This window comes from Trifolium pratense, linkage group LG5, assembly GCF_020283565.1.
Source record: "Trifolium pratense cultivar HEN17-A07 linkage group LG5, ARS_RC_1.1, whole genome shotgun sequence".
Taxonomy (NCBI): domain Eukaryota; kingdom Viridiplantae; phylum Streptophyta; class Magnoliopsida; order Fabales; family Fabaceae; genus Trifolium; species Trifolium pratense.
In genome coordinates, this window is record NC_060063.1 from 44,958,180 (window position 1) to 45,102,358 (window position 144,179).

The 144,179-nt window shown below is 32.7% G+C and overlaps 11 protein-coding genes and 3 long non-coding RNA genes across 17 annotated transcripts in view; 7 read left to right on the forward strand and 7 right to left on the reverse strand.

Annotated features, from left to right (window-relative positions):
* Positions 1-8,814: 8,814 nt before the first annotated feature.
* On the reverse strand, positions 8,815-10,680 carry LOC123887474. 2 transcript variants are annotated; one of them, XM_045936787.1, is made up of 2 exons: positions 10,507-10,680; positions 8,815-9,330 (listed from the first exon to the last, which is right to left on the reverse strand). In XM_045936787.1, the coding sequence occupies exons 1-2, from the start codon at positions 10,663-10,665 to the stop codon at positions 9,094-9,096; spliced, it is 396 nt and encodes a 131-aa protein (XP_045792743.1). In that variant the 5' UTR covers positions 10,666-10,680; the 3' UTR covers positions 8,815-9,093. The 2 variants fall into 2 exon arrangements, with proteins under 2 accessions (XP_045792743.1, XP_045792744.1); XM_045936788.1 differs by having other exon boundaries at positions 8,815-9,335; positions 10,507-10,664.
* A 7,309-nt stretch (positions 10,681-17,989) lies between these two features.
* LOC123887161 lies at positions 17,990-20,189 on the forward strand. Its single transcript, XM_045936450.1, has 2 exons — positions 17,990-18,196; positions 18,845-20,189. The coding sequence occupies exon 2, from the start codon at positions 18,865-18,867 to the stop codon at positions 20,101-20,103; it is 1,239 nt and encodes a 412-aa protein (XP_045792406.1). The 5' UTR covers positions 17,990-18,196; positions 18,845-18,864; the 3' UTR covers positions 20,104-20,189.
* Positions 20,190-32,080: 11,891 nt separating this feature from the next.
* On the forward strand, positions 32,081-37,388 carry LOC123884711 (IQ domain-containing protein IQM1-like). 2 transcript variants are annotated; one of them, XM_045933874.1, is made up of 9 exons: positions 32,081-32,405; positions 32,640-33,071; positions 33,416-33,530; positions 34,680-34,745; positions 34,904-34,992; positions 35,335-35,422; positions 36,083-36,313; positions 36,601-36,702; positions 36,809-37,388. In XM_045933874.1, exons 2-9 carry the CDS (start codon positions 32,644-32,646, stop codon positions 37,202-37,204), a joined length of 1,515 nt encoding a protein of 504 aa, XP_045789830.1. In that variant the 5' UTR covers positions 32,081-32,405; positions 32,640-32,643; the 3' UTR covers positions 37,205-37,388. The 2 variants fall into 2 exon arrangements, with proteins under 2 accessions (XP_045789830.1, XP_045789829.1); XM_045933873.1 differs by lacking the exon at positions 32,081-32,405 and having other exon boundaries at positions 32,551-33,071; positions 36,809-37,368.
* A 7,265-nt stretch (positions 37,389-44,653) lies between these two features.
* On the forward strand, positions 44,654-48,373 carry LOC123884632 (protein IQ-DOMAIN 8-like). Its single transcript, XM_045933773.1, has 5 exons — positions 44,654-44,875; positions 45,169-45,426; positions 46,465-46,692; positions 46,795-46,908; positions 47,228-48,373. Exons 1-5 carry the CDS (start codon positions 44,810-44,812, stop codon positions 47,885-47,887), a joined length of 1,326 nt encoding a protein of 441 aa, XP_045789729.1. The 5' UTR covers positions 44,654-44,809; the 3' UTR covers positions 47,888-48,373.
* A 3,681-nt stretch (positions 48,374-52,054) lies between these two features.
* On the forward strand, positions 52,055-57,177 carry LOC123886758. Its single transcript, XM_045936049.1, has 2 exons — positions 52,055-53,011; positions 57,133-57,177. Exons 1-2 carry the CDS (start codon positions 52,055-52,057, stop codon positions 57,175-57,177), a joined length of 1,002 nt encoding a protein of 333 aa, XP_045792005.1.
* Positions 57,178-69,036: 11,859 nt separating this feature from the next.
* Positions 69,037-71,412, forward strand: LOC123885133 (transcription factor MYB26-like). Its single transcript, XM_045934389.1, has 3 exons — positions 69,037-69,337; positions 69,444-69,573; positions 70,253-71,412. The coding sequence occupies exons 1-3, from the start codon at positions 69,205-69,207 to the stop codon at positions 71,049-71,051; spliced, it is 1,062 nt and encodes a 353-aa protein (XP_045790345.1). The 5' UTR covers positions 69,037-69,204; the 3' UTR covers positions 71,052-71,412.
* A 13,810-nt stretch (positions 71,413-85,222) lies between these two features.
* LOC123886759 (myb-related protein 308-like) lies at positions 85,223-86,996 on the forward strand. Its single transcript, XM_045936050.1, has 3 exons — positions 85,223-85,541; positions 85,666-85,795; positions 86,252-86,996. The coding sequence occupies exons 1-3, from the start codon at positions 85,412-85,414 to the stop codon at positions 86,994-86,996; spliced, it is 1,005 nt and encodes a 334-aa protein (XP_045792006.1). The 5' UTR covers positions 85,223-85,411.
* A 5,286-nt stretch (positions 86,997-92,282) lies between these two features.
* Positions 92,283-92,900, reverse strand: LOC123887550. Its single transcript, XR_006801570.1, has 3 exons — positions 92,725-92,900; positions 92,558-92,632; positions 92,283-92,475 (listed from the first exon to the last, which is right to left on the reverse strand). It is a non-coding gene; the product is annotated as an uncharacterized LOC123887550 (long non-coding RNA).
* A 3-nt stretch (positions 92,901-92,903) lies between these two features.
* Positions 92,904-94,826, reverse strand: LOC123886760 (protein FAR-RED IMPAIRED RESPONSE 1-like). The gene is made up of 2 exons (XM_045936053.1): positions 93,025-94,826; positions 92,904-92,912 (listed from the first exon to the last, which is right to left on the reverse strand). The coding sequence occupies exons 1-2, from the start codon at positions 94,822-94,824 to the stop codon at positions 92,904-92,906; spliced, it is 1,809 nt and encodes a 602-aa protein (XP_045792009.1). The 5' UTR covers positions 94,825-94,826.
* Positions 94,827-98,625: 3,799 nt separating this feature from the next.
* On the reverse strand, positions 98,626-102,118 carry LOC123885124. The gene is made up of 3 exons (XM_045934380.1): positions 101,800-102,118; positions 99,533-99,632; positions 98,626-98,965 (listed from the first exon to the last, which is right to left on the reverse strand). Exons 1-3 carry the CDS (start codon positions 102,029-102,031, stop codon positions 98,893-98,895), a joined length of 405 nt encoding a protein of 134 aa, XP_045790336.1. The 5' UTR covers positions 102,032-102,118; the 3' UTR covers positions 98,626-98,892.
* Positions 102,119-104,119: 2,001 nt separating this feature from the next.
* On the reverse strand, positions 104,120-128,984 carry LOC123885125 (beta-fructofuranosidase, cell wall isozyme-like). The gene is made up of 8 exons (XM_045934381.1): positions 128,948-128,984; positions 113,368-113,525; positions 112,855-112,863; positions 109,350-110,218; positions 106,829-106,987; positions 105,682-105,914; positions 104,465-104,555; positions 104,120-104,373 (listed from the first exon to the last, which is right to left on the reverse strand). Exons 1-8 carry the CDS (start codon positions 128,968-128,970, stop codon positions 104,185-104,187), a joined length of 1,731 nt encoding a protein of 576 aa, XP_045790337.1. The 5' UTR covers positions 128,971-128,984; the 3' UTR covers positions 104,120-104,184.
* LOC123885126 lies at positions 119,772-121,867 on the reverse strand. Of its 2 annotated transcripts, XR_006801083.1 has the most exons (4): positions 121,518-121,867; positions 121,212-121,382; positions 120,909-121,127; positions 119,772-119,993 (listed from the first exon to the last, which is right to left on the reverse strand). It is a non-coding gene; the product is annotated as an uncharacterized LOC123885126 (long non-coding RNA). The 2 variants fall into 2 exon arrangements; XR_006801082.1 differs by lacking the exon at positions 121,518-121,867 and having other exon boundaries at positions 120,909-121,256.
* Positions 128,985-137,040: 8,056 nt separating the features above from the next.
* Positions 137,041-138,809, forward strand: LOC123885744. Its single transcript, XR_006801238.1, has 3 exons — positions 137,041-137,609; positions 137,690-137,854; positions 137,938-138,809. It is a non-coding gene; the product is annotated as an uncharacterized LOC123885744 (long non-coding RNA).
* Positions 138,810-138,919: 110 nt separating this feature from the next.
* LOC123885743 (beta-fructofuranosidase, cell wall isozyme-like) overlaps positions 138,920-144,179 on the reverse strand; it is a 5,530-nt gene continuing 270 nt past the window's right edge. The window contains exons 2-7 of the mRNA XM_045935056.1: positions 144,029-144,037; positions 142,399-143,267; positions 141,728-141,886; positions 140,768-141,000; positions 140,309-140,399; positions 138,920-139,367 (exon numbers count right to left, since the gene is read on the reverse strand). Of these exons, the coding sequence (XP_045791012.1) occupies positions 139,179-139,367; positions 140,309-140,399; positions 140,768-141,000; positions 141,728-141,886; positions 142,399-143,267; positions 144,029-144,037 (1,550 nt within the window). The 3' untranslated portion in view covers positions 138,920-139,178. The remainder of the gene's footprint in view (positions 139,368-140,308; positions 140,400-140,767; positions 141,001-141,727; positions 141,887-142,398; positions 143,268-144,028; positions 144,038-144,179) is intronic.

Genomic DNA, 144,179 nt, shown 5'->3' on the forward strand with positions numbered 1-144,179 from the left:
CTTTAGATTAAATATTTAGAAAATTAATATTTAACAATTGGCTATGATGTGATTTCATTCGATGATGCATGCTTAAAAATATTTTTTTTCTTTTTTTTTTAGTTTTAAAAAAAATATTTTTTCTGAAAAGATCTAAAAATTACTTTAGGGATTTTTTAAAAATTTGAAGTTAAACTTTCTGTTTATTTATTACAGTACTATTTAAAAAATAATATTTTTAATTATGTGAAATTCCTACAACTAAGTTCTTTTCATTTTAAAGCTAAAAATGATTTATTTTTTTAACAAAATAATTTTTAAAAAATACCTAAAACAAAAACTATTATTGTTGTTATTTTTTTGTGTGCAAAAGAGGCCCTAAGTCGAGCAAGAGAAAACATTAAGAAGCTAGTCTCTTTTTGGTACATTTTTAATAACCTAGTCTAACACTCCATGGATATGAAAGCTCCAGAAAAATCTATTAAAAAATGAAATATGGAGTTCACTCGACGGAAATTACACTACAAAGCAACTAAAAGAACTCAAAGTGTGACAAACTTGGACTTGATAATCCAAAACCAAAATATTGGAAATATGCTTAACCAAAATGGAAATCGCACCCCTAATAGTGCAATTTCTAGTAATCACGACAATCAAGAGTTTCGGACCACTCTTTTTAATGAAATGTTAAATATGATATCTCGAATGAAGACCATCGCACGATTCAATCTTCTTGACATAGCCTTTTTTAAATTTAAAAAAAAAAAAAAAACCATGTAAGCCTTTTAATCCACCGCCCTTATAAATTGTGAGAAGGGTTTACACATTTATTATTGTTATTATTATTACCTTCATCTCTAAATATAACATTCTTTTCAGATTACTACAACACTCTTTTAGAGTTTTTTTTTTTTTGTTTTTTTTTTTGCAATATCTTTTTGGATAGGTAACACAATTAATTACTGCTCGATGTACCATCATGCCTCACTAGTCACTACAGCCTGGATATAAGTAGCAGTTACAATTCAGAGCTGATGTACACAGGATGTTTAATTAGGTGGCAATGATTTTGGACTATTGGCCATAAACTTGGAGTGTATAATTGCATCATATTATTATTAGGACCATGTTTTGTATCCTTAGTAGATTCGAATCAAGGTGCTAAGCTTTCATAGGCTTTGCCTGCCTCTACCCAAATGGTGTGTAGTATATGTGTGTGAGAAAGAACAAAAACAGAACAGTTTTTAACGAATGTGTGAAAGTGAATATTGACTTATGCCTAATGTTGCATGAAATGGTCAAATTAAAGATATGTGTCATTGATAGTATGCTCTGGATTTAATTTAGATTTTTATCTTATAATTCGATTTTATATAGTTGAGATAATTTTCACCTTATAAGTTTGATTGTTTTTTCTTCTTTTAAATTGGTCCTTAAAAAAATTCTTCTTGAATCGGTCAACTATGTTACATTTCAATTATACTTTTAGCATTTAAGTTACGCTTATTTTGTGTTGTTGTCCTTTATAAACCTTTGTTTCGCAACTATAGATAATGGAACTTGGTCCTTATGTCGTCTCTCCTTTAACATCATGTTTACGGTTGAAACTTTCAAGAATTGCTTCACTCTCACTTCTAATGATGGTTCAGTTGATAGATTTATCAAGTGGAACAACAATAATTTCTCATGTACCATTCTTAATTTTGACAGAAGCTTTCTTGGTTCCCTAGCCCGATAAGGTTTTGGTGGAATCATTAGAAACACATTTGGTCACTATTTGGCAAGGTTTTCTGGTTACATTCAAGGGTCTTTTGATATCTTGTATGTTGAGCTTTTTGTTATCTACAAGGGCATCTTGTTGGCCATAAACTGTTGTAGCAAGTGTAAGTGGTTAAGTCCCACATTGCTTAGAAAAGTGGAGGTTCAAGACTTTATAAGTAAGAGGACCCATAAACCTAATACCTTAATGTTTTAGGTTAAAGTGTGGTGTCCAACTCACTTGTAGAGTTGTTCTTAAACTCAATGTGGATGATCCCCCTGGCTGCCCCCTCGTGATGACCCAACATAAACATGGGCATTAACGAATTTGTCTGCTATTCAGATTCTTTACACTTTATTAACCTCATAAAAGGTCCCAAAGTTAAGTTTCGCAAAGTTAGGAGCTTCCTCGGATATTGATTTCATTAGCCATGACTGTCCTCCAGAAGGCGTTCAAGATCTGCTCAAGAACTGATGGGAATCAGAGTGCACAGTGGAATATACGGAGGCGTTTGAATAGTCTCTTATGTGGAACCTGAACAATCAAATTAACCAGCGCACCCAACACCAACAATAATAACAATAAAAGGAGTAAAAAACCGTAAATAAGGACACCACAATTTTAACGTGGAAAACCCTCAATGTGAGAATAAAAAACCAGGGGTCGTGCAGACCAAACAAATAACTTCACTGTTATAAAATAATGAGTACAATAATCACCACTTATGGTGAACCTAACAACAAGAGAGCTAACAACCTCACACACTAGTGGGTATTCCAAACAGACACAAAGAGAACACAAAACTACTAAGAACAATTTTCTAAGTAACTAACAAGATGACAAAAATAACATACTCAAATTTCAGCCGAAACGGACAACGTTCGCCGAACACACTTTTGTCACCGGTACCAATTCTTCCTCTTTGATCGCAGCTCTTTTATGCGTTATTGTAGCTTGTGGCAGCCCTTTCACGCATACAAGTTGCACAAATTGCAATCTTCACATATAACTACTATTGTAGCTCTCTCTGTTTCTCACAAAACAAGTTTTATGCCAGCACTGTTTTGTTCACACACACACAGACTTCCAATTTTCCAATATATATATATATATATATATATATATATATATATATATATATATATATATATATATATATATATACCTCACGCACACACATGACACTTGTATGGCCAAGCCCATTACACAACACACAACACTTTATTTTATTTTTTTTTTCAAATCTTTTTCTATATATATTTTTTCCTTTTATTTTGTGTGTGATTCCCACTTTAAGGAGGGATCCACCTAACAAGAACAATGCTTTAGGAACCTTATTCCTAAGAGACTAGTTTTTTTTTTGTCTTTTTTTTTCCCTTCAAATCTTTAGCTTTCTAAAAAAAAAAAACTATAGATGAATAATAGTGTTTGTTCACCACAAACTAAAGATGAACAAATAATTGTTTTGGGTTCGTAAAATTCATGACTCCTGGATGAATGCGCTTGTGCGAATTATTATGTGCTCGGGTTATAAGATTTTTGGATTTAAGAATTTAAATTTTGAAGGAAATTAGGTAAAGAGAGAAAGCAAAGGGACAAATCTGACATGTCAATGTAAATTATTTCAATATTATAATATCATTTTTTTTTTTTTATGAAAAGAATTGACAATGTAAACATAATGTGACAAAAGGACCAATTTTAGGAAGGAAAAAAAATACTTAAATGAACGATCTAAAAAAGGAAAAATCTCAAACTTCAAAGATCACATGCTTAAGATAATAATCGATTAATTTTACATAATCTTCAAAATCAAACTTATACATTCAAATAAACTCATCAACGGTCTCTAATAAATGAATAATGATTTTAGACTAAACATTGTAATAATAATCATGAATAACCAAAATTCTTTTGAATATGAGGTTTTTACAAACTACTCCCTCCGTCCCAAAATATAAGTAAAAATTGATTAACAAAATTATATGTATTTGGTCCAAATCTTTAACCAAATACATCAAGTTTTTTTGACTCATTTTTGCTTATATTTTGGGACAGATGAAGTACATAACTAGAGATGAAATAAAAGACCAACATTAATATTTAGTAGATAATTAATTAAAATTGACAATAATAAAATATTAATTATTGTCATGGACTATAGAAGGAAGGACCACACTTGCATTTCCAACTCTCAGGCTCATAATTTGCATACATAATCCCTAAATGGTTTGTTGTGGTTGGCACTTGAGTAGCTTCACATGGAAAACAACCATAGCATTTTTTCTCACAACTTGGTGGACTTGACCCTATTTTACTCACTTCTCTATCATTTTCTTCTTCCCTTTTCTTTGACGTTCCTTCTGTTCCCATTATACCCTTTAACTAAAACAAAAATATATAAATTGTCAAAAATATATAAAAAAAAAAGTATAAACAATTAATGAAAAAAATACTAATGACTATTTTATAATCGTCCACGACAAAATTTGAACTCTGTCTCTTGAGATTATGATGTCAAACTCTTACTACTGAGGTGACACCTGGTAACAAATTTTGTGTGCATTAGTAAATACCTTTTTTGATTCAATGCTATAAGGTGGTGAAGACTTTGGAACCTTTTCTTGAGCTACAAAAAAATAGGTGAGAAGAGTTAACATATATGAAATGAACAAGAATCTAATTAAAGTGTAATGTTCACTAAGCTAAAAATAAAGAAGCCTTGTAAATGGATTTTGTGTAACTAACCATGATTTGAAAGAAATGGCCTTCTTGCTACACAAACCAAACTCACTATTTGAAGAGTTAGAATAAAACAGAAGAATCTCCTCTTCATTTTTTCTTTCTTTCTTCAAAAGACAACAAATGATGAATGTGATGATGTGTGAGAGAGGTTTTGTTGCAATATATATGAAGGAACTAAGATAAAGGCTACAAATGAGTTTTGAAGTTGCAAATCCCAAAAAACAGGCCAGGACCCCCAAACATTCCAAGGCTACTGTTTAAAAGCTTTGAATTAGCTGAGAGATCTTGATTCACAAGCAAATGATTTTTTGGTTTCTTATCAAACAGTTAAAAACCTCAGCAAATTATTTCACCCCTCATTTGACAACTCACTAGGTACTACTGTACTATAAAAGTCTAGTCTTTTTTCCACTGTCTTTATAACTCTTACCTTGAGATTTGGATTGTGTGCATTGTGAGTACACACAGTCGGCCACATTTATATCGTCCAGGTCGAACCGTTTATATTTTAATGCAAATTTTGATTTCTTTTCAATTAACTAAAATATCGAAGTTGTCAGATGCCAAGATAGTTGAGATGTCTTAGTTGTCAATTGCAACTTTGTTTTATTAAAATCTAAAATACTAAACATGAATTGCTAATCGTATGATGAAGATCAGATGATTTAGATGTAGCTGCCTTCATACTGCAACGGAGTTGTGATTACACTCAACTAGAAAATCCACGTCAAACAGTCTATATTTTAATGCAATTTTTTATTTTCAAATTGAAATTATCGAATTTGAAATTTAAATTGTTTACTGTATTGAGTACACAAGATCAAACGATTTAAATTTCAATGCTGACTTTGTTATTTTAAATGCGGACTTTAGATGTAGTTAAAAATGAATTGCTAATCATTTGATAAAGATCTAACAGTCAAAATTTCAATGCCGACTTTATTTTTTTCAAATATAAAATACTACTAAACATGAATTGCTAATTGTCTGATAAAGATCGAATGATTTAGATGTAGCTGATTTTGTACGGTAACGGAGTTGTGATTGCACTCAACTCAAAAATCCTTAACCTTTGGATAAGTTACCTTTCAATACAAGCCAAAATTGGCTTTCTTTTTCAAATCAACTAAAGTAGTAGTACTATATATATGGTGGTCCATAAAATCAGAATAACAGCACCCCTTTTGAGTCTGATATGTCAGTACCAGCTGCAACACCTCCATAATTATCTGATATTTCAGATTTTTTCTTTTTCTTTAAACAAAACAAATATTTGATGCATATAGTATACACTTATATATATTATACTGCCTTTTATTTTTTCTGATGCTTCATTACTATATAAGGAAGAAAGAAATTATGGACAGAGAGCCAATTATATACAGTTCTGTAGGAAAAAAAATATATTTAATGAATTTGTTAATGAATTAAATAAGGTACTATTCTTAACTTTCTTAAGGTTGGTTGTTGAAGAATAGTATAAAAATTTCTTCAATAACTTCCAATATGGACTATTCCTTTACTGGTTGGTAATAAATTTGAGTGTCCTTTCTCTTCTGATGGATATTTTACCACATTTAATGAGAACCATGTTATGGTTACATCATTTATTGTGATTCATAAGGCACAAATGATGAAACTGAAACTAACAGCATGCGAAGATTGAGGTTGTTGTACATAAAGATTTTTCAGTTCACTATAGGATTAATATGAAAAATTGTACAGTAATATAAAAAATAGAGAGAGATCATCTTTAATTTTAAAAAGAATAAAAAATTATAGAGTTCAATTAATGTGCTTTTGGATATAATCAAGTCAAATGATTAATACACTTAAGTTAAAAGAAGAATTTCGAATCATAGCTAGAACAATCATTAGTTAGATTTTATTTACCCCTCTCGGCCAAATTTCATATTGCCAAGATATTTTTCCTTGGAAACTAAAAAGTTAGGACAAAAAACATTTGTTTTTGGATACACATCTTTTCTATGAATAAAAATGAAGATTTTAATTAGGGCGGCCGAGTAAAGAGAACCAAAGTAATCGGCCTCATGATGGGGAGCCGATAGTGGCATCGAGCCATCGACCAACCCCATAGTGGCATCGACCAAAATGAGGGTGTCTAGAGGAGAATATGAGGGTAGATTTAGGTGGGAATGAAGAGGGCTAGAGGCCGCGAGGGGTTGAAATGGCGGATGGGGGTGATGCCACGGCTAAGGAATCTATTATGTGTCATGAACCGTGATTAACTATGAGTATTTGATAGTGTACCAAAAAAAAAAAAACTGAGTATTTGATAGATCGTATGTTGGGACCTGGATCTGCTGCTGCTGTAGTAGATACACGCAATTTCACGCTGTATTCGATCACGGCTGTTGGTTTAAGATCAGACGGTTTAGATTTCACATCAGCTAAACAGTCTCGGCTGTTGATCTATATCAGACGGTTTAGATTTCACATCAGCTATAACACAGTTAAACAGTCTCGGCTGTTGATCTAAATCAGACGGCTGACAACAAGAACTACGCGCATCAAATCCAATTCCCAGTATAGTGCAGCTGACTATAGACAATAGAGGATCCAATTTGGATTTATCTACCAATAATAATATCCTATTTTTTAAGTTGTGATTTTTATCTTAAAAGCTGCTGAATTTTATTCTTTGATTGTGTAAGTTAATTAAGCATTATAAATTAGAAAACTGTGCCAGCAATAGATTGCAGGCAAGGTCATTTGTTTGTGAGTTGGACTGAGCTAGGAACCATTGGCATAGATAGTGTGGACAGACAGCCTATAATAAATTTGGTGCTCCTATTTAATCTAATGGTAAAAGGTGAATTTGTCCATGGTGCACAAAGATAACACTTGTCCATGCTAAATGCCACCATAGACAATAGATAAACTTGGTGATCTTGTATAAAGGTTGGTCAAAATGACACAAAAATAATAATCCATCAATCAGTCATGTTAAAGGAAAACCAGAAGAAGGCAGTACAAGTAAACAACAAAATGAACCTATAAATACCCTTTTTCTTAACGTGGGGGTATACCATTGTCTGAGAATGTATTTACTTATAGGACAGCTTTATGATTTGAGTAAAAGGATCTTTCATTCATATGTAAGTTTAAGTCCTATGTAGTCAAGGAAGAAACTGATGTTATGTTACCTACCTACTGACCTATAATAAGTTTTTGCTAAAAAAGGTGATTTGAAAAAGTTCCCTATAGTAATGGTTTAGAGTTTAGGACTGCTGAAAAGAAGTTAAGATAACACATTGAGGTTTTGAGGGAGAGAAATGAAATGGTATGTGTTATGAGTTGGATTCTGTGCATGAATGTTTGGTCATTGTGGTGACGTGTTAACTAGGAAACTAAATTACAAATGCTGCATTTCAATTTTAATTAGTCTTTAAGATGTATAAATTCTAGGTGCAGTTTTTCTAGTTTCTTGCTGTTTGATTCTATATTAACTAAAATGGTTTACTTGCTCTTGTGCTCTATATATCTCTTTAAAAGATAAAATGTTGCAGAACAGTTTTTTGACATCAAAATCTGACACCGTACATCGGACACCGTATAAAATACAATCCAAAAAGTTAAAGAAATAATACAAAAGTCAAAGAAAATATGGTGTTTGGTATCGATTTTTTTGTGAACATATAACTTTTGGACGAATCCAATTGCCGCCTACAAGAGGTAATCCTGCTTGAAGATGAATCTTGTTGATATAGGTGATGCAAATCAATTTTTATAAGCCTTACTTCAACCATACGGTGTCATACATGCACAGCCTCGGGATCCCTCTCATTCCGATGCAAATTTGGTTCTTTCATGTGCCCTATTTTAATTGGAAGCTGCCAAGAGCAGCTCGTTATCTATACATGCTTTGTGCACCAACGATCACTTCCCGCCCTCGTCAGCCGTAGGTGTCACGACTTCTACTAAAGATTCTAATAGTGGTTTGTCGCATTGTAGGTGATTAGCCCCTTATGTCATATACATATTCATTACAGTTCAATGTAGTTAAACATCCATATTAGTATAATTGAATACCAAATTTTATTTCATTTGCAGGAACCATATATGTGGAGATAAATGAATGTCTAGTTCTTACAAACTAAACACCAGTTAACCAGATGAAACTTGGTGAATTTTAAATCCTGCTGATAAACTAGATAAAGAAACAGATGAGAGTTTAAACAGAACATTAACAATGATAATGAAACAATCCAAAGGGCAATTCTTTTCTTTTCTGAAAACAAAAGGATTCAGAATCCAAATAAACAATTAAAAGAAGAATAATAATTTACTTTTCATATCTAAAGGAAACATCGACAGAAAAAAGGAAATCCATAGACAAAGCAAATTACATAGTAATGTTCGGATGGTTAACAAACACCATTAATTGTATGTTTGGAATCACCGTGGAGTCTAACGAAATCATGGTAACACAGTGATTCGTTTGAAACTCTAAAGTGTAACTTTTAACAATATCACAGTAGCACACCGTAATTTTATCAAACTCATCGTCAATTCAAACACAAGTACACAAGTTTGACACTCTTTGTTACAAAATTAAAAGATACACCCTTTCTAGCTAATAGCTATGATCACTTTGATGGAGAGTCAGTAGAATCAGATTCTTTCTTGGGATGAATGGCCTCAACTACAGCTTCAATCTCCTCCTTCACCCTTTCAAACACACCGGGCCCTTTGACTTCTTCAACAGAAGTTCCCTGATCAATGTCATCATTTCTCCCATGAGTTTCTTTGTTATGGCGAGGCGAGTGGAAAACTGCCCCAATCTCCTCCTTAGCTCGTTCAAGAATGCTTGGAGATTTCACATCCTTTTCTTTCATATCAAACAGAATATACAAAAGAGGGTTTAGAGTTTAAACCAAATCACTTATTCAAAAATATCAATTGGCATCATATATATATATTTAGAATGTACAAAAATAATGCAGTGGCACTAATTGCATGTTTGGATTGGTGGAGAATTTAACGAAATCTCAGTGTATCCCCGTGATTTTGACAAAAGTTACACTTTGCAAGTTCAACAAAATTGTCACTTGTGATTACGTCTAACTCACCACCGATCCAAATTTGCACTCTATAAGCCAAGCAACCTAGGTAATTTTTTAATCATCATCTAGTAAATCATAAGAAACATAAGAAATCAAATAGCTTCCATCATACAGTGTTGTTAAATAGTGGCTATAGCGCTATAACGTAGTAGCGAAATTTGAACAGATCGTTATTGCACTGCAATTCACTATTTGGTAGAAAATGTTGTCAAATAACTATGCTATAGCACTATTGCGAAACAAAATTTGAACAAACCGATATTTTTAGTTATCCACTAGTCTAGTTGTGAGGAGTTTGAGTAATATGCATAAAGTCATATGTTCAAACCTTATCGTTTCCATTGTACACAAAAGAAAAACAAAAGCCACCATATCCCTTTCAAAAAAATAAAAATAAAATAACATCCATATCTAATCTCTCCCACAAGGTGCCCCAGTAATCCAGAGTTCAGCTGTGAGTTAAGTATAGCCTGACCAAAAAATTATTCCACCCAGAATTGAATTCAGGTTCTCCCGAACCACTTGAGCCCGAAAGAAATGAACTTTTTTTTGGTGAATAAAGAAATGAACTTTCAGCAATGGGAAAGCTGAAAAACTCATTAAAATCCAAAAACAACATAAATGGATTCTTTTATGTGGTTTTTATATGGGTAATTAATTATAATTAACAAATACAAATATCTAAAAATTTCCCTTTCCTTCAAGATTTTCTCTTTAAACTATTGCTTTCTTTCATTTCATCATTAATTATCATAGACATAGCTTATAAACCATACATACACCTTCTAATTCTAGAAGCTCAAAGGGTACCATTTTTTCAACAATAGCATGTATAATTAATGAATTGAAACGAAGGCCACAAAATCCAAATCAAGAATAATAAGAATATTAGTATTTGTAAAACAACATAACAACATAGGAAGATGATGATGATACCTGAAAGAGAATCTTTTGTTTTGGGTTCTTTCTCTGCCATTGAATTGATCCAAACAACGTTTGAGTTTTGAGGTTACAATAAAACGATGTATTTTCACTCTTTCCTAATAGTAATACCATGTAACTTATTGCCTGTTTATTTTCTTCACCTTTTACCATTTTTTATTTACTAAACCATTTCATATCTCCTTAATACATTTTTAAATAGTTTTCTGATTTTATGAATAATTTAAAATGATCTCTGACTGTATGTTAAGTTGGTCAATATATATAAAATTTGTCCATCACTTTATTCAATTATTCTCAATTTAATTTTCCACGTATTTTTTGAAGGACTAATATGAATAAAAGTTAATCTTTAGAAACCTTTTTAAAATATTTACAGAGTCAATTTTTTTTAAGAGTATTTTATAAAGTCATTGACAAACTTATGGTTTATTTAATTTTTAATTTATTTTATTTTTGTTTCAGTTTCACCGGTTTTTGTGAAAAAATTATGATCATGTTTTAACCATTTAGTTTCCAGGAAAAATTGTCTGATAATCTAGAGTTTAATCGCGAGATAAGTAAAGTCGGATCAATAATTGTTTCAACCAAGAATAAAAGTCAAGTTCTCCCGAACGATTCATTTTAGGAAGAACATATTAACCATTTGAGCTCAATGTCTTTGTTAAATTCTGCATTCTTTACTTAAAAAAAATTAATTATTGAGATCTAAACTATTTGAGAATTTTTAAATAAGTTACTAAACTAAAAAAATTGTAATGAAGTTCCTAAACTATTATATTTTTTAATTAGGTCTTTTTGTTAAAGAAATGTTTTTAAGTTAGTGGTAGATTGTTAAGTTAGCGGTAGTTTTTTAAATAATCACTAAACAACAAGTCAAACCATATGATCAAATAAAGTCCTCACAATAGTCTGGATTTGAATTTGTACGACAATGATTTAGACTGTATATTCTGAATTCCCAACACATTACAGAATATATTTAGAAATGTGTCAAAATAGGTAATGAGATTATCTTATTTTATGAAATCATAGGTATATGAAGTTATTTTCCAAAATGCAATAAGAAATGAATAAAAAAATTCCACATTAACCGTTTCAGATATCAAAGGTAATTTTGAAATGTATCTTTCAAACCGTCTTAACGAGTATTTTTGAAATTTTGGTGAAACTAAAAATAATTAAGGGAGTCAATAGAGCAATCTTGTCGTGTATTGGATTCCATTTTGGGTGCAAAGGAACAAACCCAATATAGTCTTGTTTATTTTGGGTTTAAGTCCAACAAATTATTTTACAGGTGGATTTTTCTTTTGGGAACTTTTAATACTCCAGTATTATTTTAGGTACACATCTAAAAAAAACATGAATTTTATGTCATCTAAAAATATACTTTCTAATAAAAAAGAAGAATTTTTAAAAAACATATATGACACGCATATCAAAGATTTCTTTTGAGAATTAGGTCCCCTGAACGCATAGGCACATTTATCAATGTTATGTTATTTTTTGAAGAATATGGTCCTTGAATTGTGTTAATCTTAAAAATTTATTTATTGAAAGTCAGATAAGGATGTAACTTTCTAACACTTTTTCATAACACTTTGCATGTATTTCAATTAATATATATATATATATATATGGGGGCTGCTAATTTAGACCCAGTTGGGTCTAAATTAGCAAGGTGCACCTTTTGAGTTGGACAAAAATACCCATTTTTTAATTTTTTGGAAGAATAGAGCAACAGGGGCATTTCTGTAATTTTACGCAACAGTACACGTGCCCCCACTTCTTTTTCCCCCCCAGGACACGTGGCAGCGTGTTAGTGGACAAGATCAGCGCGCGTGCATCGCACGCGCCGACAAACGCGCGTGGTGCTTGCTGGATGACGTGGAGAGAGAAAATTCTGAAAAAGGCAGGCCACGTGTCATGATGTGATTGGCTGCGTTAATTTTTTTCCATTTTATACTTTAAACTCGATTATTTCGTCGTAAATTAATTTTTTATTTTTTATTTTTTATACCAAAATTCATAATTTTTTTTTCTCTACAAATAGAAACTTGGTTTGTTTGATTTGGACACCGAAAAAAAAACGCAATTTTTCACTACTTTAAACTCGATTATTTCGTCGTAAATTAATTTTTTATTTTTTATTTTTTATACCAAAATTCATAATTTTTTTTTCTCTACAAATAGAGACTTGGTTCGTTTGATTTGGACACAGAAAAAAAAAACCCAATTTTTCACTACCTTAATCTCATCAAATAACTAATAATCAACTTACTGAAATCATTCTACCAGCAAAATGGTTTCAGATTACAACTCTCTGAAACCATTCTACCAGATAAATGGTTTCAGAAGCAAACACAATTAATAAATTACTCACTGAAACCATTCTACCAGTAAAATGGTTTCAGAATACAACTATGTGCAACCATTCTACAAGCTAAATGGTTTCAGAAGCAAATAACTAATAATCAACTTACTGAAACCATTCTACCAGCAAAATGGTTTCAGATTACAACTCTCTGAAACCATTGTACCAGATAAATGGTTTCAGAATACAACTATGTGCAATCATTCTACAAGCTAAATGGTTTCAGAAGCAAATAACTAATAATCAACTTACTGAAACCATTCTACCAGCAAAATGGTTTCAGATTACAACTCTCTGAAACCATTCTACCAGATAAATGGTTTCAGAAGCAAACACAATTAATAAATTACTCACTGAAACCATTCTACCAGTAAAATGGTTTCAGAATACAACTATGTGCAACCATTCTACAAGCTAAATGGTTTCAGAAGCAAATAACTAATAATCAACTTACTGAAACCATTCTACCAGCAAAATGGTTTCAGATTACAACTCTCTGAAACCATTCTACCATATAAATGGTTTCAGAAGGATTTCGGTGTCCAAATCAAACGAACCAAGTCTCTATTTGTAGGGAAAAAAAATTACGAATTTTGGTATAAAAAATAAAAAATAAAAAATTAATTTACGACGAAATAATCGAGTTTAATGTAGTAAAAAATTGCGTTTTTTTTTCGGTGTCCAAATCAAACGAACCAAGTCTCTATTTGTAGAGAAAAAAAAATTATGAATTTTGGTATAAAAAATAAAAAATAAAAAATTAATTTACGACGAAATAATCGAGTTTAAAGTATAAAATGAAAAAAATCACGCAGACCCATTCATATGCTGACACGTGGCTGCCTTTTTCAAAAGCAAAATTTTCTCTCTCCAGCTTATAATCTAGTGTGGCGCAGACAGGATGATCTGATAGATCAGGATGATCTGGGATGTCTGATTGATCAGACAGTCTTAATGAGATCACATCTTGGCTGTCTGATGGAAATCAACGATCTGTAACCATGGTCCTTCCGTACGCGCGCGACACTGGATCCACGTCTATTAATTGTTTAAGAAGGTGGGGCGCGTGTTGTTATGTTTTTTTTTATGTAAAATTACAGAAATGCCTCTGTTGCTCTATTCTTTCAAAAATTAAAAGAATGGGTATTTTGGTCCAATTGAAAAGGTGCACCTTGCTAACTTAGACCAAACTAGGGTCTAAGTTAGAAAACCCTTTTCTAACTTAGACCCTAGTTTGGTCTAAGTTAGCAAGGTGCACCTTTTCAATTGGACCAAAATACCCATTCTTTTAATTTTTGAAAGAATAGAGCAACAGAGGCATTTCTGTAATTTTACATAAAAAAAAACATAACAACACGCGCCCCACCTTCTTAAACAATTAATAGACGTGGATCCAGTGTCGCGCGCGTACGGAAGGACCATGGTTACAGACCGTTGATTTCCATCAGACAGCCAAGATGTGATCTCATTAAGACTGTCTGATCAATCAGACAGCCCAGATCATCCTGATCTATCAGATCATCCTGTCTGCGCCACACTAGATTATAAGCTGGAGAGAGAAAATTTTGCTTTTGAAAAGGCAGCCACGTGTCAGCATATGAATGGGTCTGCGTGATTTTTTCCATTTTATACTTTAAACTCGATTATATCGTCGTAAATTAATTTTTTATTTTTTATTTTTTATACCAAAATTCATAATTTTTTTTTCCTACAAATAGAGACTTGGTTCGTTTGATTTGGACACAAAAAAAAAACGCAATTTTTCACTACCTTAATCTCATTTTATTGTTTACTAAATATGTTACTTGTGTGTTGTAAACTCAACCAACTCACTGAAACCATTATACCAGGAAAATAGTAGATAATATTCTGGAACTTTTGGTGTATTTTATGAAATTTTTGGAGACCTGAAACTATTTTTAGTTAATTAAATGAGATAAAACGGTAATTAAAAACTAATGTTTGCTTCTGAAACCATTTAATTGGTAGAATGGTTGCACATAGTTGTATTCTGAAACCATTTTACTGGTAGAATGGTTTCAATGGGTAATTTATTAATTGTGTTTGCTTCTGAAACCATTTATCTGGTACAATGGTTTCAGAGAGTTGTAATCTGAAACCATTTTGCTGGTAGAATGGTTTCAGTAAGTTGATTATTAGTTATTTGCTTCTGAAACCATTTAGCTTGTAGAATGGTTGCACATAGTTGTATTCTGAAACCATTTTACTGGTAGAATGGTTTCAGTGAGTAATTTATTAATTGTGTTTGCTTCTGAAACCATTTATCTGGTACAATGGTTTCAGAGAGTTGTAATCTGAAACCATTTTGCTGGTAGAATGGTTTCAGTAAGTTGATTATTAGTTATTTGCTTCTGAAACCATTTAGCTTGTAGAATGGTTGCACATAGTTGTATTCTGAAACCATTTTACTGGTAGAATGGTTTCAGTGAGTAATTTATTAATTGTGTTTGCTTCTGAAACCATTTATCTGGTACAATGGTTTCAGAGAGTTGTAATCTGAAACCATTTTGCTGGTAGAATGGTTTCAGTAAGTTGATTATTAGTTATTTGCTTCTGAAACCATTTAGCTTGTAGAATGGTTTCAGAAATTTGTACTCTGAAACCAATTTCCTGGTAGAATGGTTTCAGTGAGTTGATGTAAGGTAGTGAAAAATGAGATTAAGGTAGTGAAAAATTGGGTTTTTTTTTCGGTGTCCAAATCAAACGAACCAAGTCTCTATTTGTAGAGAAAAAAAAATTATGAATTTTGGTATAAAAAATAAAAAATTAATTTACGACGAAATAATCGAGTTTAAAGTATTAAATGGAAAAAAATTAACGCAGCCAATAATAGCGTGACACGTGTCCTGCCCTTTCAAAAAGGTTTCTCTCTCCGCGTCAGCCTTCAGACCACGCGCGCCTGTCGGCGCGTGTGATGCACGCGCGTGATTTTTGTCCAATAATCGCGTGACACGTGTCCTGGGGGGAAAAAGAAGTGGGGGGCGCGTGTAAAATTGCAGAAAATTACAGAAATGCCCCTGTTGCTCTATTCTTTCAAAAATTAAAAAATGGGTATTTTTGTCCAACTCAAAAGGTGCACCTTGCTAACTTAGACCCAACTGGGTCTAAGTTAGCAGCCCCCATATATATATATATATATATATATATATATATATATATATTATTTGTCCTTTAATATTCTGTCAAAAAAATATCTGTCCTTTAATATAAGAATTATTATCTACTCCCTCCGTCCCATATTATAAGAAAAAAAAAATCACTTTTTCATGTCCCAAATTATAAGCAAAAAAAACTAACTTTTATCATTTTCAAGATAAACTTTTACTTAATTTACTTTCACTCTTCTTTTCCCCATAATCAATAACCAATAAAAACTGTTTTTACATCTTCCCATGAAACTTATTTCAACAAACACACAAAAAGTCAACCTTAAAATTATCATATTTTACTTTTCTTAATAAGTGTGAAAATATTTTTTTTGCCTATATTATGGGACGGAGGGAGTACTTCACAGGTAATAAGAAGTTGGTTAAGGGCCCGTTTGGATTAGCTTATTTTTGAACTTATGCAAACAGTTTATGCAATTTTTATACGTTATTTTATCATAAAAATATAATTATCACTAGTTTGAATTTATAAAATAGCATAAAACTTAATCATATTACATAAACTGTTTGCATAAGCTCAAAAATAAGCTCAATTGACATCATATATATTCACTAAGTGCATGTTTGGATTGGTGGAGAATTTAACGAAATCTCAGTGTATCCCCGTGATTTTGACAAAAGTTACACTTTGCAAGTTCAACAAAATTGTCACTTGTGATTACGTCTAACTCAAAAAAATTAATTATTGAGATCTAAACTATTTGAGAATTTTTAAATAAGTTACTAAACTAAAAAAACTGTAATGAAGTTCCTAAACTATTATATTTTTTAATTAGGTTTTTTTGTTAAAGAAATGTTTTTAAGTTAGTGGTAGATTGTTAAGTTAGCGGTAGTTTTTTAAATAATCACTAAACAACAAGTCAAACCATATATGATCAAATAAAGTCCTCACAATAGTCTGGATTTGAATTTGTACGACAATGATTTAGACCGTATATTCTGAATTCTCATCACATTACAGAATATATTTAGAAATGTGTCAAAATAGGTAATGAGATCATCTTATTTTATGAAATCATAGGTATATGAAGTTATCTTCCAAAATGCAAAAAGAAATGAATACAAAAATTCCAAATTAACCGTTTCAGAAGATAGGATCCTATTAAAGGTGATTTTGAAATGTATCTTTCAAACTGTCTTGACGAGTATTTTTGAAATTTTGGTGCGACTAAAAATAATTACGGGAGTCTATAGAGCAATCTTGTCGTGTATTGGGTTCCATTTTGGGTCCAAAGGAACAAACCCAAGATCATTTCTCTCCCAACCCCCCACATTTCTTTTATACCCTCCAAAAATCGCATTTTGCTCCTTGTGGTTTGAAAAAATTTTGCCAAAAAACTTCAGTTTATATTCACCCCAAATATTAGACCATTTCGGTAACTGCAAATCGAACATTAGCATTTTCGGTACACAGAAACCGAACGTCAGCTTGTTCGGTACCTGCGAACCGAAATGTCATAGATTTCGATACGTTGTTATCGAAAATTTCATTGGGTCACTGGAATTAGGCCATTTTCGGCAGAAGTTTACCGAAATAATTGTTTCGGTACCTGCGAACCGAAATGTCCCAGATTTCGGTAAGTGGTTACCGAAGTTTATCAGCATGTCAAATTCCTTCGGTTCGTATAAACCGCAGTACCCCCAAGGGCAAAAACGGAAATTCAATGGGTAGAAAAGAAATGAGGGGGTCAGGAGAGAAATGATCAATATAAAATGACATAAATATCCTTTATATAAAATTAATAAACTAATTTTTTTGGGTGGGGACATAGAAATGCAATTAATTATTATAAGGGTAATAGTGGAACTTATGAATAAATCATGAATCCTTGAGTTTAAGTGTATAGATGACTGACATGTGGTAAAATTAATTTTAATGGCCGAGATTAAAAGCTTGTAATTAAGCATTTGTTTTAATAAAAAATAAATAACGAATGCAATGCATAGAAAGGGTAACGACGTTCAATTCACCTCACCACCTTCCTCTCGCCGTTGCCGCCAGTCTCCGTTCCATTTCTGGCTTCCGCCAAACACTAATCAGAGAAACGAACTCCTCATCACCTAAGTTTCCAATTGAACCAAACCCCACTCTGCACCTATAGATGATGTTTCTTCACCAAAGGTTAGTTAGTTTATTTCTCTTCATTCAATCTTTCAGTTATTATTTTGTTTTGTTTTGTTTTGCTGGTTAATTATTAGCTTCATAAAAAGTTGGATGTGAAAGTAAATTGAGATTGTAGGTTTCTCTTTAAATTTTGGATTTAATATTAAATTTTAGTTTCAAAAGGGAACCCACTGGTGAAAAGTGAAGTTGATTTAGAATAAGTTTTGTGAAAGAAATTGAAAGTTAATTTGAGTGTTGTTTATTCACATAAATGTTTAGGTCCTTATTTTGAGGGTAGAAACAATTTATAGTTACTTGGAGTTGTCAGATTTTGAAATCTATGTTAAGTACTCAATGTGGATTGTGGCTTTTATGTTATTTAGAGGAAAGAATGCTTAACTTAATATTAGTGCTAAATATTGTTTTAATTCAAGTTGAGAATATTAAAATTGGTTGTTGATGATGCTTCTGCTTTAGCCCTCTTTGAAACTGTTCTGTCTCTCATATCATATGTTGTTTTCTGCACTGTACGTACTCTTACTCTTAACTTAGTGTGACTGATAGTTAGATTAGATCTGAAGTCAATTTGAAATATCCATTTGGTTCCTAACTGCAATTGTTTGAATCTCATGTGTGACTGAACCTTATGAATTACGATGCCTGCAGTGATTGATTGAAGCTAGATAATGGATAGAGTTATGAGGCAGAAGAGATTTAAATCTATAAACAACTGCTCTCACTCTGACTCACATCATGATCATGATCATGCAACAAACAATAAGTATATGATTATTCGGCAATGCTCAAATAGCAGCAGTAGTAGTAATAAGAGTTTTATTCTGTTCTCAGAGCTCTCTCAAGACGAGATGCTTGCTATCCTTACTTTGCTTCCTCTTAAGTGTCTGCTTAACTCTGCAAGGTATGTCTCCAAATTTTGGGCTACTGCTATTTCAGCCTATCTACCTCTTAAACCACCCGGTCTTTACGTTTTTAAGACCAGATCAACGACAAATTCTTATTTCTTGAATATTCAAGATCATGTCAATGGACAACCTGAAAGGATTGCTTTGGGAACACCTTCCAGAATGGGACAAGTAATAGCTACTTGTCATGGCATATTACTGCTTTGTACTTTTGCTACACTAACTTTTGCAGTAAACCCCATCCTTAAGTGCTGCTTTAGAATTCCAAGTCTACCCACTAATTCAGGACGGCTCATTTGTAATCGATCTACTATTGCATGTGTTCCTCGCACTGCCAAATTCAAGTTGTTTGTAACAGATGTACTAAATGTTTTGGGGGTCAACTGGTATGTTTTCTACGTCCTAACAATTGGAGTTGATAACACCTGGAAAGAGATAGCTAGAAAAGAAGCTATCCTTGAGTGTCGTTTTATTTGGAAACCAGTTTGTAATGGAGAAAATGATGTTTATTGGATAACAAGGGATGGAGTGACTGTGATGGATGTTGACAGGGAAATTATTATAGGAGAGTATCCACTACCACCTCCACGAGTGGATTCTTCACCGGTTGGGTATTTTTTATGGATGAGAGACCGTCTTTCTTGCATTGTTTTGGTTAAAGGTATTAGTAGAATTAGTAGAACATATCAAATCTATGCTTTGGATTTGGATTTAGGAAAATGGACTCTTTATCATGAGATGGGACCTTTTGATTATGGAGATACATGCGGCCACGTACTGGGTTTGATGTTTCGTTTCTGGATCAACGACCAAATTTTCTTTATAGCACTTACCAGACCACCAGAAATCCGAAAATCATATTCAGCCGTTACAAAGAGTATACTTTTTTGTTACAATGTCAAGACTGGACAACTGACAAAGACTGATGACACTGTAGTGGGCAGTTTTCAGGCATTCCTTCATACCAACACTCTAGTTTCGTTGCCAAGTACTCCAACATAGCTAGGTTTCCTGCTAATTAATTATTTTAGCAATGTATGATGTAGAATGTAATATCTTGAACCAATATTTTATATTTTCATTTTTGACTTCAAGTCTTAAAGATATACTGTATATTTTTTTATCCGCCGCGTGGTTTTTGGAAAGGACATTCTTAAATTAGAATATACTCCCTCTAGTCGACAATGTTGACTTTTTAGATACATTGATTTTAGAATGAATATAAAAAGCAATCATTTTCTTATATATAGGATCAGAGGGAGTATTTGAATATTGGGTTTAGAGTGTTACATACGCGGGTTGGGTTGTGTCGAATTTGGCCTAATCCGTTACCCAACCTGTTCAATATTCATTGGGTTGGGTTCATCATCAAACCTGCACTTTCGTTGTCAAATCCGAACCGAATCAACCCGATTGTTAGTGGGTTGTGTTGGGGGTTGTTCATAAAATTAAAAATAATTTTTTATAGAAAAGAATATATTTTTTTAAAACTTATAAAAAACTTATAATATAATTTAACACAACTGTGACACATTTCTAGCACTCAAATTGAATAAAACACTTTCATTTACCTTTAAATAAAAGTTCATCCATAATCATAACACTTAATAAAATAAATAAGAGTAGTAAATTCTTACAGAACACATTATTTCCATGACTGTGTTGGGTACAGGGGTTCAAAAACTCAAATCCAACACTCAAATCAATTACTTGTGGGCATGTTGGGTTGGACCGGCTTCTACCCGCAAATAAACGGGTTCATGATAAATAATGGATTGGGTTGGGTTGGGTCGGCGGATTACTCCACACCCATGAACATCCCTGTGATTGTCTAACCTTTTCTGCTAAATTCAATTCCCACTAATTTTTCGATCTTTTAATATGTACGAAATAATCAAATACGACAATCGTTATGAGAGGAAAGATCTAACAAATTTGTGGAGAAGACAAATACTTAAACCAGTAATGAATCTTTAAAGTTTAAAATGATGTTTACATCTTAAATAATAATAACAATAACAATAATGACTCCACAAATCCTAGTTCAACTGACAGAAATATCTAAATTGTTAGTGTCAGATGTCATGATCGGGGTTCGAATCCCGGTCATCTCACTTTGTGTGTCCGATTTTTCAACTACTTGTCATTTCGTCTATCTACCTAAAAACAATATCAGCTTGTTTTTTGTATATAAAAATAGGATTCATAAAAAAATTGGATCGTGCGATGCTCTTCATGCAAAAATGTAGGGCTTGACGGTAATGGTTGTTCGTCGTGCCACTAGTTAGCTGGTTTTTTTTTTTTTTTTTTTTTATTGCTTGGGTTGCTCAGCTCAATTGATTGATCATCCCTCGATCTGACTTTCAATTTGTTATGGATTGCTTCTCAACAAGTAGTGTCGAGTAGCGGTACATGTGCCGTTTGTGTTGACGGTCGGTTCATTCGCCTTGTATCTTTAGGACTTCTATTTTATCTTTTAGGATTAACTAGAAGTTGGTATATTTTATGGTCCTACGCTTTTGTGTATATTTTAGGTTACATGGACATAGTGGGGTGGAAAGTACTCCCTTGTTCTCCGTTCAACAACATTGAGATTTTTTTTTCTCTTTCTCTCTCTCTCTCTCTCTCTCTCTCTCTATGTTCTTTTGAAAATTGTTTATGTTTTCTTTTCAATCGTTTATGATATTTATTTATTTATTTATTTGTTTGAGTATGAAAATACGATATACATTTAAAGATGTTACAGGGAATAATGCCATGAGAAGTACTCCTCGTTTTCCATTCAACAACACTGAGAGATTATCTATGTGTTCGTTTTTCTTTCAAATGTTCTATGTCCTTTTTTATTTTATATTATTTAAAAGGTTGTCTATGTTTTTTTTTCTTTCTGATTGTTTATAAAAATATGATATAAAATTCAAAATTTCTATAGATTATAAAAAAGTAAAGTTATATTAATTTTATTATTATTATTACTAAATTAATTTTATTGGGAAGACTATGACTCTGTTTGACAAAAATAGCGGATGACTGATAAGCTAATTGAAGTGTTTAGTAAAATTAGCGGTTCAACTAGTTGATAAATGTAAAATGACATTAAAGAACATTATTAATTAATAGTAAAACTTACATTAATTTAATATTTAAGATACTTTGATGACATTTATAGGAAGCAAAAATATATTTAACCCTATTTATTGAGGTAAAATATTTACATTAATTTAACATTAATTTTCATTATTTTTTATGTGTGATTTGATTATCTTATATTTATTGATGAAATGAAATTTTTGAACATTGTATGAAAAAAAAATTAAAATTTTATTTCTAACCAAATTTGTATTTATCTTCATTATTTTTATGTAGAATATTTATTTTCATTATTTATAAATGAATATTGTATAAATGTATATTTTTTTTTTTATTTACTAGGAGTATATATCATGTTAAAAACAAAATACGAAGGGAGGGGCTGGGTCCGGGAGGGAAAATTTCATTTCCTTCGATTTGTTAAAATGACGATCTCATTGAACGAAAAGCTCGATATGATAGTCAATGGCAGAATAACGCAGCGATGTTACTTAAGGGTTCATTTGGATCGGAAGAGAAAATGAAAGGAAAGAATGTTAAAGGAATGAAAGTGGGTGGAAAGTGAATGAAAAGTTAGATGAATATTTTGGTGTTTGGTAGGAGTGAAAGTGGATGGAAAGTGAGATGAAAGAAAGATAAGTAAATATAAAAGATCATTTCTCTCCCGACCCCCTACATTTCTTTTATACCCCCAAATTCCTTTGGTTCGTATAAACCGCAATACCCCAAGGGCAAAAACGGAAATTCAAGGGATAGAAAAGAAGTGAGGGAGTCGGGAGAGAAATGATCCAAACCCAATATAGTCTTGTTTATTTTGGGTTTAAGTCCGACAAATTATTTTACACGTGGATTTTTCTTTTGGGAACTTTTAGTACTCCAGTATTATTTTAGGTACACATCTAAAAAAACATGAATTTTATGTCATCTAAAAATATACTTTCTAATAAAAAAGAAGAATTTTTAAAAAACATATATGACACGCATATCAAAGATTTTTTTTGAGAATTAGGTCCCCTGAACGCATAGGCACATTTATCAATGTTATGTTATTTTTCGAAGAATATCGTCCTTGAATCGTGTTAATCTTGAAAATTTATTTATTGAAAGTCACATAAGGATGTAACTTTCTAACACTTTTTCAGAACACTTTGCATGTATTTCAATTAATATATATATATATATATATTTGTCCTTTAATATAAGAATCATTATCTACTTCACATGTAATAAGAAGTTGGTTAAAGGCCCGTTTGGATTAACTTATTTTTGCACTATGCAAATAGTTTATGCAATTTTTATATGTTATTTTATTATAAAAATATAATTATCACTAGTGTGAATTTATAAAATAGTATAAAACTTAATTTATATTACATAAACTGTTTGTATAAACTCAAAAATAACATAATCCAAACGGACCCTAATTCCCGTAAAAAAAGTTGAAGAAAAAGAAGCTGATTGATTTAATTAATGTAAAAATAAGTATACGAACAATGTATGGTAGTTTTTCAGAATTGTTATTGTACTACTTATAAAATAAAGAAATAATTAATTTTATTTAATAAAAGGACAAATAAAATTAAAAATAGTAATCTTATACTACTGCTTCCTTCAGTCCTTAATATAAGAAAAAACTCACTTTTTAACTACATTAAAAATTGATGTATCTAGACTATATTATAAACTAAATACATTTATTCTTTAATGTATTTAAAAAGTCAACTTCTTCTTATATTAAGAACTGAAAGAAGTATTTAGAAGACGTAGAGATTAGTGCAGCAGTCAATATTTTAATTTTCTTTTATACATGCAGCAGTCAAATTAATGCTTGACTTTAGAATTGACATATTCATATAGACCTATTTGACCAAGTAGTAATGTTAATGTCATTGCCCCAAACATCTGCAAAGATCAATCGTCTATACAGGGATTTCTTTTTCCTATCGATAATTAAAATGTTTGTGAGCAAGTTTGCTACGTTTTATTTTTGTTGTAAAAAAAAATATTATTATTTTTTTTACCAGAAAAGGAAAAAAAATTATTTGTTTGTTATAAATTTTTAAAAGGTTAAATATAATAGATATACTCGATGTAAATTAATTTTATAAAAATATTTAATAAAAATTGTTTATTTATTTATTTTTTACCATACATGTAAGGGGGAGGAAGTCTTGCATAGTCGCATAGACACAAATACAAATGTATAATGCTATTCAGTAATTTTTTTTTTGGCTTAAATACACTTTTGGTCCCCCTATTTTCAAAAAAATTAAGTTTTGGTCCCCTTATTTTAAAAACCAACTTTTTAGTCCCCTTATTTTCATTTTTTTTAGTTTTGATCCCCATCCTATTTTGGGGTTAATTTTGTTGATGTGGCCTTGTAACTAATGATGTGGCAACATTCATGTGGACAAATTTAATATTCATGTCATTATTATATATTTTTAAATTCAATAAAACTTTATTTATAAAATATTTTAATTGTTAGAATTATATATTCAACTGAAATAATAATTGTTAAATCTTATAAAATATGAAATTTGAAACCCTAATTATCAAACCTTCAACTACTAGAATTTTATTCACCGTCGGAGAGAATCCTTCCTTATGGATTTCACTAATCCTATGGTTTCCGTTCAAACTCAACAATTTTTGAATTTTTAAAAACGAAAAGAAATTAGAGATGATTTTGTGTTTCAATAGAAATTACTCATACTCTTTAAACTATCTATGACTTTGGATGAGTTTGAATGAAAACCCAAAAATTGTTTTAAGTTTGAAGTTTAATTCTAGATTGGTTTTATATAAAGTTGGATGATGATGAAAGTTGAAGGTTCTTGAACCACAAAACTTGCTTTCAATATGCAATTGTTTGATATGAATCAAAGAGGATCATGTCCATGTTGTGATAGTTTGTTTTTTCTTAGGTTTAATAAATTAGAGGTTGTGAATTTTTGGATTTTTTATTTTAATGAACTTTCTTAGGTTTAATTAAATAATTTTATAAAATAAGTTTTATTGAATTAAAAATAAATAATGACATGGATATTAAATTTGTCCACGTGGACGCTGATATGCATTAGTGACAATGCCACATCAACAAAATTAGCCTTAAAATGGAATGGGGGATCAAAACTCAAAAAAAAATTAAAATTGGGCGACTAAAAAGTTGGTTTTTAAAATAGGGGGACCAAAACTTAATTTTTTTAAAAATAGGGGGATCAAAAGTGCATTTAAGCCTTTTTTTTTTGCCTTTTCGAAAAAAAGTATCATTATTTTAAAAATATCATTATTTTTGTAAAAAAAAAATTATTATTAATTTCTTTTACTTTTTCTCTTTATTCATTCATGTGAGTGTGTGCCTAAATACTATGCATTTGTATTTGTGTCCATATTAGACTTTGCATAGGTACAAATACAAATGTACTAGACACAAAATTGTTATTATTTGATGTTGACCGTATAAAATATGAAAGATTGTGATAAATGTGAGAAAAAAAATGTAATTTTCATTTTAGTAAACAAATACAAAATGGATTTTTTTTTCTGTTTTTAAAAAATAATTTTAAAATAATTGAACATCGAAATTTCGTAATTGATTCTCTTTTTCTTGGTAAATCAAGGTGTTTCGGACTAGGCTAAGGCCCAATACACGCGGTCCAATTTCTCCAAATCTAGCTCAAACCACTCATTCACAGAGATTTCTCATGCAAGCCAATGATGACAGGTACAATAACTACTGTACACTTTATGCAGCCAATACACACCCTTACACGTTCACGAGCCATTTTCGTAATTGATTCTCTTTTTCTTGGTAAATCAAGGTGTTTCGGACTAGGCTAAGGCCCAATACACGCGGTCCAATTGCTCCAAATCTAGCTCAAACCACTCATTCACAGAGATTTCTCATGCAAGCCAATGGTGACAGGTACAATAACTACTGTACACTTTATGCAGCCAATACACACCCTTACACGTTCACGAGCCATTTGGATTTATCTCAACGACTATATCATCACCCTCGACATTTGTTGCTTGTTGACACAATCTGTTATAACAGTTTCCCTCTATATAAAGGCGAACTTTGACGCCAAGGTACACAATTCAATAATTTTCCCTTTCACTTCGAATCATATACAAACTTAAACGTTGGAATATTAACGTGTCCCCACCATGAGGCACTGTACCAGTATACCTAAAGCATATCGCCACGTCTATTTTAAATCTCACCATCAACGTCATCTAGTTCTGCCTTGCATAGATCACAAGGTATTTTTTTTTTTTCACATGCACCGGTAAAAGATCATACAATATACTTAACGACTAAAATATCCAAATTGTGAGGCATGTCTTATCGCTTGAAAAATTGAGAGTATTTACACTTAACAATCAACATGAATAAACTGCATATATTTTGCATGTGATACTCATATACTAATTTTTGCTTCACATGCAAATCTATTTATGTTGTTTATTTTTATTGATTGATAGATAACTGCTCTTAATTCTTTAAGAAATAATTTAGGAGAAAAAAAAAAGCCAATATTATACCACATGTGTCTATTTAGCAAATGACTTTTTAATTATTTTTGACAAGAATCACTTTTTAATTTTTATTATAATTCATAAGAAACGGCTCTTACATGAAGCCGTACCTCTAGGGAAGAATCACTTAACTTATTTTGTTTAATTTTACAAGTTTTGTTACTCTTTTGACTATTATAGTTTCGTTACTCTAATTAATTAGTGTAGGTAACATGCATGTTTTTTTGATGTTGTTGTTCTTTCTAACTCGTTTGATTGATTCTAGTATGGCCGTGAACTTGAATCGCAAGAAATTGTGGACTTTCAAATCAATCAAAGGGAAACCGATGGATGATTCACAACATGCTGAGTCTAGGTCAGAAGTCATGAGTCAGTCACATGTTGGTATTGCAATTATTTTATGTCCTTTGAGTTTGATATACTAAAAAAATAATAAAAAATTAGATAGAATAAAAATAATTATAGTAGTACTATATTTGATTTTAAGATTATTTCTGAGACAAGATAAACTAAAGTTAAAAGACCGGATAAAAATTAAAAAATTTCCTAAAACACTAAAATAATTTGTTTTTCACCGAACATCATATAAAATAATTTTTTTAATGCATTAACGTTTGTCACGTATTATTTTATCGTATACTATTATTATGTCAGTACTTGCAAATCAAGGGACCCAAGATATACATTTATGATTTATTACAAGACACAAAGAAAGAACACTTCGTAACCGTGTTGAAAACTCAATTGGGGACAAGGGAAAACTAATTACTAGAAACAAATAAAAATATATAGTCAAGTTTTCAACTTAATTAAATCATATAAAGATTTTGAAATATGAAAATGACGCGGTGTAGCATGTATTGGTCTGGTCTCATGAAACACAGCACAATCGTACGTTTGATGTTGTTTGGATTTTATTGTCTCAATTCATACATTAATATATGCTTCGTTCGTACTAATCTTGCCCTTTATACTTACCTCTAGTATTAATTAAGTATAATTACGGTCATATTGGTGTTTTAGATTTGGTCTAGTAGGAGAATGCGTGACAAGCAATTACACTAGTAGTACAACGTGCCCAAAATAAGGAATTAGCTCGAAAGAAAAAGGACACAAATTCAAACTGCTAGATTTCATGCTCCTAAATCTAGTAAAATTCAAACTGCTAGATTTCACAATCTTTTTGGGTGAAATGACAAATATCCCGTTAAAATTTTAAAATTCGTTAAATACTCACATAAAAGTTAGAGTGAGAGTGGAGAAAAGTTAGTAAATTACCTCATGTGACGTGTATCCTAATCAATTAGCCTTCTCATGTGACGTGGCGCCCCGTTGGCAGGTGCCACATATGCAGTTAACAGCTACGCCATCAAAATAGACGAAGTAAACGAAACAGGGGGCAATTTGACTGACGTGTCTTTTAATTATGTTGATCACATAAAATAATACATAATCAATAACGTACTTAGCTGTAGAAAAAAAATGCAATAATGGAGAGGATATGTTCTCGTGCGAACTGTGGACCCAAAGGACGAGCAACCAAAATCAGGGTTTTATGCTTTAAAATTTTAGACAGAAAAAAAAAAACTCAAAAGAATTCAATTTTGTTTTTTTTATACCAAAATTTAATTATAAATATATAATATGATTTATTTATTTATTGATATTACAAATGTTCGCATAAGTTAATCAATATGAGTCTCATGCAATGTTTTAAAAACTGGATCAGACATTCGGTGAGGGTACTGATTCATTGGTTTATTGATCGAACCACTGGGTTACTGGTCGAACCGCATGACAAACCGGATTAAATCGGTGGAATGAACCGGTCTCTATATAGTTATTGAACCGGTCGCTATATAGTTAAAAAAATCATTGTTACTTTTTTTTCTTCTTAGATCTTTCATTATTACTTAGGCCCCGTTTAGCCCTACTTATTTTCTACTTCTTTACTTTATTTCTCTAATTATTTTAAGAAGAAATAGGGCCAAATACAATTTTATACTTTTCTATTTCTTTTAAAGAGAAGTAGAAAAGTAAAAAATAAGTATGTCAACAGAGCGTATTATTATTAGAAAGATAGACACACTTTCGTAGATAATAAATAAAATAAAACTACATTTTATTTATCAAAAAGTTCACTACATCCTGTCAACAAAAACAATATACTTTCTATTAAAAAATAGTTATTGGGTGTAGAGCTGTCAAAACGAGCGGCCCGGCCAATTTCGGGCCGGCCCGGTCGGGCTTCGTCGGGCCGGGCTAAAAAGCCCGGATAAAAAATGGGCTATCAAAATTAGTGCCCGAGCCCGGCCCAGTACGGGTAGTTGGGCTTTCGGGCGGGCCCGGTTTATTTTTAAATATTTTTTTTTTTTTACTTCTAGTGCTAAAACTCAACCATATAAATAGCATTAATAATTCTCGCGCGTCATATTTTTTACTCATCCGCTATATAATAATTCTCGCGCGCCGTATTTTTACTCATCCTCTATCTACGAATTTCTCGCGCGCCCTATTATTACTCATCCACTACCTACAACTTTCTCGCGTGTCATATTTTTACTCATCCGCTACCTACAACTTTCTCGCGCGCCCTATTTTTACTCATCCTCTACGTACGACTTTCTCGCGCGCCCTATTTTTATTCATCGACTACGTACGAGTTTCTCGCACGCCCTATTTTTACTCATCCACTACCTACGAGTTTCTCGCGCCCTATTTTTACGCATCCGCTACTTACGAGTTTCTCGTGCGTGATATTTTTACTCATCCGCTACCTACGACTTTCTCGCGCGCCCTATTTTTACTCATCCGCTACGCACGAGTTTCTCGTGCACCCTATTTTTATTCATCCACTACGTACGAGTTTCTCGCGCGTCCTATTTTTACTCATCTGCTACCTACAAGTTTCTTGGGTGCCATATTTTTACTCATCTACTACTTAAGTAGCGAACGGTGTTTTATAATTTATATTACAAACTAATTTCAAACCATCCAAAACAAATTATTTATATTTTATTTTTTAAATTTTAATTTTTTCAGGCTTGCGGGCCGCCCGCGGCCCATTCGGGCTAGCCCATATTTTAATCGGACTTTGTCGGGCCGGGCTAAAAAGCCCGGAAATAATTCGGGCTAGGATTTTCAAGGCTCGAGCCCGGAAAAAAATCGGGCTTGGCGGGCCGGCCCATTCGGGCTAGCCCATTTTGACAGCTCTAATTGGGTCAAGCAGTAACCCTAATTCATTAAGTTTCATCTTTCATTTTAGTTTCTTTTCCACACTAGCAAGCCGCCGTATTCCTCTTTCTCTCCCTTCTCAGTTCTCATGGCATGTGACAACAACATCATTCTTTCACGCATATAAAAAAAAAAAAAATTTCATTCTTTCACCTTCTTTGTTGTTAATGTGTGCTAAAGACATGTATGAGATTACAAAACTGTTTTATCATCATGGTTTTCTTATTTTCTCTTTCAACTTCTTTATCTTCTTCTCCCATCCCACTGTTATCTCTTTATCTGTTATCTCTTTATTTAGAGAAAAATTGATGCATCTCATAACTACTAGTTTTTTTTTTATTTTTTTTTAATTATTAAAAAAAACAAAACATATATGTTGAACAAAAAAAAATAACAACAAAACGACGTCATTTTGGGCGAAAAAAAAAAGGTGTAATCAAACCTCCGGTTCAGAGAAACCGCCGATTCACCGGTTTTCCCGGTTCCCCCCGGTCCAACTACATGGCCGATCCAACGTATGAATCAGATCGGATAGACTCTGGTTCCCGATTCGTCCGGTTCGACTGATCGGTTCGGTCCGGTTTTTAAAACACTACATAGAAAATCATACTAATTCTTTTTCCGTCACATTCCAATTCTTGTTACTCAAGTAAGTTCTATAATAATTTTAAATGAAATGAATAGATTTTCTCCCATCAAAAAGTAATACCATAGACATTTTATTTTCGTTTTTCAATAGACTAGTGAACATATCATGTACGGTAGTATGGAGTACGAAAAAAGTTTTATAAGAGATTTTAAAGTACCATGTGATAGTATCATTGTTTCCTTATAAAAAAAAAATAAAAAATAGATGTCGGAATAAATTTAATCAAACGATGTTCTATAAACAAAGTTTAATCGATAGGAACATTACATTTTATATATAGAGTGTCGGAGTACGAATCTCAAATCTTTTACTTATTCACTTTAAAAGGTAAATTTATAGCTATTAGATTACTTGACCGAAAAAATAAAAAAATTGGCCAAACAATGTCTCTATTTTGCATTCGATTCACCTATTCCTGTCTCCAAAAGAAGTTCATGTAACTTATAAATCCTAATCCATGCCTATAAGTCTAACTCATGGTCCATGCCTAGAAGTTCTTCTTAACAAATGATATATATCTCTAAATATCTAATGAAATAATGGAATAATTAAAAATGGTGTAATAATCAATAATTCACATATTATATGAGAATTTTCAAATATAGATTGTTGAATATTGCCTTGAAATCATGTAAAAATCAGAAAATCATGTTTTGGGAGATTCTGTCTACTCACGCCCAGGCGTGAAAAGCTGGGCTCAATTCTACCGGCTCACGCCCAGGCGTAGCGCCCGCGAGCCTATATATAACTTGTGCGTTTTATGATTTTTTTAAAGCGATTTTAGGATTTTTGAAGTCAACAAAAGACTAGGGTTTATAAGAGAATTTCTCTTGGGCAAACACACTAGGGTTGGATTGATCCATCACCTTAGGAAACACTTTCGTATTGAATTTCTTGATCACAGGAAGAAATTCGGGCAAATGGTAGAATTAGGAACAAGGCTAATTCTTGTAATCTCTTTGGAGAATTTCATTGCAATCAAGCACTTCATTTGATAGTGGAACGAAGAGTTGCTCTCTCACCCAAATTAGGTCACTTTGCCCGAACTGGGTAAACAATTCTATAGTGTTCTTTATTTATCGTTATTTTATCTTTTCTTGTGATTGTTATTGTCGTTCTCATTGTTTGGTTGCTTTAATCGTATTTGCTCCAGACATCAAGTTCTATTATTGGTGTGGTTTTCGGTTCGAATTCCCAACATAGATAAAAGAGATATTAAATTGTATTTTTTTTTTTTTTGACAAAATTCAACTCTTTACTATTAAGTTACATAAAAAAATATGTACCAATTTATCTCTATTAAAAAAATGAAAGTAGAGATATTGATATGATTTGGTTCTATATACTGTTAAGAATTAGAATTATAATTAGAACACTCCTTTAAGCTTTTTTGACTGATTCTGTCTCATTCAATTCAATTCACATCACCGCGTATACACTTTTCACATACACACTATTGTAACACCTTCTTCAACAAGTCACAAATATTATTATTTTCCATTTTCTATATTCAATACAACCCATTTTATGGGACTACACAGATTTTCTTTATTTTTCTATTCAAACCAACCTATTCATCAATTAATTTTTTAATAATAAATATTTCAAAGTGTCACCACCATTTTTTCTTCAATCTCTGTCCCTTTACGTATTTCAAAGTACTTACTAGAATAATTTTCACCCTTTACATTTATTCCAAAATTGTGACTTATATAAGACTTGTCAAGTGCTCATTTTTCAAGACTTAAAATCAGTTGCTATCTTTGCTTATAGAGAATCATAAAAGGTGACCCTCTCATTCAATTAATCACTTATGATTATTTATTTAGTTTTATTTAGTTTTATACTAAAATGCTTTAATCGACTCTTACATGTTACATTTAATTAACATGATGATTTATATAAATATTTTTCCTAACTTTATGTTTCTATAGTATCTATATTATTAGTAGTGCTTTTAATTATTTTAAGCTTTAAAATTTTTATGCAACGTAACTTTTTTTTTCTTCATATTTTGTAGAAGAATGCAAATGGTAACAATAAGACAAATGGATTATGAATCTAAAGAAGTTGATGCTACTACATTAAGAACAATGAGCTTCAAGAGTGAAAGAAATATAGATGAATTATATAATCAACAAGGGTTAGATGAAGAAGCTATAGTTGAAGAATCAACATGTTCAAAGAGAAGGAAAATTGGGAATTTGAAACTTCAAACTACATTCTCATTCAAATATTTAGTTACAAATAACTCTGATTCAAAACAAGGTTTTGTTGATGATGTTTTCAATAAACAAAGTCCTTCAATTTTGTTAGATAAACCTGAAATTTGGTTTTCACCAAAATCCATTGGAGAGCTTGATGTTGCAGCAATAAAGCTTCAAAAAGTTTACAAAAGTTATAGAACTAGAAGAAATTTGGCTGATTGTGCAGTTGTTTGTGAGGAGCTATGGTTAGTCTCTATAATTTTATTTATTTATTTATTTTAGTTCTCATTAAAAAATTATCAAATTTTAGTTTTTATCGTTACAAAAAGACCAGTACTTTTAATTTAGTCGTACATTTTCATTGTCTTTTTGTCGCTACAGGGAGTCTAAAACACCGTTTTTATAAAAAGGTAAGGACTAATTAAAACTGGTTAAAAAGTTTATAGGACTTAACTTAAAAATCTTTAATTTTATAGAGATTAAAAATATATTTAAACCATTTTTTTAAATTTTTTTTATTTGTAAGGAATTTTATATTGAATTAAAATTAATAAACTTTTCCAAATGATTTGTTTTTTTAATCTTACAGGTGGAAGGCCTTAGATTTTGCTTCTCTAAGTAGGTGCTCAATATCACATTTTGATTCAGTTAAGTCAGAAACAGCTCTTTCAAAATGGGCTAGAGCTAGGACTATGGCTGCTAAGGTACCCTTTAATGTCAAAAGCTATATATAATCTTTGAATAAACTTTAGGATAATAGAGAATATATTTTTAATTAATGGTTTTTGTTTCATTATATATAGCCATTGGTTTCATGTAAAACTTTATTATTTGCTTGAAATATACTCCCTCCGGTCCTTTTTATAAGAAACACTTTGGAATTTTTATTTGGTCCTTTTTATAAGAAACACTTTGACACAATTTCATTTGTACCCTTATTAAATACAATCAAATAATTCATTATAATGCTAGTGCATTAATTAGAGAAGTCTATTTTCCATGCTAGTCAAAGGTTAATTTTGGAATATAACATAAAATGTTAGAATCATTAATGAGAAAATTTACTTTCCTTGGTCTGTGTGATTTTGTCAAAGTGTTTCTTATAATAAGGACCGGAGGGAGTAATTGATTTGATCTTAGTTTGGCTTTTCCAATAATACATTTGACTGGGACCATATAGAAGAATTCAAAGTTTTAATTCACTTTCCGACATGGAATTTTTTTTATTAACAGCCGCCGCTCCCCCTCTCTTCTAACCCTATTTTGCTTTTCTTCTTCATCATCCACCAAGGAGGGGTGGTTTTTGGGTCAATTTTTGACCCAAAATCACCCCTCTAAGTTGTTTTTTTATTTTCTTTCCATTTAAATAAGTGATTTCACATAAATTAAGTTTTTTAGTTTTGTTTTTCTTGTTTTGTGATTTCGTCGTCTGAGTGCGGCGCTTTGTTGGTGGTCGTCATTGTTACGGCGTTTGTTTGTCCGTCTTGTTGCGGTGTTCGTTTGGTTCATTTTGAAAGGTAGATTTCAATCAATTGCAGATTCGATCAATGATTTGGGCATCATCGTTGCAGATCCGGAAGCATGGACATTCTGGTGACTTTTATCATATTATATTATTTGTAGGCATATTGCAATTGCCGTTGTATGCTATTAACATGGATGCTGTGAGATTGTTTGCAGTTTCATCCTTTTTGTTTTTAGCTATGTTGAATTTGTATTTGCATGTGATGTACTGTATCAATTATTGGAATGAATGAATATCCTTATTTTGAGTCAAAAAAAAATTCACTTTCCGACATAATTTTCTTTTGTGATTTTAACTTCTTTTTTTTTTTTTTGTTGGTTGTTGGTAGGTGGGAAAAGGATTGTGCAAAGATGATAAAGCACAAAAATTAGCTCTTAGACATTGGCTTGAAGCTGTAAGCTCATATGTCTAATTATTGACTTTGATTAACAATTTTATATTAACTTATATTTTAGATATAAGGTGATTAAATTATTGACTTTGATTAACATTTTTAAATTTAACTTAATATAAAGAAGGTAAAAAGCTAAGATTTTATTTTATTTTTTGCAGATAGATCCTCGTCATCGATATGGACACAACTTACACTTGTATTATAATGTTTGGTTTCATAGCCAGAGCACACAACCTTTTTTCTACTGGTAAATTATTCACAATGCAATTTTTAAAAATGTGTTTGATTTAAAAAAAAAATTGTTTGGATTTCTTATTTTCATATTCATTTATGAAATTGATACCTTACTCTTAAAATCGTTCATGTTTATTGCATCACTACAAAACAAAATTATGTTTAGGAAAATTTGTGCAGCAAACGTCAGAAACAAATTGATTATTTCCTATACAAATTTTCAAAAACATAAATTATGTATTGAAAATAATGCGACAGATTTGTACTTAAAAGTGAAAATATTTTCTAGTACCAAACACGTCTTTGCACAATTTTGATTACTAATTTTATAAACTATATGTTTGTGACATAATAGGTTGGATGTTGGAGATGGAAAAGAAGTAAATCTTGATAAGTGTCCAAGAAATGAATTACAGAAGCAGTGTATAAAGTACCTTGGACCTGTAAGTTCTTTCATTTTCACTTATACTTATCATGATATTGACATTGCCACATAACATATAACTAATTAGACTTTATATTATAGTTTTTCATATTCATGATGGAATAAAATCCATATATTATACACCATTATACATTACTTGGTCAATTATAGAGTGCCAGTGGTGCATCTTAGGACTTAATTAGCTTTATTGAAAAATATTATATTATAATTAAATTGATTAACTTTTTGTACAAAATCCATTTGTGTCAGTGTTAGTGCATTCAATGTACTAAAGATAACGGATTTGGGTTCAGTGCAGTCAGAAATTTAGTGACTGCAGTGCAGTCAGGAATTTAGTGACTGCAGTGCAGTCGGTCACGTCCAGTCTGTCTGATCTTGATCAGACAGTCCAAAGTTTAAGATCAATTTTATAATTAAAATCTTATCTTAAAATCTGAGCTGTCTGATCTTGATCGGACGGTCCAGATTTACTGACTGCGTGCAGTCAACTGCACATAATCCAAATCCAAAGATAACACCTTATGAATATTATTTTTTGAGCAAGTAGGTACATTTTCTGGGTACTTTTCAATAGTTTGACTTTATTTAATATATTGGGCAGTCACTATTATTTTCTCTATAATAAGATGTTCTAATATTTTTTTGCTTGCTTATGTAGAAAGAAAGGGAAGTATATGAAGTGGTTATAGAAGAAGGAAGGTTTGTTTTTAAAAAAAGCAAGAACCATGTACACACTTTTGAGGGATCTAAGTGGATTTTTGTTCTTAGCTCATCAAGAATTTTGTATGTTGGTGAGAAAAAGAAAGGGCAATTTCAACACTCAAGTTTTCTAGCTGGAGGTGCTACTATTGCATCTGGAAGATTAGTTGTCCAAAATGGTGTTCTTAATGTATGTTTGAGTTGAAAAAAAAACAAACTCCTAATTTAATTATTTTTTATGAGAAGTTGCTGCAGAGCTATTGAATTTGGACGTAGTGTTTCTTCATCCAGATTCAAAAGCTTTGTAGCGTTTGCATCATGTGTTGGGTAAAAGATTACATGTCCACATAAAGATGAACCAAAAGAATTTCTAAGCACCAATGATTTTTTATTTTATTTTTTATTTTTTAAATATAAAAGTTGAAAAGCATTTTATTTTCTTTATATGCAAATTGATGTTCATTAATTTTTATTCAGGCTATATGGCCCTATAGTGGACATTATCGTCCTACAAAGAAGAATTTCATGGAATTCATAGGCTTCTTGATGGAACACAATGTGGACTTAACAAATGTAAAGGTGAGTTTATAACTTTCAATGCAATTTTCCCTTTATGAAATAGGTTATTTTGGCTTTGTTTTGAAACCACTAAACACCAATTAATTCAATGTTTTTCCTTATACAGAAGTATCCAATTGATGATGATGTCCCACCTTCAGAACATGTTGACAAGGAGCTTCAATTTGAGTCCACAAATACTACTAATGCAAATTCAAGTGACTCTACCAAAACATGCAACCAAAATAATGTGACAACTTCACAACATAAAGAGTGCAAATCATTGTCAAGCAAATGGACCACTGGAGCTGGTCCTAGAATTGGTTGTGTGAGGGAGTACCCTACAAAACTTCAAGCTAAGGCACTTGAACAACTCAATTTATCACCAAGAGTTAACATTGGAAAAGTTGCTAATAGGACTCCCATTCCTTCACCAAGACCTAGTCTAAAAATCCACTTGTCTCCTAGACTTGTGCATATGGGAATTCCAAGTCCAAGAGTACATATTACTCCCGCTAATTAGGACATGTTTCGTCCATTTTTAAATTGACGGAAAATTTGGCAAAATTATAGTGTTTTACCGTAATTTTGACAAAGTTATGGTGACTCTGTAATACTTTGTTGAACTTATAATCAGTCCGAACATGTAGGCAGTATTAGAAAATGTTTTTTATATTCATTTTCTGATATTACCATGCCTTTTAATTTATATATATATATATATATATATATATATATATATATATATATATATATATCTTAGTTTAGAACATATATAGGAAGAAGGTTACAACATAAAAGATCTAACCAATGATTCATTTTTTCATTTTGTTTTTTTTTTATTCTTGGCCAATTCTTTTGGTCATTTAGCATATGGTGAATAATAAGTAATGTTTTTTTCCCTTCCTTCACATGTTTAATTACCCAATTGTATTTTAAGAGTGGGTCAATATTCAATTCTTGTTAAAGTCAAATAATATTTAAAAATTTTATATTTCTCATTATCACTCTTTCTTTCATAGTCATAAAGATTCCCTAGCAGTGACCAAGTCACTGTGGCGTGGAGATGAGGCATCATGTCAAAATTGCCCAAACAATTGTCTCATATTCCACATACAGATAATTTGGACATATATACTAAGAGCAGCAATTAGGCATGATAATAAAACCCATACTCGCGGGTACCCACTCAAACCATACCCGTTTTAACGGGGAAAATCCGAGTTGACTGGGTTTGGGTTTTCCCCGATTTCAAAATATGGGTTTGGGTACATTGATACCCACCCCGAACCCGCCCCCGAACCCGCCCCGCTTATACTAAAAATTAGATTTCACCTCTTTTAAATTAGAAACGCTTAAACAATCTCTTAAATTACGTTCATATATTTATTTTTTATTATAATGTGAGTATTAAACAAACCATTTTCTCTATTTTTTTTCGTTATTTAAAAAAATATTGTTGAGAGAAAATAATTTTGGACATTTAACTTTTTTTTTTAATAAAAAAATACTAAAATATAATCTAAATTCATGTGGAAAGAAGCGTAATGGGGATACCCGAAACCCGATGGGGATACCCGATCCCCGTTGGGTATGGGTTTAAGGTTATCATTTTTATTCCCGCTCGAATTTGGGATGGGTTTGGGGAAACCCGAACTTTATGGGTTTGGGTTTGGGAAGGGCAAAACCCGTCCCCGCCCCGCCCCATTGCCATGCCTAGCAGCAATCCATGCAATGTTCCTTGTATCGTATGTATAATTTGTGATGTAAATTATGTAATATTATGTACTATAGTACTATATGTATATATGCACTTCAAAGTCAAGATTTGGATGGTAGTAACTATAACAAAAGGTCAAGATTGGGTGGAGAATATAGTAAGTGTTTTGCAAGCTGAATTAGACTTATATCTTCTTTCAAAATTTTAGTATCAATATGTATATGATATGAGTCATCTTACTCATAAATTGTTGAACCCTTAACTCACATTTGACCGACTAATAATTTTTCCTTCATCTGAATACACTCTCTCAAATGGAAATTTTTTCATTCACGCGCGTACACTAGAATCATCACTGACACAATTGTTAGAAAAACTTTCGATACAGCTGGTCAAACCATCCACTATGATACACCTTGTAGTTAAATCCTATAAGCAAATTTTTTAATTATGGCCTTTTTTTGACCAACCTTTCCACCATTATCTCTTCTTTTGTCACACTGCAAACTAAATCATGTCCTTTTCGGTCCAAATCAAGCACTATACTGTGTGGAGGATGTGTTTGATGTAATATTTGAAGAGATAAAAGCGAGATGTTAGATATATATATATATATATATATATATATATATATATATATATATATATATATATATATATATTTTTTTTTTTTTTCTTTACATCTGATTAGGAGTCTGTTTGTTACAATATTTTTTGTTAAAAAATATCATTTAATTAATTTTAAAAGTTTATATATGTCGTGTATCCATAACTCAAACACGCTATAAATATCAATTTTAGAGACAAAAATTTTAAATTTTAATTTCAAATTAAAATCAATTATAAAAGTAAAAGTAATTCTGCTAAATAACACTTAAACAACAATGCTGCATTTGGTTGGAACGAAATGACGTTCTTTTTAATGGTAATGTGATGAGAATTTCAGATGCAGTGAATCGAGTAATTTACATATTTTGGGTTATATATAGAGAGTGGAGAATAAAAATCTTAATTTTTTTTAGACCGATTGAACGATCCACCTTCATATCTTCAAAGGGTATGAATTTTGTTTGGTTTTTCCTACCTAATAAAATTTACACGACACTATTATTTGTCGCTGAAACATAAAAAATTAAATAAACTCACAAAGCATGTGTTAGGTTTTGTTAGTAGTTGTTTTAGTATTTGGACTTAGTCTAGTAGCCTTGGGCCTTGCGTTTGTATCAAGCCCATTGCTCTTATGTTGTAATGCCTATATAAAGGTGTGTATTGAGCAATTTATCAATTAATGAGAAAGCCTTTACAACATGTGGTATCTAGAGCCTAAAGACCAGGCCTAGCTCCAAGAAAACTGCAGTTTCATCTTGGTTAGTTGTAACCGTTTTTTCACTTTTCCGGCGATCGTTACAACCGCTCATTCTTTCTTCTCCGGCGAGCTACTCTTTCTTCTTGCATTCTCAACGATCCCTGTTCATTCTTTTCACCTCATTCATGGCAGAAAACTCCATTTTTCTTCAAACCTCAGTTCCTAAGTTTGATGGCTACTATGAGCATTGGTCAATGCTTATGGAAAATCTAATCCGGTCGAAAGAACTATGGTCTCTGATAGAAACTGGTATCACGGTGGCTCCTCCCAATGCCACAGCTGAGCAAATCAAAGTTGCCAATGAAAGCAAGCTTCAAGATTTGAAGGTCAAGAACTATCTTTTTCAATCGATTGATCGCACGATTTTGGAAACGATGTTGGTTCGTGATTGCTAAGAATATCTGGGATGCGATGAAACTTAGATATCAAGGCTCAACCAAAGTGAAACGTGCTCAGTTACAGGCCTTGCGACGAGAGTTTGAGCTTCTTGAGATGAAAGAAGGTGAATCAGTGAATGATTTCTTCTCAAGAACACTTACTATAGCTAATCGCATGACAGCACAGGGAGAAAGAATGGAGCAACACACTATAGTGAAGAAGATTCTTAGATCTATGACACCTAAATTCAACTATGTAGTTTGCTCAATTGAGCAATCAAATGATGTGACAAGTCTTTCAATTGAAGAATTGCAGAGTAATCTTTTGGTTCATGAGCAATGCATGCGTGGCCAACAAGTTAATCTTGAAGAACAAGCTCTTAAGATCTCAAATGGTGGCAGAGGATCTGGTAATGGAAGGGGTCGAGGTAGAAATTCCAGCAGAGGAAGGGGGAGAGGAAGGCAGAATCTTGAAGCAATTGAATGCTACAAGTGCCACAAACTTGGACACTATCAAAGTGCTTGCCCAAATTGGGGTGATAGTGTCAACTATACTGAATTTGATCAGGAAGAGGAATTTCTTCTAATGGCTACAACTGAACAAAATCAAGAAATCAGAGAAGAAACTTGGTATTTGGACTCAGGATGCAGCAATCACATGATAGGGAATAAAGATTGGCTATTTGATTTTGATGCTTCATTCAAAGATTCTGTGAAATTAGGTAATGATGCAAAGATGGCTGTTATGGGAAAAGGGAATGTCAAATTGCTTATCAATGGTAAAGTGCATGTAATTTCCAATGTGTATTATCTCCCTGGTTTAAGCACAAACCTACTGAGTGTAGGCCAATTACAAGAAAGAAATGTGACAATTGTTTTCAAAAACAATACTTGCAAAGGGTATGTTGATGAAAGAGGACTGATTTTCACAACTACAATGACTGCAAACAGGATGTTCTTGCTCACTGCACCTGTCATTATTCCAATGTGCTTGCAGGCATCAAAACAAGAGAGAACTCAACTTTGGCACCATAGATATGGACATTTGAGTATCAATGGCCTGAAACTTCTAACCAAATTGAAGATGGTTAATGGACTGCCTGAATTAGGAGATATGGAAGAAAAGTGCTCAGATTGCTTGTCAGGCAAGCAACAAAGAGCAGCCATACCAAAACAAGCCAAATGGAGAGCAACAGAAAAACTCCAACTTGTCCATTCAGACATTTGTGGACCAATAAATCCAAGCTCAAATAGTGGTAAAAGGTATTTCATAACCTTTACTGATGATTTTACTAGGAAAACTTGGGTTTATCTGTTAAAAGAAAAGTCAGAAGCTTTTGATATGTTCAAAAACTTCAAGGCATTGGTTGAAAATGAGTCTAGCAGTAAGATACAGTGTTTAAGAACAGATAGGGGAGGGGAGTATACATCAAATGATTTCAATGAATTTTGCATATCACATGGTATTAAGAGACAATTAACTGCTGCATATACTCGACAACAAAATGGAGTCTCTGAAAGAAAAAATAGAACCCTCTTGAACATTGTTAGAAGCATGTTGGCCAGTAGAAGTGTTCCTAAGAGATTTTGGCCAGAAGCACTAAAATGGAGCACTCAAATTATGAATAGAAGTCCTACTGTATCTGTCAAAAATAAGACCCCTGAAGAATGTTGGAGTGGTATTAAACCTTCTGTGAATCATTTCAGGATATTTGGATGCATTGCATATGCACATGTACCAGATAATCATAGAAAAAAGCTGGACAATAAAAGCATCAAATGTGTTCACTTAGGCTTAAGTGAAGAATCAAAGGCCTACAAGTTGTATGATCCAAGTAACAACAAGATTGTGATAAGCAGGGATGTTGTCTTTGATGAGGCAAAATCATGGAACTGGGATAATAAGCAACAAAAGGTTAGCACTGAAGGTATGATACCAGTTGATGATGAAGAAGTTATTGCAGTAGACAATAATGAAGCTCATGACAACAATAACACTCCAATACAAGATATAGATATGGATATTGGTTATGACAGCACAGATGCTGAAGATGAACCAACAGAAGGAACAAGCAACAATAGTGAAGATGACAATGTGCAAATTGGAAAGAGAATAAGAAAACCACCTAGTCATTTTGAAGATTTTGTAATGGGTCCAGAAGCTGAAGAGGAGCAAGAATTGCAAAATCTCGCTGTCTATAGTAGTCTTGAGGATCCATACACTTATGATGAAGCCAGTCAAAAGCAAGTGTGGAGAGATGCTATGGATGCTGAAATTCAAGCTATAGAGGACAACAACACTTGGGAACTAACAAATCTGCCTGAAGGTTCAAAAGCTATTGGAGTTAAATGGGTCTTTAAGACTAAATACAATGAAACTGGAAAGATTGACAAATACAAAGCCAGATTAGTAGCTAAAGGGTACACACAAAAGTATGGAATTGATTATAATGAAGTTTTTGCACCAGTTGCAAGGTGGGAAACTATCAGAACTGTGTTAGCTTTAGCTGCAAGTAAAGGGTGGTGTGTGTATCAGCTGGATGTCAAAAGTGCATTTCTACATGGAGATCTATCTGAGGATATCTATGTGGAACAACCATTAGGATACCAGAATGGTGATCAAAGGAAGGTGTATAAATTGAAGAAAGCATTGTATGGGTTGAAACAAGCTCCCAAGGCTTGGTATAGCAAGATTGAAGCTCATTTCATAGTTGAAGGATTTGAAAAATGCCCTTCTGAACATACACTATTTGTCAAGCACAGTGACAATGGTGACATTCTTATAGTCAGTGTGTATGTAGATGACTTTATAGTCATTGGAAGTAATCAAAGCCTTATTGATTATTTCAAGCAGTCAATGACAAGGAAATTTGCTATGTCAGATTTGGGAAAAATGAAATTCTATCTTGGAGTTGAAGTATGTCAAACTGATGAAGGAATCTTCATTCACCAGAAGAAGTATGCCTCAGAAATCTTAGCAAAATTTGGAATGGAAGATTGCAATGCAGTTAGCAGTCCCATTGTAACTAGCTGTAAGCTAGTGAAAAATGAGGCAGGCAAAGCTAGTGATGAAACTCAGTACAAGCAAATGGTTGGAAGTTTGATGTATTTGCTTGCTACTAGGCCTGACCTAGCTTACTCAGTATGTCTTGTAGCTAGATTCATGGAAAGACCAACTGAAATGCACATAGCAGCAGTCAAAAGGATTATGAGGTATGTTAAAGGCACAGTAGGTTATGGCTTGCTATACAAGAAAACTGGTATGGAATTGCAACTCAATGGATGGACAGATTCTGATTATGCAGGGGATCTTGATGACAGAAAAAGTACATCTGGATATGTTTTTATGTTAGGAAATGGTGCTATTTCATGGTCTTCCAAAAAGCAGCCCATTGTGACACTTTCAACAACAGAGGCTGAATTTATTGCTGCAGCCTCGTGCTCTTGTCAATGTATCTGGATCAACAATGTGCTAAAGCATTTGAAGGTTAAGCAAAACAAGTCTACTGTGATTCACTGTGATAATAGCTCCTCCATAAAGTTGTCAAAAAATCCCATTTTACATGGAAGGTGTAAACATATCGATGTTAGATTCCACTTTCTTAGAGACCTTGTTAAAGATGGAGTCATTGAATTGGTGCATTGCAAGTCTCAAGATCAGTTGGCAGATGTTATGACTAAGCCATTGAAGCTGGATACCTTCTGCAAACTTAGAAATAGCTTGGGAATGATTGATTTGGTTTGTTTAAACTGAATTTGTGCATGATATGCTTGACTGTCATATGAGTATTCAGTTTAAGGGAGGGTATGTTAGTAGTTGTTTTAGTATTTGGACTTAGTCTAGTAGCCTTGGGCCTTGCGTTTGTATCAAGCCCATTGCTCTTATGTTGTAATGCCTATATAAAGGTGTGTATTGAGCAATTTATCAATTAATGAGAAAGCCTTTACAACAGGTTTTTCGTTTGCTATTCATAGACTCACATTTTCCATGCTTCTCGACGCGTTTCACCGTAATTTCCACAAGTGACAAATGCTAGCTTCTGAATTAGTGTGAAAAGTCACCGCATTTTGATCAGCGTAACACAATAACAAAGGAGTACTAACCCACCAAGCCATTAAACTTGATCTAGTTGTGAGGGGTTTGACTAGTATACATGAACTTTAGGTTCATTCATCAGCTCCATTGTAAAAAAAAAAAAAAAAAGTAACCCACCTAATTAACTCAACTCAACTTAAAATCCTAAAAACAAAAAGAAAATCAAAAGAGAAATCTCTCATTCACATTAGCAGTTTGGGCTTTTCTAATGGGCTTAGAATGTTGGGCCAAGTTAAACGACAACATTCCTAGTTGTCACATTCATGACAGGTCAACTCTCAAGAACAAGAACATGATGAGAACATCAATTCATCAGAAAATAAAAAAGTAAAGAAAAGTCCTCATATCCGTTATGTTTTTTTCTTCTTTGTTTTTGTTCTTTTGACTTTTTCTTTTCACAAACATTTCAAATTTCAAAACTTGTTCTTTTCTTGTTTCTACAAGACCACATCCAAACTCATAACACATACTGCATCATCATCAACAACATCAACTACTTGCTGCTGTAGTTGTTGTTGCCATTCTCACAATCTTCCTTTTTTCCATGCAAAAATAAGTTCTTTTCTCAAATGGGTGGTTCAGGAAGCTGGTTTAAATCACTTATTCCACCAAAAAAGCCCTCCAACAATAATCAAGTTTGCATTTTTATTTATTTATTTATGTTTTCTTTTCTTGGCTGTGAAGCATGAAAATTCTAATAGAAGACGTGTGTGGTGTCTGTATCTGTGTTGATGTGTCAATGTCCGGTATTCATGTTTGTACTTCACAACTTCTTTTATTAGTTACACGTGTCAGTGTTGTGTTAGTATCGGACTATGACATGTGTCAGATACCGAACATGTCTTTTATCTGAACTGTCGGTGCTACATATGATTGTTTTGGTTTTTATAATGTATATTATTATTCATTATGTTTCTGCTTTTTTCAGGCGAAGGGTATTGATAAAAGTAAGAGAAAATGGAAGTTATGGAGGAATTCTTCAGAAAGTATTGGATTTGGAACTTCTATGAAGAAGGGACATGGTTTTGTTGCTTATGATAAATATTCATGTTCTTCATTTGTAGTGAATGAACAAGCTTTTGCTGCTGCAATGGCTGCTGTAGTAAGAACTCCACACAAAGACTTCTTGTTGATTAAGCAGGAATGGTCTGCCATCCGTATCCAGTCTACTTTTCGAGGCTTCTTGGTAAATTCAAACACCTTTTGCATAATCATGATTCTCTGCTTGTTCTGTTTTAAAAATTGTATCGAAATTTTAATTATTTAGTTCATGCTTTGATTTGCGTTGAGTTTAACATCATCATGGCGCGCAACTGTGATTTTGGCAAAAGCTATAGTTTCGAGCTTCAACAAAATCACGTTGCTACCATGATTTTGTTAAACTCACTCTGATTTCAAGCACGCGCTTAAGAATTAAGAAGCATGTACGTTTGATTCCACTTTTGAAGTGTCAAAATTGATCATGAAGGTATAAAATTGATTTTGGCATGTTTGGATGTTCTAGAGTACAATTGATTCTAGCATGAAGTTGGAATTTAGAGCTTTTGCTTCGAGAATTGAATTTCGGTCTCTAATTTTTTGATCAACCCACATTTACACAAATGTATCCAAACCTAAAATCACTTTATATTCAACTCTCGTATAGTCATAATCAATTTAAAAAAACCAATTTTTATCGCCACAGAAAGAACCATACACGCACTTGTTAAACAATTCAAGAAAGAAATCATTAATTAGGCCTTAGATACTTAAATATTCAATTTAGGATAGGACCTTCAAATTAAAGTATGAACTTTTGTAGAAGAATTACAACTAGGTTTATTTTGTATTGGACTATTTTGAAAAGAGCTAATTGTGTTGAAGCTTCAATATGTCAGACCACAAAATAAGCTTTTGCTATGATTTAGAAAGTTCACTTTGGTTTGATATGTTTGGTATTGTTGGTTATTTGTACTTTGTGAGTATAATTCTGAAGAGTTTTGTACCATAATAGGATTAGGATATCGACTTGCAAATTGTTTTACATTAGTTATGTAACTTGTTCAAGGTTTTGAATTGCATTGCGGTTGAATTTCGTTCCTCAGTATTGCTGAAAACAACGGCCTAATAATGCCGATGTGGCCGCAATTACAGGTTGTTGAAAATTAAAAAACTTTGATATTGCAGCTACAGTTGCGGTCGGTTACTTACTATTTTAAAAACCTTTATGTTATTTATGTTGCAGGCAAGAAGAGCTTTGAGGGCTCTGAGGGCATTGGTGAGGCTGCAAGCTATATTTCGTGGCCGGTTAGTGAGGAAACAAGCTGCTGTTACTCTACGGTGCATGCAGGCTCTAGTGCGAGTTCAAGAACGCGTCAAGGCAAAGAATGTTAGGAATTCTCCAGAAAGGAAAGCTAAGAAGAAGCTATTAAATGAGCAGCACAATCAAGATGATTCAGTTAAACAAGCCGAGGTATTATAAAATCTATTATGTAAACATTCTAAGATATTGATGTTGAGTTAATTAAGTTAACAAGATGTTAACATGTAGCAAAATTTGCTTTGTTGTTTTCAGAAAGGTTGGTGTGACATACCAGGAACTGTGGAAGAGGTTAAAGCAAAACTTAAAATGAGGCAAGAAGGAGCAATTAGGCGAGATAGAACGATGTCATACTCCATTTCCACTCAGGTAATTGAGTTATGATTTGAGACGATCTAATATATTTATGATGAGTTTTAGTGTATGTTTGTTTTCACTTTTGGGGGAGGCAAAATTGATTCTAGAGGTGCATAATTGATTTTGACATGTTAGGATGTTTTCGAGTAGACTTTTTGCTTCTACAACTGATTTGTAGCTTGGACTTTATTGCTCAACCTTATTTTACGAGAATGTATCCAAACATAAATAACTTTACATTCAATTCAACTCAGTTTTAGAAAGAATCGGTTTTACAAAATAAATTCATTCAAATATATGTGTGCTTAATAAGCTTTGATTGTGTTTTCAGACATCAACGGTGAGTTCTAGTCCAACCTCAAGAGCTTCTAAGTCATCGACTCCTCTCAAGAACCGCAGCTTAGACAGTAAGATCTTGTTAGAACGCTGGATTGCGGCTAAGCCATGGGAGAGCAGGTTGATGGGAGACATTTACTTGGACTCACCTGACATGACTCCATTGTCCAAGAAGAGTGAGAATGTTGAACTCTCTTTTAACTCATATCAACAAAATGGCTTAAAATCAAGAAGGAATGGTGCAACAACTAGAAGTTCATCTAAATCTCTTACGACAAGCCAATCAACTCCGTCGTCTTCAGCTGTAAGCTCTGAATGTATGTATGATGATAGCCCTTTATCAACTTCATGCACATCAGAGTCACCAGCCAAGGTGGAAGATACAAAGGAAAGGAAAATTGGGAAACCGAGCTACAGAAGTTTGATGGCGTCAACCAAAGCTAAACTGAAAGTGAGTAGATCACATTCGTCTCCGAATTTGAAGAAACTCTTTATGGATGATGATTATCTATCTCATAGCACGAGAAAAAACATTCTAAGCGCAGATACTAGAAGCATCTCTGGTTCATATTCTTCGGCTAATATATGGAAGGATCTTTATGGTACGCCTTTAAGGACAAGTTATCAAAAGCAATTTACATTGGGAGATAAGTAGTAGTGGTGACCATGACCGATGAGTCCAACTTCTTGTTGTCCATTGTCACCTTAATGTGTGCGTCGATAACGTAAGTTGTTTGGAATCTGCAACCCTTTGCCACATTGCACATGATGCAGTCGCTGAAGAACCATTCAGGTCAAGTGTTGGATTTGACGGTTCTGTAACAACTGCACCATGTGATACCGAGGGTTTAAGGTTCGGTGGGCCGATGAAATAGCACACGTTTAATTTCTAATGTGTTTTTAAGCCAATTTATAATTTACTAGCCCTTCACTTCTTTTTGTGTATGTTCATGTTCATTGTGTTGGCTAGTAGCTATATGTTGTACTATCTATGAAACTGAGTATGAATTGTGAGTTTTAAGAGTAGGCATATTTTTTACAAGTAGCTTTTGTATAAATGTATGGATGTATGTTTGTATGCTAAAAAGTTTGCAGATAACTAAATGATTTGAAGAATGAAAAATTAGATGTCTAATTCACACATTTAAATATATATATATATATATATATATATATATATATTTGAAGGAATAATTATATTTAGAATAGCTAAGGTGAGACATTATTAATTATATATTTTCTATGAATTGACTTGTGATTTAGTCATAGGATATAGAAACCGAAGTTGAGTCTAATTGGCAGAAAATTGCATTGATTTGTAGTAGAATACTGTATATAAGTGTTTAATAGGACTTGTATCATTATCTTGAAATGTTCTGTATTTTTTTTTTTCTTTTGTGTTTTTTGCTTTAGGAAAAAGGAAGACACACAACATATTTTCTTTAATTGTCATGTTACTAAACAGGTTTGGCTTAACATATTCCGATGGATGGACACAAGCTGCATTCCTATGGAAGATATTCCACAACATTTCATTTTGTTTGGAGATATTGCAGAGGGTAAATTTAGCAAGCGCTTCTGTCATATAATTTGGTTGGCGATGACATGGAGTATTTGACGTATGCGAAATAATATTCTTTTTAGAGGAGCTTTTGTTAGTGTCACTACTTTAGTGGACCATCTTATTTACATGTCATGGTTTTGGTTTATAGGCCGAGGAAACAATGTCAATTTAACTTTCTCAGATAGGTGTATCAATCCTTTAGCTTGTTTGCGTTGTGTCTAAAGTGAATGATTGTGAATTGTAAGGGACGAGTACCCCTTGTACTCCTTATAATTCAAATTGTGCTTATAAAAAAAAACATTGGAGAATTAATCAATGTCGTTCCATTGATAAGATAATTCAAGCAAGGGCCCGAAATATACCCGATTCAATGTTATTTGATTCCTTGACAAGTGCAAAACTGCAAATGTGAGAGATTCACTTCAGTATAGTGAAAAGAGATAGAATTTAAGTAGGAGTGAAAGTGATCATAAATTTTTTTAAATTTTTTTTTTTTTATTTCTCAAAAAAAAGTAGGAGTGATCATAAATTTTTTCAAAATTTGGTCCCTAATATAAATTTTTTATTTTATTTATTTTATAAAAGTGCATAGTGGTTCCTTAGTAAAAAAAATTGCATAGTGGTTCCTACTTTTATATTTTGCAAATTGGTCCTCAACTTTATAAAATTTAAAATTTGACCCAAAACTTTTAAAATTGTTATTTTTAACCACTTTTCATTACACACACAAACACACATCCTTATCTAAACACACTAATCTTAAAATTTTCAACAGAGACATGTGTCTCTTAGTGGTCGAGATCTTTAGTCTATTAAACAAATAGCAACAATTTGATGGAGAGTGAGAGTGGATTGAAGTGTCATGAATCTTTATATCGAAAGTCCTTATGACAGTGTGATCTTGGATTTGGTTTGATGGGGGAGCGAGAGTGGATTCAAGTGTCATGGATCTTTATATTAAAAGTCTTTATGGCAATAGAATCGTTGATCGGTACGTAACAACACTAAAGCATGAAATGAAGATTATTGAAATTCAATATAAATGATTAACATCACATCGACTAGGAATAAACTAAGCAAATGATTATAAAGTGTATATACACACATTTGGTATAAAAAAAAAAGTACGTACACACACACCACATACACATACAACATGACTCATACACTCAATATTCTTGAATAAAACACAAACAATACTGCATATAATGTAAAATATATTATAGAAGATTGATTCATGAAACATTAATTCAAGATAAGAATGACCTAACCTTTATACTCGTAAAAAAGTGACTAATTTTTTTTTATAAGCAAAATATATTATAAGAGAGTACAAGAGATACTTAATCCCTTACAACTCAATAGGGACGGATCCAGAAACTTACTATACGGGGGCCGAAAATAAGAATAATTATTTTGACTCTTAAATATATATATTTTTTTTAGTTATTTTGATTCTCAAACCCTCAAATTTATCTTTTGTTTGTTAGTTTGGTACTCAAATATGCTTTGTATTAGTCAATTTGTCCAAAACATTACTAATAATAAACAGATTTGAAAATATTTTTATTATTTCAATACACTGTATTGACAACATCTCATATATTTAAAGAAGAAATCACAGTTTGCTCTCCCCATATATATACTATTTTTTTATGCGTGTATTTTTATCATATTATAATATTATTTTATGTATGTATAATACTGGACTGGGCAATGGGCTTAAGAAAATATCCAGTAAGCCCAATTAGAGTAAAAAAGGATTATAAGCCCAAATCAAGTAAACCCAAAAATACCCAATAGGCGATTAGAAGCTAGGGCGTGACCTGCAACTCTAAGGCGACGCCAAAAAGGGTGGATTCTGTGTTACTGAAAATATCTTCTCCTTCCTTGTATCAACCGCTAACTTAAGAAGGAAGAAATAAACTTCTCGCAACCGCCATAACTTGGAGACCAAGGTTCTCATCCCTATTTTCACGCCATACCACCGAAGAAGATGCTAAGGACCGGATTTTTAGGAACCCTTGCTTGGAGAAGAAGACTAGAAGCTCTATAAATAGCTCCATACTCTCATTTGTAAAAAAAGGAGGGATTTCTGACTTATTAAACTCCCAGGGTTGTTGGGATTGAACTGAGTGTAATCACACCATTTGATCAATAATACAAACCCCCTTGTTTTTTACCAGAACATTTTGGCGCCCACCGTGGGGCTGCGGTAAAATCATTTGATCCCAGCCTATCACAGCAACTAGACGAAAAATCAAACATCTTCACATGGCTGGAGAACATGGAAACAACGATAGCTCTAGCGTTAACACCTTGCAAGCCGCCGTTGTAGAAATACGGCGCTTACAAACTCAGATTGCGGCCATCGAAGCCGAGAGAACTAATGAGAAAGAGAAAGCGAAATTGATTTTGGAGGAGGAGGAGGGAGAGGGCGTCATGGACGTACAACCCTTAGCACAACACTTGTGGGATGCCCAAGTGGTGGAAACAATCAAGGTTCCTCACCTTCCTACCTTCGACGGAAAGACGGATCCAAGGGAGCACCTGATGGCAATTGGGACACAAACCGCCATAATCAATGCTCCGGAACATCTAAAGTGTAAATTACTAGCCGGCACCTTCAAGGACGTCGCCTTGCGTTGGTACATGAACCTTCCAAGAAACTCAATTGAGAGTTATGCTGACTTTCATAAAAAATTTATTCACCAATTCGCTGGATCGAAACACGTGAAAGTCACATCAACCAGTCTTTTCTCCATCCGCCAAAACCATGGCGAGTCATTGCGTAACTTCCTCGCCAGATTTAGCGAAGCCACCATCAAAGTCTCAAATCCAAATCAGGAGATGTTCGTGGCAGCCTTCCACAATGGGCTAAGGGCGGGACATTTCAATGAGTCCTTAGCCCAAAAGCCAGCCTCGTCAATGCAAGAGGTGAACAAGAGGGCGGAGTGTTATATAAAGGGCGAAGAAAGTAACGCCGAGAAGAGGCAACGAGACGTTAAGGAGAAGGAATACGTGGGCCGTGCCACTAGAGCGCCCGAACACCCACGACCAAAATCGGGAGGCCACCTAGGAGACCCATGGCAGAGGCATCACGGGAAGCCCTACCGCCAACCGCCCAGAAGAGAATTCAGGAGTCATCCCGCCAATGAAGACCTCACGCCATTAAACGCCTCAAAGGTTTACGTCTTAAATGAGATTCTGGCCACTGGTTTGGCAAACCTCCCCCCAAGAAGAACCAGTAACATCCCCATGGGGCTGGACGATAACGCCTGGTGCGCATATCACAGGTGTAGAGGTCACTCCACAGAAAAATGCTTCCGCTTAAGGGATTTAATCGAAGAACTGATAAAAAGCGGACACCTTCGCAAATTCATTGACGACGCCGCCCAAGGGCGGGTTGTCGTGCCAAAAGTCCCCCGGCAGGAGCCACGAGATCCTCCTGGGCCAAACAGAGAGCCTCCCAAGGGGAGAATCTCCGTGAATACAATAGCAGGAGGATTCTCAGGCGGGGGCGAATCAAGCTCAGCAAGGAAAAGGTATGTACGCCGAGCTATCTCGGAAATATACCTCGTAAGTCAGCCTCAGCCATTAAACGTACCAGATTTGGCATTCACGGCAAAGGATGGTTTGGAGGTAGCACCCCATGACGATGATCCATTAGTGATACAAGTCCAAATTTTGAACTGTGATGTAAAAAGAGTATTGATAGATTCAGGGAGTTCAGCGGACATTATGTACTGGGAAGCTTTCAAGGCCATGCAATTAGCAGAAGAGCAATTGCAACCCTACTCCGGAACCCTGGTTGGGTTCTCTGGCGAACAAGTGGACGTAATGGGTTACGCCTCCCTTCTTACCACGTTTGGAGAAGGCAGCAACGCCAAAACTATCAAGGTGCGATACCTGGTAGTTAAAACTCCTTTTACCTCCTATAATATTATTATAGGAAGGCCCGCCTTTAACACATTGGGGGCGGCCATGTCCACTCTATACCTAGCAATAAAATACCCCCTTGATAATGGGGGAGTAGGGACGGTAAGGGGCGATCAGATTCTCGCCAAGAAATGCTACGAGTCTAGCTTAAAGATACGACACCGAAATTCCAGCGCAAGCGGGAAATTCGAAAGAAGACAAGCCGCAATTCCAGGCGGCATAAACATCATAGAGAGCGCAGACATGGATCCGAGGGAGGAATTTCAAGATCGAAGGGTAAGCCCTATAGAAGACCTGGAGCAAGTTCAAATTGGCGATCACCCCCACCAGACAACCAGCTTGGGAACAGCGTTGCCCAGCGAGGAGAGGAGACGAATCATCAAAATCTTGAAGGATAACGCTGACCTATTCGCATGGAAGCCTTCAGATATGCCAGGGATTGACGAAGGGGTGATAACACATAAGCTTTCAATATCACCCAACACAAAACCAGTCTCCCAAAGAAAGAGAAAGGTAGGAGAAGAAAGACGAGTCGCCATAGCGGAAGAGGTAGAAAAGCTAAAGGAGGCTGGATTCATCGAAGAAATAAAATACCCCTCATGGTTGGCAAACGTCGTCATGGTGAAAAAGGCCAACGGAAAGTGGAGAATGTGCGTGGACTTCACAGATTTAAACAAGGCATGTCCCAAAGATCCATATCCTCTGCCCAACATTGACAGGTTAATTGATGGCGCCTCGGGGTGCAAGATGCTGAGTTTTATGGACGCCTACTCCGGATACAATCAAATAAAGATGAACCCCTCCGACGCCTGCCATACAGCCTTTATGTCGAATACCTGCAACTATTTTTACAACGTCATGCCTTTTGGATTAAAGAATGCGGGAGCAACATACCAAAGGTTGATGGACAGGGTCTTTGCTGAGCAAATAGGGAAGAATCTAGAAGTATATATCGACGACATGGTAGTAAAAACTTCCGAGGGAAGTCGCCATGATGATGATCTGTTGGACATCATGGGATCAGTAAGAAAGTACAACATGAGACTAAACCCAGCGAAGTGTTCCTTTGGAGTGCAAGCCGGAAAATTCTTAGGATTTATGCTCACCAGCAGAGGAATAGAGGCTAACCCCGAGAAATGCCAAGCCATCATAAACATGAGGAGCCCTACATCCGTGAAAGAAGTACAGCCTTGACAGGCAGAATAGCGGCACTATCCAGATTCCTATCATGTGCGGGCGAAAAGGGTTTCCACTTCTTCGCATCTCTTAGGAAAAATGAGAGATTCTCCTGGACACCAGAATGTGAAGAAGCCTTCAAACAATTTAAAGAGTTCTTGGCATCACCGCCCATCTTGACACGCCCATTACCAGGTAACACCCTTTACCTATATCTCGCAGTTTCGGATAGAGCTTTGAGTTCAGCTCTAGTTCAAGAAATAGAGGGCGAAGAAAAACCTATATATTTTGTAAGTAGAACCTTAAGGGGAGCAGAAACAAGGTACCAAAGAATAGAGAGGTTATCCCTCGCGGTAGTTGTCACAGCCAGAAAGTTAAGGCAGTACTTTCAAAGCCACCAAGTAGTTGTTAGAACAGATTACCCTATCAAGAACGTCCTCCGAAAGCCAGACTTGGCAGGAAGGATGGTAGCGTGGTCCGTGGAATTATCAGAATTTGACATCACCTTCTCGCCTAGAGGGGCCATTAAGTCACAAAGACTAGCTGATTTTGTATTGGAAATGTCTACTCCGCCAACAACAGAGAAAGCGGCGTTTTGGACACTCTCAGTTGACGGGGCCTCCAATGTGCGAGGAAGTGGAGCCGGAATAGTACTGGAAGGACCGGATGGCGTTATGATAGAACAATCACTACGTTTCGCCTTCAAAGCTAGCAACAACCAAGCGGAATACGAGGCTTTGATAGCAGGAATGAAGTTAGCAAGCGATATGGAGGTAAAGGAGCTAAGAGCCATGAGTGATTCCCAACTGGTAACCAACCAAGTATCAGGGAAGTTTCAAACGAAGGAGCCGCAGTTAATCAAATACGTGGAGAAGGTGCAAAACCTAGCTAAGCATTTCGATTCGTTCGAATTAGTTTATGTTCCCCGCGAACAAAACATGAGAGCAGATCTATTGTCAAAGCTGGCGAGCACCAAAAAACCAGGAAGCCATAGAACTGTTATCCAAGAGACCATAAAAACTCCCAGCATCAACGGGGAAGAGGTAATGATGGTAATAGAAGAAGAAGACTGGAGATCGCCCATTATCCGGTACCTCCAAAAGGATGAGCTCCCTAAAGAAAGGGAAAAGGCTTTTAAATTGAAGAAAATGGCGGCATGGTATTCAATGATAGGGGATAAACTATACAAAAGGGGATTTGCATCCCCCCTCCTTTTATGCGTCAGTACCGAAGAAGCCAAACGCATCATGACTGAAGTACACGAAGGATCGTGTGGCAGTCATATCGGTTCAAGAGCATTGGCAGGAAAGATATTAAGAGCAGGATTTTATTGGCCAGATATACATGATGATACCGCCATGTATGTAAGAAACTGTGACAAGTGTCAAAGACACGCCAACCTGCATCACGTTCCGGGGGAGCCACTAAAGTCAGTGTTATCCCCCTGGCCCTTTTTCATGTGGGGTGTAGATATCGTGGGTCCGTTCCCAGTTGGCTATAAACAAGCGCGATGGATCATCGTCGCCGTGGACTACTTTACAAAATGGATTGAAGCAGAACCGGTATCCAGCATCTCGGCGGAACAGGTAAAAATCTTTTATTGGAAGAAAATCATCTGCAGATTTGGATTGCCCAAATACATCGTATCCGACAACGGTACACAGTTCGCCAGCGAAAAGGTCGTTGAATTCTGTCGAAGCAAAGGAATCAAAAACACCTTTATATCAGTGGAACATCCACAAGCTAACGGACAAGCAGAGTCAGCAAATAAGGTGATACTAAGAGCCTTAAAAAGAAGGCTAGATAGCAAAGGCGAAGCTTGGGTAGCCCACATCTCACCCATCCTCTGGTCGTATCACACCACTCCCCAATCCTCGACAGGAGAAGCGCCATTTACAATGGTCTATGGTTCAGACGCGATGATCCCGGTGGAAATAAATCCTCCTAGTTGGCGCAGAGAAACCACGACGCAGGAAGAGAACGACAGAGCTTTGGAAGAAAACCTAGACATGATCGAAGAAAGAAGAGAAAGAGCGCATTTCAGAGAATTCGCCATAAAGCAAAGGGCCGCTAGGCGTTACAATACGAGAGTCAAACAAAGAAGCTTTCAAGAGGGCGATTTAGTGTTGAAAAGACCTATGGGAAAGGATAAAGGAGGAAAGTTCGCAGCAAACTGGGAAGGCCCCTTTCGGGTCCAAGAAGCTTTCGAAGGAGGAGCATATCGTCTAGAGACCATGGAAGGAAGAATCCTCCCCAGGACGTGGAACGTAGCAAACTTAAAGTTCTACTACAGCTAATCGCAGGGCATCATGTTACTGATGGAAGAATAAGTAAAACCATTCTCTTCTTTTAGCTTTATTTTTAATGATGTATAAGAACCGTTTTCATAAATGAATAAAAAGACAATGAGACACTCTTTTCCCCTGTTTTAACTGGGGTTTTTATCGAGGCTCATTGAATTTCAAAATTCTAGTGGTTTATATCTTCTTGCACATGTCAAAATATTTGCGTCAACCTGATTAAGTTACGGGCTCTGAATCAATAAAAATGGTTATCTCAAACTTGAGCTCTGAATCTTTATTAAAGATCAACTCAGATGTGAGCGCTGAACCAAAAACAAGGTTGCAAAGCCTTGGCGTTACCTGTAAGTCTTACGAGTTGGGTACGTCAGAAAAAGAAAAATTAAAAAGGTTGCAAAGCCTTGGCGTTACCTGTAAGTCTTACGAGTTGGGTACGTCAGAAAAAGAAAAATTAAAAAGGTTGCAAAGCCTTGGCGTTACCTGTAAGTCTTACGAGTTGGGTACGTCAGAAAAAGAAAAATTAAAAAGGTTGCAAAGCCTTGGCGTTACCTGTAAGTCTTACGAGTTGGGTACGTCAGAAAAAGAAAAATTAAAAAGGTTGCAAAGCCTTGGCGTTACCTGTAAGTCTTACGAGTTGGGTACGTCAGAAAAAGAAAAATTAAAAAGGTTGCAAAGCCTTGGCGTTACCTGTAAGTCTTACGAGTTGGGTACGTCAGAAAAAGAAAAATTAAAAAGGTTGCAAAGCCTTGGCGTTACCTGTAAGTCTTACGAGTTGGGTACGTCAGAAAAAGATACAGCAAAGAAAGGCGAAATTGTCAACACCGCCAGAAGAAGCTTACACACAACCAAAGCAAGGCGATTCATTATAACGCCAAATGACAACAGGTATAAAGTATTTTTAACGATTCACAATTATTATAGAATGTCGAAGATATAACCGGTGTAGGGACAAAGTTTCCAAGGTGAGAATGACAGAAGGCATCACCTCACAACGTAATGCAAAATTCATCCGCAAAATTATGAAGAAAGAAGATCATTGTAAATAAAGGGATTAATAGAAACCCAATAAAGGGTAAATTGTTCAGGCCACAAAGGGGCATACAGAATAGTTACAAAAGCCACATAAGGGCAAAATTTAATCTATTACAACAAAAAAAAAAAAAAAAAAAAAGTCATTCACTGAGGAGGAACATAAGGGACGAGCTTTCCGTCAACTATCTGCTTCATTGCATCGGCCTCGCCCAGGCGCTCAGCATCCAAATCAGGAAAGAGCAACTTGACCTGCTCGATCGCAAAGGCGAAGCCTTCATCATATTGGTTGGCTGCACAGAGTTGAAGCTCGTTGATGTCGTTCTCCAACCTGACCTTCTCATCAGCTAAGGTCCCAACAGACAGTACCGCCTCATCCTTCTCCTTGGAAAGCTTAGAAAGTTTCTCGTCCTGAGCAGCAGCATTCTCTTTAAGCTTGGTCTCAGAAGCGGCATAGCTTTCTTTAATCTTGGCCAGCTTCTCCTCATACTCTTTCCTCAGCCTCTCCGCCTCGCCCTCCCTTTCTTCCTTCAACTTTTTGATGTCATCCTCCAGCTTCGCCTTAGTTTCAGAATACCTCTTCTCAATAACAGCGAGGTTATCATCAACCATCTTCACTTTCTGCCTCGCCTCCATAACCTCTTGCTCCTGGCGGTTTGTCAACAGATAATTAAGGAGAGTACCCTTGACTTCATACTCTAAGGCTTTCTTCCTCAAGTCTTCCGTCGAAGTGTTGGTGAAGCGAGTCATGTCACCCACCATGGTTACTCCTCTCTCAATAAACTCCAGAGGATCGAAGGAGCTCCAGGAAAGGGACGCAGCGGCTTCAGCGTCTTGAGAAGGAGGCTGAGAAGAACTGGAAGCCGCACCTTTACCCTTGTCGGCACCCCCAGCATTTTGAGTAGTTTTCTCTAATTTTTGTTTTTTGGGAGGAGGAGGAGCAACACCCTCGTTTCCCTCCGCTTCAGCAGCCGTTTTCCCAGGGATCTCAACACGGATCCGCCCTTCATGCTTCTTCTTGCTTCGCCCTTCCTTCGCAGCAGCTTCCTCCACTTGCAGCTGCTTCAACGGATCAATTACAGTAGCAACAGGTCTCGCCTTCTGTTGGCGAGCCTTTGCCAGAAACGCCAACCTTTCCTCATTCGAGATAGTTCTCATTCTCTCTATAAAAACAAGGAAGGCAAAGAAATACAAGTTAGTAACGAGGCGAGATCAACATTAAACAAATAAAGAAAGATACAAATTTACCACTTACGCAAATATTCTTCCAAGGCGCCACTATTACCCTCACACCTAAGAACGTCAGCGGTATCCATAAGGGCATAGGAATCAAGGAAGTTGACGGTATCTTGCTCAAAATCACTCAAAGCCTCAAAGATGGCTCCCTTGATAAGCCTAGGGTTTTTGGTCCAATAGAAAGGAAATAAAGGATCCTCAACCTCATCATACATCAGATCAGGAAATTTCTCATCATTGCGAACCCGAAAGAAAGAGTCTTTGAAGTTTTTGAAATTGGAGGCATATAGGCTTAGGAGACGACGGTTGGGTTGACTACTAAGGGAAACTAGAGATTGAGGTTTTAGGTTCTTTATTTGGTAAAAAGAGAAGAAAACACCAACAGAGGGATCCAGGTTAAAACCTGAACACATTACCTCAAAAGCTTTTATAAAGGCCCAACTATTAGGATGGAGTTGGGTGGGGGCGACATTAAGAACCCTCAACATCTCCGCCTGGAAAGAAGTGAAAGGCAGCCAAATATTGAGGGGCTGGATCACGCCAGTATAAAGATAGAAATAATCTGGCGGGGTAACATTCTGGAAAAACACGAACTCGCCCTCCTTGACGGGCTCGGTTATAATCAAATCTTCACGAGGAAGGGAATCAGAGAGTTTGACAGCTTTTCTAAAGCTCCTCACCATTTCCACACTAGTATACTTTGAAGAAACTTCCATGGTGACTGGAGTGTAGTCAGCAACGACCAGATCTCGGCAGGGGTTCTTCCGCTTTCCTGTGAAAGAGGAAGGGGAGATTATGACGCAATCACTGTCATTACTACTATCACTACTGCTATCACTATCACTACTACTACTCCCAACATCAAAACCCCACAATTCCGAATAAAACCCCCGGCTATTAAGAACGCCGTTAGCCCTAGTATAGTGGGCACGAACTTGTTGCGCCCACTCGAGATAACTAGGAGAAGAAATAGGAACTCTCCCCTCATCCTCATCTAGCTCCCTCAAAATAACCATTTGTTCTAAAACCTAATTAGAAAAATTAGGGTTCCTACTCAGAACAGTCCTAATTAACGAAAAGAAGAAAGGTATAAAGTGAAATACCTTATGAAACGGATGAAGACTTCGAAGCAGGGAGATAAAAGTCGTCTTAAAATGGAGACCGTTGAAAACCTTTATCAAGAGAGTGAAGAAGAGAGCGTAAACTGGATCGGAATGGGAGTAGAAGATTTTGCAGAAGAAGTAAAGGGAAAGAAAGAGTAAAACCCCTATTTTAAAGACTTTATTCCGAACAGTTAATTTGAAGTTGTAAGGTTCATCGTCAGATCACGTACGTGTCAAAGCACGTATCTCGAGAATAAACCTTAGAAGATTTATCGTCAGATAACTAAATACGACGCCTACAGGCGGGTAGAGTGGCGCCCTTAATAAAACGATCACGCCAGGACTAATTATCCCGCCGGATAAAAAGATTGATTCACCTTTGGGGCGCAACAAAGATATCCATAACAACGCCAAACGAGAAAAAGCCAAAAATCAAGGAAAGACAAGACATAAAGTAATGCATTCTACTCAAGGCAAGAAAGAAAAATCTTTATTATTAGCAGAAAATGGAAAGTACAACGAAGAGAAACCAAGGCTACATGGAGAAATCCTAAAATCCTATCAATCAGACTCCGAATCCTTTTGCACAGGCCCAGGGAAAGTCATCTTGGATTCCACGGTGACCCGGGACCCCTCTTCTTCACTGGACGAGGAAGCACGAAGCTCAGGAGGAACATAGGTCTCCAGAAACGAAACATAATCCTCATCACCACTACCAGAAGCGGAGGTATCCGAGGAAAGAACGATAACCTCCACCTTTTTGACATCCTTAGACCTTCGGGAGCGAGCGGAGTTAGAGGTTGAAACCTCAACTCTTTTCTTCCTCCGCTGAGGCGGAGTACTTCTAGCAACAGGTTTTTTCGCATTATTATTTTCCATCTTAAAGATTCAAAACAAGATGATAAAAATTCGAGTTTTGAGCAGGTGATATTTATAGTCAATATTTAACCTTAACATCGTTATTAACGGTAGTAATAAATGCTTGAACGGTTGCAACCACCGAGTTTTGACCATCTCGAAAAATGTCACTTTTACGTTTCCAAGAAGTCAAAATTTGACCCATTTTAGTTATTAAAGACTGCAAAGGAAGGCGGTACTAAAAAGGACATAAGAGCAACACATAAGTAAAGGAAATTGCTTAAATATTCAAATTCGTACAAAAGAAATACAACGGAAGCAAAGAAACAGAATAAAAATAACAAAGATCCCAAAATCCGGAAGCAAATTACAAATACTAGAAAGAAAAGCACAAAACGGAAAGATGAGCAAACAAAAGACTTCATGGCATGGTAGAACTCCCCAATTCACCAGCATCGGCAACGGCGATACGGTGCATTTCCTCCAATGCCCGTTTCACCCTCTTCGCCTTCACCATATTTTCGTCAATAGGCTTCAGGTCCTCTCTTAGTTCGCTTTGTTTGTCCAGAAGGTCCACCAAAGAATGGCGCCGGGTAATCAACTTAGCAATGTCATCCCTAATCTCGCCTTGAAGAGCCCTCTTCCTCTTCACCAGCGGCTTCATCTCCTTATTCAGCATCGCCAGACGATCATCCACTCTGCGCTCCTCATTGAAGCATATCCCCAAGATCTCCTCTTGCACACCCATAGTCTCTTTTGTAATCTCTATCTGGCTGTCAACAGCTTCAGTGACTTCGGCGTGGCACTCCTTCACATTTTCCACAGCGATCACAAAGGATGCACTATCCTTCAGTTCCTTCTCCAGACGCAGCACACTGTCAAGAAAACGTTTCTCTTCCTTGGTCAACCTCCAGCAATAATCATTAAGTTCTTTGACAAACTCCGAGAATTCACCAAAATCGTCCATTAAGTCCTCCGTACTCAGGTTCAGCGTACGGCGGAGTCGTTTAATGACGGGGGAAGCAGGAGACTGACCACATTCAAAGGGAAGGCTTTTAGGAGACATACTGCAGAAGGAAAGCTTTCAAGAGAGCAGGTGAGAATGTGACGAGTTGATTCTATCAAACACTCCATTTTATAGAGAAAATATCCCATCGTGGTATCAGTGAATGGAGAAGCGGTTGACAAACATGGTCCAGGAGTACAAGAACGTGCGCCAGAAAGTGGGGAGGAACGTGAGGAAACTCTTCCCGCGCTACAGGTTTTAGAGGGAAAATTCGAACCCTACTCAAGCACTTCATTCCTTTGGACCCTCGTGCTTGGGGGGCTGTGGACTGGGCAATGGGCTTAAGAAAATATCCAGTAAGCCCAATTAGAGTAAAAAAGGATTATAAGCCCAAATCAAGTAAACCCAAAAATACCCAATAGGCGATTAGAAGCTAGGGCGTGACCTGCAACTCTAAGGCGACGCCAAAAAGGGTGGATTCTGTGTTACTGAAAATATCTTCTCCTTCCTTGTATCAACCGCTAACTTAAGAAGGAAGAAATAAACTTCTCGCAACCGCCATAACTTGGAGACCAAGGTTCTCATCCCTATTTTCACGCCATACCACCGAAGAAGATGCTAAGGACCGGATTTTTAGGAACCCTTGCTTGGAGAAGAAGACTAGAAGCTCTATAAATAGCTCCATACTCTCATTTGTAAAAAAAGGAGGGATTTCTGACTTATTAAACTCCCAGGGTTGTTGGGATTGAACTGAGTGTAATCACATCATTTGATCAATAATACAAACCCCCTTGTTTTTTACCAGAACAAATACTAAATTAAAGTGTTGTAAATAGATGTAGTTGAGTTGAGACTTGATAATATATATATATATATATATATATGGGGGCCTTGGATAAAAATTAAAATGATGACTAACCTTTATTAGACATTTCTTATCTCCACGTGAGTATAAAAAAAATTAATAATTTGTGGTCCATGATCAAAAACACTATGTAATGATGCAACACAACAGCTACTATACTATATGGTCCAATTAATCTCTAGTCAATAATCAATAGTAATTCATGCTCTAAAGGGACCACTAATTCACCAATACATTGAATCCTTTGTGCGTCACTTTAACTGTTTCACATCAAAGAAAGAAGATTATATTGCAAACTAATACCGATAAAATATTTTCAGTTCCAATTAGGTTAAACGACAAAATGGTTCATAGGTCAATTTCAAATACTATGGAGTATGGACAAAAGCATACAAAGTTTAAATTAAACTGTTTCTTCAATACTTTAAAGTTTGACTTCTGTCTACTACATGGCCTACATACTTTTGTTCACTATGATATGGTACTTTATTAGTTATTTTATGACTTTTTATATAATCAATAAAATTTCATAAAAGCATAACATATGAGCCACCCTAATTTTTTTTTAGCTAAGTTGCTCACTTTTCTCTATGTCTTTGATTCTTATGCAGAGTTGTTGGTATTTCGGATCACTTTGATTTTGTCACATTATTTGTAGGCATGATCATGTAATTTTATGCTATTAATTTCAATGTTGTGAGTTTTCTCACAAATTCATTTCTTTTTTTTGGTAGATTTTTTGAAAAATATTTGGTAGAATATTTTTTTAAAATGATCGATGTTGAGTTTCTTTTTAATAAATTATATCAATTTTTTTATTTTTTATTTTTTAAAAAAAGAGGAGTAGCAAAGTGCTACTACCTCAAAAGATACGTAAATAGATAGATGAGGATAGAGATACAAAAAAAAAGGAGGGGGACTAGACCAAAACCTCCCTAACTAAGTACAACCCTATAGAAGGGTTTACGAAGCCTCTTAGATTCAAAGTTATCTTTAATAACAAAAGGGATATCATTCCACAAGGTGAGCCTACCTAAATTAAGACCAACATTAGCCAATCTATCTGCACAATGGTTACACTCTCTAAAAATATGAGATACAATAATGTTCATGTGACCTGCAAGCTTAATACAGTTGAACCAACGATTACTTAAAGACCAAGGCACCAGATTTGAGGATTTGTAGGCATTCACTACAAGCATTGAATCTGACTCAATCCACATATTTCTCCATCTTATATAAATTTAAATGAATGAATAATATTGTTTTTAATCAATGTATTGATGGTGACTATGGTTTTTCATAATTCTTCCACGAGTAGTTCCTTGGTGTTTAGGCAACCGTTGGCTTTATTGTGTGGAGCTTACAAACGTGCAGATTAACTTGCTAATTTGAAATTGAATATTCTAGATTATCAATGGTGGGATACTATCGCCTCTAGTATTTAAAATGTATTATCTAAAAATAGACTTTGCTTCCGTAAATATGGATTTTGTTAATGTTGTTTGGAGTATATAGTGCACTTTTTTTTTTTACCTTTACCTGATTTTTTCTGTTGAATTTTTCAAGTTTTTTAACAAGACAATTGTCATTTGTTTAGCTCGTACTTGAGTTTTGTGAATTAGCTTGTCTTTTAAGTTGAATAAAGAGATGTCAACCTAATTGAGATGTTTTTATTTTTCTTAATTGAGCTAGTTCTTTTGTTTTAAAAAAATAAATATTGTTTTTTAGTAAAATAAATTTTTTTGTTACTTTTTATAGAACTATTTACCTATATGTCCTTAATTATGTATTATTGCATTTTACTTATTTTTCTCTGCAAATATAAAATTAATAAAACAACAATTAAAATAAAAAATTAATAAAACAATAATTAAAGTTGCATTCAACTTTGAAAATAATATATAAATAAAAACAAAATTTTGTTGAAAATATGACAATTAAAAAGTAAAGTATATAGCAAGTATATGTTGCTAATAATTGATTAATAGGGACAAATTTCTCAGAATTCCCACGTTGATTTTATCTTTTAACATTAGCCACAAATTATAGAATGCTACCAAAAAGATGTCAAATAATTTTGAACGGATTCTGAATACTTTATTTAACATGGAGTAATTTTTCAATATTCCTTTCATAGGGGTTGCTATGAATAGAAGAAATTAAAGATGAGAAGTGGGTCTTCTATTCTAGGACCATAGGAAGGTTGTTATATTTGATATCCCTTTTTCTGAAGTCCGATTATTGTTTTGTTTCATGGCCTTGTAAAGATTATTATTTCAATTTTGTGTAGATTCCCTCATCAATATTTACAAAAAAATAAAATAAACATAGAAGCAATAGATGAATAAATAAATAAATAAATAAATTTGATCTCTAATTTTGTTAGTTTTAACACTTATTACTAACAAAGTTATTGAATATTGTACCACAAAAATATAAGAGAATAATTAACGATGACTCCATGTTATATGGACAAGGATCCTCTCCAGTATTGGAGGGAGTCCAGTGAGATTTACACCCTCTATTATTATTTTAATAATTTAAATTGTATGTATCAAAAAAAATACGTGGATAAGATTTTACTGTAGAAAAATGTGACTGCAGAGAATCCTCTCACCATGTTATTGTTAAATATGCTTGGATCTCATCATGTATTTAGAGTTTTTTTAATGCCTTAATTAAAACTATTTTAAGTCAAATTGAGTTACTTTAGAATTGCTTTAGTTGAGTATGCAAGAAGTTGAAAAATTGGATACATTGTTCAGAAGACCTTTGATTCAGATCAAAATAACCCGAATAAGACAATTCCTTAGACGTGTTATGTTTATTACCGGATGAATGAATTGATTCTTTTGGGACATGGTCACTATGAGAGTTTTGGTGATTAGAAATGAAGTGAAGACTGTAGAATTTGATGTTTCAGACCATATTACTGTGAAGAGCTTTGAAGAATGCTGGAGGAAACACACACTGTTGATAGACAAAAATCCTAGTTTTTGCGGCATGCGCCTTGCACAACCTCACTATACCCATTTAACAAATTGTGAAAAGATGTATAATGACTTGAAATTCTAAGTTGAAGGTGAATAAGTGGCCTTCCCTGACTATTTGGAGGCCTTGCTTGAATATTAAAAATAGCTTCTTCAAAAAAAAATATTAAAAATAGCCATAATAAAAAATGCAAAAAAAAAAAAATCTCTATTTAAAATGTGAATAATATAAAAACAGATAAAAAATAATTATCATCGTATATAACATCAAAAAGAGACATCATACCTAGTGATTAAAATAACTAGGACTAAAATCATGCAAAAAAAAAATATTGTAGGAATTTGAATCAAGGACCTAACACTCAAAAACATAATAAACTACCACTAATTAGTCTATTGATATTCATATGAAATTGTATGGACATTATATATATATATATATATATATATATATATATATATATATATATATATATATATATATATATATATATATATATTAATTATTATAGGGCTTCAAAATTTTGAGACCCGTTACCGCCGCACACCGAACACATGAGTGTGGGCCGGCCCTGAGTGGAGTGTCTGGAGTGCGTTGCCAATTAAATTTCATATGTGTAAGTAAAGCAAGTATTTATCTCCACATCATCGCTGCGTGTGGGTCAACACCTCCAAAAAAAAATAGAGGACTCCATTCAATGACTCTGTGATTGCCCTCTATTAATTTCTCAATCCCTCTAGTCGGGTGGACTCCAGCCGATCTTTCGACCAAATTCCCCTAAAAACCGTACGTGCGGGTCTCCCCGCATGCGGCTCACGCCATTCGCGGTGCTAGCCAAACATTCATAGCTCAAGGACTAAGTATTAATTGTAGTTCCATATTGAAAATACGCTTCCATTTATAAGAAATAATTCAAGATATATAAGGTTCAGTGAGCCAGATGCTACCTTACTTTCTTGTATTGATTCATTGATTGTATCTCAAAGGACAAATCATCTTTTTTTTTCCCTAAGAAAAAAATTCCCAACTATCTTAGGAGAGGGAAAAAAAAGAGGTAAAGAGAAGTAAATATTTGACTGAAAATGACCTATACCGAATCAATATGAAAGCACGACACGACAAAGAATTTACATAGCATTCTTGCATGTACTTATGATTTCTCAATATGCTTTTAATAAAACAAACTAAAGCTCTATCAACTGTAGTCTTTGGTTTGTTTTACAAATATAGATAGAGAATCTGGTAAGTATTAAATGTATAGCATGTGCAACAATTAATAACAAATTTTATCTTATTTGAACTAAAATTAAGAAGTCCAGTGAACTTAACTCAGTTGGTAGAAACATTATATTATATATGTAGGAGATTAGGGTTCGAATCGGTCATTCTACTTATCCACTTTAAGGATATAATACTAGCCATTAGCCTACATACAAATTTTTTTTTTTAAGATATTGGATTGACGTGGTTAATGAATTCATTTTATGATGAATCGTTTGGGAGAACCCGAGTTTGATTCCTGGTGGAAACAATTCTTAATCGGACTTTAATTATTTATTTCACGGCCGAACTTTGAGTTATGGAGACTCCCTTTTCCTTGAAAATCAAAGGGTTAATAAACCAAAAAAAGAAAAAGAAAAAAAAAAATCTTATTTGAACTAGTTTTCCTTTTGTCATAAGCATTCCAAATATTTTCACTCAGAAGCAACAACACCTAGATATTCTCGGGAACGATTTATTTTTTACAGCAAGAATCTGATTTCTTTCTTTTATGTCGTTTCACAATAATAGTGGTTTAATATTTTCTCAAACAATAAATGAATGAATAATAGAGTGTTTAACTAGATTTAAATAAATAATTTAGATAATTAAATTAGGTGAATTCATATTAGTTAAGGTTTTTTTTTTCTTTCTAAACTACCACTTGTTAATTTGGGATATTTACCCAACAACCAATGAGAACAAGGCATGTGCATGTAAAAATAAAAATTAATTACAAGTTAGTTGTGAGTACCACATGCAAATCTATTTTTGTGACTTATTTTATTAGTTGTTGGGTAACTACCGTCAAATTATCAAGGGGTGGAGTAGTCCTCTCCAGATCGCATGTGCAATGAAGTTGTGATCCTCCATATCAAGTTCAACGTCAATCATCACTAGATCAACTAACGATTGATGTTTGAGTTAACTTTTCGTTGAACGTTTAACATGCCTTTAGGACTTTTATTTGTTACAAATGGAGTAGAGATCAAACCCAAATTTTATGCATACTACCCAAATTCGATATAATTAGACTCAATTTAGTGGCTTCATCTTTAAGATCTTTTATGTTATTATCCATTATTTTATTTTATATATATTTTGGTTTAAAGTTATTATCCATTATTAATATAATACTTATGTTTTTTATTAGGTACAAATTTAATACTTATGTTGGGTATTGTTTAATTGAGCTGACAAATGGTGTGTTGACACATGTCAATATAGGTGCCATAGCTGTGACGAGTTTATGTTGGGGGTAATGAAGTTTAGAATCGTTAAATGCACACTTGTAACTACAATCGTAACTTCCACATCAAAGAGACAACATCACCGGCGGTGGTGAGAAGCAAAAAGATGTTTCAAATCCAAGTGGTGGTGGGTCGAGTGGTGGACGGGGACACTTTGCTTTTCCTTTTTTTATTAAAGTTTATAATGAGAGTTTATGCGGTATATATGAAGATTCGAATGTATCAATACATTAAGTCAATTAATTAATAAATTATCGATTATTTTATGAATTAAAACAAACTAGAGAAACTAAATTTGGTAACAGGTGTAAAATGTATGGTTTTTAAAAATATGTTTTGAAATGTAGGGATTATTTATCGAAAGCGAGCAAAATGTAGAGAACAACAACATATTTAATCGGGTTTACTGTGTGCCACATCAGCTTTCCGTCTAAGAAAACAAACAAATCGACTAAATTATATATAACGAAAGCAAACTATAAGTTTTTTAAAGGATTTAATTGATATGCACCGACGGTGTAAAATAATTTTACACTTTCAACCAATACCAACCATGTTTTTCGCCACATCACCCCACTTCACCCCACTTTCTTGACATGACATAGCAAAATGATGGTTATTTATTGGACGATCGTGTAAAACTATTTTACACCGTCAGTGCATATCAATTAAACTCTTTTTTAAAACAGTTTTTAAAAATTTTGTAAAAAAAAAAAACAGTTTTTAAAATAGGAACTATTGTTAAAAAGCGAGCCAAATATAAAGACTATAAATATATTTAACTTATTCATAGTAAAACCACTTGCGACTATTTACCATATTGAGTTTTGCTATAGTAAAAAAACACAGTTTTTACACAAGTATTCAATTTAGGCCTTTAAATATTGATCAAACGATTCATCCAGATAAAATAAAAAAGTCATTTAAAATAATCTCAACCACACATGTTAAATCAGACGGTCATAAATTAAAACTGTGAGAAATAAGTGTTAAACTTTACGACATGAAATCCGCATCCCTATTTACCACCCTAGCAATTGTATACTTTTGTAAGGTCTCATATGCTCTTGCAGCTTCAACCAGCTGCAAAGCTTTTATCTGTTTTCCAATAAACTTTAAATATTGGGCCACCATTGTACAACTTCCATATTGATTGAATTCACCACTTCAAGTGTACTCACAGTTTTTGCATTATATATCATCCTTTATTCTGTGACTCTGCTTACACCATTCTTTTCATAATTTAATGCAACTTATTCTATTCTTTACCTAAAGCCAAACATAGAAGATGGTCTTTCCACTGTCATTTCTTTCATTATTTTTCAAATAATACCAAAATAGCTTACATATAATTTGAGACTTATTATTGATCAAACTAAGGAGAAAAAAAAAATGGTACATCACTCTTGTTGCAACAAACAGAAGGTGAAAAGAGGATTATGGTCACCTGAAGAAGATGAAAAACTCATCAAATACATCACAACTTATGGACATGGTTGTTGGAGCTCAGTTCCAAAACTTGCTGGTACTAAAAAAAAACTTTATACTATATACTATTTCATTAAATATATAGTTTTTTTTTCTTCTTACTATATGTTCATTTATATATATCATGATCTTGATTTGTATAGGTCTTCAAAGATGTGGAAAGAGTTGCAGATTAAGATGGATAAATTATCTAAGACCTGATTTGAAACGTGGAAGTTTTTCTCATCAAGAAGCTGCACTCATTATAGAACTCCATAGCATTCTAGGCAATAGGTATATCCATTACATATGACCCTTTTTCTTTACATGTGAATCATTAACACTTGCTATTCTCAAAATTTAAAACGTTGTTTCTATTCACTTTGTTCTAAAATAAATGTCATTTTAACATACTCCTCTGGCCACTTGAACTATAATACAGATCAAATACATCTGTTATTCAATGAATCTGAAAAAATATATTTTTGCTTATATTTGTGACCGGAAGAGTATACTGTAGAATACTCTAATGTTCTTTACATGTGAATCATTAACATTTGCTATTCTCAAAATTCAAAAGGTTGTTTCTATTCGCTTCGTTACAGAATAAATGTCGTTTTAGCATATAAAAGGTTGAATCATTAACATTTACTTTTTCTGTTGTAACATTAATAATTTTTTTCCAATTTTTTTTTGTTTGCATAACTTTCAACTTATCTCTTTCATTTAATTATTAATGATTTTCTTAAGGGTCTTGTTAACATGTGCATATAGGGCACATGATAAGGTATCTTAATATAGAAATTTAACATTTAATGATACAAGACATTTAATGCTTGAAAAGTTAAAATGCACAAATTCTAAGGCATAATTTCTATTTTTACTACCTTAACATGTGCCATATATGCACATATTAAGATTATCCTTTTCTTAATATGTATGGAAAAATATATTTGACACTTATTTTGGACAGATGGGCTCAGATTGCGAAGCACTTACCAGGAAGAACAGATAACGAGGTGAAAAACTTTTGGAATTCAAGCATAAAGAAAAAACTCTTTTCTCATGATTTTATTCCATCCTTCACCACATTTTCTAATATTCACACCCCCTACAATATTGGTTCTATGGATAGTTTCTTCCCTAATCCTAATGTGATACTAAATATCAATCATCACCATCAAGATCAGCTATATCTTCCAACCTCATCTCCAAATCAACAAGGCTTTCACCAAATTGATACAAAGGTAGACATCAATAATCAATATAAATCCAATTTCATTCACATTCAAAATCCAATTCAAGAAATAGTACAACCAATATCAAACCCTACACCTTATGAAGATACATGGTCATTGGATTGTGTAGCTCTTCATCTCAAGTCAAATCAAGAAAATCAAATTTCCAAAAGTGATACAACCCCACTTAATAGTGTTGACAAATTAATCAACCCAATTGAATTAATGCAACAATATGATCAATATCATGATGATCCTCACTTAGTTGAACTTGATCAACCAATTATGCCTAAATTAGTCAATGATCAAACCCTTGAGGATTATGTTTGTAGCATCCTAGATTCATCTAATTCCCAAGAACATGAGACTTCAACAAAAATTGAGTGCTACACATCTAGTATTGTTTATCCACAAGATCAAATTTTGGAAGCTAATCAATTGGATTACAATATTGATGCACTCATGTCATCATTGCCATCCACAAGTAGCCAAATTGTCACAAACCATATAATGACTTTAGGATGGGAGCCTTAATTAAAAAGCATTGGTACTATATATGGTAATTTAATTTTATCTATTTATATATAGAGGGTGTTGTATAACTTAATTATCAATCATCATTTAATTGTGTAATGTAGGATTATTGTTTTTTTTTCCTTCCCTTTCTAAAGTGTGTGTAGATTGTATTTTATTTTGTTAACCTGAACATTGCTTGTTCAGGCACTTGCATTAAGTGATGCTTGTTGAAGTTCAATAAATATGTAATGTACTTTAATTTAAGGTTAATTTTTTTTTGGCTACAAACTTCAAGGTTCATTTTCATGCATGTACGTATGTATGCCACCTTATTGTACTGGCCACTTTAAGGTTATTGTAACACTCTCTCTCTCTCTCTCTCTCTCTCTCTCTCTCTCTCTCTCTCTCTCTCTCTCTCTCTCTCTCTCTCCTGACATTTTATGGATGACAACAAAATAAAAAGCCGTGTGTACACAATGACACAACATCGATGGTCAATTAAGCTAGTGTCCTTAAATGTGACATAGGTACGAGACCAGCATGCATATACTTTATACTTTATCATATAATAAGAACTTTTTGAAGCATGCACCAATATATAAGAATGAGATATATACTATCTTGCAATCAAAGATAAACATGTTTAATTAAAATTTTCTCTCTAAAGAATGCATATCCTTTATGATTGGAATGAATGGGGAGCGAGAGAGATCGGAGGAATTGAATGAAAAGGGATTATAGAGAGGATATATAGGGCATGTTTGTTTCAGTTTTAAAAAAATGGATTTTTTCTTTATATTTTTTTAAATAAATTTTTTAAAATCGATTTTCAAAATATTATAAGTTTTGTTATATTCGTCTTTTCTAAATTGAAACACTAATTTTGACACCGTATAACATAAACACACATTATTGAAGATCAAAACATAGTCAAAATTAAATGATTTTTTGAAATTTTGATATCCAAAAGAAGTTTCAATAAAATGATCAAATACCTAAAATCACATTTTAAGAATAACTATTCAAACCAAATTTTCATTTGAAGCTTTTATAAAAAATTTCTTTATAAATTTAATTTACACAAAATTATGTAACACTACAAGAATCTATTTTAAAAAAATCTATTTTAACAAAGAGGCCCATAATTATATATAAGGGATTTGAGGGTTTTTGATTCGTAGGTGAGAGAGATTATATTGAAAAGTTTAAAATTTGTTTGAATTGATTTATTTAAGTTTATATGCTAAAATTTTGTGAGATTGTTTAAGAGAGCTTATGAAAACAGTTAATTATGACAACTTTTATAAGTTTTTTTTCTAGCTTATTTTAATAAGTTTTCAAGTTTATATAACTTATAAAATCAACTTATATCATATACTATAATTAAATGTTGGTTTTTTTTTTAAAAAAAAATATATAAATGTTTGGATTTTAAGTGTGAATGATTAAGTCTCATATCGACTATAAATGAAAAGAATATTTGATTATAAGAGAGGTGACTCATTAACCTAATACTTTAATTTGTGTTGATGTCCCCCTCTCCTGTGGTACTGGAGCATTTGATTTGTTACTTCTCCTGAAGTGGTAGTTCGGCTTGGTGGGGGAACAGATGAAAAAAATGTTGGATTTATAAGAGATGATACATTAATCTAATATCTTAAGGTTTTGGGTTGAGATCGATGTGGCGTCTCCCTCTCTTGTGATCATAAATTATTTGACCCGTTATTCTTTCGAGCTCCCAGGACTCCCCAACTATAAAAGTAATTTCAATTATATTATAGGATGCAAATAAGTAGTCTAATAACCAACAACAGCCTTAGTTGATCGGTGAACTATTGTTATATGGATTAACGTTTGTTAAGAGTTATATTCAATAATACTCGCACTATTATAAATCAGAGAATTAAGGGGACTAAGATCCTAACTACTTGGACCAATTCAGTATTGATACACATAATTAAAAATATCATCCAAAAATATAAAAGATACACATAAATTGATTTAAAAATAGAAACAAAATAAAGTAGAAGCAAATATATGCATATAAAACATTTAAAGGACCACTAAATATATCATAAGAAAAACTAAAAACGAAACATGAAAATCAAGATATTGAGCTCAAATGATTAATAAGTTTTCTCTAAAACGTATTGTTCGAAAGCACCCGAGTTTTATTCCTGTTGGGAACAATTATTAACCAAATTTTTCTAACATTGAGGCCGAACTCTCCGTAAGGTTTTCATATGAGAACATGCATGGTTCATGGGCATTGTTAAATTATCGTTGATTGTTTTTTTTTACCGAAAATTATCATTGATTGTTATACATGTACAAGTAATGTAAATTATTTTAATAAATTTAGTTACTACCTATGATTTGTCACTCTTAGTTTCTAATGCAACATTAATTGTTGTACCCTTACGGCATTGCTTAGCAAATGAAAATGGAGATTAATTGATGAAAGACAGGGGGTGTGGGCTGATTTGTTGCGGTATAGATATGGGCTTCTACCTACTAAAATTTTGACTGGAACAACACCTCAGGTTGGGGCTAAGGACTCTATTTGGTGGAGGGATATTTTGAGCATAGGCAGAACGGCTGATGAGGATTGCTTCAAATCAAATGTGGGTTGTTGCGTTGGTGATGGTAATGATATCGGATTTTGGAAATTCGAGTGGTTTGGAAATAACAGTTTTGGTGAATTATATCCTAATCTGTATGCAAAAGAAGCTTTTAAGGATGTTTTGATCTCAGATAGGTTGAGTCGAAATGGAACAGATATCGAGTGGCATTGGCAGTGGTGTGAAGAACTTTCTGACAATGACGCACATCATCTTCGAGCTCTTGAGCAACTTTTACTTGATTGTCCTTTTGATCAAGCGAGGTCGGATAGATGGCGGTGGGTGCCGGATTCGGTTGGCCTCTTTACGGTTAAATCGTGTTATAGTTTGTTGCTTCAATTTTCTAACACGGTTGTTTTGGAGTCAAATGTTTTGGATGCTATCCAAAAGCTTTGGAAAAATGATGTTCCATCTAAAGTTAATATTTTTGGTTGGAGATTGCTTCTAGAGAAGCTACCTACGCGGGCAGCCCTTCATCATAGAGGTATATTGAATAATCCGCATGATATTTCTTGTATTTTTTGTTATATGCATATGGAAGACTGTTCCCATCTATTCTTCAATTGCTCTTTTGTTAAAGGTGTGTGGGAAACTATATATAGATGGTTAGGACAGAGTTTACCGGCAGGCTTGGAAGATTGGAATCACTTTTTATCCTTTGGTTCTTTGGTTAAATCAAAAAAAGGTAATCGGATTCGTCATTTGATTTGGCTGGCCACTACATGGTGCTTATGAAAGCTTAGAAATAATGTTGTTTTTAATGGAGCCTTACCGGATGCTTCCAAACTTGTAGATGATATTAAAACTTTTTCTTGGTTTTGGTTTAAGGGTCGTTTTGGCCGTAAGTCCTCTTTCACTTTTTTTGAATGGTGTTTAGATCCTATTGTATGTCTTCAAAGCAAACTATAATTTGCTTTATATTGTGAGGGAATGAGTACCCCTTTGTACTCCTTTATAATATATTGTTTCTTATCAAAAAAAAATTGTTGTACCCTTAACCACGATATTTAATTTCTACTTTATATTTATGACAACAGAAATGCACTAATAGTTTTTTTTTAAAAAGTATTAAAGTTAGTAATTAATTATAAATGATAGTATTTATCTCCTTTATAGTTTATTTGTTCTTTTCAAAATGTCGAAGTTAATAATTAATTGTTAATGATGGTATTTTTCTACTAGGACTTAAACCCTAGTCATTTTGCTTCTTAACTCAACTCAATTGAACAATTCATCCCACACCTTCAATGAAAAATACAGCAATAGTTAAGATGAATAATTTTATAAAATCATATCATTTTCTTTTATTTATCATATTTTATTAATTTATGTTAAATTTTCAAATGCGACAATTATTAATATTATACATTGGAGAGTATATTTTATTACGTGCATCGTTTTAAACTAATATTATGATTTTATTTTTTGTAGGAAACTAATATTATGATATCAAACAATGATAAATTAGTATGGTTAATTTTATAAGTATAGACTAATTAGTATGATTTGATTGGACATATGACAACGGGTCGGGGAAGGGACATACATGTTTTGATAGAATTTGGTTATCTTCGTTCTTCAATGGAGATAAAAAAATTGAACTTCATATCTAATCGGGTTAGTTTATAATTGTTTTGTCATATTCTTGCATGAACTTGTATTTTATTTTATTAAAAATAAAAAGTAAAAATCCCAAAATTACCTTGCCTAAACAATTTAAATTATTTTTTTTATAAAAAATATAGAGAAAACGACTTATTTAAGGGCCCCTTTAAAAATAAAAATAAACAAATGAATGTAATTTAAAAATTTGTTAAAAAGTTTCTAAATTAAGAGAGGTAAAAATATAATTTTGACATAAACAGAACAAGTTCGGGAATAGATTCTGATGTCCCCATAACCCGCTATATCCCTGTATTTTGATATTAAAAAAAAAAAAAATTCAAACACAATCAATTCGGATTTTTCCATTCAAAGCGGGTTCATGTGGATATCTCCAAGTATGGATTCTCTTGTTATGCCTAGACATTGATAGGAAACTTTTATACATTCTCAATACTTAAATAATTAAATTTTATGATTTAATTTTATTTATTTTGACAAATTCTATAACAGTATGCATTAATTAATTACCAAGTAATCGAGCTCAAGCGTATAATATTCACCAACAGAGAAATCATTTAAAGAATTTAAATTTAATTTTTAAATAAAATAATTTTTAACTATATTTTATTTATCTTTATTTTGAACTTTAAATTATCATAAGTCTTTCTAAAATTCGAAGAATTGACGATAAGGTATGAACATGTGGGAATAATATATGAGAACTCAAGTCTTTTCAATCACACAATCTCTATCTTTAGTGTGGAGGGGTCAAAATTGAAATCATGAGCTGATCTATATGCATATTGCATACCCCTTTTATTTGAATTGATGTGCTATGATTTTGAATCTTTGATAATTAATTGTTTTTCAATCATTTCATTTTTGTAGTATTAAAAAATTGTAGACAAAAAGTTCATAAAAACCCTCGTGCTGACATGCAAGGCTTTCCTCAATAATTATATTTTATAAGGGCCCATAACTATGAAAGACACATTTTCTTAACTTTATTACTTTATCAAGGGCTCTTAGATTAGTTTTTTCCACTATCCCATAGATAGAAACCGTATAGAAGATTAGAAGGTTCATCTTTCTTATGACCCATGCCCAGCTTCAATTGCTTTTGCTTGATCTTTTTGTCACATGGTATTCAGCAAAAGGTGAAAAAGAAAATATATAAGGCTGCCCTATAGTTTTGAGTACCTCGTAAGCAAGTCCACACACTATAGTGAAGTGAAAATGTACCTAAAAAACACTAGTGAAGTGAAAAAAATTATAGTGTCTACTCCCTCCATTATAGGTGGACCAACATTATAGGTGGTCTACTATATACTTCAATATATTTTTTAATCTTAACCATTTGTTCTATTTGAAAAGAAAAAAAAAAAAATCACTAGATTATTTTGTCTGTCTACCATATTTAGCAGTGCACCATCGTTGGTAAAAAAAATTCACTATTTCTTCTTCGTCTTCCTTCCCTTTCTTCTTCACCTTCATCAACTCATTCAAACAAACCCAAAATTTCATATCTTCCTTCAAAAAAATTCCCCATTTCTTCATCTTCTTCCCTCCCATATGCTTCATCTTCATCAGCTTTAAACAATCCAGAAAAAAAAAACCCTTCAGCCCAGAAAATTAAAAATGAAACATAAATCTTCTTCATTTTCCAGACTTAGATCTTCAAACAGACCCAACAAATCTTGTTTTTTAGAATCATGACAACTCATTTGAGATATTGTTCATGACAACCTTTTTTAAATATTTGGGGATTTTGTTCATGTTGTTGTGCTTCTAAATTTTGGGTTTTTTTTTAATGAAGTTGACATGATGAAGAAGATTGGAAGGCAGAAGATGGTAAAGAAGTTAATGATGAATAGTGACGCACTAACGTTTACGGGACTAAAATTGAACGTTTATTCATTAAAGAATCAATGTAAAATCAAAAAATTCTTTAAAGGATCAAAATACTAATTAAGTCTATTTTGAAAAATATTAACTAGTGTTTCAAGGGCATTAGTTAAGGAAGCGCAGCAAAACTACATTGAAAATTTTTGTCTAGTTAATATTTGTAAAATATAAAGTGTTATTTTCAATGCAATTTTTTTTCTATTTTTAACTAGTGTCCCCAGGGCACTAGTTAGTATGACCCTAATATTTTTAATCATCCATGTGTTTAAGGGTAATTTTTCAAATATCACTACATTCAATTCGGACCCGGATTTGCTACGGTCCAAAAAGCACGCGGTTTAACTCAGTTTTAATCTCGTCCATTAAATTCATATCGGGCGGCTTAGATTAAAAACTGAGTTTTTTTAATCAAATTGATCTCAGCCATTAAAATCAAATCGGACGGTTTAAAATAAAAACAGCGTGTTACTGTGTGCTTATTTGACAGCACAAAATCTGATTCCATTCAATTCGGGTTTTGAGAATAGTGATATCACTATTTTATAAGTTGGTTTTATAAAAATGAATAAGAGAAATATAAAAATCTGATATAATATTTGAGTCTATCGATGGGATACTCATTTAAAAGTCTCACATCTAGTAGTTAGAAAAAGAAAGAGGTAGAAGAGTATTATAAATATAGAAAATTATTTTCCCGGGGACATCCGATAAATATGGAAAGTTATATTGAGTTTTGTTTACTACAATGACTCTAGTCTTTTGGATGAATTGGACTTGGGTAGTTGTGAGTCTCTGTGTCGTGTCGCAGTGTCCGTGTCGTGTCGCGGTGCTTCATAGGATAGCTAGGTTGCAATATTGCTTTGTAAAAATTGCAGATTTAGTATTATATTATTGCATATTTGGTAGTAAAATATTATTGTGAGTTAATTTTGTTTAGTTTTATATATTTATTGTTTGAAGATCCTGTTTAATTTTTATTGTGTGGAAATTCTTTCTGATTGCTTTCCCAACAGTGATTGATCAGATGTCACTGAATGATAATTAACTGAAATTTGCAACAACTAAAAAATTTCAACGATCATTTTCTTCACCTCTAAAATAAAATAATACTTGCCAGTAGGCGTGGTGGTGTTTTATTGTTTGGATCAATATATATATCCTTTAAGTTTAACACATGAGAAGGGTATATAATGTAAAAGAGAAAAAAAAAATACACACTTTAATTTACAGTTGTGTATTAAAGATACATCTCAATTAAAGGGAGAACAAATTCTCTCAATATTTTTTCTCTCATATTTTTTTTCTCAATTGTCTAATCTTAAATCATTTTTCTCCATTTAATTGAAATTATAAAATTCTTTCATTTTATATTCTAAAGGTCTAGATGTAAGACAATATTTTCTCAAGTGTTTTTCCAATTGAGGGGATCCTCTCTCCTTAATAGAGTGTTTGGTTTCAAGTCTCTCTAAAAAAATTCCCGTCCAAAGTCTTTTCACCGTAAAATATAAGAAGCATAAAGTGTAACTTTATGAAAAAAGCATGTTTGTTGCCGTTCTTTTACCGTCCAAAGTTTTTTTGTTTGTGTACTAAAAGAGGGCAAAATCATCTCTTTGATCATGTAATACACCTAAAAACTATTAGAATATATGATTGGTAATCAAAATGTAACAAATTGAATAAAACATTAGTCTAGTTAGTTGTATAATGCTGAGCTGACACTAGGTTGTTAACAGTTGGTTAGGCCTTGCTGATTTGACACTTGGTTAGTTAGAGATTGTTGATGTGGCATTGCCACATGTCATCAGTGATTACAGCTCTATTTAAAAGAGCTTATTGTAACTGTTCACAATAATGAAAATACAAATCAAGAAATGAAAAGTTTTTACAAAATTCTTTCTTCGTTTTCTAATAAAAATTTACTAAAATACTATAAAATTATAATTAAAAATACTAATATGACGGATGTCATCATAGGACTTCAAAAAACTCAACTTTGATGCTCTCAAATCTCTATGAAATATGCAGTTTCATACTGTTGCTAGCCCACGCGCCCCGCACATGAGACAATAGCCAAAAGTGCGAAAGTCCTCCTTTTGTTTCAACATTATATATGCATCTATGCACCCCGCGCGTGAGGTAGTAACTTTAAACTGACAAAAAAAACTTGAGATTTTAAAGCACACACAACATTGTAAATATACAAAGGTTCATTTTTCATGGATATAACTCGGTGGGTAAAAATATCACATTATATTTACAGGCAGCGGAGTTCCTAAATTTTTTCAATAATTCATCTTAAAAAATAAATTTTTAATCATTAAGTTACCTGATCAATAAAAAGAAAGATAAGGCCCAAATTTATTATAATCATCCACTTAGCCACTCTTCTTATTTGTTCATCCACGTCCGGATTATATGCTAGACTAGAAGCGGATTATATGCTAGACTAGAAGCCTATACCATTGATGTATCTACGATCTATTCCAAAATCGAAACAACCATAGTTTAGAGACATATAGGCAACAATATGACAATATCCAATGATATAATTCAGTGCTTTTTGGAGTACATCTAAAATTGAGATAGACGTTCATTGGCAAACTTTGAAGTGAGTTTTGAGATATTTGAATGGATCTTTTAGGGGTGGTTTGAAGTACACATTGTAAACTCAAGGGAAAGATGCTATGGAAGGTTGAGTAGATGCGGACTATGCAGGGAATGTGGTTACACGGAAACTTTTATCGGGTTTTGTGTTTACATTGTTTGGGACGGTTATTAGTTGGAAGGCTAATCAACGATCTATGGTTTCCTTATATACTACTCAAACAAAATATATTGCTCTTGTTGTTTGGATGAAAGAGAGTTGTGTATTACTCGATCAAGAATACATGTGTGAAGATACATTGTGATAGCCAAAGTGTCACTATGTGATCCTAATATATGATGTCCCTTTAAAAGAAGAACGAATTCAATAATAGAATAAAAAGAACCAATTGATTTTGGTTCAAAGTTTTATTTTCGTATAGATTTAGACCTGTCTCTCTTGTTTTTCTTGTATCAGGAGTTATAGATGTCCGATTTGTTGGGTTTTAAGTGTGAGTGATTAAGTCTCATATCGACTATGAATAAGAATAATGTTTGATTTATAAAAGATATGACCCATTAATCTAACGCTTTAAGATTTTGGGTGGAGATGTGGCATCTCCCTCTCTTGTGGTCCTGAAATATTGACTCATTATTTCTCCCAAACTTCCTCGGACTCCATAACACGATTGAGGTATTCTATTTGTTGGAAAGCTTATAGAATTATCTATAGTTCTCACCTTGGAGGCAAGAGCTAATTCAGTATATTTCATGTTTGAAAATCAGCGTAAAGGTTATGACGTGAAAAATCAGAATATTTCACATTGGCTTTATTATGAAAGTGGAAATTCATGACTTATTATCGATTTGTTCGGATGACTTTGGACATTAATATTTTAATTGGTATTTTCCATGATTGCTTGTGATTGCAAAGACGATCATAGATTTTGTCACATGGCTTTCTTTATTTAAAGCCCAATTGTATTTGGGCTAACAACCCCCTCCCCACACCCCCCCCCCTCCCACATTGTAGCTCTGCTTGCCCATATACTCTCGCCGTCCCTAATTATAAGCACATTTTGTCCCTAAATATAAATCTCTTTTCAATTCCCTAGATACTTTTATTACTACTTTTCCAAACATAATCCTACTTTGCATTGAAATACGTAAAATTAACTATAAATACATCTTTTCACAAAGGACAATATAGTAATTGTAATACTCAAAAAGTATACATTTATTACACTACAAACTTTTCTTAATAAGCGTGAAAAATTGCAAAGAGAGCTTATATTAAGGAATGGACGGAGTGTTATAGAAGATTCTGGTATTCGTAAAACAACAATTCATGATTAGAATTTCGAATGACTAGCCTTATTAGCTAGACATACATGAGAAGAAAAGAAAAATAATTAATTAATTGAAAATATATCTTGTGGTCCATTAGTCTAAAGTCTAAACACAATATATGTAATGATGCAACACAACAGCTACTATTAGTTTGGTCCTTACTCTATTGATTTAGTCAATAATCAAAATTAAATCATGCTCTAAATGGACCACGCACAGATTCACCAACACACTGTGTGTCACTTTAGCTGTTCCTCATCAAATTAAAGAAGATTATTATATAGATACCCATAAAATATTTTCAGCACCAAAATAGGCTAAACGACAAAATTGTTCATAACTCAATTTTAAAGTTATGGCCGAAAAAGCATACAAAAGTTTAAATTAAACGGAATCTCTCAATATTTGATTTTTATGTTTTTTTACTATTTGTTTACACTGATTTTTAGTAAACAACCGCTAGTTTAAATTAATTACTTGAGAGATCAACTAGTAAATCTCGGAACATATTTGTGTGTTATTTTCTAGAAAAATATGAATGTTCATCATCTTTTACTTGAACATTTATTGTCTGATTTGCATTAAATGCATTAAAAACAGACTGATTCGACTAAGTCAAATGATCAGATTAAAATACAAAAAGGATTAAAGTAAATTTGCATAAACTTGTTAAAAGATTTGCAAATAAAAGTTAAAGAACCTGAAAATAAATTGCAATGAAATGATAAAGTGCAGAAACTTTAAAGGACTTGAAAGATTAAGTGACATTTGAATGTAAATAGTGGTTAGAATCCATCTATGTCCGTCCCTTGAACCCGTTTGCCACCGCGGCGTGGGTGTTGCAAGACTTTCATAAAATAGGATTCAACCCCTTGTTCTTATTACAAACAGATATATATAGACCTTGCAGGAAAAACTACCACTAGATCCTACGGTCTAAGTTAAAACAGGAAATAACTTCTAATAGCATAGCCTTACACTTGGCATAGTTACAAGTCAAATAAAAATAACTTCCACTTGCATGTGTTTGCCTTGCTTCACGTGTTGCTTCCTGCTTGTTGCCATATTGATAAATGCTATATATTTTGATCTTTTCAACCAAAGCCAATCAAAATAATTAACCAAACTTAATCAACATGATTCGACCAACATACATAAAAGTTGAGACTTGCATCTTCGACTAAAATATAGTTGGCATCTTCGATCAGTTTATTCATTTTCCAATTAAATTGGTAAAATCTACTCTAATTAATATTCGCATAAACCGTCGAAATGAGTTTTTTACTTCTTTTCAAAATTTAACACCAAGATTTTCTCAATATCATAAACTTTACAATTTTGGTGTCAACACTAATCCAATATTTGATGTTGACATATGCATATATACCTATTTAATTTAACATATTATAAAGCGATTTTTATAGTAAAAATAAAATACGCGAGATTATTACGTTTAACAGTATGTTAATGATAGTAAAGTGAAGTTTCCGTGAGCATAACATTGTATATTATTGCAAGGATCGTGGTTCGAACCACGATACACCCACTTATTCACCTTAAAAGGTGAAATTATAGCTACTAGGCTACTTGACAATAAAATGATAGCAAAGTGAGGGACAACAATGAAGTTACTTGAAAAACAAGTTAGTGAGTGTTAGCTCATAGTGTTACACATTTCTTATATATCTTGTATTAGTTGATTAATAGTGTTGCACATTTCTAGTGTCTATGATTGTGTTACAAAGTAAACTCAGATTTGTGAATAATATATTTGAGCTTTGCTAGCTAGCGCGCATTTTTTATCCTCTTTTTATGGAGTCAGTTTTCTAGCTTTCATATGGTATCATGAGTTTGGTTCCTAGTTTATATAAATGATTTGGTATTAGGAGGGACCGATAAGGTGTAAGTAGGAATCTTGCATTTGCTTCCAGATTCATCTAAGAATTATGTTGTAGATATTTCAACAAAATCTTTTTTATGCAGGACCATCTAGCAGTTTACAAAGCCAAGATACTTTAATAAAAGATTAAATATATATATATATGCAAAATATATAAGAACAACTAAAATAGATATCGGAAAGTATCATAAACGCGTCTAGTATTTTTTTATTAAAAAATAAAATTTAATCATTGGATATTTCTTTGATACGTATCAGAAAGTATCAAATACGTATCCATCAGATACGTATCGGTATCGGGTACATTCCAGTTCAAGAAGGATGATTTTTTTAGTTTACAATGAAATTGGAGATCGAACCAATGACCTCTAGCATACTACTCAAAATCTTCACCAATAGACTAAACCTAATGACTTTTTAGGGGATGATAATGATAGCAAAGTGAAGGACAATGAAGTGACTTGAAAAGCAAGTTAGTTAGCGTTGCCTCATAACTACTAACTAATCTGTTATAACTACCCTAGGAGTTAGTAATCTTGTATTAGTTGATCAAAAGTGTAACACATTTTCTATATATAAGTGTGTATGATTATACTACAAAACTCAGATTTGTGAATAATGCTCTTGACTTTGTCTGCGCGCATTTTTAATCCTATTTTCATTGGAGACAGTTTTCTAGCTTTCACACAATGGCTTTTTGAAACCACTTGATCCAAAAGTTGTATAAAATTAGATAGACTTTTACAGTAGCTAGCTAATTTTAATTGTGCAAGCATAGGTCCCTGTACTCTCTTCACCCACACTTTTGTTAGTTGGACTTGGATCGCTGCGGGAGTATTTTATAATTTATACATGCATGCTAGATTTTCTTAACTACTACAACTTAATAGAATAATCCACCCATATATAGTATAGTTTAAATGAAATCAAATAGTTAAGAACAATGATTTGCTTAACTACTATTAATTGTAAGTACAACCGTTTCATTCTTCAAATTATCTTCTTTTTTTTCACCACTTTTATCCGACCCACTGAAACGCCTAATTTGGTTCGAAGGTCAGCCCCCTCCCTATCGTAGTTGCGGGGGATCGAACTGTGGTCCTTCCTACTAAGTCTAGCTAGCGCCAATCACTACTGGACCAACTAACGATTAGTTCAAATAATCCATATACAAGTGAGGCATGTATCCTATTTTTTTCTAGAACTAGCAGAGTTTATCGGGGTGTTGAGTTGGATCTTTGTGAGGTCTCGTTGATTGGAGGCCTCCTGTGTGTTTGTCCTTCTTGGTAGTTGATACTTGTCTCTCCTAAAAATGGGTCCTTGGATCTTCTTGTGATGGTTGGTTACGGATGTTGTTTAGCTTTTGGAGTGCTTTCTTATATAACTGTGTGTATTTTTTAGAGGTTATTTGGTGTTGATGGGATGTACTTCTAGTACCCTTAATTTTTACTCTGAACTTTCTCTTATTTATATTGCGTTTTATATATAATACGTAGTATATTTTTCCATTAAAAAAAAAACTGACAAAGATAAATTAAGGGTCTGTTTGTTATCGATTTTTTTAAAATAGATTCTTATAGTGTTAAATAATTTTGTATAAAAAAATATTGAAAATAAATTTTTTATAAAAGCTTCGAATGAAAATTTGGTTTGAATAGTTATTCTTAAAATGTTATTTTAAGCATTTGATGATTTTATTGAAAAAAAATTTGGATATCAAAATTTCGAAAAATCACATAATTTTGAAACTATTTCAAATAGATTTTTATAAAAATCATTTTTGAAATACAACTTTTTGAAAAAATTGTGATTTTGACTATGTTTTGATCTTCAATAATGTATGTTTATGTTATATGATGTCAAAATTAATATTTAATTTTTTTTTAAAAAAAAACAAATATAAAAAAGTTGTAGTATTTTAAAAAACGATTTTACAAAATAAATTTTCAAAAATACAAAAAAAAATTTACTGTTTTAAATCTGAAACAGACATGCCCTAAATTTAAGAGGTAAATCATTATAAGGATTAAAAACATATTTAACCCTCTATTTATTACCGGTATCTCTTTAATTTCCAAAAACCTTTATATTGGGCCACCATTGTACAACTTCTACATTGATTTCACCACCTTAGTGTCCTCACAATTTCTGCACATATATATATACATATATATATATCATCCTTTTCAATGTACTCTGCTCACACCAATCTTTTCATAATTTAATATTGCAACCTATTCTATTCTTAAGCTAAAGCCAAATATAGAAGTTAGATTTTCCACTGTCATTTCTTTTACCATTTTTCAAATAATACCAAAACAGCTTAATACTTGTTGTTATCCTATTGGATATATTTGTAATTTGAGACTTATATTGATCAAACTAAGGAAAAAAAAAAAGAAACAAGAGACATCATGGCACACACTTGTTGCCACAAAGAGAAGGTGAAAAGAGGACTATGGTCACCAGAAGAAGATGAAAAACTCATCAATTACATCACAACTCATGGACAAGGTTGTTGGAGCTCTGTTCCAAAACTGGCTGGTAGTATTAAAAGAAAATTTATTTATTAAATTTTAAACTCACTCACTACTATTTCATTGAATAATTCTCAAAACTTTTTTTTGTTTTTTTATATATTCATTTATATATATCATGATGTGTTTAGGTCTTCAAAGATGTGGAAAGAGTTGCAGATTAAGATGGATAAATTATCTAAGACCTGATTTGAAACGTGGAAATTTCTCTAATGAAGAAGCTGCACTCATTATAGAACTCCACAGCATTCTAGGCAATAGGTATGATATATAAATCCATTACATATATATAGCACTAAATTGATAAGGTTTTTTTTTTTTTTTAGTAGCTTAATGACTACAAATTCACCTCTTGAGGTGAATTCACTACTAGAAAAAGTTTAAATACCGATGAAAATTAGAGACAGATTTTGTCTGTCGGTATTTAATTAAGATTTTTCACTTATTCGAATAAGCAGGAGATTACGAGTTCGAACGTCAGACTTGCATATAAAATACAATATTCCTATAAATCGTGATATTTAATTTGTTTTTCAAATATACCAATAATTTAATATTATTATTGACAATGCTCTATTATTATTGACAATGCTCTTTTTTTAAAACTAATACTAGTTGATAAATATAATTTTTTAAAATTGCAATGCTCTTTTATTTATTTATTTATTGATTTTTTTAACATGTATAAAAAACTATAACGACACTTATTTTGGATAGGTGGGCTCAAATTGCCAAACACTTACCAGGTAGAACAGACAACGAAGTGAAAAACTTTTGGAATTCATCGGTAAAGAAGAGAATCCTTTCTCACAATATTATTCCATCTTTCAACACATTTTCTAATGTTCACATCCCCTTCAATCATTATCAATATCATCATCAAGATCACCTATACTTTCCATCCTCATCTCAAAATTTACAAAGTAATTTTCATATTCAAAATCCAGTTCCAGAAATAGCACAACCAATATTTAATCCTCCTTGTTATGAAGATACATGTTCAATGGATTGTGTACCTCTTCATCTCAATTCAAATCAAGAAAATCAAATTTCTAAAAGTGATACCACCTCACTAAATATTGTTGACAAATTAATCAACCCAACTACATTAATTCAACAATATGATCAATGTCATGATGATGACTTGTTTGAACTTGAATACATTGTGCCTAAAATGAGTGATCAAAGTTTTGAGGATTATTATGCTTGTAGCAACCCAATTGAATTAATGCAACAATATGATAAGTGTCATGATCATCATCACTTGGTTGAATTTGATCAACCAATTGTGCCTAAATTATTCAATGATCAAAGCCATGAGGATTATGCTTGTAGCTTCCAAGAATCATCTAATTTTGAAGCTCATGAAGCTACAATAAAAATTCAGGGCTACACATCAAGTAGTATTTATTCACAAGATCACACTTTGGAAGCTAATCAATTCGATTACAATTCCTGTTGAGTGGTATCTCTTGAGGTGTCCGCACTTTGTTGGCTTTTCCTTTTCTCTTTCCCATTTTGGGTGGTTGCTTTGAGCGGTTTTGGTGATTTGTTGCTTTCTGGAGTTCTTTTTGGTGTTTCTTTTGTAAATCTTTTTTATTAGTTTTTGAGTATTTCTGATACTCCTGCTCCTTACTCTGTATTCTGACTGTCTTATCTGTTATACATATTTATCTATTTGTCTTTCAGAAAAAAAAAAAGAGTCATAATCTAAGAAGTTGTGTATTGATCCGCCTATTTGTATTTAAAATTATGTTTTGGTTTTTCGTTTTTTCCTCTCTTCTTGATAGTTTGTAATAGTAGGGTTTCAAGTATCTTTGGTAATTTATGTATGTGTGTGATGTTATCTATATAATGATTAAATGCATTTTTTACAATTACAATATTGAATTATAAGAAGTAAAAGATGTATTTACAATTCGATAGAAAACACCTTAGATGCATTCTTACTATTAGAAAGAAAAGAATTGAAAGCAATTAAGGGGCTATAATACTTTAGCCTTCTCAAAAATAAAATTAAGAGGCTATTACACATTTAATTTACACCAATTAGAGTAAACTAAATAAACATGCATTCCTACGCGACCTATGAATCAAAACCAAAAAATGAAACATCATTCAACCATACCATCTTCAAAGCACTCTCTTGTATATCCATAAATACCCTATTTTAAATGCTACCCAAATCTCTTCTCACACAAATCGACGCCTTAAAAAAGAAGAAAAAAATAGTCAAATAAACTAAAAAGAACCGAATTGATAAGAGTTACTCTACCCGTAACACATAGATATACAATTGCAACCATTCCAAACACAAAGGCCTTTTCCCCTAAAATCAATGATAGGTTGTCATATATAGTCCTTCTCCTCTGGTTAGCATCAACTGAAATACCTAAAAAATTATGCAATGCATTTCATCATCTAACGTATATTTCTTCACATGAGTGTAAAAAATGATTCAATGCATTTAATCATCTAACGTATACATTGACTAACATACATATCCTTTTCCATTACTCTTATAACCTCAACCTACCAATCGTTATTTGGTTCAGTGGTGATTGACGCTGAACTTGGTAGGACTGCGGTTCGAACCCCCGCAACTGCGATCGGAAGGGGGCTATAACCACTTGATGCCAGAACTGACCCCGAACCAGATTAAACTGGTGGTGAAAAACAAAAAAAATAAAAATTATAACCTCAACCATACTAGTTCAGGCACTTCCATTGATCTAACTGTGACTTCCATGCAGTGTATTGCTATTTAATTACATGCATCAATGTCATCTATACATATATAAAAGTGAATTTGTCTAATGTGTATAATAGTAAGATATACTTTTTATTGTTTATAAATATGTCACATATATAGAAATATGATTTAATATATTTTTATATAATAGTAAATTTTATTGATCCAATAATAAAATTAAACTTGTATTTGATGAAAGATTTGTTTAACTTATATATACATTATAATGGATAATAAAATTATATATGAGTGTTAATTATTGAGACTTATGTGACTTGTTTTTTTTAATGGTAAAATATATTATATATAAAACGCAATAAGAATAAGAGAAAAGTTAGAATACAAAGGGATGCCAGAAATACATTCCGTCAACAACGAACAAACTCGAAAAACACGCACAACAATATAATAAAGCACACCAAAAACTAAACATCCTTAACACACCATCGTAAGAAGATCCAAAAATTCATCTAAAGGAGGAGCAAGGCTCGCTCAGCCACGCCAAAAAGGATAGACACAGGATTGAGACCTACGTGGCTAAGTCTGATATATATGAGATATATGCCGACGTTTAATTTGTTCCATTGCTCTCTAGATCTCTCTGACATTTATGGATCACACACGACATGGATACAAAGACAAAAGCTTCTGGTCAGTCGGAGGAGAGACTAAAGTGTCCTTAAACGTGGCCTAGCGAAAGGAGACCAGTTATATCATAAATAGTAGTATACTTTATGATTTGATAACAACTTTCCGAAGCATGCACCAATATAGATAGACTTTCCAGCCAAAATTTATAAGCAGTTGCAATAAATTGTGTTATTTTTAAAATTTTATTGTTATAATTGTAAATAAATTATTAATTGTTGGTATTTCAAGTATGAGTTGAGTTCCACATCGAATGAAACAATGAATGTTGAATGATTTATAAGTGAGACGATCCATAATCCTAACACCTTAAGGTTTTGGGTTAAAGTGTACTGTCCAACTCACTTGTGCAATTTGTTCAATGCCCGGTGTGATGATCCCCGGACCCCCTCATGACCCAACAATGATATCATAGCCGATGAGTGGTGTTGATCCGGTTCCTTGTGTTGAAAGTCTTCCTAACAGGGTGTTCAGGCGGCGTGTCACCTTGATGGCGCACAACGGCGGTACAAGTGGATGAAAAAGCTTCCGTTCGAGGGAGAGCATACCCATAAAATAATGGATGAACTCACACTTGAGGGGGAGATGTTGGTATTTCAAGTGCGAGTTGAGTCCCACATCGGATGAAACAATGAATGTTTGAATGGTTTATAAGTGAGAGGACCCATAAACCTATCACCTTAAGGTTTTGGGTTAAAGTGTAGTGTCACCTTGATGGCGCACAACGGCGGTATAAGTGGATGAAAAAGCTTCTGTTCGAGGGAGAGCATACCAATAAAATAATGGATGGACTCACACTTGAGAGGGAGATGTTGGTATTTCAAGTGCGAGTTGAGTCCCACATCGGATGAAACAATGAATGTTTGAATAGTTTATAAGTGAGAGGACCCATAAACCTATCATCTTAAGGTTTTGGGTTAAAGTGTAGTGTCACCTTGATGGCGCACAACGGCGGTACAAGTGGATGAAAAAGCTTCCGTTCGAGGGAGAGCATACCCATAAAATAATGGATGGACTCACACTTGAGAGGGAGATGTTGGTATTTCAAGTGCGAGTTGAGTCCCACATCGGATGAAACAATGATTGTTTGAATGGTTTATAAGTGAGAGGAACTATAAACCTATCACCTTAAGGTTTTGGGTTAAAGTGTAGTGTCCAACTCACTTGTGCAATTTGTTCAATGCCCGATGTGATGATTCCCGGACCCTACATGACCCAACATAATTTATATTGAATTTTATCTTATGGGATAAATACTTTTTAATGTGAATACTCTACTTATCATTATTATAAGAAAAAGAAAAAGAACGTTAATATGTGTTCGAATGTTACATGTTAAATAATTTTGGCTTAATTACATTTTTAGTCCATTATCTTTATTTTAGGTTTTAGTTTGGTCCTTTATCTTGTAAAAGTTTTAAGTTGGTCCCTTATCATTTTTTTAAGTTTCAAAAGTTAAAAGTTTTAAGTTGGTCCCTTAAGTTTGGTCCCACTCATGTTCCATGTCATTTTATTTTAATTAAAAAAACAAAATTAAATAAGGATAAACTTGAAACCTAAAATTTGACGGGAGGACTAACTAATGCAACGGAAGAAAACGTAATGGGCCAACATGAAACTTTTTAAAGATAAGAGACTAACTTGAAACTTAAAATAAATAAAAAATCAAATGTATAATTAAGCCAATAATTTAATATAGAAATATTCGTCTTAAAAATTATGCATACAATTTTTTAAAAATAAAAAATTATTTATTGAAATCTATCAAAATTTTGCAAATATTCAATCATATTTTTATTAAATTTTTGTGCGCTGATTTATAAAATACTACTATGAACACATTTTGATCAAAAAATAATGAGTACATTTTATATATATATATATATATATATATATATATATATATATATATATATATATATATATATATATATATATATATATATATATGGCAAGTTCTATTATGTACAAGAGACATACATGAAGTTTTCGCCATATTTTAATTGTGACAAATTTTTCTCGAAGAATATATTGAACTCACAAGGTGAACTTTCTTATTTCAACCAAAATTTCTCTCGAGAGTCATGACTTTTTTTTAGGTACAATGTGAGAGTCATGATATTAATACATTAATTAATAATTTAATTCTATGATTTTGTGGTAACATAAACCCTCTTGGCCTGGTGGTGTACCGTAGACTTAGGACCTCGCAAAGTGTGCTATTTTTAAGTGTCAGTTTGAATTTTTCTGATACAATTTTTTGCGTTTTGGTCAATCCATATAAAGTTTTATCAGCTATGACTTTAATTGGGTCTCCACTGATGGATAGTGGGAGGACTGGTTATCGAATTAATCTGTCATTAAGATGGACACTAAATTAAATTAAAGACTTAATTAATAAAATGATCCCTTAAAAATATTTTTGATTTAAAAAAGGTCTAAATAGGTCCCTTAAAAAAAATGTCCGAATAGGTCTTTTAAAGACATCTCCGTTAATCAGTTTGATCCCTAAAAAATGGTCTGAATAAGACCAAACTGATTAACGTAAATATCTTTAAGGGACCTATACGAACATTTTTTTCTTTAGTACTATAAATGAAGCAAAGTCACTTTCTCTAAAAAAAAGTTGAGACTATAATTTATTCAATAACGAGAATCAGACACAAAAAAATTAATAACAATCAGACACATAAATAAATTTATTTATGCAATTAATTTTTATTGGTTGTTAAATTAATGTTTTTTGTAATAAAAGAAGAAGAAAAAAAAATCTACAATTCTGAAAAGATAATCTAGAAAAATCATCGAGTATGATATTGATAATTGTTTTTCAATCATTTCATTTTTGCAGCAAAGTAAAATTAAAGTTATCAAGAACTTTTTAACAAAAAGGAAGTTCACAAAAACACTCGTGCTGATATAGGGCTTTTTTTCTCAATAATTATTTTCTGAAAAATGTTAACATGAGTCTTAAAAATATGAGAAATGCTATCCTCAAACTCTCTCACAAACTCCTTTTAACACACTCCACTATATTGGTCCACCTTGCACCTTTTATGACTCATCTAATTAGTTACTGATTGAGCAATTTAAAAAGGTATTTAATATTTTTTATTTTAATTTTTTTACTATAATAACTACTCACACGCCGTATGTAACCCACAATTCCCGTAAAAATAGTCACTTGGATAATCTGTGCAGGCAATGAAGAGTGATGAAGCTAACTTTCACATTTTAAATATTTGAATGATTGTTTAAGTAAACCAGACAAGTTGATCGAGACACTAATTATCAGCTACTCTTGGACTAAAACATAGTGTACGTCTTGAATGCAAACTGCCACTGCAAACAATATTTGAATATAAATTAAGAAGTATATATAAGTAACAATATATGGTCTGTGAAGAGATCTAGCTGAATTATAAAATCAACACTACCAAATGCAGTAAAATCATCTAGTTTGCACAAAAATCCAATAAAAAATCCTACAAAACAAATCTCTATAACAACTTTATTAACTCCTCGAACACTCTTGATTTGCCTGTGAAAATGAGAAAATGAAAGACAATTAGGTGAAATTCAAAATGCATCTTATAGCCAAAACATTAAGTATAATGTCATACCATCGTTGTTGATGCAACTTTGATTTCATCATGTGAGATATTATTTCACTTTAAACAATGACAGACTTCAAATCACTTCAAATGACATCAAATATATAACAACAATGAGAAAATCATGTTAAAATAAGATCATTGTAGAAATTTTGATAAAGTGGAAATCTTCTAACCTTCTTTTTTTTATCATTAGATGTTCTTTTACGACCTTTCTCTATTCCACTCTTAATTCTTCTTGGAGCACCTTTTGTTTTTTTCTCTTGAGGATCACGTAGTGGCTTCTCATGTAAATTGTTATGACTAACTTTTTCCTTGTCTATTTTCAAAGATTGATTGATAGTTACACATTGTTTCAGGACCTCTTCAAGTGCATGACATGCAAAATCATAACTCTCAAAACTTAATGATCCTTCCTCAAGCAATTCTATAGCATTTTCATATAAATGATCATATCTTTCCTTACTAGAACAAACATCTTTCTTTTTCCTTTTGTGATGCTTGCTTCTAACATCTTTGGTCCATCTTCTCAATATATAATGTGGCGGGACAGCAAATACACCAACAGCTTGGAGTGCCATTAATGAATGTCTACAAAGATATCCATTATACTCAAACAAGTGACATATGCATGATATTTCCTCTTTTGATACATTACACTCTACAATAAACTCTTCATTTTTCTGAAAGTCAAAGATTTTAAAAGTGTTAACTTGATTATCTTTATGCTCTTTCACAATACGACATCCAGATAATCCCAAAATTTCAACTTGAAATTTTTTGAAGACTTCATGTGTATAAATCATTGACATTTGCTTCTCAAAAGGTGATGGAGTCCTAAGAACAGGTTGTTTGTGCCATGTATTAAAATCAGCTTGCATTTCCGCCTCTTCTCTATCTTGTAAAGCAACCTTATATTTTTCAACAAATTCCCGTAATGTAGTTTTCTTACATACATATTTGTCAAAAAATGAATTAATGCTCTCTGATCTCTGAGTAGTTGACATGCCACCAAAAAAAGTATCCTTCATGTAAACAGGAACCCAATGTTCACGTTCTTCATATAAAGAGTGAATCCACACATCTTTCGATAGTTGAAATTTTTCTACCATTTCATGCCATGAATCTTCAAATTGTTGTTTTGACCAAGACTTATAAATGCATATGTTGAGATATATCATGAAGTCTCCATGTTTACTCAATACATGACTAAGCTTCTCGGGCACCTTACGAAGTATATGCCAAAGACAAAAACGATGTCGAGTATTAGGAAATACCTCTTTAATAGATGCTTTCATTGCTCTATCTTGATCAGTTATAATTGCATTCGGAGGTTTTCCACCCATTACTCTGAGCCATGTTTTCATCAACCATGTGAAAGTATGTGTGGACTCATCTGAGAGTAATGCACAACCAAGTAACCTTGATTGAAAGTGATTGTTTACACCAATAAAAGGAGCAAATGGCATTTTGTACTTATTTGTGATATATGTGGTATCAAACGAAATCACATCTCCAAACTCTTGATAGTCATCTCTACCTTTTGCATCAACCCAAAATACATTTTTTATACGATCCTCATCATCCAAATCTATTGCATAAAAGAATTTTGGGTTTTCTTCTTGCATGTGCATAAAACACTCCAACATTGCATTTGCGTCTCCTGATTCTAAAGCCAAGCGCCGACCTTTATCTAAATGATTTCTGATATCTTTCTCCAAGCAACCAATGTTTTCATATCCTCCATGTTGTTTGGCCATTGCATCGTAAATTTGGCTTGTTCTCACTCCAGCATGTTGCCAATTTTCAATACAATGCTTTTGAGCTTTATTGATTCCTCTGTGACAAGGAAAATAATGTGCATATCCTGGAAAAAGTTCATGGTTATGATGTTTAATGAAATTGTGAACAATCCAGTTTCCATCACAATTTCTTTTTATACGTAAGCTAGCCTCACATTCCACCTTCAAACAAGGACGTGGATTTTGTGCAATGGATTCCCGCTGCTTCCCATATCTTGTGCAAGCATAAGTCACATCAATAAACTGTCTCGAAGCTTTTGAACGACGACTATGTTTAGTTGATATTCCAAACCCGACAACTTTAGCATAATCCCTGTAAAATGAATGAGCATTTTCTTGTGAACCAAATTTCATTCCAGTGTATGGTTCTTTATCATTAACCTCAACAGCACATGAATAATTGTCGGCAGTTTCATTGAAAGCTTGCTCTTCAATCCCATCAACAACATGCTCTCCATTTCCATCAACTTCCATGAATTCCTATACTATAAAACAAGTAACCATATATTACTAAAAACAAAAATAACTAATTATAGTATACCAAACGTAAAAGAATAAATTTAAGATAAAGTTGGTTGGATAACATCAAAATAAAAAATATATTACAATAGTAAATTATATGCTAAAACTGATAGTCTACAAGCTACGTATTTATTGCCATAGAGTTCTATATCAACCCGTAATTTATCTCAACTTACTTTAATTAAGAGATAATAACAGAGTGAAAGTAGTAGTGAAATATAAAACTTGTAGATGTTGGTTGTCTTCGAAACAGGTGATGGTAGCATGCATCAACAATTTTTTGACAGAGAAAAGAACAACTTGCAATTTGTGTAGCGGCAAGGAGAATTCACAGTGGCGCCAAGGGAAAAAGACTATTTTTGCGGGAATTGTGGGTTACATACAACGCGTGAGCAGTTATTATAGTAAAAAAATTAAAATAAAAAAAATATTAATTACCTTTTTAAATTGCATAAAAGGTGCAACGTGGACCAATATAGTGGAGTGTGTTAGAAGGAGTTTGTGAGAGAGTTTGGAGATAGCATTTCTCTAAAAATATATATTAAGAGTCAAATATAAAAATATTATTTTATAATATATATATATATATATATATATATATATATATATATATATATATATATATATTCTTTTAAACATTTTGTAAAATATAGTATGTCTCATAAAAACATGTATTATTATAGTAACATTTATATGTTTAGATACTTTTAACTTTTAAGAGCTCATTATAATGACTCTCATGTACTTTTAGGAGTGAAAATTTCTCATCCAACCTACTCACTTTCTCATCTACCCCTCTGTTTTTCCATTTTTGCTCTTGGTCAAAAACTTCGGAACGCGTTTTCCGAATTTTTTTTGCCTTTAAACACAACTTCGGAATGTGTTTTCCGATTTTTTTCCAAATTTGAACTAAAAATATTCGGAAAAAGCATTTCGAATTTTTTGACCAAGGGCAAAAATGGAAAAACAGGGGATGAGTGAGAAAGTGGGTAGGTGGGATGAGAAATTTTTCTTAGGAGTATGTTAATTAAGGATATGTCAAATAGTAATTCTATCTTGAATAAAACAATTTTTAACATTTAAAGAGTTAAAATATGCAATTTTCAATACAATTTCTTAGTGGCACATGTTAGCTTTTTTCTTACTCAACCTGGTCCTTTTTACAATGAACACTTTGAAAAAATCACACAGATCAATAAAACACATTGTGCATAGTTATTTTCATTTAATACTCTTATAAATTTAAATTTGTTTCATATATACCCCTATTTAATTACTCTTAATTCAACTAACTTACTTATTTTTAATTTTTTCTCTCATTATAAATAAGGGCGTAAGTGAATTTAAACATTTAAAAATTTGGTCAAGTTTCTTATAAAAATAAATAATTTTTTTTTTTACTTTTGTTTCTTATAAAAGAGACATGAGGGAGTATTATTTTTAGGGCGTCTCATAAAAGGTGATGTTGGACCTTATTTTGCATTTAAATTTGTTTCAATATATAATTGCCTTTTCTTGAGTCTTTTTAGTCACATGGAATTCAGCAAAAGGTGATATAAGAAGATAAAAGGCTGCCCCTAAATATAGTTGAGTATTTGGTAAGCAAGGCACACTCTAGAAAGAAAGAAAGAAAAAAAGTACTAGTACAATCAAAATTTATTTGTCAAAAAAGGAAGTTTTTTGGAGGACGTCCCTACTTGTTGTCATGCAAGTAGGTGTATCCAAACAAGATTATTTTGATGGCAACATTTTTTGCTTGATAGGTCAATCTAAATTCATTCAAATTGAGGCTTTGTTTGAGATATGCCCCTATATATTGACTTGTTGCCTATCATATGGTATACATATGTTTATTAGGTTGTATTGTGTGTATTTCAAGTCTCATATTGTAAAGAAATTAGATACTAAAAAAGTTTATAAAAAGTTTTTCCTTACTGGTATTCCCTTTGTCCTAAATTAAAAATAAAAAAACAATAATTTACACTTATATATATTAAGAAAAACAAACATAATAAGTATTATATTTTATGTTTTTCTTGAAATAAGTTTCATGGGATAGAAAAATGTAAAATTATTTTTTTATTGGTTATTGATTACAGAGAAAGAAGAGATATCGAACAAATTAAATTCAATTTAATTTTATAAAAGTAAGTAAAAATAAATCTTAAAAATAATAAAAATGATCCACCTATGGCTTTGATAGTTATTACTTCTTCAGGAGCTACCATGTCATTCCTTGCGGCAACCATTGAAATATTACAGAGCGATCTAAAGAGGGTCATAGTTTATTTGCAGTCAATTAGGCTATATGATCTGAGCTACGACGCCATTCCTTGCAACAACCTCTAAAATATTACACAACGATCTAAAAAGGGTCATAACTTATTTGCAGTCAATTAGGCTATATATGCATGATCCTTGCTTGTGGTATCTTTAACTATTTGGTTAACATCTTTCACTTAATGAATAATGCATTTTTCAAATATTAATATTCCCAAGTGCAGTATTTTGCTTATAAACTGAGACAATGGGAGTATAAAAAGTTAAGAATTATAATATAAAAAAAGAAGAAGAGTATATTGGGACTATAGTTCGATCTCTAATACTTCCTCTAATTCATTTTAAAAAATAAAATTTTAACTACGAGATTATTTGACAAAAAAAAAAAAAAAGTCTCATAGTAAAAGATCGACATCACTCCCATTAGTTTTTTCTTAAAAAAACTTTTGGAGATGTTAAAAAACGACAAATAGAAAGTAACGACATTTAAAAAGGGAGTAGTAAAACAAAAAAGGGAAGGAGTAACATTTCATTTTTATATCAAATAATTTGAAGTTAAATCTATGTAAATTTGTAACAAAGGTCTCCTTTGGTGGATTCCTCATTGACATTGGTAATTGCTACTTAGGATTCTGCCAACAGAGATATAAGAGATGAAATCGAATTACACATACAAACTTTTCTAGTTTTAAATAAGAAAACATAAACTTATACTATCTTCATCACATCAATCACATAGTGCACATAGCTACTACAACCGAAGATAACACAATGGGATACATACCTCAAATGAACATGGAAGATTGTCCATTGAGCACAGAAAGTTACTCTGGATTATATTGAAGAAATGGAAACACCTAAGCACAGTTATGTAGGGGTGTTCGTAGTTTAGTTTAGATTACTTTTAAAACAAAAAATATCCAATTTAAATATTAAAATAACATATATTTAGAGATGTTTGCGTGTACAATTTGCATCAATTTGAATTGTTTTCTTTGAAAAACATTTGATATGATAAAATGTAATTGAGAAATGTTGCATATCGCGAATACATACTTCGTTAAAAATAGCGAAAGTACACTATGTTGTCCTAAATAGCGAAAGTACACTATGTTTTGGGAGGTTCGTGAAGCCTATCCTTCGCCACATATAGCAATACTCAATGTATTTTGAATTTGATAATCCAATTAGTAGCAACTCAAAAATATTAGTATATCTTAAATTTATAATATTTCACTCCAATAATACATTTCATTAAGAGCTTAAAATAGATCTCACAAATTCACAAAATACCTCATCTTTAAAATGCATTTCACAACTTTTGATGATTAAGAACCAATTGTAATAAGAACAATTCTTATACAAGGCATTCACATCATCCATCTTCAATAATGAAACTTGTATGAACCAGTTCTTACCTCTAATATAAACCTACACTAAAATATAAGAATTGCCATTGAACATGGTTTAATATAAGAAATTCAATTTTTCTCTACTTCAAATTTAGTTAAATCAATCACACTCTATCATCAAGCAGTAAGAGTTACATATTATTGCAAAATGAGGGCAACGCCAAAAAGACAATAAACGGAATCATAATATATCCATACATGGTAGTTGCCTGAAAATTTGGTCATGGCAGACTATACTCAGAACTCATGTTTCACCTTGTTCTACCGAGTCTTATCATCAAGTGCACTAAAGTGCTATGTTGCATCGTTGCCTCTGAAGTCAATGACACTAAGCTGTAATTCTAAACCGACCCTTAGCTATTCTTCGAGCAATTACCTTTCTGCCACCCTTGGTTGCCTTCCTGCTCAAGCAAAAGAAAAAAATTAACCTTTATGGTGTAGAGACATAGCCAACAATATTCAATGTGGTGTCCTGTTCCAAGAAACAATCTCTATATAGGTTTTAATTTATTTTTTAACATTAAAAAGATTTCAAATATTCTCCACGATTTCCAAGTTATTCACTTATTCCACAAGCCAAGAGATCTAAGCAATAGAAGGTATAATGAAATCATATAAGGTGACGACATTAATTGATCAGCTCCTTCAAATCCTATGTATATTAGTCTGTGTATTTGATCTTGCATATTGAGTATCCTAAAGCATGGTGACATTCTCCACATTTTTAAAATTTACCAACACCGACATGCATGTAAAAGAAAAGGAAGGCTAAAACAATCATCTTTTCTTATTTATACTCCCACCATTCCTAATTATAAGCAAAAGTGAGTACAAGAAACTTGATGGATTTGGTCCAGATTTTGAACCAAATACATCAACTTTCTTTGACCCATTTTTGCTTATAATTAAGAATGAAGGGAATATTTAATAAAATAAAGGAGACATCAGGACAAAAATATAAGATTTACCGAGCAAAAAAACCATGATTCCTCTTTCGCCGGATAGTGCTAGGTTGAAATGTCCTTTTTGGGAATAAAATCATTGGATCATCTGATGAAGAATTATCCCCTGAAGAACGAGAATAAATACTAACATGAAAAATATATTCTAGAGGGATGTAAATTGCTTAAAATTTATAGAACATCATCTTATATTTAAGCTAGTACGAGAGATACACTTTGTAATAGAAATGTTAAGCATAACAAATCATATGGCCATTTGAGGATATAGATAGAGATTCAATCAGTATAGGAAAAAGTTTTGTCAAACTACAAAACTCAATCTACTTAATAACTTTTTATGGCCATTGAATTTTCATCAACATTCAATAGTTGGTTTGAAAGGTCTTAATAAGTAGGTCAAGGTCAATGAAACATAAATTCATACAATTTTTTTTTTTGACAACATAATTTCATACAATTTAAAAACAGATTAATACTTCAAACTTCATTAGACAGCTTTACATCAATGTCTAAAATTTTGCATGCACTTAACAATATTGTGAAAAGCGAGATATTGCCTAGGATTGAGAGGAGGTACAAAATTATAAACTGTAAGATTGTGGCAAGGATCGTAAGATCCTACCAAAATAATTATCAAGGATTGGGATGGAGTAGCAAGATTGTAACAAGAATTGTATGATCCTACCAAAATGCAAATAATACTCAATGTATAGTGCATGCAAATGAAATTTCATAATCACAATTTCACGAGTCTTAATTAATCAAATCACTAAAAGAAAATACTCAAGTTTGATAAGCTCATAAACATAATACAAGCAAGTCCACAAATAAAATACTTAAGCTCAAACATAATACAACTCCACATAAGAAAATACTCGGAGCCTGGATATGTGAGAGACAAAAAGAGAGGCATAGAGCTGCAAGAGAGGCAAAGAGGGTTGCGAATGTGAAAGAGACAGTGAGCTGTGTAAGAGAGAAACTAAGATAAACAAGATCGAGCTGTGCGAGACAGAAACTAAGATCAATAAGATCGAGCTGTGCGAGAGACAAGAGAAACAGGGTGCATTGTATTTGTATCAGTGGTAATCTCTCTCTCTCTCTCTCTCTCAATTTCATTTCTCGTTCATGTGTTATTTTAGGATTTTGAGGACTTTTAATTAACTGGGTCATGTAAACCTGACTCGAATCTGGCACAGCAAAATTGCAAAATGTGTATGATTTTAAAATTTGAAATGGGATCCCAGTGGCACAATGATCTTACCCAGAATGCATTTTTGTACACGATTCAACTCGCTCCAGAAGATTAAGATAGTAAAATCATGCAATCTTACAAGTTAAATTGCGATTTCAACAACATTATTGCATAACCAACATAAAAATATTATATCGTTGATATTACTGATATTCAATGGATGGAATTTTAAAATATGCATTACAAAATGTTATTAAGCAAATAAGTTTAGACCAAGCATATTCCTAGAGTAACTGAATCCCCTATATAGATATATTGGGTATCATTTTCCATCCCTGAATTCCCTTTTGATGTTCATATTTTCCATGACTAATATATATGCACAAAAATCAAGCAGGAAACCAGACTAGAAGCAGCATAAATTTCCATAATATAATCCACAAAATTTATATTTGAACAACCTTCCTCATCTTCTGGTCTAGAAGTGAACTAACATGGAACCAAAACCAAAGCCTCTTTAATAATTAGTGGTTTGATCTTGTAAGTAAAATTTCAACACATGGCAGAAAAAAGGGTCATATATCTAACTTAAGTTTAAGCTTCTAATCATCCAATTTAAACTAACTAATTAACTAAACTTTGATGACACAGCACGGCCAAGAAATTAGCCGAGTGAATCAATGAAACACACATGAATCACAACAATGCTAACATCACAAAACCACAGTATAAGTTATCAATCAAGCATTTATTCGATCACTTCGCATTCGAAATCAAATTAGATTGAAAAGAAATTCTTCATTCTCCTTCAATCTCAAAAACTTCACTTTTGCAACAATTACCAAACAAACATTTCAATTCATGTGTATTATATCAAATCCACCCACATTTTTTCATCAATCACCTCAAAAAACAAAACTTTACACACATAAAAAACATAGCCTATTGTGTTTTCTCCTACATTTTTTCATCAAGCAACTTAAAAAACAAAACTTTATACAAAACAAAAAATTCCCAATTTTTTTCAACAAAAAAAGGAGCTTTAATTTAAGCTATGAAAGAACAAGGATAGAGAAAGTACCATTAGGTAAAAAGAAGCGAAGACAAGGGAGGCCACATGGGTAGAGAAACCCTTCAGATGAAAGTAGTTTCTTCACCGATTCGGCGTCGTTTTGAGGAATATTTTGGATTTTGGAAATAGTTGGGAAAAGGTAAGGTTGGTGGTGATTGGCATTCAGAAGCGATTTTGAATTTGATAGTGATAATCGATTAAATAATGCAGGTACATTTCTGAGAAGAGATTTCGAAGCCATTTTCGTAATTGATTTGTTCAGAGTGTTTCGTAAACCCTAATAGTTGTATATGCACTCAGTGATGAAGATGAATGAGGAAAGTGGATCGGTTTGAAATTCAGGAAGATTTGACCCGGAAGATTTGCCCCGATATATTTTTTTACCTTTAATATATGTGAATTTTTTTATTTTTTTTATATATAAATAAAGATATTTATTCATTCAAATTAATAGAATAAATTCAAGTGACAGTTGATTTTGTGTTCGATTCTTGACCGGTGTGTATGGAGAAGTATTTGTTGGAAAAGATCAACTCTTTAAATGAATTTACTTCGAGAAGATTAGTCTGTCCAATTGCGCGTGGAGGATACATTTGGTTTAAAAAAAAATAAAAGAATAAATTCAAGTGCAAATTCAACGTCATTAAAATAAAAAAAAATTGTCCATGGGCTAAACTTAGCTCAGTTGGTAGATCGCATCAACTATCTACTAGTAATCTAAGGAAGAAAGATGAATATTAAAGACATGTTTTGCCCTTTAACCACTTTTTTTTCCTTTTTTTTTCCTCCTTCCAGTAAGGATAAAATGGAGTTATTTGGCTGAAAGTTCTCTAATTCATCTAAGATCAACTTTTTCGTCTATGACAATTTCGCCCTTTACTAAATATACTAACAAATTCAATCTATAAGGGCAAATCTTTGACCAATTTCAGAATTTCACATAATACACAATGTCCAAAGCACTTTAATTTGAATTCTAACTCAAATCTCTCTCTTCATCAAAAGAAAAAAAAAAAACCCAAATCTCTCTTTTATCTCTCTTTACGGTAAACATCTCTCTCTTTCTTCTCATTCTTCCCATTTTTCATTCTTCATCTCTTGCATCACCAAATTTGTTATGGAGAAAGAAAACAACATAGCTGCAGGAGCCGGTAGAACGAAGAAGATCCATGATAGATCCGGTTACGTTTTCAAATTTTTGTATGCACATGTATTTCTTCATTTTTTTTCATTATTTCTGTTTGTTTTTTGATAAAACTAAGTTTGTTTGATGATTTTTTGTTTCATTTTTTTCTGCGTTATTTTGTGTTGAAGAAATCAAAGTTTTGTTCTACATGAGAGAAAGAAGAAGATCCATCAGAGAAGGAGAAAAACTACATGGGTATTTGATTTTCTCTACAATCATCTCCATTATTCTTCATTCTATGCATTTGATTTTTCTTTATTTTTTATTTTTCAATTTTTGAATCATAGTGTAGAAAAGGGTTATCAAACCTGAATTTAGTTGTTCTTCTTCTTTATTTATTTTAGGCTTTAATGCACTTTTGATCTCCCTATTTTGAAAAACTTGAACTTTTGATCCCCTATTTTAAAAGCCAACTTTTTGATCCCCTATTTTAATTTTTTCTGAATTTTGGCCCATCTCAATTTGGTCAAAGTTTTGCTTATGTGTCAAAGGATTCTTATGATTCTTATGAGACAATTAAAGACCGCTTAAATTGTTGTAAAATGACGAGAATAGATATATAGCACAAGAATTGGAATCACTTTGGTTGGTATAAGCTTAGGTTAACAATTAAAAACTCATTTTTAACTAGAATTGGCTCATTTTACATAGAGTAATAACAACTAGAATAATGCTCATAGACAATTTTTCCCATTGAGCATTAGTTCTCTTAATTTGGGATTTGAAAGATTAGATAGTGATAACTCACAAATTAGAACAATATAAAAGAGAATGCTCGAGAAGTGATTGATAAAAATTATTAATTAATTGAGAATGAGAAAGAATGTTCATAGTTATCATTTTCTCTCGATGAGCTTAGTTTCCTTTCAATTTATAATTAAAAGAAAGATAAGAATGAACATGCATGTGTGGTTAGAAAAGAATGACATATATTGTTAAATTGCAACATTGGCAGAAGCTTTGGTAGAAGAATTTTTAGATATAGTTTTATTTTTAATTGTAAACTATATCTTGTATATATAAATATAATAGAGATGTATTAGTTGTAACAATAGTTTAGATTATTTCATGTAATCCAGTAATAATATAGTAGAAATTAATACTGGATGTTACAAATATAGATATATAGATATAGATGACATGCATGTTAATCATGGTGTCACATTATTGATATTTCGGTATTTCAATACTTCTTTATGCTTATAAAGTTATAATTTTCCATTTAATTGTGCTTTCTTCATGCTCCAAGCATTCAAGCTTGTGATCTTTATATCAGTAGTTCCATTATTGAAAGCATAAAGTAATGCTTTGTCATTGATGGCCAATGTGGGATAAACTCTAGATGTGATGCATGCTCTTCCTTCTCCTCCAAAACTCTCTACCACAGAGTGATCAATCTGTGAAATGCAAAAACTCATATTAGGGTGGGAAAGTTGGTGCATCTTAACTGTCAAATGCCTTAAATGCTTAATCAAGGGATGAACTTACCAAACTTCTCAATGACAGCTTCTCATTCAGAACATCCACATCAATAAAAGTTCCATAAGTGGTCAAATCATTATCTTTATTCAAAGAAGACCTGTTAATTAAAAATACATTTTTATAAGATGGAGTTGGAACTCAATTTTGATGAATACAGAATAATATGATGAATTTTGAGAAGAAAAAAAAACAATTTAAATGGTTATTCACTTATTCTCGTTCAAATATGTGGTAAATTACGTTAAATGATCGAGTAATGAATAAATCTGAGTGTTACAACTCATATTAATCATACACTGAACGTAACTTATCACAATTTTGAACTTTATTAACCATGAATATTTTGAAATTTACGTAGTTGTTCATCTTGCTAGTGGGCTTTAAGATATATTTGGCTTGATACTGCTCGAAAGAGCAAGGTGCATAGACACTTCGTATTGACGGAAGTAGTTGTTCGCCGTGCTAGTGGGCTAATTAGTTTATATATATATATATATATATATATATATATATATATATATATATATATATATATATATATATATATATATATATATATATATATATATATATATATATATATATATATATATATATATATCTTTGGCTTGTGGCACTTAATATGATTGATTGACCATCCCTCGATCTGGCTTTCAATCGGCTTTGGGTTGTTTTGGTTTCTAAACAAGATTTGATTCGTCAGAGGTTGGTAGAGAAGTCTCATTTTGCCTCTAATATCTCCATATCTGTTTCATTTTCGGACTGTCTAGGTTGAAAAAGCAATCAAGGCTTGCTGCATGTGGCAGGGAGTAGTGGGTACGTGAACCGTTTCGTGTTGACGTTTGGTGCATTCACCTCAAATTACTAGGACTTATATTTTGTCTTTTAGAATTAAATAGGAGTTGATGTTCTTAATTGTTCTATGTTTCTTTAGGGTAAGGTATAGTCTCCCCTTTGTAATTATCTTATTTTTCTTCTTTTTATTAATAATATGAGCTATAGATGGAGGATGTGGAATGATCGGGTGCCAACAACGTTGGGATGTCTATCCCTACCTTGATATCTACTTGTTCATAATTTATCAAAGAAAAAAATTATAATAATCCAAATTATGTTCAATTATGCATAATTACTAGATTTGAAAATATACATGATATTTATTAATTATATTTGTATTAAAATAATTCAACCCTTAAGAAAATAACTAGGGCACAAGGACAAACCTGCTTTGGTCACTACAAAAGAGCACCAATGGTTTTTGTTGGTATTTGAATATTCTGAAAAACACTGATGTGAACTCTTCCAATCCCTTTGAAGCAAAAGCAAGAAGACCAAAAGGTCCCAATCCATTTTTTCTTGATGAACTTTGGCTACATAGAATTTGAGGATCTGTCCATTTGTCCAAAACTTCAGCCTTTCCAATGTTATTCACTTCAAATGAAATTTCAACATCAGCCTGCATAAGATAAAGGATTAATTTAAGTTATGTTTGGATAACATCTTAATTAAAAACTTATCATATAAGTGTTTATTTATAAGCTATTTTTATAACAAAAGATACAATTAAGTTAAACTGATTTCATATAAGACTAATTATTGGAGGATAATTACAAGAATTGAGGTACAGATAATCCTTCTGTTTGTTTTGTGTTAAAATATCTGGTAATCTTTAATATAAACAGCACTAAATATATCATCATAAAATTAAAATATACTTTGATTAAACTAATTATGCAGAAAAAAGTTACAAGTCATTATTGAGAAAATAAAGTTATTTAAAAATGTCCCCTGATCTCTTATCTTATTCTTTTATTTAACTTTTTTTTTCTTTTGTCTAAAAAAAATTGCTTCTCTACCTACTATTTTACATGTATGTCTGGACTATCTATTTTTTGGTTTACAATTTCATAACCTCTTTCTTACTACTCAAACCCCTTATCATTAGGTAGATCAAACTTAGTGGTTATACATTACTATCTATCTTGTTATAATTAGTCAAGTAGTATCTATTTTACACGCATGTCAAATAAAAGTTGATTACAAGTTAGTTGTGAATAACACATACAAATCTATTTATATGTGGTTTTTTTTTTCCATTGGTTATTGGGTAAATACTTCTAAATTATCAAAGGGTAAAGTAAGATTCCCCTTAAAATCCGTGATTTTTGTAAAAGATTCTTATAATAAAGGGCTGAGGGGCTGAGGGAGTATAAAATAAGAAGAAGTCATATTTGGACCAATCATTTAGACACACTCACATAAATAAATAAATAAATAAATAAATAAATAAATAAATAATTAAATAAATAAACATTTGATACATTTATTCACTTATTTTAGTACTAGTTAACAAAGCATATAAGTTGTTACCTGTGCTGCTGTGACACCATTAATTTGCAACAGTTCACCTCCCTTGAGAACTTTGGCGGGCAAGTTAACATGATTTAGTCGTAGCTTCTCAAGTTCCACAACTGGCCATTGTACCAACTGTTTTCCTGACTTGTGCAACCAAATTGTCCTTGGAATTGTCTGCAAAAAATACATGTGCATCATTGATGAAATTTTACCTTAATTATTTCTAAGAAATGTTATTAACATACACTTTTTAACAGGTTAATACAGTTCACATATGTGGTTAATTTTACTGCATATTTGAATTCACAATCAATTTGACAAGATTAAAAAATACTACCGTGATATCAAATATCTACGAAGGTGTTAAATTTGATTAACAGATATGTTAAGAGGTGTCACGTTTCATTAACTATTGAACATCATTTTTTTAAGAAGCAATCTATTGAACTTTGTTGAATATGGCTTGAAATCTCGATAACAAGAAGTTAGAGAAAATTCTGGTGAACCGGTTGGTGTTGGGGCGTGGCGCAGCAAGGACTGGCGTGTGGCGCAATACGTGCCTGCTGCCTCTGGCAGCTTCTGCTGACTGCGCCTGGCGCAGGAGGTGGGGCATACGGTGCGCATAACAGCATGTGCTGTTTTAGAGATTTTTTTGGAAAAATATATTTTTCTGGATGAAACTATTTGTTTTATTTTAAAATAGATTTGTTATTAATTTTTATGCATATATTTTTCTATAAATAAAGATCATTTTATTCGTAAAAAAAAAATAGGGTAAATGATCATTTACCCCCCTGCAAAATAAGCAAATTTTCGTTTACCCCCCTATGCAGATTTTTTTTCTGTTTACCCCCCTGCAAAAAATAGATTCACTCATTTTGCCCCCTGTGTGTACAGCAGGACATGTGATTGTGCAAATTTGCTGACGTGGCTTGTACACGTGGAAAAAACATTTATATTTATTTTTAACTTCCACGTCACATAATATTTTTTTAAAAAAAAAAATTAAATTTTTTTTCCTACAAAATTAATAAAACGAATTTTTTTTCCAAAATAAAAAGAAAATCCTACAAATAAAATTTTTTTCCCTACAAAATTTTAAAAAATTCCTACAAATAGTTTTTTTCGTACAAAATTATTATTTTTTTCCTAAAATAAAAAAACGAATTTTCATATTTTTCTCCCAAATAAAGTTTATTTTTAAGATATTAAAAAATTATTTTCAAATCTTTTTTATTTAAAAAAAACAGAATCTTCGCGGGTTTGCTTCCACCGTCGTGATCATATTCGTCGTCATCTTCTTCAATCACCGGAATCGTCTTCTACTTCGTTATTGTCTTCTGCTTCCTTCTATTTTTCTAGTTCTAGGACAAATGATTTTGGTATAAGAGGAAAGTACGAATAAACTTCTTTTTCTATTTTTTTTAATTCAAAGAGATTAACAAAAAAATAATGTTTTGTTTTTAAAAAATAAAGATCATGTTTTTTTAATTCAAAAAGATTTGAAAATAAATCCGTTTTTTTATTTTGTAGAAATTTTTTTTTAAAAAAAATATATTATCTGACGTGGAATTTAAAAAATAAATATTAATTATTTTTTTCCACGTGTACAAGCCATGTCAGCAGATTTGCACATTCACATGTCCTGCTGTACACACGGGGGGCAAAATGAGTGAATCTATTTTTTGCAGGGGGTAAACAGAAAAAAAATCTGCATAGGGGGGTAAACGAAAATTTGCTTATTTTGCAGGGGGATAAATGATCATTTACCCAAAAAAATAAGTGTGAAAAGGGAATAAGGTTTGCCAACAACAAAGACAAAGGATATTATTGCTTCACCTTGGGTAATGTAGGTCAATGGAGTCTCTTGATCACGAGAAGAGATTCAGGATTTAGGTAGAGTTAGAGTTTGCTAATTCTTGTAACCCAATTAGGATTTCTTCGTGTAAAGTTACTTATTGATTCTAGTGAATCCTATTCTCATGCCATGATCTTAGCATATATATATATATATATATATATATATATATATATATATATATATATATATATATATATATATATATATATATATATATATATATATATATATATGGTTTTGCTAACGTACACCCACTTGTTTTATAGAAGGTGTGTATTAGCAAGTCATAACTAAAAAGTGGCAACATACACCTTGAGGTGCATGTTGCTAAAACACTCCTTCTAAAAAATAAGTGGGTGTACGTTAGCAACTCCTATAAGCATTTGCTAGAATACACCCACTAATTTTTTAGAAGGTGTGTTTTAGCAAGTAATAACTAAAAAGTGATTAAATACACCCTAAGGTGTACGTTGCTAATGCACACCTTCATAAAAATGAGTGGGTGTGTTATAGCAAATTCCATATATATATATATATATAATATTAAATTAACGTAACTTATTAAGTCAATTGTCAAGACTAAGACTATATTATATTATTGATCCAACTGTTATCTTGATTATATAAAAATGAAAAAACCAAAAAATAATTAACAAAATTAAAACAAAAACTCACATGGATTCCTGACCATCCTTTCTTGATATCATAATCAGGTCTTGAAGATTCATTAGCCCAACCAAGCAAAATCCTTCTATTCTTCCCATAATCAAAGAAAGTTTTTGAAGCATAATATTTTCCATAGTCATATCTCAAAACATGTTCACTACTAACCTCCTCAAACCCATGATCAGGGGTAAATTTGTCTTTACCTTCATCATAACTCCCAATTAGATAATGATCATGTTTTGTATCATCTAAACTAACCTTCAAAACATGTCTAACCTTATCATTATTTAATGATGTGTCAACACCAAATGTACCAATTTTCAAAACTGGAAAAAAATCAGGACACTCCCACATTCCAGTACCCTCAGCTGAATGTAAAGGGTTTTCTGATTTAATCCAATTAATAAAATCTTTACTCTTATATAAAAGTGCAATTCCTCTAGTATTATTTTTGTTACCAACAAGTATTCTCCAATGTCCATCTTTTCCTAACCAACCAGTAGTAGGGTCTCTAAATGAACTTGCATTAATTTTATTTTCAATAGTTGGTTCCATTAATGGATTTTTTGGTGACTTAATCCATTCCCTAAGAAAAGGGTCATTTAAATTTTTAGGGTATGCTATATCTTGTACTTGTTGATTAAGTTTATTAATTCCAGTGTACAAAATAGCTGGTTTGTTACCATGTAATATTGTGGCTGATCCTGACCAAACACCATTTACATCGGACGGTTGAGATGGAAAGATGGCTGGATCCAGTGGGGTCCAGTTAATAAGATCAGTTGAAATTGAATGTGCCCACACAATATTTCCCCAAACAGCACCTTTAGGATTGTATTGATAGAATAGATGATAGTACCCTTTGTAAAGCATTGGTCCTATTAAAAACCACACAAATAAAGACAATATTTTATTTTTCAGCAATAATACAATGACATGTAATATTTTTATTATTTATATTATATAAATTTAGTTATTTCCAATGGAAACTCTTCTGATTGTCTGATTTTAATTATTTTAATACTGATCACATTAGACTAAAATCTAAGGACCTAGTGGATATCGCATAGGAAACGAAGCTAGTAATCCCGAACGAAGGCAGCTTGCTATGGCCAACATGAGAGCATTAAATTCAGTATCTGAGGTCTTAGTATAGGATTGGAACAGAACGATAATTTCTACCTTGCAGAGTATGCCTGTGGGTAGGTGACTAGTTTTAGGTAACGTGACAACTTATAATTTAGGGGTCACCAGGGTGATGAGACCAAAGTTTTAACGAAAAAGTGGAGTCCTGGATAATAATGTCTAAATAAAGTAAAGGGAACCTCTAACTAGGTTATCTAAAGCTTGTAATAGAAATAGGCACATATATGGCATTACACCTATTTTCAACAGTCTAAATCCTAGGAGAGGAAAATAATTGAGCAACCAAGCAGGAGTAAGGGAGGGATCCGACCACACTTAACCAACCCGTGTGGTCACACACACCCATAAAAACCCAAAACCCCCACAAAAATACAAACTTTTACCACACCCCACCAAATCCAAACACTTTAACTAGAAAAAGCCGGTAGACCACAAATTCCTCATGGCACCTAAATGAGTACGTGTTGCCGGTTCTTCATCTAGGCAAAACATTTTCCTCAGCCCCACTTGTGCCGAGCACTTCAATTTGATCGAGGAAAAGGGCGTTATTCAGGAGAGGAGTATTAACTTCCCTGATATCACTTTTCTTCCAGAGATGGAGACCACTGCTAGGCATTACAGTTGGATATATTTTAACTCTTTGATCGGGGACTGCAACATCTCCTGGGTAAGAGAGTTCTACGCCGACGCAGTGGAATATTTCGAGGAGGACTTCACATCTGCGGTACGTGGAGGGAGGGTTAGTTACACGCCGGCAGTGATTGACGTTGTATTTGGGTTCGCACCGCCGGAGCACTGTTGGGCCCATTAATGGAGGCACAGTGCTCATACAGAGGATGAGTATGATCAGATACTACATACTCTGGCACTCCCTGGGCGAGATTGGCAGTACACCAGCACGTGTCCGCCTGAATATCATTGACATGATGCCAACTGCCAGAGGATGGGCCAAGTGGCTGGTCAGGAATTTTGAGAGTGCTTGACAGGAGACGGAGATCATTATGTCTCGTTGTCATGTTTTCTACGCTATTATGCGAGGGGAGCCCATCAGAGTCGGAGAGCTGATTGCGCGGAGTATCAAGCGCATGATCGCCAGCCGAGATACAGTTATCGGGCATCCCTTCGTCATTACTACCTTATGCCAGGCACGAGGGGTCCCTCTATACGAGGATATAAATATGATCACAGGACCTGAGCGACCCCTCGGCAGGACATACTTTCAGAAAGCTGTGCGGGACTTGGAGGCGGCACAGGCAGCAGCGCCAGCACCAGCAACAGGGCCACGACATCAGGAGCAACATCAACCTCCACCTCACATACCCCAACACCAATTTACAGACTATGAGCTAGGGATGGCTGCCACTACCTATGTGCAGCATGTGAGGATGGACTGGGATTTCCACATTTTTCCCTAGAGTTGATGGCGGCAGTAGAGGAGTACCTAGGTCAGACATCTGTTCCTTCCTATAACAAGCTATATCCGGAGCAGGCAGATTTGACCAGGCATTTTCAAAGACAGACTACGAGGCTGCTGGAGCATCAAACGCATGTACAGGATACATGGACCGAGCGACGCCAGACCCATCATCCTAGGCCACAATATGCCTCTGATGGAGAGATAGATTGGATGGTGGATGAGACATATGATAGTCTGACACCAGATGCCGCGACTCAGTTCTTCTCTGCGAGTGGATCTTCATCCCACCCAGGACAGTGATGCGGATTTCCCGCTGTTCCCTTCTATCTTTACTTTTTCTGCATTTTTATTATAATTTAGGGGTCATCAGGGTGATGAGACCAAAGTTTTAACGAAAAAGTGGAGTCCTGGATAATGGTGTCTAAATAAAGTAAAGGGAACCTTAACTAGGCTATCTAAAGCTTGTAATAGAAATAGGCACAGATATGGCATTGCACCTATTTTCAACAGTCTAAATCCTAGGAGAGGAAAATAATTGAGCAACCAAGCAGGAGTAAGGGAGGGATCCGACCACACTTAACCAACCCGTGTGGTCACACACACACATTTACTTTTCTGTCTTTTAAATTCCGCATTTATTTTCCGGCATTTTACTAATTATCCGCAAAGATACCTTCTTAAACAAACAAAGCGAAGACAACTATCATATTCTTAAGCGAAACTAGTAACCTTGACACAATCCCTGTGGAGAACGATAAACTTATCACTTTATTACTTGATAGTGATTCTGTGCACTTGCAGAGCCGACTGTCATGCACTCACGTGTGCATGCGTGTGTGCGTGCATGCGTCTGTTAAGACATGACAAACATGTATGATGGAATATTGAAGAAACTATATGCATAAAAATGTACTATTATTTAAGAGGGACACATAAGAGAATTGAACTAACCATTAGGATCTGCAAATCCACATATCCGTTTGAGCATAACATGTCAAATGACAAAAACAATGAAGCAAAAGAAGAATATGTTATAAGAAGTAAAATATTTCACAAAAAAATAAATAAATAAATAAATAAATTTAGGCTCTGTTTGGGAAGGTCAATAAGCTAGCTTATATGTTATAGCTTTTAGCTTATAAGCTTATATTTCAAACGTTATTTCAAGTAGCTTATTATGAGCTTATAGTTGATAGGTTATCATTTTCCTTTCAATTTTACCCTAGTATTTTATTGAAAAAAAATTAAAATTAAACATATCATTGTTATGTCATTTCATACTTATAAGCTTGTTCAATCGCTAATTTTACCAAATACTACAAATTCAATCAACTAACTCATTCACTACTGTAAGCTAAAACTTAGCTTATAAACTATTTGTTATAAGCTAGCTTATCAGCTATTCATTATTTTTTATCAAACAGAGCCTTAGATAATATACAATGTCCAGATCACATTAGTTACCATTGATCCAATTCTTGGGAGGTTGGAAATGATAACCAGTTCTGTAAGTTTGATCTGTTAAATCAGAAGATGAATTTTGAAGGTTTCTATAAACATTGTGAGTAGCTTCAATAGGAAGAATATCATTGACATAAATGAAAGTGAAGAGAGGCAATAACCAAATAGTAGAGAATATATTCATATTGGAATGTGGAGAAAATTACAAGGCTATGTTTTCTATTTATATAGAGAATTTGAAAACTGTTGTGCTGGCCATGGTTTGAAACTTGTGAGTAATTAATGGAAAATGATATGTTTATTAGTCAATGTGTAAATAACCGATGAATATTTTTCAATATATAGAGATATACATTATCCGTACGTAAGTCCTATTATTCAGTTTTTTCTTTTCTTTCTTGAAACACCTATTATTCAGTTTTTCTTTAGAAACGCCTATTATTCAGTTGTTAAATATTGAAATTGTCAGGTTAGATATTTATGGAGCTTTGAGTTCGAATCTAAGTTTTTCTTTAGAAACGCCTATTAGTATGTTAGCCCGTGTCGTATACGGATAATTTTCTTTTCTTTTTTGATAAGAAAACATAAATAATTTTCTTTTTAAATATTATATATGTATTTTGTTTTAAATATTATTTGAATAATTTAGTTTAAATTAATTTGATTTAAAATTATATGATAAAATTGACAGAGTTTTTGTTCTACCAACTAATAGGTTGTCGTATTAATATATAAGTAAGATATAGGTTCATGTATAAATTACAAAAATATAGTCCGTGTATTAATATATGAATATAAATACCAACTCTGATATAAAATTACAACAAAAAAGGCCCCCGTATTAATATGAAGAAAATTATAGGTCCTCATAGAAATTACAAATAAATAGTTCCGCATATTAATGTATAAGTAGAAATTATAAGCCCCTGTATTTTGCATTGAACACACTTGGATTGGTTTTTTTGAGCAACATAAACTTTTATTAACAACCACTTCATAACCAGGGGCGAACCTCTTCAAGGCTTGGTGTGGCTATAGCCACACTAGCCCGGCCCAAATTTCTCTAAAAATAAAAAATAAAAATTTTATAAATAATTTTAAGTTATTTTGTATATATATTCGTATAAATATTAATGTAAATATTAGTTTAGAGTTTATTATTGATAACTGTAAGTCTCTCATATACATATTAGTTTAAGTATTAGTGCAAATATTAGTTCATAGTCTATTATTGATGATTATATTTCAAGTCTTTCGTTATACATGGAGTATTATTTTAAGTTACATAGTTTAATTTTATAATAATCAACTTGACTTTATTTGTAGAAAAACAGTGGACAACTAATTGAATACATAGTATTGGATAAAATTAGCAATTGAACTAGCATATAAATATGATATGACATAAAAAAATATTTAATTAATATTTAATTTTTTCAAGTAAGATAATACGGGTAAAATTGGAATAAAAATTAATAAGTTATAAACTAATTGAATTAAACAAGTGATATGCATGATTTATCAGATATTTAATAAATTTTAGTCCTTTCTTTTTTTCCGAATAGAAATTTGGTGGTGTTTTAGATATAGTTTGTTGGTTTCTTTTTTTGAATAAATATTTTCTGATTTGTTGGTTTGTTGTTTTTTTTTTTAATATACATGATGTATTAGTGGTAATTTCATATATTGTTTGTTATTTAATTGAATTATCAGGATGAAAAAAGTTCGGTAGTGCCTAAATTTTTTTAGTCACACTAGAAAGTTATGGCTAGGTCCGCCCCTGTTCATAACATAAGGCATGTTATGAGGGTTAAAAGAATACAAGAGATAAGCAGTAAGCACAGCAAAAGCTAGTTAAAAGGCTAAAACAGATTGCAGCAAAATCAAATACTGCATAAACAGATTGCAGCAAAGGCATATACTGCATAAACAGATTGCAGCAAAAACCCCAATAGCACAAATACATAACAAACACATAAATCATCGGCTGGTTCATGCGAGTTGGGATCCTCTCCATTTTTAATTATTTTCATTTCTTCCATTACCAAAGTTTTAAAATATTTTGGGGCGCATACCAGTGGGGAAAGCCGGCCCTAATTTTTTTAGAGAGACAATCCTCCTTCTCTCTAAGTTTTTTTCTCCTCCTTTCATCAAAAAGGGGGTGATTTTGGATCTTTTTTGACCCAAAATCACCCTTTACATCCTTTTCTATTTGCTTTAATCTAAATAAGTGGTTTTCACATAGATTAAAATTTTCTTTTGTGTATTTTTCTGTGATTTCGTCGTCCCGTCTTTGTGTGGTGTTTATATTCCCGTCTTGTTGCGGTATTCGTTTGATTGAATTGGCAGATCAACCTCGGTCAACTACTGATTCACACGGTGATTAAGTTCGTCAACGATGCAGATCCGGAGGCATAGGTATTCCGGTTACTTTAATTTTATCACATTATTTTCGTTTTTAGCGGTATTGAATTTGTACTTGAATCTGATGTACTCTACCAATTTGAATGAATGAACATCTTTTATTTTAGTCAATATATATATATATATATATATATATATATATATTGGGCGCATAAAAGCAATTTCACCTCAGGTAATGTGAACTCAAGATGGACGTCTAAAGATGGTGGGACTTTTGTTGCATATGCACACTTAGATTAATATAGGATATAGTTTCTTTCCTTTTTACAATAAATAAGACCATTTTATATATTTTGTAAAAAAAAAACATTTTATATATAAAAAACAATAAATAAAATCATTCAATGGCAAAAAAAAAATATGTGACCAAACTTTCATTGCAAAATATTTTTTTTTTTTTTGAAGAAGCTAAATAAGTCGACCCAAATTGGTATCAGAGATAATAGAACCTAAGACCTTAAGGAGGAGCACACTCCCATTTTCCAAACCAATACCACTAGACCAATAGGAATGGAAGTGGAGTCCGATTGATTGCATGAGCCGAGTTGAGATCCTCTCCATTTCCAATTATTTCCATTTTTTCAACTCGTCCTTCGTACTAAGCTAACAAAAGTCCCACCGTTAAAAAAATAAAAATACATTCGAAGGTTGGCTTATAGTTGTGAATATCAATTACTTTTTTCTTGTAATCGGACACGATATATATATATATATATATATATATATATATATATATATATATATATATATATATATTAGATAGTTATGATGCATTTGAGTATCGGGGCTTTGTAACCCAGCAAAATTAATATCAATCAGATAGTTATAATGCATTTGAGCATGATATGTTGGTATATAGATGCAACCTGAGAATCAAGCAAACCACATTCCATTGAGAATACCGTTTTAGGGTTTCTTGGGTTAATTAACCACTTCCTAACAATTCAGACAAGACAACTAAGTTAATATTATATTATCAGACTTTTGTTGTAATGTCTTTGATCATGGTATAATCTAGTGTCTTCATCTCCGAAGGTATATTGTGAAGAAAGTATTTTTTTTGGGTTAAGAATCTTTTTTCTTTGTTTTTTTTATGTGGTGTGCAATGAGGCTGCACGTGAATGTGCTTTGTATATACAGGCACTGTTGGAAAGAAGCTTTAATAGATGGAGAAAGTGTTTAAGTATTTGAGAGAGGATATGAAACTTATGGAAGCAGATTTCCTGCTGTAATATTCCACAAAGTTTTCACGCAGTTTTAATTGTGGACCGTCCGATCTGTTATGTATGGTTGTGATTATTTTGATGGATTTTATAGCTGATTTGATCAGATCCGTCCGATCAAGAAGCAATGACTGAGATTGAAACTGCGTGAAACTGTGTGATTTTATTACTGTAGCAAATCCGGATCCTGAAACTTATTGGAAGGGAATGCTACTTATATTATTGAGTGTTTGTAATTTTTGGCTTGGTTTACAAATGACTACCTCTCCCCTATTTATAGTCTTCAAGGGAGAGTTCTACATACTCCTAGAGACTCTTCTACATACTTCTAAGAGAGAGTTCTACAAACTTCTCTCTACTACTATATACATTTTCTACCATGACTTCTACTTATTTCTACATATCTCTAGAACATTCTTTAGACTTACTACTTATTACTAAATTTGGGCTTAAACTTCCTAAGGCCCAAAACTACACCCCCCCCCCCCCTAAACTTGATTTTGCTACTCCAAGTAAATATCTTAACTTGACAAACTGTTCACGCTTGAGAAGCTTGGTGAAGATATCAGCTACTTGGTCATCTGTCTTTACGTACTCCAACTTCACATCGTTGTTAGAGACACACTCTCTAATATAGTGATAGCGTGTATCAATGTGCTTACTTCGATCATGGAAGACTGGGTTCTTTGCCAAAGCTATTGCTGACTTGTTGTCCACGAATATCTTGGTCGACTCCTTTTGCGGCAGACTTAACTCCTTTAATAGGTTTCTCAACCAGATTACATGACAAACACACGAAGTGGCCGCCACGTATTCCGCCTCACATGTGGAAAGAGTGACAATCGGTTGTTTCTTTGACATCCATGTGAAAGCTGTGTTTCCAATGTAGAAAACAAAGTAGCTTGTGCTTTTTCGGTCATCCACGTCTCCTCCCCAGTCACTATTGCTATATCCAACGAGCTTGTAATCATTAGAAACAGAGTAGTACAAGCCTAAGTTTGTTGTACCTTTAATGTAGCGAAGAATCCTCTTTGCTGCCTTCAGATGAGTTGTTGGATGCTCCATGTATCGAATTACAACTCCGACCGCATTCAAGATGTCAGGCCTCATGCATGTTAAATATCGTAAGCTTCCAACCAAGCTCTTAAAGAGTGATGGATCCACTGTTTCACCTTCCTCGTGCTTTGATAGCTTGATTCCACATTCCATTGGCGTGCTAACTGGGTTTGCATCATCCATCTTGAACTTCTTGAGTACCTCCTTAGCATAACCTTCATGAGTGATTAGGATTCCATGATCCTCTTGTTTCACTTCAATGTCGAGAGAGTAAGACATTAATCCAATGTCAGTCATCTCGAAATCCTTTGTCATCTCTTTCTTGAACTCTTCAAACATGGTTGGATTGTTCCTCGTGAAGATCAAGTCATCTCCATATAAGCACACAATCAAAATATCTCCACCTTGCGCTTTGATATAGAGTGCGTGCTCATATGGGCATTTGATGAAGTTCTTATCTTGGAAACACTTGTCAATTCGAGCATTCCAAGCTCTTGGGGCTTGTTTCAACCCGTAGAGTGCCTTCTTTAGTTTCAAGACCTTTTCTTCTCCCTTGACTTCGTAGCCTTGTGGTTGCTCAATGTAGACTTCTTCGTCAAGGACTCCATTTAAGAAGGCTGACTTGACATCCATTTGATGTATCTTCCACTTGTTTTGAGCCTGCCAATGAAATGATTAGTCTAACAGTTTCTAATCGAGCAACTGGAGCGAATACCTCGTCATAGTCGATGCCGGCTCTTTGACTGTATCTTTTTGCCACCAATCTTGCCTTGTATCTTTCAACTTCTCCTTTGGAGTTTTTCTTTGCTTTATACACCCACTTCACACCGATCGCCTTGTGCCCTTTTGGAAGTGAGACTAACTCCCATGTTTCATTCTTCTTTATCGCCTTGATCTCTTCGTCCATGGCAGTTCTCCAAGTCTTCTTCTCAAATGCTTCTTGGAAATTCATGGGCTCGCAATCCGCAAATAGACAAAAAAGAGTAAGATTCTCTTGATTTTGGGTTACCTCGTAAATCTCTTGCAAACTTCTAAAGTGATGGGTCTTTTCACTTGAGCTTTCTCCTTCTTCAGAAATCGGGGTTGGTGAAGCCGGCGGAGTAGCAAGATCTTCTCTTGATTCTTCTGGTTCCACATCATCTTCTTCAAATTGTGGAAAGAAGTTGTAGTCCTCATTACTCGTTTTCCAATCCCACTCTCCTTCTTCATCGAAAATGACATTTCGACTAATGATAGTCTTCCCCGTATCAGGATTATAGAGCTTATAGCCTTTGGAGTTGGCGTCGTAACCAATGAAGATGTACTTTTCACTTTTGTCATCCAGTTTGCTTCTTTTCTCGTCCGGTATATGAGCGTGAGCTATGCTTCCAAAGACTCTTAGATGGGAAATTCCAGGCTTTCTTCCACTCCATGCTTCTTGTGGTGTTTTTCCCACCATGCTTCTTGTCGGAGAACGGTTTGATAGATAAACCGTGCACGCAACAGCTTCTGCCCACAGTTCCTTTGGTAGTCTCTTGCTTTTTAGCATGCTCCTCGCCATCTCAAGGATTGTCCTGTTTTTTTTCTCTGCTACTCCATTTTGTTGGGGGGATCTTGGTACCGTCAGTTGTCGTCAAATGTCATTGTCTTCACAATACTTAAGGAATTCGTTTGAAATTATAACACCCCACATCGATTTATCTAGAATATCGATAAGAGTGTACATAACTGAATCGGGAAACATTAAATTTTCATTACATATTGTCCGAATACATAAATAGGATTACAAAATCCAAGAGATTAATACTAAATTGAGCTAACAACTAAAAACATAAAGAAACTAAATCTTATACAAATATAAGATAACATGACGTCAGCTCAACTAGCATAATCCAAGTATCTGAACTCCATGCTTGCAGACCATGATATCTTGATCAACCTGTTTATCTGAAATCAAATAAGTGGGGGATGAGACAGTCACTTCGTCTCAGTGGATTCCTACTACCCAATTACTATTGGTGTCTATACCGGGGTAACTGACGAACTAATAGTTCTCTGATCCTGATAGTCAATCTCTAAACATGATTTACATAACATAATTTCATAACATAATACATAAAGGTGTAACACAAATTATTTATCTTGTTCGTTTTATTCATAACAAAGACACTCTAAGGTGAGCCGGTCTCAGAGGCCTAACATGTCCGTCTGCGATAATAATGTACATCGACACGGCTGAAGCTCACAATCATAACATGATTGGATTCTAACGAATCCCATAACGTGGTACATAAGTAACCACCATAATTGATTGACTTTCTTAACTTAATAATCCTGATTGTTATCCTGCCGATGAATTCCCTCTCAGGGTATCTATAAACTGTCCTGATTCATGATACTTAATTTCCTGAGGTGTGATTAACATTCTATATATGCAAAGATGTTACAGTGTCTACAAAAATACATCAGGAAGAATAGGAATATAAACGAGTGACTTAGCAATTAAAGTAATTCTGCAGTGTTCTATTCTGACACTCTCGCCCAACGAAGTCATTCCTCGTTAAGCGAGTACATCAGTACAGAACCCTGTTTGCATTTTTCTGAGAAATCAAGCCAATAATCACCTACAATCCATATCTTCCTAATTTCAGACACTATAATTAGTTCATATATTCAGAACGGAGAATAGTTTGGGATTTAACCATTCTCACACAATAAATTCCTTAAATCCTAGTATTGTCATGTAATTGATAAATTGGGGAACTAATATTCTAACTGAACTATTGTTATCATGCATTTATTTTATTTGGGGAAACTAATGGAGCTAAACTAACTAGAATTTAAGGCTCTAAGGGAACCCACCTGAAAAGAAGCTTGAACAATACCAGCGACACTTTCAGAGCTCGTCGAAACGCATAATTTGCAACTGAAATGCTATAAACCCATAATCAGAATTTTCTGCATAATTCTGCATCAGAGCTCCAACTTCAAAGGCGTCTCCAGGCCTCAATATTGATCCAAATTATACGTGGTTGACACCGAGACGACGGTTATTTCGTCGGCTTTCCAGACATGTAAGTACTATTCAAAACGGATGTACGGTTTGTCAGCTATGATTCGATTACTGAAGACAGGTCCAGACGAAAAAGTGCAGAATTTACTTACTTTCTCAATTTAATGAAGAACTTGAAGCAATCAATTCTCTACAGCTCCAAGGTCTGTTCTTGTCCCATATTCCAGCCCCTTTGCACAAAAGATGACACCCATTAAATTTGGATCTTGTTCTTGCGCTTTCTCTCAACTCCTCCACTTTAGTTTCTTCACTCCCAAATTCTACTACATCCATTATCAACCCAGATCATAAATTGCACATGCATCAGTTAACAGTGAAATTGGTAATGGTTAGTCCTTAATGGAAGAAATGTATCACGATGGGTTTGTCTAGATGAGAGGGAGATTGAGTTTGCTTACCTTGTTCTTAAACAGTCCTTAATCTTCTTTACCGCAAAAACGTGATCTTGTGCAGATTAGTACACATGCAAATACTCAATTTGAAGGATTGAGGATTGGGTCCTAAGGGTTTGATTTATGAGAAAAGGGTGGGTATGGTTCGGTGGAGAAATATTTGAGAGGGTAGAGATGCTGAGTTTTTCCTTTCCTTCCAAAGACTTATTTACATATTGGGTATTTGGGGTTATTAAAGAATTTCACATGCATTGACCAAGAACACAAGAATCTTTGAGAGATTGAGGATGAGGGAAAGTTACTGGTGTTTCTCGCAGAAAGAGAAAGAAGGCAGGGGATAGGTTTCACAATTTCCACTTTAGTTCTGCTTCCTACCAAGACATACATATATATAAATAAAAATATAATACTACTACTACTTGCAATCACACTTGTCAATATTAACCCTTTAACTTATCACATAAACATGTTTATGTCTTTTGACTACTCCTACTTTGGTCATTTACTCTTCAATTAATTCCAATAATTTTCTCTAATTAATATTACGTTATTAATTAAAGTTGGGATGTTACAGAAGTGAACTCTCCTCCTCGGTCGAATCTTATGGCTTTGATCACAAGGCCACTTTCCTTCTCAACCAGAGCTTTAAACTTTTTGAAGTTTTCAAACACTTCTGATTTCTCCTTCAAAAAGTACACCCATGTTTTTTTTGAAAAATCGTCAATAAAGAGAAGGAAGTAGTTACTCTTACCGAGTGATCTTGGCTTGATCGGACCGCACACATCTGTATGTATGAGCTCCAACGGCTTTTGCGCTCTTGAGCTCGACTCCTTAGGGAAGCTCATTTTGAACTGCTTTCCAAGTAAACATCCTTCACATACTTGATTTGGGTGGTTGATGTAAGGCAATCCTCTGACCATTTCCTTCTTAGAGAGCAACTTTAATCCTCCAAAATTGAGATGCCCAAATCGAAGATACCAAATCCATGACTCTTCTTTGTAGCACATTTTGAGACATTGCGCAACATCATTTTGTATGTTCAGCACGAACATTCTATTTCTTGACATTGGCACCTTAGCAATGAACTTGTTTGAATGATCTCTTATAGAAAGGTTATTATTCTTCAATTGAATGTCATAACCTTTCTCTAAGAGTTGTCCTAGACTCAAGATGTTGCTCTTCATGTTTGGCACATAGTAAACATTGGAAATAAATTGATGATCCCCATTTTTCAAGCGGATGAGAACGTTTCCTTTACCTTTCACTGACACTTTTGATTCATCTCCGAAAGTCACGTTCCCGTTCACTGATTCGTCTAACTCTACGAACATGCTTCTTCGCCCACACATATGGTTGCTTGCACCGCTATCAAGGTATCATTGATTATCTCCACCTCTTTCATTATCTTTGTGCGCCAACAATAATGTTCCATCTTCTTGACTTATTTCTTCAACATAGTTAGCCTTCTCTTCAACTCTATGATTGCCAGGAGCTCTACATTCGAAAGCATAATGCCCAAACTTCTCACAATTATAGCATTTAACCCGTGACTTATCGTACCTTGGTTTTGGAGATCCTCTCCCACGACCTCTTGATGAGATTTCTCCTCTTTGGTTGTTGTCATCATTATGCCTCCAACCTCGTCCGCCTCCATATCCACGACCACGTCCACGTTCTCGAGCGCCACCTCGTCTTTGGTTGCTTCGACCATGCTCTTCTCTAGGTGAATCGACTCGTGTCTTAAGTACTTGCTCCTCGATATCTTCCTTCTTCTTCTTCTTTTCCTCATAAGCTTGCAACGACCCAAGAAGTTGCTCTATTGTCATGTCCTCCAAATCTTTTGTCTCTTCGATGACAGTGACAATATGCTCAAACTTTGGATCTACCGATCTAAGAACTTTCTCCATGATTCTTACATCATCATACTTCTCTCCGTTTCTTTTTAGATTATTAGTAACCGTCAAAACTCTTGAGAAGTAATCAGAGATAAGTTCACCTTCTTTCATATGCAAAGCTTCAAACTCTCCTCTTAGTGTTTGAAGACGTACCTTCTTCACTTGATCGGCTCCCTTGTAAGAGGTTCGAAGTTTCTCCCATGCTTCTTTAGCCGTCGTTGCTCCCGAGACCTTCTCGAACGTGTCTTTATCTAATCCTTGATAGATTAGACAAAGAGCCTTCTTGTCTCTCTTCCTTGAGTCTCTCAAACTATCCTTTTGAGTTTGAGATAAAGTACCTTCATTCTCCGGGATTACAAGACCTTTCTCGACTATCTTCCACACGTCGTGTGCGCCAAGGAGAGCCACCATTCTCAGACTCCAATTGTCGTAGTTGCTCTTTGTGAGCATCGGGACTTGGAGAGGAACACCATTATTTGCCATCTTTAGGAGGACCTTCAAGCTCTGATATCACTTTGTTGGAATGAAGCTTTAATAGGTGGAGAAAGTGTTTAAGTATTTGAGAGAGGATATGAAACTTGTTGGAAGGGAATGCTACTTATATTATTGAGTGTTTGTAATTTTTGGCTTGGTTTACAAATGACTACCTCTCCCCTATTTATAGTCTTCAAGGGAGAGTTCTACATACTCCTAGAGACTCTTCTACATACTTCTAAGAGAGAGTTTTACAAACTTCTCTCTACTCCTACGTACATTTTCTACCATGACTTCTACTTATTTTAACATATCTCTAGAACATTCTTTAGACTTACTACTTATTACTAAATTTGGGCTTAAACTCCTAAGGCCCAAAACTAACAAACCCAAAATCAATTTATATATTCAACAGGCACAAGTGCGAAAAGTGTACAAGTGCAGAGAAGTAATAAGAAATTGTGAGTAGATGTCTGCGAGGATATAATAGAGATGTTTTATTACGTCTCTTTGAATGAGATGTAAAAGTTATAAAATCTGGATAGTCGAGTTAGAAGTGTTGAGGGTAGTTTACAACTCATTGAGATTTTATCTCATCCCACGCCGTTTTTTTTTTTTTTTTCCTTTTTAGATAAGACAATTGCAACATTGGCATAAGCTTTGGCAGGCGGAGAAGAATTTTTAGATATAGTTTTATTTTTAATTGTAAACTATATATCTTGTATATAAATATAATATAGAGATGTATCAACTATAATAATAGTTTAGATTATTTCATGTAATAATATTTTAAAAATTAATACATGATATTATAGATATAAATATAGATGTAGATAGAGATAGATATAGATGACATGCATGCATACATGGTGTCACATTTTTCATATTTCAGTATTCCAATACTCCTTTGTGCTTATAAGTTTTCATTTGATGGTGCTTTCTTCATGCTCCAAGCATTTAAGCTTGTGATCTTTACATCAGTAGTTCCATTATTGAAAGCATAAAGTAATGCTTTGTCATTGATGGCCAATGTGGGATAAACTCTGGCTGTGATGCTTGCCCTCCCTTCTCCTCCAAAACTCTCTACTACAGAGTGATCAATCTATCAAAAAGGAATAAACTCATTTATTAGAAGGAAATCCTCTTATTAATATATTTTTTGAACCTTGATATAGAACGGAGATATCTTTTAGAGTTTATAAAATGTGACATTTTGTTTCTTATAAATTGAGTTTATAAGAATAACTATAAGTTAAATACAATATAAAAATCTAATAATATCCCTCGGCTGGGGTCGAGACACAATTAGGTTATTAATTAATTTTTTTAAATGATTTTTTTTTAAAATAATCTTGGAAATCCTCTTATTAAGAATGTAAGTCTCACATAGAACAGAGATATCTTCTAGAGTTTATAAAATGTGACATTTCGTTTCTTATAAATTGATTTTATTAATTTTTTTAAATGAATTTTTGTATACTTAGGGCCTGTTTGGATTAGCTTATTTTTAAGCTTATGCAAACAGTTTATGCAGCTTTTACGTATTATTATAAGTTTGTCAAGGTAGTTTATGATAAAATAGATAATAAAAATACAAAATTTCACTAGTGTGAACTTATAAATAGTAAAAAAAAACTCTAATTAATATTGCATAAGCTATTTGTGTAAGCTCAAAAATAAGGTAATCCAAACGAGCCTTTAGTTACTTGTGAGGTCAAGTAGGTGTGGCACATCAAACCGGGGATCTTCCACTTAATATATGATTTTGTAATACTTAGTTACTTGGTAAATTAATCCACTTGGGTTGGTTTGGTGGTATTGGCTTGGGACCTCCTTAAAATCTCATATTCAATTCTCTTTAGTTGCCAATTTGAGTAGGCTATAATTTAGCTTTTAATAAAAAAAAAAAAAAAAACTTAGTTACTTGGTACTCCATCTTAATTTTCAAATGCTATGAACTTACCAAACTTCTCAATGACAGCTTCTCATTCAGAACATCCACATCAATAAAAGTCCCATAAGTGGTCAGATCATTATCATTATTCAAAGAAGACCTGTTAATTACAAGATGCATTTTTATAAGATCCAGTTGGAACTCAATTTTGATTACTGTATAGTTCTAGTCTATGAAAAGATAATCAAATCTTAACACTTAAATTTGACAACAAAAATTGAATGGATAATCCGATCCAAATATGTGGTAAATTACATTAAATGGATGATTAATGAATATATATATATATATATCTGAGTGTCACAATTGATTAATCATGCATTGAACGTAACTCTTAAAATTGAGTAATGAGTTTAACTCAACCCTACAAAACCGACTTGTAAGGTGAGGATTGCCACTTTGTATATAAACACTTAGTCAGGTCATCTCTCAACCGATGTGAGACTCTTAACAGTAACTTACCACAATTTCGAACTTTATTAACCATGAAATTTTTCAACCCTTATGAAAGGGGACAAGGACAAACCTGCTTTGGTCACTACAAAAGAGCACCAAAGGTTTTTGTTGGTATTTGAATATTCTAAAAAACACTGATGTGAACTCTTTCAACCCCTTTGAAGCAAAAACAAGTAAACCAAAAGGTCCCAATCCACTTTTTATTGATGAACTTTCGCTACACAAAATTTGAGGATCTGTCCAATTGTCCAAAACTTCAGCAGTTTCAATATTGTTATTCACTTCAAATGAAATTTCGACATCAGCCTGTCATCATAAACTGTTTTCATAAGTTCTTTCGAATAGTCTCACAAATATTTGACTAATGTGACGGATATAACAAAATAAGCTTACCTGTGCTGGTGTGACACCATTAATTTTCAACAGTTCACCTCCTCCGTTGAGAATTTTGGTGGGCCAGTTAACATGATTTGCTCGTAGTTTCTCAACTTCCACAATTGGCCATTGTACCAACTGTTTCCCTGACTTGTGCAACCGAATAACCCTTGGAATTGTCTGCAAATACATGTTCATTATTGCTCAAATTTTACCACAAATGTTGTTAACATACACCTGACAATTTTTTACTAGTATCTTGTTAATATAGTCTACCCTAGATGAGTGCTAAATATTATTAGAAAGTCTAACAACTTTGACAATACTCTTTAAAAGTAAAAAAATTACAACTCTCATAGTTTTTACGGCTAAAACAATGACATGCATGATTGATTCAGTTCAATACAAGCTATATCTTATTTTCTTTTGTGTTAGTGAACCTGTTATCAATTAATTCATTATTTTAGTCATAATAATGAGAATGACCATTAACTTTTTTTTAAACAATAATGTATGTGTTGGAATATATTATAATATTCCAATAATATATTATGTGGGCAAATATCTTTATTTATAATTATATTAGTTATTTATCAATTAGGAGCCTTAATTGATTAAGCGATCAAATAAAGTTAAAAGACTAATTAGATTTCCATTTAGAATTAATTAAGTAATTAATTAATTGGATATGGGCTCAATATGAGTGGATGTCAGGATGACCCATTTCGGAATAATGAGAACCCTAATTGGCCATCACACTATATATAGTCTATGGTCCACAATATACCGGACGCACTGCATATTACTTCTTCTCCCCATCTGAAGAGTGCTTAGGGCATAAGGAGTCTCGGTTGAGGAAGAACCTCAAGCCAACGAATGCTCGTTGTCCGTCTCTCTATTTGTGTTTCAGGATTACTATCGAGAGACTCTACGGTTAGTTCATCTAATAGATTCGTCGTCCAGGTATTCCTAATACTAATCCTTGATAAATCAACATGTCGTAGATCCTATTTTATATACATGCTCATATGTTTATTTGGCTTCCGCACTAAAGTAAGATTATGAATTTAATCTTTATTATTGAGCATGTTTTATGATTAAATTATTAAGTTAATTCCAACGATACGTGCTCGTTAAAATTTTACATATTTTATAAGTACTGACGATGGATCATTTGAATTTTCCAGTAATGATAAATTAAACCATGCCTAATAAAATAAACTAATATAAATTATTAAGTCAAGACTATTATTATATTTTTAAGCCAACACTTATCTTGATTTAAGAAAATGAAAAAAAACACTAAAAAAAATATTAAGAAAATTACAACAAACTCACATGGATTCCTGACCCTCCATTCTTGATATCATCAGCAACACTTGAGGATTCACTGACCCAACCAAGCAAAATCTTTCTATTCTTTTCATCATCAAAGAAAGATTTTGAAGCATAATATTTTCCACAATCATGTTTCAAAACATGTTCACTACTAACCTCGTCAAATCCTTTATCAGCTGGGGTAACATTGTCTTTATCATCATTATAGTAAGTTATAACTCCCAATTAGATAAGCAATTTTTAAGATATTAACAACAAAAAGATATTAAAAAGGATGAAAAGCAAATAAACATGAAAGCTTGAGAATATGCAAGATTGTGAGTATATATGTTTTGGAACACGTACGTTAATGCCACTTTTTATTCTAGTACAAATAATGACATGAGGGTATTTTGGGTAAATTTATTAAATATTTAATTGAAAGTAACCATATTTACCTTAATTAATAAGTTTGAAATTGTGGCTTTTGCTTATAAACATTATATGGAGGAAGTATTACTTTTGAACCTTTCAAGTTTCAACCTTATTATTTATGAAATTAATTAACAATAATGTTAAATTATTTTTCAAAAATATATAGACATGAACTATGAAAGCACATACACAATTGACAAATTAATATCAATAATATTTTAAAACATGAGATAGTTGAATATAAATCAACAAGCATAACATGTCAAATGACAAAAACAAGAAGCAAAATAAGAATATATTTAAAGAAGTAAAATATTTCACCAAAAAAGAAAGAACTAATTTAGAGAATATACAATATGTTTAGATCACATTAATTACCATTGATCCAATTCTTGGGAGGTTGGAAATGATAAGCAGTTCTGTAAGGTTGATCTGTTGAATCATCAGAAGATTGAAGGTTTCTATAAACATGGTGAGTAGCTTCAATAGGAAGAATATTGACAAAAATGAAAGTGAAGAGAGGCAATAACCAAATAGTAGAGAATATATTCATGATTATATGAAATGGTTAAGTTGAAATGTGAATAAAATTGCAAGCTCAGTTATCTATATATATAGAGAATAGAAAACTGTTGTGCTAGCTATGCATGCATGTATATAGGGTAGTGAGGCAAAATCTAATATCTAAGCGGTCTATATGAATCACTATTTATCTAAGTGGTCAATATGATCATTATTTAAAAATATTTAAATTTCTAACAACAATATATATCGATGTTTAGAAGTATAAGTTAAAAATTATTGCTATTTTTACAATTGAAATATTAATTTTATTGATGAGCATTGTTAATTGATATCAGTCCGTCTAAAACAACATAAAATAAATAAAATTTATATTGAAGTGATATCAATCATGTCACTAATTTAGCCATTAAAAAATTTACACCGTCTATCAATCACAAATTACTATTTATATATAATTTATCTTATAGTAATTTTAGTTACATAGTTTTGTCCTTATGAGTTAGCTAAGTTGGTAAGAGATGTCGTATTTTATATGTAGAGGTCGGCGTTTCAACTTCGGGCACCTCACTTATTTATCTTAAGGGTAAAAAAATTTAGCCACTAAATTATGTGACAAAAAAAAAAGTTATACAGTTTTAATAAATTAGTTCTTTAAAAAAAATAATAAATTGTCTCTTAATTTAAGTCATAAAATATTTGTACCATATATTTCTCTTTTTTCATCCAACTCCGTCAAAAAGAATTTTTCTTTTTTTTGTCAAGTAGCCTAGTGGCTAGAAAGTCCACCTTAAAGGTGAATAAGTGAAGTATTTTGGGTTCGAACTCGGACTCCTGCACATATAGTGTAATATCCCTACAACTGAGGTAAGCTCACTGAGACCCATCAAAAAAATTTATCTAGCCATTTAATGTTAAAGAGACAAGTTCAAATTTACTGGTTTCAAAGTCCTAGATTAAAATAAAATCAATTGATTACTTGATTTATAATGTTATTGATGATATTTTTATTTAACAAATAATGTTTAAATTATAAAAGAAAAAAACGAATGTAAATAATCATGTTTAGTGGGAATGAATTCTCTCAAGTGTAATTTACACTTAAGAGAATAAAGTGTAATCTAACATCATATCTAAATTTATTTTCTCTAAATTTTTATATGTTTCTCTCTCTTGATCAATGGTAACAAACCACACTTTATTCTCTCAAGTGTAAATTACATTGAGAAAATCCATTAAGAATGTTCAAATCCAAACCAATCCAAAAAATAACCGCAAACCAATCCAAAAAAATCAAAAACCGCAAAAAACCGAACCGCGAGCACCCCTAATATGTTTATGGCATAAATACTTTTTAAATCTTTCACTTTTTTTTCTTGACAATTTTTAAATCGTTCACTTTAAACCTGTATAAACTCTCTTTAATAGAATTGAAATAAAAAGGATAATAGTGAATGTATTTTTATGACTTCACGGACTACTAATTTATTAAAAAACTATTTCACACGATTGTACAAATCAAGTAAAGTCCTATACTCCTATTGCATCTTCCTTCTTTCACAAGATTTTACATATCCACATTGGATAGTTATGCGATTTACAAATCAAGTAAACCGGCTTTGCACCCACTCTACTTAGGAGTACTCCATAAAAGGTAGAAATTGGCTTTGCACGGTACATCATTTAAAGCCACTTGGACATGCCTATAATTTACGTATTAAAAGAAAAAGTGTCTAGATTCATAGAATATTTCTTATAGGCTTAATTAGTATTTTGGTCCCTTAAAGAAATTTTTGGTTTTACATTGGTCCCTTAAAGAATAAAAGTTCCGCTTTGGTCCCTTAAAGACATCACGGTTTGCTATTGTAGTCCTTTCCGTTACTTTTTGAGAAAAAAACGTTAAATTGTGAATAGGTGGCATGAGACTATCTAAAGTGAACCAATATACATAGTGGTCCATCATAGACTTCAATAAAATTTTAAATTTTAACCATTGGATCATTTTATTGAAATCTAAACCAATGAATCTTGTAAAGTCTATGTAATCTAATAGTAAACCACCAACACCTAACTTTTACCCATTTTCTTCATCTTCATCCTTATTCATCTTCATAAAGATAAACCCAAAAAATTTAAAATTAAAACTAAAAATTTTTCCTAATCATCTCAGAGGAAACTAAATCTAAATTTTCAATCTAAGATAAATCAACTGCTTCCTACAGCCGCAAGATTGGTCTGGGCAATAACCAAAACAAAATTAATCAAAAAAATCATGAATTGCTGCATCAAAATAAAGTCCAAAAATTACATACTTTCCCAAAACATAGAGAAGAAAAAATTAACAACTATAATAAAAATGAATTTTTTTTGGTTAAGTAGAACAAAATGCGATCGAAATCGTCTTGTTGCAAATCCATGGAGTCACTTTCCTCGATCGAAATCGTTTTTGAGTGATGTTTGAAGATCTGGGTGTGTTGGAAGATTTGGGTATGTTTGAAGATATGCAAAATTTTGATTTCTTTTTTTAATTTTTTTTTTGTGTCGAATGTTTGAAGATTTGGGTGTGTTGGATGATTCTGATTTTTTTTGTTTTCTATTAAAGATTTGATTTATTTTTTCATTTATGAGTTTCTGGGCTAATTCTTAATGGGTTTGTTGCTGAATTTTCAACTCATTATGATCATGGTGCTAGTCACATTAACCCTATAAAAGCTCTTGATCCTTGCTGCGTGTTTGTTGTTTATGGGTTAAATCTTAATGTTGTTGTTGCTGTGTGTGTTGTTTCTGGGTTGAAGAAGATGAACAGAAACATTAGTTGGTGATGGTGGTGCACAGTTAGATCCGATGTACTTGCAAAATCTAATGGTTTATTTTTCTTCAAAAAGATCTAATGGTTAAGATTAAAAAATATATTGAGGTATATGGTGAACCACCTATAATGTTGGTCCACCTAATACATTTGGGGTTGATAAACTAACGGAAGGGACCAATGTGGCAAACGATTATATCTTTAAGGGACCAAACCAGACCTTTTTTTCTTTAAGGGACCATTATGAAACCTAAAATGTCTTTAAGGGACCATTTTATTAATTAAGCCTTTCTTATAAGTGTAAGGTTAAATGATAGCTATCAGGGACATTATCGGAGTGTGCATTTCACATTTCTTTATATTTAAATGTGTGAGAATTTAGCTATTAGGCTACTTGACCGAATAATAAAATTATGTATCTAGTTCATAATATGGTCTAGATACATAAAACATTATATGAATTTAAAAAAAAAAATATTTTCTTATAATAAAGATCGAAGGTAGTAGTTTTTTTTATTCTTTTTAGGCATAGAGACTAGGGGCGATTATCAGCCGTGTTTGGTTGGTTTTGAGCTAAAAATTATTAAATTGGTAAAAATTGCAACTCTTAATTTGAACTCAATTCTGACTGTCTACATTTTTTGTTTATGCCGGTGTCGAGTCATATAGGTAACGACTAAAATATGTCGGTTTTAAATAGAATAGATTGAAACTTTGTTGCTATATCTAAAATTTTATCGATCCATAAATTAAACACCTTGTACACTAGACGACAACAAATAGAAGAACTAAATGAACAACAAAGCGGATGAGATGCAATTACTTTGCTTGAACTTTGTAGATTTAAAGACAATAATAGATCAACTAGATGAAAAGTGGAAATTAAAATAGACCTGAAATATTAGATTAAATATATTTTACATCTTCTTCAACACATTTTTCTCATCTACCAAAGTTGAGAAAAAAAAGTAAGAGAGAGAGAGAGAGTCGAAATCGAACAAAAAATTTGCATCTTAATTGTTGTTTGATCAATTTTGGTTATCAAGATATAAATTTTTTAGAGACCCACACCCGTCTATAGGTGGTAGCTGAAAAGCTAGCTGATTGAAATTAAAGTGTTTGGTAAAATTAGCTTTTTAAATGATTGATAAATATAAAAAGACACATTTATATGTAGTGGGTAGTTTTTGTTTTAGTGGGTAGTTTTTTATTTTATAAAAAATAATTAAATTAAATTAAAGGTTAAAAATGAAAAAACTATAAAAAGTTATAAGCTATAAGCTCAAACGGTACTTGAAATAGCATCTCAAGATACACATTGACTTAATTAACAATAGAGACTAAAATTGAATACGATATAATTTTTTAGGAATGAAAGTCAAGAATTAATTATTCATAGTATAGAAACTTCAGAAATTAATTTCAATTTCAATTTTTTTAGTTAAACAATATAAAAATAAAAATATAATAATAAAACAATATAATTTTCCATTAAAACATAAAAATATAAAGATTTGATAATAAAGTTAAACAATATTAGTTAAACAAATCTCAATTAAATTCATATATCACATTTATAATTTTCAAACTATGATTTTAAATAAATTAAATATTTAAAATAAATTATAGTTAAAAATGTTTATAAATATAATTTTTAGAAATTAAACATAAATGTATTTTGGTGTCATTTTATAATTATCAACCACTTGAAAAGGTAATTTTACCAAACACTTGAATTTAAATCAACTACCTTTTCAGCTATCAGCTAGCTTATCAGATCAGCTAGCTTATAGCTTAATTTTATCAAACAGGCCCTGTAGCGTATTTTGATATGTTATTTCAAGTAGTGTATAAGTTTATAGTTTTTAACATTTTATTCCATATTTACACTTATTATTTTTATTTTTTAAAATTATAATAAGGCTTAACTACACATTTGGTCCCTTACGTTTATTTTAGGTTTCAATTTGGTCTTATACGTTTAAAAAGTATCAATTTGACCCCTTACGTTTATTTTAGGTTTCAAGTTAGTCATTTCCGTTAGTTTTGTCACTAACACCACAATACACATGTCAGTGTGTCCAAGTGCCACGTGTCTGTCCACACATGCAAATTGGCTGCCACATGTGACAAAATTGTTCTGATAAGCTAGCTGATAGTTGAAAAGCTAGTTGATTTAAATTGAAGTGTTTGGTAAAATTAGTTTTTCAAGTGACTGATAAATATAAAATGACATCAAAGTACATTTATGTTTAATTTTTGAAAATTATATTTATAAACATTTTTAACTATAATTTATTTTAAATATTTAATTTATTTAAAATCATATTTTGAAAATTATAAATGTGATATATGAATTTAATTGAGATTTGTTTCACTAATATTGTTTAACTTTATTATCAAATCTTTATATTTTTATGTTTTAATGGAAAATTATATCGTTTTATTATTATATATATATATTTTTAAAAGACGCCATAAGCACACTTGTGAAAAAAAAATTATGTGCAAGAAATTCTTAAATGGAGTTATTTCAGACGCCATCCACAAAGTGTATGTGAGTTTCAATGACTTGTTATATCATCCGTCTAAAAAAAATTATGTGCAAGAAATTCTTAAATGGAGTACAAATATAATCAAAATTAAGTAATAATTAAATTTAAAATATCTCATTTTATAGAGACTAACGACACATTTAACATTTTTTAAAAATAAACACGTTTATGGTAAAAAGTTAAAAAATATATAAATATAAACACATTTAACCCTTTATTTTAATTTATTAAATGATCACTTTTTGGTTAACAAAAAATATATTCAGTGGATGCCAGCGAGAGGCATCATATCATCCATGGAAATAGGGGTGCTCGCAGTTCGGTTTAGATCGGTTTTTAGGCAAAAATTCATCCGATCCAAAAATAAATTCATTTGCGGTTTGGTTCGGTTTTCGATGACAAAAAAAAAATCCGATCCAATCCGATCCAATATTATGCGGTTTAATTTGGATCGGTTTTTGGATATCCAAATTATAAATTATAATTTTTTTAATAAATATTATAAAAAACGCTACAAAATAATAGTTTGACATTTTTGACAAAATAAATATTAAGTTTGATGTAAAATATAACATATAATATATTGAAAATTAATATTTTGGAATGACAATTACCAATTATATTCGAAACATATAAAAAGTAAAAAAAAAAAATAGATTAAATTAAACTAACATATAGTATTATCAAAATTTAAAATAGATTAAATTAAACTAACATATAGTATTAACAAAATTTAAAATGAAAAAAAAAGATTAATGCAATATATATATTTATACTAATAAAAAGATAAATAAATATTAAAATATATGTATATGGTTTGGTTCGGTTTGGATCGGTTTTAAGAATTCAATCCGAAATTCGATCTGATCCAGCGGTTTTGACAAAAGAACATCCAAACACATCCAAAAAACTTCCGTTTTTTGCTGTTTTCGATTTTTTTGGATCGGTTTTCGGTTTTTATTTGGATTGGTTTGGATTTGAGCACCCCTACATGGAAAGAAAGATTGAGATTCGGTGTGAATGTGTCTATGTAAAATCAATAAGCCTCACATCATCCAACAATCCAAAATATTTATCCATCATGATCTATCATAGACCACTTGCCTTCATGGTCCATAAGAGAGCCGCCCTAAAATTAGGTAACTTTGAATTGTAATTTTCGAAATATCAATTTTTTTTTTAAAATTGAATATTTCGAAATGTAAGTTCCACAACCAGGTAAATTCTAATATGAATAACATTATAAAGAATACGAATTTTATAAAATTCACCGTTGAATTGAAAGTTTATATCATATAGATCATTTATAGAAAAATTTAGAAAAATTAAAAATAATTTAATATGTTATTAAGACACATCAAGATTAACGATTTATTAAATAACGTAAATCATGATGGGTCTCAATAACATATCAAATGATTTTAAAAAAATTTTAAAAAATTTATGGATAATCTATACGATATAAACTTTCAATACAACAGTGAATTTCGTAAAATTCATATTCGGTAGATCACTTGTTCACGATGGACCACTTGTAAAGGTGGTCCACCGTAGCATTAGCCTCCAAAACTAATTACGGGTAATTTGGTCCGAACGTGAGAGGTGCCGGGAAAAGCAATTTTCAAAATAATTTAAGCCGCTATCAAAATAAATGTTCGTTCATCTTCTCTGGCAGTAGAGGAGGCACCACTGCTACTCTACTCCGTCCCTATTCTATTCACTCACCTTCCACCTTTACTCAGGTTCTCTCTCTCTCTCTGGAAAATCAATGGTCTTTCATTGTCAATTTTTCAATTTCTTCAAACTTGAATACCTTTTAGTAATAGTACTATAAAAACAATTTAAATTAACTTATTTTTGAGCTTATGAAAAATAAATTATACAAATAAATAAGTTTTTAATTTAGTTCATAAGTTCTCAATAACGAAAATTGTATTTAATACAAAAGCTTATTTATTTGTATAAGTTAGTTTTATATAAGCTCAAAAATAAGTTAATCCAAATGGTCTGGGCCTTGAAATTGAGTTAATAGGTATTTGTAAAATCTCCGACTCTAACTATGTGTTTAGTTCTACCATAACAAAAATTGATTTTGTAAAACTCATTGGAGTTAAAAGTGAGTTTAAGTAATTTTGGATAAGTTGACATGAAAGTGAGTTTAATCCAAACATTTGTGTTATCAAAAGTTTGTATTTTTTATAGATTTGTTGAGAGGATGATTATTTAACAGTATAAATTTTTTTAGAGAAGCTGAGGATTGTTAATAAGTTGTAAGGAAGAAAATGCTTTGAATTTATGTTTTATGCAAATTTCAAACCTTCATTGTTGTTGTCCTTGATTGGAAGACCTTGAGTGGATAAAGATTTATGGTCTCCATTTAGGGTTGATATTGTGAAGAATTGCGGTCAAATGAGATTGATGCGGCCTTGCATATGAATACATGATATGCAGAGACATTAAAAACTTTGATGTGTGAAGCTTTTTTAAATTACTGTGTTCATAACCAAGATAGGAATGAATTACCTAATACTGTTTGTAAAGTGATGAGTTATTAAGGGTCAGTTTACTTACGGTAATTCATGTTTCCATTTTCAATGATAAAATAAACATTATGTGATTCTTGAATTGTGGACAGTTTTCAATATTTATATTATTGGATGTGATAAAATGCTTGGTGTTCTTAGATGCCACGAACACACCTCAATGCTTGATCAGTGGATAGCACCTCAACAGATTAAGATGGTTGAGACTTGAGAAGTCTGGTTTTGGTTACCTACGATTACTTCATGCTATGAGTCTCACCAATGCGCTGATAGCAGCTTTGGTTGAGCGGTGGAGGAGAGAAACAAATACTTTTCATTTAACTGTTGGAGAATTGACAATAACACTGGCAGATGTAGCATTGTTATTTGGATTGGCTATTGATGGAGAACCTGTGATAGGACCAATAAGTGCGCCAAGCGTAGCTTGTGAAAAACTACTAGGGAGAGTACCGGAGGACTTGAACGGTGGAATGGTGAAGCTTAATTGGTTGAAAGAATTCTTTTGAGTGTCCTGAAGATGCATCGCTAGATGAAATTGAGCGCTGCACTCGTGCTTACCTTCTATACCTAGTAGGAAGTACGATATTTTCTACAACAACCCGGAACAAAGTCCCTGTTATGTACCTTTCTTTGTTTGAGAACTTTGACAAGGCTGGGAAGTTTTCTTGGGGTGCAGGAGCATTGGCTTTTTTGTATCGAGCACTCGACAATGCTTCCCTTAAATCTCAAAGAACCGTTAGTGGCTGTTTAACTCTTAGTGCAGGTAAAAAAATTACTTCCCTTTACTCTCTTGTTTAATCTGATAGTTTCAATATGACTGACTAAATAATAGTTTTCTTGTAGTGTTGGAGTTATTCCTGCGTCTATGTTGGACAGCCGAAATGTAATCAAGATCCTGACAGTAATTGCTTTCCCTTTGTGCTTAAATGGAAAGGGAAAAGTAGTTGTCGGACGAAATGTAATGTAGTGTCATATAGAAATGCTTTGGATTCTCTTAATCCTTCTGATGTAAGTGTTAACAATGTGGCCTATTCGATGAATTAACCTATAGGTAGAAGAAGTTAATAAATCTGCTTAGTGTCAATACGCAGGTCCAGTGGCTTTGGCTTCCTTACAAGGATATGGACTATGCATATATACCGGACTATATAAAAACTAGTTTGGTTTTAAGGGCATCCAGGACTATGCTTTTGTGTTTTAACAAGGCAGAAGGCACCTTTCCGGTCATTGTTTAAGACAATTTTGAATGCATCAAACCATCCCAAATGATGTGGAACGGTGGGAGAGGAGTGTCGTATAGTGGATCATGGGGCAGACTTGATGGGAAAAAAGGACACGGCTCTGAAAGAATCGTGAGAGCGTTGGTTTCGTATTGTTGAACGTGGCAACATTCTAGATGACAATGAGTACATGCAGTGGTACCAGAAGATTACTCAAAAATATATCAGGAGAGTTACATCATCTGTAGAATCAGAGTATCAGAGAACAGTATGTCTTTACTTATTTTATCGTTTCTTTCTCTTGAATATGTTATGAAATACATGACTGCTGCATAATATTAAAGGTTACTGCTATGAGGGAAATTGCGAACCTCGCTGATATATTCTCAACAGAAGGGTTGGATTCTTATAATAGAGGGTTAATTGATGAAGTGAAAAATATTGCACATAAGTGTTTAACTGAACAATTTGAAGAAATACCTAAGGAGAAAGTGAGTAAGAAGGGTAGTCGGAAACGTAAGCAAAAGGATCATCAGAGTAATGAGTATGAATAGCAGCAGATTAGAGCACTAACCGAAGCTAATCCTGACTTTTTTTCGTCAAGTAGCCTAGTTACTAGAAAATCCACCTTAAAGGTAAATAAGTGAAGTGTCCCGGGTTCGAACCCGGGCTCCTGCACATATAGTGCGATGTCCCTACCAATTGAGCTAAGCTCACGGGGACAAGCTAATCCCGATTTTTCCCTTGATAGTTATGATTTAAAGTTGGTAAAGGACGTAAGGTACATAATCAAAGGTTCGACACCTCTAGAAGAACATATCCTATAGAACAGGTTGGCAAATTTATCAACAGCTGAAAAAAACTTTTGGATGCAGATAAAGCTCCATTTGATCTTCTTTTTATAGGCGTTTATTGGAAGTGTTCTTTATTCTTTTCCATGTTATTGATGCATGTTAATCAATTAGTCATTACATAGTGTCACATTGATGATATTTCAAGATACTATAAGGAAGAATAATCAGAAACAATATTAAAAAGAAAAGATACTTGAAGAACTCAATATGAACTTTTACTATATGAAATCAATCAAGTATTCCACTACTACTTTCTGCTTATAACTTTCCATTTAATTGTGCTTTCTTCATGCTCCAAGCATTCAAGCTTGTGATCTTTACACCAGCAGTTCCATTATTGAAAGCATAAAGTAATGCTTTATCATTGATGGCCAATGTGGGATAAACTCTGGCTGTGATGGATGCTCTCCCTTCTCCTCCAAAACTCTCTACCACAGAGTGATCAATCTGTGAAATGCAGAAACTCATTTATTATAAGGCCAAAGGGTAAATATATATGATGAATGCAAAAATAATCTAGGAAATTGTCTTATTGATATGTTTTCTCTCAAAAAATAATTTGAACCCCTAACTTTCATAATATCACTTTTGGCCCTCTAACTTTAGCCCCTTCTACAAAAGACTAACCCCCACTGATTTTGACCAAGTCAATGTACACATGAAAAGTGACTTACATGTCACGTCAGTAGGTCAACGCACACGTGGACAATAACTCACATGGGCATGTGAGTCACTGTCCACATGTGCGTTGACTTGGTTAAAATCAATGGGGACGAACCTTATGCTAAAGGGGCTAAAGTTAGGAGGCCAACCTTTTGCGAAAGGGATAAAGTTAGGGGTCAAAATTGCAAGTTTGTGAAAGTTAGGAGGCTAAGAGTGCAATTTAACCGATAACTAATTTTTAAACTTAATTTTTTTTTTCAAAAGAAATATATTTGTGAATAGTCTGCACATAAACATAATTAGAATATCAAAAATGATTTTTAAAAAATCTAAAACAAACAACACTTATTTGCATCATTGTCATGTAAAAACAAACTTCTTAACATGATAAATACATGATTTTGAAATTCACTAATTTTTTTTTTTGGTACATGAAATTCATTAATTAATATATTTCTAAAATTATTGATAGAAGTTGATTATTATGTTTCAATAAAGTCCATGCACGTGCTGATGAAAAAAAGAAGCTTTCTGCATCATCATAATATTAAGGAAAATACTAAGATATCATTTTATGACTTCATAACTTGCAACTTTGTTCCATGTTGATGGAACTTTTGTGGACCACACTACAATCCACAAAATTGACATTTATGTTTGAAGAAAAATGGAGCATATTTAGGGGGAAAGCTTGTGCATGTTAACTATAATCAATATGAACTTACCAAACTTCTCAATGACAGCTTCACATTCAGAACATCCACATCAATAAAAGTTCCATAAGTGGTCAGATCATTATCTTTATTCAAAGAAGACCTGTTAATTAAAGATGCATTTTTATAAGATAGACTTGGAACTCAATTTTGAATATAGTATAAGTTTAGATTATGAAAGATAAATAATATCTCCACACATAAATTTGAGAGAGAAAAAATGGACAACAATTTAACTTGTTAATCTCGTTCAAATATGTGGTAAATTATGTTAAATGGATGACTAATAATTATATATGAGTGTCGGTGTGTCAGTGTCACAACTCATTAATCATGCATTGAACGTAACTTACCAAGATTTTGTACTTTATTAACCATGAATATTTTCATATATACATGATATCTATTTAATCATATTTTGTGTTAAAATAATACAATCCTTATGAAAATAACTAGGGGACAAGGACAAACCTGCTTTGGTCACTACAAAAGAGGACCAAAGGTTTTTGTTGGTGTTTGAATATTCTAAAAAACACTGATGTGAACTCTTTCAATCCCTTTGAAGCAAAAACAAGAAGACCAAAAGGTCCCAATCCATTTTTCCTTGATGAACTTTGGCTACATAAAATTTGAGGGTCTGTCCACTTGTCCAAAACTTCAGCATCTCTGATGTTATTCACTTCAAATGAAATTTCAACATCAGCCTGCATAAGATAAATGATTAATGTAAGTTATTTTCGGATAAACAGCTTAATTAAAAGCCTATCATATAAGTGTTTATGTATAAGCTATTTTTATAACAAAGATAAAATAAAGTCAAAATGTTTTCATACTATCTATATATAGTGCCCATTTAGATTGACTTATTTTTGAGCTTTTGAAAAATAGCTTATACAAATAAATAAACTTTTATGTTAATTTATAAGTTTTAATAACAAAAATTGTATTTTCATAAGCTGTTTTATCTTAAACTATCTTGATAAGCTTATAATAATACATAAAAATTTATTTATTTGCATAAACTATTTCATCTAATCTCAAAAATAATTCAATCTAAACAATCAGCACTATATATTGCCTTATTAATTAATTTACTCTTTTAAGTATATGACTATATTATTGGAGGATGATATTGAGATACAGAATCTGATAATCTTTAATATAAAAAGCACTAAATATATCATAATATAAAATTAAAAACTACATTTTATTAAACTAATTAAGCAGAAAGTTACAGCTCAATATTAGACTTAGAAATGTTGTTTTTCAAACTATGCACAGAAATAAATGCTAGTACATTTTTTATCACAAGATATATGTAGTAATATATTAGTACTGTACTATATAGTTGCAACTTGCAATATTATTATTATTAATCAATTCATGGAGTTATTCACTTATTTTAGTAGTTAACAAGGAAGCATAAGTTACCTGTGCTGCTGTGATACCATTAATTTGCAACAGTTCACCTCCCTTGAGAAATTTGGTGGGCAAGTTAACATGATTTAGTCGTTGCTTCTCAAGTTCCACAACTGGCCATTGTACCAACTGTTTTCCTGACTTGTGCAACCATATTGCCCTTGGAATTGTCTACAAAACAAATACATGTTCATTATTGCTCAAATTTTACCCTAACATGCATTTTTTCATAAATGTTTTTCTTAGCATTGAACTAAATTATTTCAAGTCAACTTTATTTTTATATAAAAATTGTGGATCCTATTCTCATGCCATGATCTTAGCTGGCTCATGATATATTAATCCATATATTTCATTATTGTCATAAAAAACCATGCCCAATAAAATAAACTAATGTAACTTCTTATCAAGTCAAATAGTCAAGACTATATTATATTTTTGATCCAACTCTTATCTTGATTTTATTTTTTATTTTTTTTAAAAACCTAAATTAGCCCATTCAAATTGGCACCAGAGATAATCAAACCTGAGACTTTAAGAAGAAGCATACTCTGAGATCCCAAGTCATACCACCAGATCAACCCAAGTGGGTTTAACAAAATTAAAAAACCCAAGTTGATTTTATAAAAATGAAAAAACCAATAAAAAATAAATAAATAAACAAAATTAAAACAAAAACTCACATGGATTCCAGACCATCCTTTCTTGATATCATCAGCAACACTTGAAGATTCATTAACCCAACCAAGCAAAATCCTTCTATTCTTCCCATAATCAAAGAAAGTTTTTGAAGCATAATATTTTCCATAATCATATCTCAAAACATGTTCACTACTAACCTCCTCAAACCCATGATCAGGGGTAAATTTGTCTTTTCCTTCATTATAACTCCCAATTAAATAATAATCATGTTTTTTATCATCTAAACTAACCTTCAAAACATGTCTAACATCATCATTATTTAATGATGTGTCAACACCAAATTTACCAATTTTCAAAACTGGAAAAAAATCAGGACACTCCCACATTCCAGTACCCTTAGCTGAATGTAAAGGGTGTTTTGATTTATTCCAATTAATAAAATCTTTACTCTTATATAAAATTGCAACTCCTCTAGTATTTCTTTTGCTACCAACAAGTATTCTCCAATGTCCATCTTTTCCTAACCAACCAGTAGTAGGGTCCCTAAATGAACTTGCATTAATTTTATTTTCAATAGTTGGTTCCATTAATGGATTTTTTGGTGACTTAATCCATTCCCTAAGAAAAGGGTCATTTAAATTTTTAGGGTATGCTATATTTTGTACTTGGTGATTAAATTTATTAATTCCAGTGTACAAAATAGCTGGTTTGTTACCATGTAATATTGTGGCTGATCCTGACCAACAACCATTTACATCCGACGGTTGAGATGGAAAGATGGCTGGATCTAGTGGGGTCCAGTTAACTAGATCAGTTGAAATTGAATGTGCCCACACAATATTTCCCCAAACTGCACCTTTTGGGTTGTATTGATAGAATAGATGATAGAGTCCTTTGTAAATCAATGGTCCTACAAAAAGTTACATATATAAAGAGTTAGACAATATTTCATTTTTTGGGAAAAATGCAATGACATGGAAAATGACAAACTATCAACTTCTAAATACCTTATACTATCATTATATTCAAATTTTATTGGTCCACTTCATTTTTTATTTTTTTATTAAGAATATATAGTTTAATCTCTTCTTTGAATGGAAATTTGTTGTACATGTTGTTATTGTAGTCATTGACTTTTTTTATTGTTGAAATGTCATTTTTCTATTGATTTAGTAAGTGATTTGCATATAGCCATAACTTGGTTAATTAAATAGATCCTGTATATTTTTATTTCATTTTGGTCCTACTACTATATATAATATGTAGGTTATATGTGGCAAGCTATGATTTCTACAGCTTTGCAATTGCCGTTTTTTATATTACTTTTCAACTTTCAACCTTTTGATTTTTGACTAAATTCTATGCAAATTATTTGTGAAATTAATTAATTAAACATATTGTTAAATTATTTTTCAAAAATGTTTAGACACAAACTGTATGAATTAATAGACACAATTGACACGTCAAAAAAACTAGTAAAAGTTTGAAAAGAATTCAATAGTTAGAAGTAAATCTCATGTGTTGGTGTCGTGTTAAATATCAGAAATATCTTCGATCAGAGTGTTAATTCTATATAGGACATAACAAACATGTATGATGATAATAATATTATAGGAAACTATATATACATAAAAATGTATATTATTATTATTATAAGAAAAATGAACTAACCATTAGGATCTGCAAATCCACATATCCATTTGAGCATAACATGTCAAATGACAAAAACAATGAAGCAAAAGAAAAATATGTTAGAGATGTAAAATATTTCACCAAAAATATAAAAAAATAAAGTAAAAGAATGAATTTAAGAGAGTATACA

Excerpts from the sequence above, each read along its gene's own strand:
- LOC123887474 (XM_045936787.1), bottom strand. The coding sequence starts at position 10,665 with ATGGTAAAAGGTGAAGAAAATAAACAGGCAATAAGTTACATGGTATTA. Across the intron at positions 9,331-10,506 it reads AACAAAAGATTCTCTTTCAG|GATGTGAAATCTCCAAGCAT; the intron begins GTATCATCATCA and ends ATGAAAGAAAAG.
- LOC123887161 (XM_045936450.1), top strand. The coding sequence starts at position 18,865 with ATGGATAGAGTTATGAGGCAGAAGAGATTTAAATCTATAAACAACTGC.
- LOC123884711 (XM_045933874.1), top strand. The coding sequence starts at position 32,644 with ATGCAAATGGTAACAATAAGACAAATGGATTATGAATCTAAAGAAGTT. Across the intron at positions 33,072-33,415 it reads GTTGTTTGTGAGGAGCTATG|GTGGAAGGCCTTAGATTTTG; the intron begins GTTAGTCTCTAT and ends TTAATCTTACAG. Across the intron at positions 34,746-34,903 it reads TTAGACATTGGCTTGAAGCT|ATAGATCCTCGTCATCGATA; the intron begins GTAAGCTCATAT and ends TATTTTTTGCAG.
- LOC123884632 (XM_045933773.1), top strand. The coding sequence starts at position 44,810 with ATGGGTGGTTCAGGAAGCTGGTTTAAATCACTTATTCCACCAAAAAAG. Across the intron at positions 46,693-46,794 it reads ATTCAGTTAAACAAGCCGAG|AAAGGTTGGTGTGACATACC; the intron begins GTATTATAAAAT and ends TGTTGTTTTCAG. Across the intron at positions 46,909-47,227 it reads CATACTCCATTTCCACTCAG|ACATCAACGGTGAGTTCTAG; the intron begins GTAATTGAGTTA and ends TTGTGTTTTCAG.
- LOC123886758 (XM_045936049.1), top strand. The coding sequence starts at position 52,055 with ATGGGGCTGGACGATAACGCCTGGTGCGCATATCACAGGTGTAGAGGT. Across the intron at positions 53,012-57,132 it reads AGGAATTTCAAGATCGAAGG|AATGTCGAAGATATAACCGG; the intron begins GTAAGCCCTATA and ends CAATTATTATAG.
- LOC123885133 (XM_045934389.1), top strand. The coding sequence starts at position 69,205 with ATGGTACATCACTCTTGTTGCAACAAACAGAAGGTGAAAAGAGGATTA. Across the intron at positions 69,338-69,443 it reads CTCAGTTCCAAAACTTGCTG|GTCTTCAAAGATGTGGAAAG; the intron begins GTACTAAAAAAA and ends TGATTTGTATAG. Across the intron at positions 69,574-70,252 it reads CATAGCATTCTAGGCAATAG|ATGGGCTCAGATTGCGAAGC; the intron begins GTATATCCATTA and ends TATTTTGGACAG.
- LOC123886759 (XM_045936050.1), top strand. The coding sequence starts at position 85,412 with ATGGCACACACTTGTTGCCACAAAGAGAAGGTGAAAAGAGGACTATGG. Across the intron at positions 85,542-85,665 it reads CTCTGTTCCAAAACTGGCTG|GTCTTCAAAGATGTGGAAAG; the intron begins GTAGTATTAAAA and ends TGATGTGTTTAG. Across the intron at positions 85,796-86,251 it reads CACAGCATTCTAGGCAATAG|GTGGGCTCAAATTGCCAAAC; the intron begins GTATGATATATA and ends TATTTTGGATAG.
- LOC123886760 (XM_045936053.1), bottom strand. The coding sequence starts at position 94,824 with ATGGAAGTTGATGGAAATGGAGAGCATGTTGTTGATGGGATTGAAGAG.
- LOC123885124 (XM_045934380.1), bottom strand. The coding sequence starts at position 102,031 with ATGGCTTCGAAATCTCTTCTCAGAAATGTACCTGCATTATTTAATCGA. Across the intron at positions 99,633-101,799 it reads TCGCTTCTTTTTACCTAATG|GGGATAATTCTTCATCAGAT; the intron begins GTACTTTCTCTA and ends CTCGTTCTTCAG. Across the intron at positions 98,966-99,532 it reads AATCATGGTTTTTTTGCTCG|GAAGGCAACCAAGGGTGGCA; the intron begins GTAAATCTTATA and ends TTGCTTGAGCAG.
- LOC123885125 (XM_045934381.1), bottom strand. The coding sequence starts at position 128,970 with ATGAATATATTCTCTACTATTTG. Across the intron at positions 106,988-109,349 it reads AAGGATGGTCAGGAATCCAT|ACAATTCCAAGGACAATTTG; the intron begins GTGAGTTTTTGT and ends TATTTTTTGCAG. Across the intron at positions 104,374-104,464 it reads AGCTGTCATTGAGAAGTTTG|ATTGATCACTCTGTGGTAGA; the intron begins GTAAGTTCATCC and ends TGCATTTCACAG.